The sequence below is a fragment of the Notolepis coatsorum genome (assembly GCF_963971535.1).
Source record: "Notolepis coatsorum genome assembly, chromosome: 2".
NCBI lineage: Eukaryota > Metazoa > Chordata > Actinopteri > Aulopiformes > Paralepididae > Notolepis > Notolepis coatsorum.
This window is the reverse complement of record NC_140166.1, coordinates 5,909,741-6,053,919: the sequence shown is the minus strand read 5'-3', so window position 1 is coordinate 6,053,919 and position 144,179 is coordinate 5,909,741. Positions and strand designations below refer to the sequence as shown.

At 45.3% G+C, this 144,179-nt stretch overlaps 2 protein-coding genes across 2 annotated transcripts in view; both read left to right on the top strand.

Annotated features, from left to right (window-relative positions):
* The window catches only part of LOC311248907 (beta-1,3-galactosyl-O-glycosyl-glycoprotein beta-1,6-N-acetylglucosaminyltransferase-like), a gene marked incomplete at both ends in the record, with an annotated part of 47,059 nt that extends 12,049 nt beyond the window's left edge, over positions 1-35,010 (top strand). Inside the window, 2 exons of the mRNA XM_084338136.1 lie at positions 23,466-23,870; positions 34,498-35,010. Of these exons, the coding sequence (XP_084194262.1) occupies positions 23,466-23,870; positions 34,498-35,010 (918 nt within the window). The remainder of the gene's footprint in view (positions 1-23,465; positions 23,871-34,497) is intronic.
* A 43,379-nt stretch (positions 35,011-78,389) lies between these two features.
* fbp2 (fructose-1,6-bisphosphatase 2) lies at positions 78,390-134,477 on the top strand. The gene is made up of 7 exons (XM_084338170.1): positions 78,390-78,590; positions 83,820-83,982; positions 95,744-95,836; positions 105,322-105,462; positions 117,282-117,419; positions 132,407-132,526; positions 134,232-134,477. The coding sequence occupies exons 1-7, from the start codon at positions 78,418-78,420 to the stop codon at positions 134,415-134,417; spliced, it is 1,014 nt and encodes a 337-aa protein (XP_084194296.1). The 5' UTR covers positions 78,390-78,417; the 3' UTR covers positions 134,418-134,477.
* The last annotated feature ends 9,702 nt before the right edge of the window (positions 134,478-144,179 follow it).

Sequence of the window (144,179 nt, the reverse complement as noted above, 5' to 3'; positions counted from 1 at the left end):
GCGCTTGGGATTATCATCACATATGGCTACAGCAGTGCCATATGTCGAGGTGGATGGAGAGAACGCTGAGGCGGGGACTTGTGTTTGCACAACCCCACCTGTTTTCAGGTTTGGTACAGACCCTATTGTCAGGGTCAACAGCAGTGACAGCTCTGGTCGACAAGATCCAATCTCTGTGGGCGAAGCAAGCCATCGTCGTGGTCCCAAAGGAGGATGCGATGCGTGGCGTTTCCTCCCGGTATTCTCTGGTGCCTGAGAAATCGGGGGGGGGGGGGGTGTCAGACCCATACTGGGCCTGTCCCATGGAAGGTTCAGAATGTTGACCGTCTCCCACCTGTTAGACGCTGTCAGGTGGGGGCCTGGTTCACCTCCATAGACCTGTAGGATGCGTATTCGCATCCCAATCTTCCATCCTAGGGCTTACCTACGCTTCCTTTGCAGGGCTTAGCGTACGGGTACCAGAGGCTGCCGTTAGGCTACTCTCTGGCTCCCCGCATCTTCACCAAGTGCGTGAAGACCGCGCTGGGGCCTCTGCGTCGTCGCCGGGGGTTACGAATTCTGCCCTGGACGACGTTCTGGTCCTTGGCCGGTCAGGGTAGATCGCCAGGTCTCATACCAGGCAGGTGGTGTCTCACCAGCCTGGGTTTTGCTGTAGACTGGAAGTAGAGTTCTCCTCTTCCCAGTCAACGGGTGGAGTACTAAGCTCAAGGTCTATATGGGCATCCCTCTCGGAGCGGCGGCGAGTGATTGGGTTCTCGGCGCGCTCGGGAGGTTCCGTCCTAGGACGGTTACAGCGCTGTCCGTGATGCGCCTGCTGCTAGGGTCCCTCTTGGCCTCCTCTTCATGAGGAGGATGCAGAGGTGGTTTTTTCCAGTATGAAAATGGAATGAGACATATGTCAGTACTGGGGGATCTCGTCTTCTGGCGAGGGTCTGGTGCCCTCACCTGCAGGGTCCCCTTGGGCAGCAGGCTGTCACACGTCACGGTCTTCACCGACGCCTCCCTCATGGGATGGGGGGGGACGTGTCGGACCAACGCAGTAGGGGGCAGCTGCCATGCTGCCCGGTCTGCGCTACATTCAATGTGTTGGGATTGAAGGCAGTCCTTCTGGTCCTCAAACGGCTCGACCACCCTGTGGTGGGCAAGCGTGTTTTGGTCAGTACGGACAACACGACGTCAGCGTCGTATATTGTCAGACAGGGAGGAGTGCGCTCCCCCCATCTGCACCGGGCGGCGGTCAGGCTCTGGCTATGGGCGTTCTCCATCTGCTCTGCCTGAGGGCTCTCCACATCCCCGGCAGGGTGAATGTGGGTGCAGGTGTGATGTCGCAGGGCGGTCCACCCTGACGAGTGGGGACTACGTCCAGACATAGTTGGGCAGGTCTGGGACCGATTCCGTGGCCGTCTGGGATTCTGTACGCTTTCCCCCCCTTACACCTGATAGCTCAGCTGTTGGGGCGGGTACGTCGGGAGCGCGGGACTTGGTCCTGGTCGCGCCGGGCCGGGGCTCAGCTGTGTGGTCCCCGGCCCTGATTCAGCTCTTGGTGGCCCCGCCGTGGCCTGTTCCGTGGTCACCGCGGGTCCTCTCTCAGGCACGCGGAACTCTGTTCTGCCTTCCTGTTCTGGGGCTGCCTCTAGGCTTGGCTGCTGAAAGTGTGAATCTGGTGGGGATGCGTCTTGACTCTTCTGTGGTTAACGCTATCCGGTATGCGCACGCTCCGTCCTCTACCGCGGCTTACGCTGGGGAGTGCCGTATGGTCGAGTGTGGGGGTGGAACGTTGTTCAGCCACCCTCTCGTGGGACGTTCCTGCTTGGCGCTCTGCGTCTCAAGCCTGTGGAACGTTCTCTCTCCGAGTGGGACCTCCAACTGGTCCTGGGCCGGTTGTCGGAGGCCCCGTTTGAGCCTCTTGAGCAGGCGCCATTGGATCTGCCGTCTTGAAGACCGCGTTCTTTTTGGCCATCACCTCCGCTAAACGCGTGGGTGAGCTGTGTGCTCTCTCTGTGCGGCCTGAGTGCCTGTCTATTCGGCCGATAGCGGTGCGACTCTGAGGCCTAATCCAGTCTTCGTGCCAAAGAATATCCGGAGCTCTTTCGCTCCAGGGATATTGTGGTTCAGGCGTTCGTCCGCCTCCTCACGCTAGTGAGTTGGAGGCGGGCTTTCACCTGTCGTGTCCTGTCCGTGCACTGGGGGTTTACCTCAGGACTCGGGCTCTCAGGGCTTCCGTTCAACTGTTTGTTTGTTACGGTGGCCCTTGCGCGGGTGAGGCGCTGTCCAAGCAGCACCTGTCACATTGGTTGTGCCGGGGCATTGCCTTTTGCTGCACGTTGGCTGGACAGGTCCCCCCTCGGGCTGCTGCCCTGTTAGGGGGGGCCTCGGTGGAGGACATCTGTGCTGCGGCCTCCTGGTCCTCCCCGGGTCCCTTCGTTAAGTTTTCCCTTGTGGACATGACTGGGGGTTCTGTCTCCCAGGCGGTTCTGAGGTCTGGGACCTCTCCTGCGTCCCGCCTTTGGTGGGCTAGCAGGGGTGTGTAGGTGTGTGCCACGGGGTGATGTGTCACATGTGGTCTCGCCTGTGCTGTGCGTTTTTCAGGGGTCTCTGGTTCCCCCTTTTTCGCACTTTGGTGGAGTTGACTGCCTCCCCCTCTTCGTTAGGACGGGCGGGTAGAGGTCCCTTGGTTGGGTTTTCAATGTTGGAAACTTTTTTTCCGAGGAAGGTAGAGTGTGACCATGTCACCGGCGTCTTATAGCAGGACGCGGGGGCGTGGCCTGGTCATGTGCATGGGTGCAAATTGTTTGTTCATGAGCACAGTAGGTGCTAGGAGATAAGAGTTATCTCATAATGGCAAAGAGCGAGACGCTCTGCCAGTATTCATATAACTAGGTTATAGGATAACCTTTCGTTCTGAATCTATGATAACCCAGAGACTTGTGACCTTATTAACGTTTCTTTTTTTGTTTTGGGATAATTAGAATTTCAGTTTTGTTCTCGTTTAGTTTCAGGAAGTTCTTACTCATCCATTTATTTATTGCCAATAAGCAGTCTGTGATGGAGTTAATAGCTGTATCATTTGGTTCAGCAGATATGTACAGTTGTGTATCATCCACATAGCTTTGGAAACCTACATTATGTTCTCTGATGATATCACCCAGCGGTAACATGTAAAGGGAGAAGAGTAAAGGACCTAAGCAACTCCCTTGTGCAACTCCATAGTTGTTGTATATCAGACATGTGGCCTCCTAGTTTAACATAGAATTTCCTCCCTCTGATGTATGTTTTAAACCAGCTTAGCACATAGTCTGAGAAACCGACAAGGTTTTCAAGACGATTGATTAGAATATCGTGATCGATTGTATCGAATGCTGCACTGAGATCTAGCAGGATAAGGATGGAGACCTTATTCTCATCAGAGTTTAGTCTTAGGTCACTGATTATTTTGGTGAGGGCAGTTTCAGTGCTATGATATTTTCTGAATCCCGATTGAAATTCTTCATCTTTTCAACTGAACGTTATTGGCATATATTGGAGTGCAGTTATTGTGTCTACCTTCTGTGAACGTTTAGCAACAATCCGAGTTGAAAAACCGATCCAAAATGGTGGAGCAATGTCCATAATTAACTATTATTTACAGATTTCATTCACGGTTCTTGTGATACTAAATCCAGATTGAACTCTACCATGGGAAAGAGTAGATTTTGCCCGATTTTTCATGTCTGGTCATTTTTAGCATGGTGTTATTGTGAAAAATCTAGTGCTGTCAATCGATTAAAATATTTAACTCGATTCGTGATTAATCGTAAATTAATCGCATTTTATTATTATAATTTTTTTTACTACCTTAAAAGTTTTTTTTTTAAGTTCCAAGTTTTAATACTCTTATCAACATGCGAGTCAACAAATGCTTGCTTTATGCAGCCATTTAACACAAAAGGATGACCCTCATGCATTGCAATTTTGCATCAAATTCAAAACAGAGTGATGCACAAAATAACTTAAAAGAAAATAATAATTTAAAACAATGAATAAAGTGTGCATGAAATAATAGGGGAAAGAAAACGTTAGGAACTTGTTACATTCACCCACACAAGGGCTGAGTAATCACACACCCCCCCTCTCTCTCTCTCACACTCACACTCTCCCGGCTCTCTTTCTCTCTTGCCCCTTCCTCATCTCTCTCACCCCCCTCTCTCTCTCTATATCTCACAGAAACAAACATAGTATCAATGAGAGCATCAATAATACACCTGAGTGAAGTCTAGCAAAGAAAAAAATATATATATATCGTGTTAATCGTGAGTTAAAAAAAATAGTGGCGATAACGCGTTAATACCGCATTAACTTTGACAGCATTAGAAAAATCATAATTTATATTATCCTTCGTTTCATTTCAACATAACATTTATTTAAACATATGTGTGACTGTGTATATATATATATATTATTTGTTCTAAATAAATAATAATAACTTTATTTGTATAGCACCTTTCATACAGGGGATTGCAGTTCAAAGTGCTTTACATCAGTAAGATGTAAATAATAATAAAGTAATAAAATAATACATTATTTATTTATTAAATATTAAAATTGGAATTTTACAACTGAGGTAGGTAGATTACATTTTTAGAGACTAAAGTACAGAAAAGGGTACCGTTGGGTACCGGTATCGAATCAAATATGAAAGGTACCCGTAACCCATCTCTACTAGACACCAGTTAATTGCCATGCGGCATGGCAGGTGTGTAGGCTTGATTGCCACCTGCTTGGTGTCAGGTGTGCAATACCTTTAGGTATAGGCTTGGTTTCCTGTGTTCAGAAGAATGGAGAACCCAGAATGTGCGGTTCATCCGGTTGAGCAGTTTCGCCGTATCTGATCGCTAAACTGACATAACCATTGTGTCTGCTGCCAAAAGATACTTAAAACCATTAATTTCTTCTTGATTCAAAGCAGTATAAATAGTTGCGATCACCTTTGGAAAAAAGTTACACTTATCTTATCTTCATTGGGGAAAGTCTGGGGGTGTTGCAAAATTGTGGATTTTATGTTGGTCTTTTGTGAATGCTATTGTGAATGCTACTTGTTGATCTGTGAAGCCCAGTGAGGCAATTCGTTGTGATTTCAGGCTATACACATACATTTGATTTGATTTGACACGTGATTCAGTGTAGTTCCTCAAAGGCAAACCGAAACCAAAGTCCCTCACATCCTCTCCTCCCTTCTACCCCTCTGTTTCGGGTCAGCATCAGAAAACACTCAGTTTGGAGGGCCAGCTGGAAGGCTAGATGATCACTTCCCCTGGGCCAGTGGTTCCCAAACAAAAGCTTGGCAAATTAACATGTAGGCATAAGTAGGCCTTTAAAAAAAAGTTAGTTTAGACTTCTGAATGTGCGCTGTATAAAGAATAACACGTGGACGTTAGCGTTTATCAGTTTTGGTAGGCTAAATTAATATATATATATTTTTTTCATGCCCTATATGCAGTACCTCCGCACCCCACACTTTGGGAACCACTGCCTTAGACCCACAAAATAATCAGGACATGTGCAAAATGGAGGGGTAGGGCCAAGTGGGGGTATTGTGATCGGCCCTAAAGGATTCACTTACAGCTACAGTAGACAAAAGGAATGGCAGGAGTGCGCTCCAGGGCCCTCATTTATCAATGGTGCGTACGCAAAGATATGTGCGTAAACCGTGCGTACGATAATTTCTAAGCAAAGTGTGGGACTTATCAATTTGAACATGTGCTTGAGATTGTGCAGCTCAGACCGTGCGTACATGGCGCCCAGCGGTAGAATAATAAGACTGCACCATGAGACGGACTTTCATGCATTAGTTTCAACACTGACGTGTTCTTTTTTACTCCCGTAATTCATTATAGTTAATTGTAAAATAGCGACATTAGTGTAATTATTGTCAAACCCTATAAATAGCATTTGGAATAGGTATTTCCATATGAATTCAGCCTGGTTCATAGCGTTATTATAGGAATACTTCTTGCGGTGTGCGCTCAAATGTTTACAGAGATATAGTGCAGTCTATTTGCCGAGAGAGAACATACCGCTACCGAGACACATTCTCCTTGATTTGTACCGCAATTTGGGACCCAAATTGGAGCGTGGAACGAAACACAGTGTTGGATGTCGTAATTTCCCCAACCCCCAACTACATACAATATCCATATAACAATAATAACAGCAGGCCAAGGCCAAGAGAGGATTTTACGCCAGGTTATAGGGGTGGGAATCTCCAGAGATCTCGCGATACGATACTATCACTCGATATATCGCGAATATTGCGATATTTTTTATTTATCAATTTTTTTTTCTTTTTTTTACTGCAAAGTAAAACTGTCAACATGTTTTATCTAATAAAAATAAAGTTCAGTCTGTTCATCTCACTTCAATCATTTTTATTGCAGAACATGGTATTTTCTCAAGCAGACAGATGTCAACACTGTAATCTGTGTTGCATGTACCTGACAAACTGAACTGTTTGTATTACAGTCATATTCCAACTTAACTGAATGCACATGTGTGTGTGTGGACTACTGTACTATTACAGGTATTGAAATGAACAATGCAACTTCCTTATACAAAAAAAAAAAGAAAGGCGAGACAGCAACATCCTGGTGGGGGGTCTCACTGCAAAGTCTTATCAGCAGCTCTCTGGTTCGTCCTTGGTGAGTCGTCCGGAATTTGTTTTGACTGGCTGGCAACATTCCTTACAGCCAGGGGTGCAGTCGTAATATGGGCGGAGGCCAAACGGTATCCTATTATTATGCAAAGTCTAGGCACTTATCACCTAGACTTTGCATAATAATAGGATGCGCGCACTTCGAAGCCCAAACGCCATTTGACCGCGGTTGCCCAGCACTGCACCACTGCTTACAGCCACGTCGATTTAAATTTGATTTTGAGTAGAATTATAACTCTATTGATTTGAGTGGAGTGAGTTTTAACAACTCCGTCCAAATAAATCAAATAAATAGCCTTGCAACTACTAAACATTAGCATTCATTATTTGTTTCAAGCGAGAACAAAGTGCAATAAACAAAAAAATATACATTCACAGTGTATTCTGCCTCATTTATTGATGAAACAAAACCGACAGCAACACAATTGACCACCAAGAACAAAGAGTTTAGTCTCACAAAAAGATTGCTAATTTTGTTAGCTTATGTGACTAGGATTTCCCATTATAACCGTTAGCATTGTGGCTAGCGTACATTAGCTAATAAGGCACTGGTTTCATAGCTAGCTTCGATATGTGTGTGTGTGCGTGTGTGTCGCATTGAAGACGACGGCATGGCGCCCCCTCGCTATGACGACCAGCAATACTACCTGCAGTGGAAAACAAATGAAGTGCTAGGTACCAATAGCGAGTAGAGTCGAGTCAAGTAGGTACTGTACCATGCAGTGGAAAAGCGGCATAAGAAGAGCAGAGAACGCAGATACTCTGTGAGCTCTTACACAGACTAGTGGAGTCTGACCGGTAGGGCTGCAACTAATCATTATTTTGTCATAGATGAATCTGTCGATTATTTTATCGATTAGTTGATCACTCTAGTTCAAGTTCAAGTTTCAAGTTTCTTTATTATTTGTCATACAGAAATACAGAATACTTTGCATGAAATGTTTCTTTCTGTTTCGCTCCTGAGAGTGTGCTAGATAATAATAAGATAGTATAAATAAGTATAATAAGTAAAAAATAGAAAGTCAAGAAGTCAAGTAAACACAAGTGTAAACAACAATTGTTCAGTATACCTCTATATACAGTATGTACATCTGGTACAAAAATTGTGAGGTATAGCTTAGCTTGTGGTGCCACCGTTGTGGTGGTGAGGTGCAATAAGGAATAAGGAATGAGAGATGTGCAGTTCCCTTACCAATAATATAAATATAAAGTGTAAAGTGTGATAAAGTGGGTGCTACAGTGTGTTGTTTATTTAAAGTGAGTGTGTGTGTGCTGTGGGTGTGTTGCTGGTCTGTTATTGTTCATTGTTCAATCATTGTTCATTGAGCAATCATTGTTCATTGAGCTTCCTGATGGCCTGGGGATAGAAGCTCCTTCTGAGTCTCTCTGTGCTTGCCATGTGACTCCGGTATCGCTTGCCTGACCGCAGCAGTTCAAAGAGGCAGTTGTTTGGGTGGCTGGACGGAGTCTTTGATTATTCTCTTAGCCTTGCCCATGCACCGCTTGTTGTAAATGCCTTGGAGAGTGGGAAGCCCCCCTCCAAATGTGCGTTCGGCTGAACGGGCCACTCTCTGTAGTCTGCTACGGTCTTGTGCAGTGCTATTCCCAAACCAGGAGGTGATATTGCCAGTCAGGATGCTCTCTATTGTGCATGAGTAGAAGTTCTTGAGGATCTTCTGACTCACGTTGAACTTCCTTAAGCGCCTAAGGAAGTATAGGCGTTGTCGTGCCTTCTTGATAACACTGTCAAACTGTCTAAACAATTAATTTACCAGAAGAAACAATGAGAATTGATAACATTTGCAATTGAACATTTAAAAATGTATTGACATGTTTTTCGAGTGCAGTACTACTCTCCGTTGGTCACATGGGTAGTTGCCTCTCTGACACCACCTACTGAATTCCCAGAGTAGACCATCTTTTAATAAGGAGCTCAAAAGCAGACTGATATAACATATAATATTATTTACTCTTTATTTTTTCGCAGATAATCAGCATCCTGCAGAACCATTACTGTGAATTAAACTGAAGAAACATTCACATTTGATGTGAAATAAGTTGAATACTAAATATAAAAATAAATTCCTCTGACTGGAGGCCAATTAAGTGGGAATGTCCCTGAGAAACAAGAGGCTGACAAGCCTAACAAAAGACGTACAACCTGTTTAGCCAGCTCCTGTTAGAACTGAATCCACTTTACTGGAACGGAATGAATCAGTCAAACTGCATAACTGCCAATATTGCAGCCTCTCAAACCTGATGGGATATACAGTATGTATATTATATACATATAATAAATATAATAAAAATTCTAAATAAAATAAGTCCATTCCAAGTTTTTATTTTAGATCTTTTAACATGTTCTTCTTTCCATCATATCAAATAAATCCACAGTCTCAACTTTTTAACTCTTTTACTTTTAAATGTAAAATTCAATGTAACATAATGTATCCATTCTACATTAATTGCACACAGCTTCAACATCCACATGCACACAGTCCTTTTAAACATTAGACCGTATTTTATCTATTCATTCTTACACATTTGCACTACCACTTCTACCTAATTTTTGCATTTCTGTACATTTTCGTTTTGAATATTGTATATATTTTAGTGTTTGGTCTTTTACTTCTTACTGCTTCTCAAATCTCTTCTTCTAGGAGGGAGCACCCAACCTCCAAAACTAAAGAGCTCTACGGGTGCCGTGCGCTAGATGGGGTTGGAATATTGTACTTCATGAGAATGTTTTTCAAGATTCAAGATTGTTTAATGTCATGTGCACAGTTAAACAGACAGTTTGCCATACAATGAAAATATTATTTTGCTAGTCCGCCCTTCACACAAAATCACATACATAAAAATATTTTTTTACTATTTGAATACAAGCGAGTGCTAAAAAATAAGGTAAAAATAGATAAATATAATATATACAAGGCACAGTGTGTAACATTGCACGTTCCGATTCAATATAAATGGAGGTGACAGTGGGTCACAGCAGCAGTTAAAAAGTGTCTTTAATGATTCATAGTTCGGTCTTCATGATCTCAAGTTTAAATAGTCCATTACTTCTTTTTCTGCCGAGTATTTCTGCTCCGCTGCCAAAATAAAAAAAAAGTCCTACCCTAGCCCGACAAGTTAAGCAATTACTCGGCCCTCGCCCGACTTAAGCCTGAGGCCAATATTACAATGTGAAGACACATGTCTCACAAACACACACTCTCTCTCTCTCTCTCTCTCTCTCTCTCTCTCTCTCTCTCTCTCTCTCTCTCTCTCTCTCTCTCTCTCTCTCTCTCTCTCTCTCTCTCTCTCTCTCTCTCTCTCGCTCGCTCGCACACACACACACACACACACAGGGGTGTAGCTCCAGATTCTGGGCCCCATGAAAGAATGTATTTGTAGGCCCCCAGTGAATGCGAGCGCGCTTAAGCGCGCAAGCGGATTTTTTTTTATTGATAAGCGCATAATATGGTTTTTACCTATACATTCGGATCAGCAGTTCAGCACCTGCACTGTTGGTGGGTGAGCCTAGTAAAGGATGTTGCATTGCGTTCATCTTCAATGAATGGACCAATGCAATAGTCTACCAAAGCCCCCCCTCTCTCTCTATATATCTCACACACACACACACACACACACACACACACACACACACACACACACACACACACACACACACACACACACACACACACACACACACACACACACACACACACACACACACACACACAGAAACAAACATAGTATCAATGAGAGCATCAATAATACACCTGAGTGATGTCTAGTAAAAAAAAAAAAAAAAAACATTTTTGGGGGCCCCCCCCAGTGCTGGGCCCTTGGAATCATCCCAAGCTACCCCCCCCCCAGCTACGCCCCTGCACACACACACACACACACACACACACACACACACGCACGCTACCTACGTTACACACAAATGCTACATTACGACTCAAAATGCACAATGCAATAACGACATAACAATATCTCCACAGGTAACAACAGCAACAATTACATGCCCACAGACTAAAACAATAATGTCACGACACTAAAGCATCCCGAAAACACTCATAAACCAGCAGCCAATTAATTTGAGTAAATCAGGATGGACTCACCACTTCGCTGTTAGATGAATGTCAGCAACAAAAACTTCTTGCGTTGAATAACGTTAACACTTTCTCACAAATCTTCGCCAACTGGTTAAATCCAAGAACAATCATACAAAACCTTTTACAGTTTATTCCACTCCGCTGTTCATTTGCGAGTGCTGTGAAGGAAAATAATGGCATCCACCGTTGATGGCTTCTAATCTCTCCATGGTGTCGGGCTTTGTTGGGCCCCGTCAGGCTTGCAGACTTCTATTCTGCAGGAGTAAATCTGTGACACTCCTTGCTCTCTCCTACCCTCATCTCTCTGCTGTCAGAAGCTCTCTCTCACTTGCTCTCTCCTACCCTCATCTCTGTGCTGTCAGAAGCTCTCTCTCACTTGCTCTCTCCTACCATCATCTCTCTGCTGTCAGAAGCTTTCTCTCACTTGCTCTCTCCTACCCTCATCTCTCTGCTGTCAGAAGCTCTCTCTCACTTGCTCTCTCCTACCCTCATCTCTGTGCTGTCAGAAGCTGGGTCAAGGGCAGCTGCAATGACACTAGTGTTTGCAGAATAATCTGTGAAGAACATCTCCAGCTCTTATCTTGTTGTTATTTCCTCTGTTGCAGCGACCTGGAAAGTCTGCACCGGGGTGCTCTCAAAGACTCGATTTTGTGTAGAGCTCAGAAGCCCTTTGATGAGTGGAGGTAGAGCAGACACTGTGACATACTGTATGTCTCCCCACTGATGAAGGTGGCACACATAAATGGCCTTAGCGCTCGTTCTAGTTCCTCTAGCACTGCTTGCTTCTCAGGTCCAGGTATCAAGTTGCCATCACAGGCCACCGCCTGTGTAGTAAGTACTATTCCAACGTGTACTTACGTCTTGTATCAGTTTATGATCAGGGGTTCCCACTTGCTTCTGCTTGGTCTTCAGCTTGTTACAAGCCAGCTCTCTTGTTCTTAAAATGCTCAACCAAGCATCTTGCAGCACCTACTGCTTTGGTAATCTGAGTATTCTTAACACTATCAGTGCCACTGGTTAACATGGTAAAACATGGTTGAATGCCAGCACCCACTTCAATGATAGCGTTGTGAACGCATAATCTAACGTCACGTGACCAAATGCGTCGACATTTTTATAGGATTCTATCACATTTTCACAACAATTTGATTTGATTTGATTTGATTTGATTAGGGATCCCCATTAGCTGGTGCGATAGCAACCAGCTAGTCTTCCTGGGGTCCACACACAAAAAAAACATACAAAAACAATCACTATTGCAAAAACAAAATTATTAAAAGTCAGTACACACAATGCATAATGAACCTACTGTAACAATTAAGATAGCTAAAATTACATTAGTGTAAAACAAAAACAAAAAATTACTTTACAGTGTTAAAAACTATTTAAAAACAATTTAAGATTATTTTTAAAAGTGAATCTACTGTAAATGCAGCAGAGGTTCGGAGGCAGGCCATTCCAAAGAGTTAATGCTCTAAAAATAAAAGATCTCCCGAAAGCGCTGGTTCTAGGACCTGGCAATTCAAGCTGCCCACTACTGGAACCTCTAGTGTAATGCTCGTGCACAGTATTACTAAAAACAATCTGATTATGTATATATAATATATATTACAATAGCGAATATAACTTAGCCTGCGCCGTTTTCATTGAGGTTTCTTACAAATTAACAATGTTTTATTTGACCTTTATACGCGGATTATCATTAAAATCTTAAATTGTACCATATGTCCCCCTTTAGACAACATATGTAAGGCTACCAGCGCACTTTTGTTATGCTAATTTGCTAGCCATTCTCGGCCACAGTGTATTTAGGTCGCCTAACGCTGCTGTGTTCAGATCACATTCCCTCACCTTTAATCCGGTGCTGACCTGCGAACTAGGTGGCAAAGGGTCTTGGGATTTGTAGGCTTGAGTTTTGACAGATCATTTTCACCTTTTAAACCAATGCTGCCATCTACTGACAACAGAAAGGTAGTTGTCCAAACGTCCATTTTCAGAAAACATCGTCGCCCAGAACAGATTCTAACAATTCCAACTTCTTACTGGTACATACGTTCATATCTAATTGTCTTTAGATGACTAAATATAGATGAATACTCATGAAATTTGATATATATACTCTAAAATAAGTATGATTTCACATCATCTACCTTCCAATGGCGAACTCCGGCTGAGCTGTGAGTAATTACCCAGAATGTCACGCAAAAAGGGGTGTGGCCTAATATGGGTAGGTTGATTCGGAGTGGACGATAATGGTTTACGTTCTGTTATGTCTTAAATTATGGCTATGTGTCTAATCTGCCCGTCGTTTATCAATGACTTGTTTGCAGTCAACATTGTCGAAACGGATTGTTTTTTAATCGGTTCATTTCCGTTTTATAACATTTTGAAAAGCCCTTGTTTTCTTGAAAGTTTCAGGAAAATAAAACGTTTCCGTGATAAACGGCATTTACTGGAATATTCTGGAATACACAAAAAACGTTGTCTTTTTCGGCCTATTTATGAATAGTTTTCAAATAAACGCTTGATTATCGATAGTATATGTGTACTTTATGCATGCTAGAGAAGCGGGCTGAAAAATCTATTCTCTCATTTCCTGATCAGCGCGCACACACACACACACACACACACATGGGGCAAACGCTGATATCTTTGTGAAAACAGATCTGATTACCCCAAGACTGGTAAAATAGATTCCTTACCTCAGATCAGATGTTCTCCAAAAAGATTATTTCAATTCCTGATCGCCATTCCAAATATCGATTGCGTTTATTGATTCAGCGCTGGGTACTGTAAATATGTATTCCACGCGTTTTCCGGCTCGGCAATCACTTCGGACTCTTCAGATGGCTTGCCGGAAAAGTAAAATGAGGAAACTGGACCCCCCCCCACCAGTCTAATCCAATGGGGTGCAGTTACACAGGGAGAGACGATAGGGGGCGGTATTTTCCCAATGGAGCTCAGAGAGAGTTTGGAGCACTAGTGTGAGGCTCGATTGATGAAATATGAATTAAAATCGCTAATAATAAAAAAAAACGACAAACAAACGCTATATAGCGTTGCTGGCATTCAACGGGCGGCATGAACTAACGACATAAAGTGTCCGTGGCACTCAATGTGTTAAAGGCATGAGTTAGTTGTGAACCATGCCTTTAACACTTTGAGTGCCACTCAAAGTGTTCTAGCAGCTTCAGAGCTGCCACTACATCAGCAGCATAGTTAACAACTAACTCATGCCTCTGTTCTAGCAACTTCAGAGCTGCCACTACATCAGCAGCATAGTTAACAACTAACTTGTGCCTCTGTTCTACATCAGCAGCATAGTTAACAACTAACTTGTGCCTCTGTTCTAGCAGCTTCAGAGCCAGATGATTTACAAAAAAAAATTAAATATATATATATATATTTTTTTTATGCAGTCAGGTCACTGAATTTAGAAGCAGGCCAGGCCAGTGTTTCTAGTTGCAGCAGCGCAATAGTTAGATAACCTAGGTGGGGAATGTCATGTATTCCTAATGAATATCTACGGTTAATTACAGCATAATGAGGTTGCTATCTGGAAGGAGGGAAAGATCACAGAGTGATAGAATGGTCTCCTCACCTGACTTAGTCAGATGAGAAATAAGCTTGTACAGCCAGACAACCAGGAGCTATGGTCCAAACTCATTTATTTGCAGAGCGGCCAAGAGTTAATGCATTGGTTACATACAGGAATATATTCAGCATAACACATGATTTGTACAAAAGGGTTGATGAGGTTTACATAATCTTCTTCACATCAAGACAGTTTTGCACATTAATAGTATTCATGTTATGTCAATGAAATAGACCAATAGTACTTTGTTGCCGCCACATGGTAAACCTGGTCTAAATAGACATCTTCCTCTAAGTTATCACCAACAGTGATTATATATCCAGTTTACTTACATAGCGGCAACGTAGAAACCATGGTCGGTGGGTGATGGAGGCGCAGACTCAGACCCCCTGGTGAACGGTCGTGGTGGGTCATGAGCTGGCCTCCCTCTCCTCACCAAAACCCACTGTTTTATACCCTAACTCCCCCCATAGTCTCCTTGCCTCCACACATGGCGCCCCTCCCCAGATGACCCTCCGGGGGAGGCCGGTCAGCCCCCCCTGACTTCCTTGGTGGTGTCTTCTTCCAGTTTCAACATCGAGGTGGTCTGATGACTACAGACCTTTTAACATTCCCTTCTGGGGCTTATCTGTCCCAACATGTCCTTCCTCGTGGGTTGTGGCCCCCTCCTTTTTGGGCTGTTTGCTTCCCATGTTGGACAGAGGGGGTTTTGCCTGAAGGCTCCTCAGGAATGTCACACAATACTGACGCTGCATCTTTCTTGCTCTCTCACTCTGAGAGTCCATGTAATGCATGAATTAACTATTACCACAGATATTTTCAGTTTTCAGGGTTGATCTAACATTTTGATTATGAAATCTCAGTCAAGGGTACCACAGGAACAACCAGGAGATCACGGCAACTCACACAAGTTGGAGAACTATCGCTCTCTCTCTCTCTCTCTTGCTCTCACACACACACACAAAGGGAGCTGCATGTGATTGGTGGAGGCGGGACCCTTACAAAAAACTGTTGCTAATCATTTGGAAATTACTCAATAACCAACTAGGCTGCAGTAAAAAACTTAAAACCAGATTCTCAAACATAAACATAAAGACGGACAACACGCTCATCACAGACAAGCTGGATGTAGCCAATTACTTAAACAGTTTCTTCACAAACATAGCCACAACACTGGTAAACAAACTACCCTCCCACTCAGGGCAGTATGGGGTAGAACACATAGTAGCATACTACAAGAACCTAGGGGTCCACAAAGACGACTTCAAACTGGAAATGGTAACAACAGATGAGGTACTCAAAAAACTGAGCGCCCTCCAACCTAATGACACCAATCCATGACAACATCCCCTCCAAATTCCTCAGAGACTCAGCAGCCACCATCACACACATAATAAACCTCTCCATAAAACAGGGACACATCTCCAAGGACTTCAAAATTGCGAGAGTAACACCCCTGCACAAAAAAAGGCAGTAAATTAGACCCTGGCAACTACCGCCCTGTTTCTATCCTTACCTAGGATAGAACCTAAAAAAAAACCTAAAATATTCTCACAAGGAAAGAAGCTATTACCTACCTGGGTTCCATCTTAGAGGCAAATCTTTCCTGTGACAAAATGGCATCCAATGTAATAAAAAAAGTCAACCAACAAACTCGATTCTTGTACCGGATCTCCTCACTGGTAAACAAGAATACCCTGAAGACTCTGGCAGGAGCACTCATTCAAGGGTACTACGACTATGCTTGCACCTCATGGTACCAAAGCACCTCAAAGGCACTAAAAACAAAATTACAAACATCTCAAAACAAACTGGTCAGACTACTGCTTGACCTTACTCCTAGAACCCACCTCACCCCTGCCCACTTTGACAACCTAGGATGGCTTAGAGTAGACGACAGAGTACAGCAACTTGCAATGGGCCTGGTCTACAAGATACACTACACGACCAAGGTACCCATGTACATGTCAAAATACTTCCCAAAGGTCAGTGAATACCACGATCACAACACCAGAGGGAGCTCCACAAATCATGTTAAACCCAGATTCGGCTCAAACAAGGGACTAAACACGTTTAGCAATTATGCCACATCAATGTGGAACGCCCTACCCAAAGCTGTAAAGGAATGTGAATCACTACCCACTTTCAAAAACACTCGAAATTCGAAACTGACCCCTGTAAATGTCCTAACACAACCCCCTCCAATGTACAGTAAATTACCAAGTATGGTCTTGTCAATATTCCAATATACAATTTTGCTTGTACAGTTGTACAGTGTCCCCCACCCACGCCTCCTACCCAACCGCCCCCCCACCCAACCACCTCCAATGTACAGTCCCCCCCACCTACCCAACCTCCTCCAATGTACAGTTTCTACGTCAAATGTATATACTCTCTTTTCTGGACTCTTTTCGTATCACAAACAGTACTGTATTTGCAAATCTGGTATGTCATAAATGTATAGATGTAGCAGTACTGTCTATCTGTATGTCATGTATGTCATATATGTTATGATGAATTGAAAATGGGGGAACCTGATGTAAACAAGACGAAAGTCTTTCTCTGGTCTGCATCCCCTTAACAATTGTATGTATTGAGCTGTACTGTACTGTACCCATTCTGCAATCTGTTAATAAAGTTTTCAATCAATCAATCAAATTGACACATGCTAGCCTGTAATAATCCCCCCCAGAAAAATATACTTTGCATTTGATATATTGCAAATATATGCCATCACACACACTGGCATTTAAAGGGTTAGAATTATAAAATGAAGTTGAATACAAAAAAATTCAATCTGAGATTACAAAAAAAACAGAAAATCCATCAAAATCAGTGTTGTTGCTAATCATACATATGCTAGCCTGTTTTTTAACAATAATTTGTGATGCCATCACAAACACTGGCATTTAAAGGGTACAAATAAAAAAATTCCTGCACCAGAATGCAGGAAATGAAGTCTTTGTAACAAATAATTTCCTGGTGGGCGACCCCCAGACCCCCTGCTTAAAAAGTGGCCTGACTGGGGCTATATTTTGCACTATATTTCCTGGCCTGAATGATTACCCCAGTCCGGCCCTGGTTAAAAGCCTCCAATGCTTATTAGTGTGTGTGCGTTTGAACGTTTGCATGTTTCAACCATACATTTACATTTATAAAAAAAAAAATAATAATAAAAAAAAAAATTCCTCCTATAATAGTGTGGGTCGCGGCTCTCTGACAGCGTTATTTGGGGGTCGCGGCCTGAAAAGTTTGGGAACCCCTGGTGTAGTGTATCTTGTAGACCAGGCCCATTGCAAGTTGCTGTACTCTGTCGTCTACTCTAAGCCATCCTAGGTAGTCAAAGTGGGCAGGGGTGAGGTGGGTTCTAGGAGTAAGGTCAAGTAGTAGTAATTTCATCTTTCCTTGTGACAATATTGTCACCCACTGTAACTGAGAAGCCGTCGGTCTTGTCAAATCCATTTCTGCTCCCCCTTCAGCCATTGTGCATTAAAACAAATAACAGAACAAAATACAAATCTGAATACAAATTTGGAATCTGCAATTTTACGGACTTTACGTTACTGTTTTGCTTCAGTAGCTAGCCCTCTGATAGCGAGTCCAATTTCGTGCCACTCAAGAAAGATGCTGCTGACGTAGCAGGCTAGGGCAGCTAGAAGGCTCTAGCATGCCAACGAATACGCCCAACATGTCAAATTTGAAATCTGATTGGTTAAAGTATGTGACAATTACAGTAACATCTCATCAGATTTTGTTTCAAGGGGATTCACAAAAAATCCTGAAGGCCTCAGGGTAGATTTTCTTTACCCGGAGACAGCACTGGTGGAAAATCGGATTGGATAAAAGCTCAAATGTATATGAGCTGCACTGGAGGCAGCAGAACTGAAGGAGAGGGCAATGAAATTATGTTAAAGGCCAACTTGCAGGAAACCCTACTCTTCAATTATGGGTAGTTTACATCATTGGTATCTAATTTCATTATTTATATTTTTCCATTTGACGCCGGAAATGCCACTCAGAAAGGGTTAAAAAGGTCCACGCACGAATAACAACTTATGCCTTATGCCCGTCCGGGTCATAGTACCAAGCTGGCTATATGGCTCTGGCTAACGTTACCCCGCTAACGTTAGCATGTCTACTGTCGTGAACCATTTTAAATCGGGGCATGTAAGGGGAAAAGTTCTGGGCCGGACGGCATTCCCCCAGAGGTCTATAAGAACTGTGACCTTGACAACATCATCCTGGAGTTCTGCAACCATGCCCTGATGAAAAACAACCAGCCTGATATGTGGTCTCTCTCTAACATCATCCCAGTGCCTAAGTCCGGAGATCTCTCGAAGCCAGACAACTACCGTGCCATAAGTCTGACATGTGTCATTGCAAAGATGTACAATCGCATGATACTAAACCGGATAAGGAATGCCATCGACCCCCACCTCAGGGAGAACCAAAATGGTTTCCGAGAGAAGAGGACCACTGTGGCCCAGATCTTGGCCTTGAGAAGAATCATTGAGGAGGTGAAGAAGAACAACCTGACAGCGGTACTGTGCTTTATCGACTTCAAAAAGGCTTTTGACTCGATACACAGAGCCGTGATGATGAGGATACTCAAGGCCTACGGAGTCCCTCCCAATCTACTCCGGGCCATAGGGACCATGCACACGGGTACAAGGGCCAAGGTGGTAACCCCAGACGGCAACAGTGAAGAATTTGACATCCTGGCTGGAGTGATGCAAGGGGACACCCTTGCCCCCTTCCTTTTCGTCATAGTCCTCGACTATGCGCTCAGGAAGGCCATCAATGGACGGGAGCAGGAACTTGGTCTCACAATAACCCCAAGGAGATCGAGACGACACCCCGCCATAGTCCTAACAGACCTTGACTACGCGGACGACATCAGCCTGCTCTCTGACCAGGTGGAGCAGGCACAGGAACTCCTGTGCAGAGTGGAGACGGAGTGCGCCAAGGTTGGCCTTAGGCTAAATGCCAAGAAAACCGAGGTCATAATGTATAACATCCTCCCGGATCATCCACCTCTAAGGACAACAGGAGGCTCTGCTCTAAAGGAAGTCAGTGATTTCAAATACCTGGGCTCGTGGGTCAACTCGTCCGAGCAAGACCTTAAAGTGAGGAAGGCACTTGCGTGGAGGGCTCTGAACGGCATGACCAGTGTGTGGAAATCCAACCTCCCCCGTCAAATCAAGCTCAACTTCTTTCATGCAACACTTGAGTCTGTCCTTTTGTATGGCAGTGAATGCTGGACCTTGAAGCCCACCCTGCAGAAGTCCTTGGATGGGTGCTACACCAGAATGATGCGTGTGGTGCTCAACATCAACAGGGATGAGCATGTCACTAATGCAAACTTGTATGGGGGGGGGGGGGGGGGGGGGGGGGGTGCTAAAGGTGAGCGAGAAAGTGGCAGTCAGGAGAATGAGGCTGGCAGGTCACTGCCAGAGACACCATGAGATGCCAACCAGCAAACTTGTGCTGTGGGAACCAACACACGGGCATCGATCACGAGGACGTCCCACGTTAACCTACGTGGACGTACTCAGGAGAGATGCGGGAACAGAAAGCACCGGCGAGCTAGCCAGATGCATGGAGGATCGGGATGACTGGAAGCACCGATGGAGGGCCCGTCCGAGGACGACCTAGATAGATGTAAAAGAGTTTTGGGAACGAGTAAAATGTGCAGGTCCTCTTCTCAGACCTGTGGGGCAAAGCACTGCACACGCATCATGCCGGCTAGCAAGCTACACGTCACGGCATGTTGATATGATAGTAGCCCCTTAGTAGCCCCACTCGGTGCATCACAGTCACGAAACGAGCTACCACGATAGCTATTAGCTAACTAACGTTAACGTTACAAGCTCAAACACCTTATTACTTATTACTATTGTCGCAGAATACTTGTGAGGACAAAGGTATACAAAGAGGAGAGAACCATTTTAAATCGAGGCATGTTAGGAGTTTCGAGAATGCTGGCTACCAAGCTAGCTAACTTAGCTACTAACGTTATATACACAATATGTACAACGACACAATAATTTACATTATTACAAATATGGTAACGTGGTTGTGGCGTTTACCAATAGTGGTTAGCTTTAGACAGGCCCGGACTGGCCATCGGGAGCACCGGGAGTTTTCCCGGTGGCCTGGCCTGCACAGATACAAAAAATATATATATATAAAAGAAAAATATTATATATTTTTTTTATTATATTTATTTTTTTTTTTTTTTTTGCCAGGCCATTGTTTCTAGTTGTGGCGGCGGCGCGGCGCAATAGTTTTTAGATAACCAGGTGGGTGGGGAACAACCAGGATTTCACTGTCTGCGACAGAGTAGGAGAACTATCTGACTCTCTCTCCCTCACTCGGACACACACACACACAATGGAGCCGTGCTGCCGCTTGTGATTGGTGGAGGCGGGACCAGGCGATACAACTGATTGACAGCGGAGGCGGCGGATGGAATGGCAGATGGCACACTCCCAAAAGGAGTTGTTAAATCTGACATTACAAAAAACAATATGTGGTGGTTATGATTGGGGCTGAAGTTGAATAAACAATTTATGAAAGAGAGTCAAAATAATTCCAAGATAATTCAAAGATTACACACCTTTGCCACATTGGCTACAAATATAATCACTGCAAAGTTATCAAAAAAATAAGAATCTGATCAGACACAAGGGTTAAGTTGTTGTTCCCTTTCTAATTTCCTCCAAAACATCTAGTCTAGTTAATGTGATCAATATTATTTGACAATTGATGCTTTTTGTTGGAAATTTCAGTCAGTGAGCTCATACTTTGAGCTCATTTTATAGTTAAAATGATTGAGACAACGCAATCTTCTGTCTTCGTTGTGCATGCATGCGTATGCTCACCACACGTGATACATGTGTCACTATTCTGGCAGTGGTTACTGTTATTATAGTTAGTATAGTATGTTTGTGTAAAGGGCTATTTTAACTGTTGATGGGTAGTGCATCAGTAAAGTGAATAGGGTATTGTGCTCTTGCCTTGTTTGAATAGGTGGAGAGAGTGGTTAACTGTATTATAATAGTAAATAAAAATATATGTTGTGCTCTTGCTTTTTTATTTTTGAAGGTGGAGAGAGTACCATTGCTAGGGCCACAACAGTTGTATTTGAGGTTCATAACAGTACATTGTACTAAGCAATTGTTGGCTCATTAGTTTGTGATTCACATGCACTAAAATTCACCAGAATGCAGGAAATTAAGTCTTTGTAACAAAAAAATTCCGGGTGGGGGACCCCCAGACCCCCCCCCGCTTAAAAAGTGGCCTGATTGGGGCTATATTTCGCGCTATATCTCCCGGTATGAATTATTTCCCCAGTCCGGCCCTGGCTTTAGAGATGAATGGCTATGATCACGGAGCAATAGTGTTAGTAACTTAGGTGAAACAGATACATTTTCATTCATTCACTCCTCGGCTAGTAGTAGCAAGGCTCTCTGCTGCTTCCTGCCACTACCTGCCTGTGACTCTGAGCCCCTGCTGCCCTGCACCTGATGTGACGTCATCATTAAGATGACACATGCACGTTATGAACCATGGATTAAAATATGCATGTGCGTGGTGGTTGTGGTTTGGTCGACAAAATGTTTGATAAAAACGCTAAAACTGGGTCAATTTCGATACAAAAATGTTCCCTCTTCATGAAAGTCACCGTTGGCCTAGTCACATTGTTTATTGAACAAAAATACAACCTGCAAGTTGGCCTTTAACAGATTGATGTGAACAAACTTTGTAAAATACATGAATGAAAATATAGGCTATATAAAAATATTCTGATTCTGACCCTGACGGCCCACCTCTGCCTCACACAGTCAATGGGACATGTGTACTTACCGTATGTATTGTATATGTAAAAATATACAGAATGTGTTTACAGGCGAAGGGCTGATCGATGTTGTTTCTGTTGTCTTTTAAAGCTTGTTTTAGTTTGTGCTTTAGCAATCTGGGAGTGAGTTCCGTGCAACCATGGCTCTATACAGCACTGAGTGTTGCATTGATTGTGTTCTAGCTTTGGGAATTGTGTAGAGACCTCTGGTGGCATGTCTCGTGTGGTATGTATGTATGTTAGAACTGAGTGTTAGATACTGTATATATAAACAATTAGGATTGAATAGCTCAGAAAGGGTGGTCTGAGACAGCCAGATATGTCGATGGGTCAGGGTGAAAAAATACATCACCCTACTGGCAGTGACAGTCAGAGCCTGTATGAGGTGGAGAATTGGGGTCTGACTGACAGGTGGGTGACCGGCAGAGGAAGGGCTGGCAGGCTCCAGTGAAGGCTGGAAGCCTTCCTCTTCATCAAAGTCGGAGGGAGTCTAGGTGGAGCACAGAGCCGCTAGCCATGAGGGGCTCCTCACCCAAGATGGAGGCGATGGAGAGCTCCTCCTGTTTACCTCAGAGGTCCTGGACCCCATTATTTTTCATTGTTAAATTTAGACCTATAGGAAGAGGTCTTGCTTTTGTTGACAGTACAGATTCATTGCAACAGGCAGCTAATTACATTCTAAGAACATATTGTGAATACATATTGTGCTCATAAGGGCACGCTTTAGTTGACAGTACAGATTCTTTATAATAGGAATATATATATATATATATTATATAATAGCTAATAAAGATCAATCAGTAATTTGGGATTAATAGTGAAGGGTTAATAATATTAATATATATATATATATATATATATATATATATATATATATATATATATCTATATATATATATATATAATATAACAATAATAAACACATTTCTGTGTTTCTAATTGGTGTCCAATTCGGTAATAATTAAATATTGTTATTATTTAGTGTATGATTGGGAAATACATTGTTTCAAGTGTATAAAAGGGAATCTAATGTCCATTTAGGGTAATTTTTTTTTTAATTTATTTAGGCTCTAATTTGTGTCTAACCTGGTTGTAATTATTGTAAAATGTGCTACTAATTACTGTGTAATTTTTGTATCATTTCAGGACGGTAATATTAAGTGCTACCATAAAGGTTTACCAAAACATTTTCTTTCTTTTAATTTCGTATAGGTGCAGAATTTTGAGCGTCTACTGCGGGCGATCTATGCCCCACAGAATACTTACTGTGTCCATGTGGACATAAAGGCAGAGGACTCTGTGCATGCCGCTGTCGAGGGCATCATTTCCTGTTTCCCCAACGTCTTTATGGTCAGCCAGCCAGTGTCTGTGGTCTACGCCACCTGGTCACGTGTCCAGGCTGACCTTAACTGTATGGCCGACCTTTACAACATCAGTTCCACCTGGAAGTACTTTATCAACCTGTGTGGGCAGGACTTCCCTCTGAAGACCAACCTGGAGATGGTTAGAAGTCTGCGGATGCTGAGAGGAAGGAACAGCATAGAGTCAGACAGGATGCCTGACCATAAGAAGTGGAGAGTGGAGAGGGTTCACCAGATAGTGGACGGAGTCATCAAGGTTGGTTGGCCTATGGTTTTGTTTTTAGATGTTGTTTTTAGTGAAGTGCATTATATGTCACTAACTCACTCTTTCTTCTTTATATTTTGTGTCAAACAATGTACTGTTTGAATTAGGGAGAAACTTCAGAGATTTTGTCCAAAGTAGAACACTGGAGCGCACAGATTTAAAGGAAAGCTCCAACATTTTGGGAAATTAGCTTATTTAACATCTTCCCTGGAGTTAGACAAGAAGATACATACCTTTTTTGTCTCTGTGCGTGCATTAGGCTTAGGGAACAGCCGCTCCGTTAGCGTAGATTAGCTTCATCACTGGAAGTGGGTCAGACTTGTACCCTGACTGTAACTGAGGGGTACAATTCCCTGACTGTATTAATCAAGTATGGTATCATTAAACCACTACCGTCTTATGTACATTATACTGGCCATACCGTACACGAGTATATGATGAGAACACTTCCCCACAATGAATCGGTTCTACACAAAGTTGTCTTTAAGTATTTATTAGCAGCAAGAATACATAATATACTTTACTTGAATGCGCTTATAAGGCAAAGGAATGTGCGTAGGCAAATCAATAATGAATGTCCATTCTCTGGTTACGCATGAGATAATAATACAACTTGAATATTAGGAATTATATCTAGGGGATACTGGTAGGGGGGTTCCTACCGGTTGTAAGCCAGCAGGGGGAGGCAATGCTCTAATGCAAAGTCTGGTGCCAGCGGGGACTCAATATAGGCTCCTGCTATGGGAGGCGGTATATTACTCCCTGCTCGGCAGACGAAAGGCAGCTGTAATCCCAGTGTGCGCGCAGCACAGGTGGAAGCCGGTCAGCCTCTCCAATAGAGACAGGCTCGAATGATGGTCCTCACGGTAGATCCCACAGCAGTGGGTGTAGACGATTCTTATCCTCTCCACCAGCCTGGTACAAAGCAATAATAATAATACTCCAGCCGGAAAGGGGCTCCGCATTCACCGGTGCAGATCCTCTGGTGCGCGGTACTCCACACCAACCAAGTTGAACTTGACGTTACTCAACCAAGCTCTGATACTCCACTATCCTATTCGCACGCGGCTATAAGTGCTCTATTTAGACACACAATTGCTCACTTCACTTGGTCTTTGACTCGTGATGAAGGCTTTTACTAGTAAGGAGCGAACGATACGTTGAACAAACGTATTAGGATAAACAAGACTCTATCTTGGGGCAATACGGGCCCTACTTCACCGCACGTTGCATAGTGGGTGAGGCTTCACTTGTTACTAAGACTGAACTGAACGGACTGCGGACTGAACTACTTCTGTATTCACTCGCCATATTTATATGTTGGGCGAACAAACTAGTACCAGCCCCACCTCTGTCTCGTAGTCCTGGGCAGAACCGGGCATGTACAGACATGTCCTGACGGTAGCTTTGAACTCGACTCTGGGGGTAAGACACTGGCGCTGGTGGAACGCTATCCAATAAGAGAACGAAATATTATGGTCTGTAGGCTACTAGGTTAAAGGGATATTCCGTGTATATGTACAAAGAATACACAAGGGATATCAAACGATATACAAATATTATGCAATATATATCAATCAATAAATACATATATTCGGTTTAATCTGACCCTTTGTAACAGCCGCCTCCTAATTAGTCCCACCTAATTAGCTAAGCAGAGACAGATTAACCGCACTGTCCACTACTCAATGTCCGTTGTGAGGGTAGGCAGTTCACAAAGTCAGGGGTCATGGTCGTCATTAAGCGAGTCGGGGAGCCTTGGCGACTCTATCAGCCTCGCCACGGGTCGGTTGTATGTCCGCCCTTGGACGAGCACTTCTGCCACTCTGACCTTTCCGTCGGCACCAGTGGTCACTTTGCTTACGCGGCCAGCCGGCCACGCAGCTCGGGGTAGTGACTGGTCTATGGTCATGACGACTGGACGGGATGAAGGGGGGCTTAGGAGGAAGCGGGCCTGAGACTGCTTTGATCTGTGCTTGGCTGTGCCTCCTCCTCCTCCGTCTGTTTCTCTTGTTTGCTCTGTACCCCGTCTGAGGAGGGGCCGGTCCCGGCCGCCCCGTCAAGGAGTCGCTTGGGGTGCTGGGTTCGAGGTCAGCTACGTCTGAAGCGCAGCTGAGGGGGATGGAGTTCCGAACTCCCTCTGGTGCCCACGGTTCTCTCACGGGCCTCTCGCTTAATGTCAATAGCCTCTGCTGTACGAGGGAGTGGCCGGTGTCGCTCGCCTTTGTGTGTAGGCAGCGTGTAGACGTGGGTTGACTGTCAAGTCCGTAGAGGGGGCCCTGGAGCGTCCATCCCAGTCGGGTCTGAACCGCGACTGGGCATCCTTTGGGTCCGATGTGGGCCGCCTCAATTGGGAGAATGAGGTCCGCGTGGTCGGAGCCGATGAGCAGGGTCGGTGTGGCGCCGTCGATAAGCGGTATAGGTAGTTGACGTAGGTGCACATATTTGGCCATCAGCTGTGGGATGGGGTAGGTGTACTGAGACAGGCCTATGTCGTGGCTGGTGAAGACGTTGGTTATACTATACTGTTTCTCGGGCTGGTCCACCGCTGCTATCTTGAAGGAGACCCTTTCACCTTTTATGGTCTTCTGGTCCCTTCTGATGGTGCGTATGGTCATGGTATCTTTGACACCCCGCAGGCCCAACTGGGCTGCTGCGGAAGCGAGGAGGAGAGTCTTTTCAGACCCATCGTCCAGGACGGCGTAAGTGTCCAGGACCTTGTCCTCGTAGCTCAGGAGCACTCTGACCACTTTGAGGAGCACTCGGGGGGTCCCGCTCTGCTTGGGGTCTATGTGGAGCACTCCTGTCTCGGGGGGGTTGTCACCTGTCTGTGGTGACACAGAATCTATATGGTGCGAGTCGCACCGTGACTCCCAGTGTCTGCTGTAGCAGTCGGGACACCAGGGAGTGGTCTGGTGGAACTTTGGTGCTGGTGCCACCGCCTCGGCATGGTACATTACCGCGACGGGCCCACTCTGTTGTCCTGGCTGACGCCTGTTGATGTCATGCAGGACCTCCAAGTGGGTGCCACCGCACCTGCTGCACTTCTTCTTCAAGCGGCACTCAGCTGCTAGGTGGCTGCGCGCGCAGCGGAAGCAGCGGCGGTGGTCCTTGATCCACTGACTCACTTCGTCCGTGGTCAGCTTCCCGAAAGTGTCGCATTGGTACAGCCGATGTTCTCCCTCACAGTACTGGCACTCAATCTTCCACTGGTCCTCTTTCGTCGAGGGGGTGTGGTGGTTCTTGTGCTGCGGTACTGATTCGGCTTGGTGCATAACGGTCACCAACCGGCGGTTATCCGTTGATCCCCGAGGTCCGAGTCTTGGGCTTGGTCCACTCCATACGAACGTGTCGAGTCGTAGGCTACTGACCTCCCTGGCGAGGAACTCAGATAGGTCTAGGAGGGATGCCTCTGGACCGTTGGGGTCGCGGTAGTCTCTATGCCGCCGAAAACGCTCTTGTCGGGCGGGAGGGAGCTTCTCTAGTATCCTCTCTACATTAGAGTTAGCGTACAGTTCATAGATCCCTTTTTCCTTTTGGGACCCCAGCATCCCTACCAGGGACTGTACCTTGATAGCGAGGTCATCTAATGCTCTGTTGTCTCTGGCTGGGGGGAGACGGTCAATGTCTCTTATCTCCTGTATCACGTAGTCCCATATGCGTCCATAACGTTGGTCGAGGGCTACTAGAGCCGCGGTGTATGGGGTAGTAGAGCTGGAATATGCCAGCGCTATATTGTGCGCTCTGGGCACCTTCAGGTGCTTGAGTAGGATAGCATACTTGTACGGTTCATCTGGTACGTCGGACAGCATAGTCTCTAGGCACATTCGTAGCTCTGTGTACTGTGCTCTGTTCTCGTGTGTGAAGTCCGGGAACGTCGGTGTGCCAAGGTACGATGCCATGGATGACTGGCACATCGGTGAGCGTTGGGGGAGAGGCCTCCTAGGCGAGTCTCCTCTTACGTGTTGTCTTGGGCTGATACTTGGTGGGTACCAAGGGCCGGGTACCCAGGTGCTGTTCCTCGGGGCTGGCGGTGCGTCAAACTCACCCGTGAGTTGAGTCGGGGGTTTGTAGCGCAGGGCCTCGGGGCTGACTTCTGGGCTGTACTGGGCCTTCTGGTCCAGAGTACGTTGCTGCTGGTCGGGGCTGTACTGGGCCTCCTGGTCCAGCGTACGTTGCTGCTGGTCGGCTTGACATTCCTCCTCTTCCTCCTCCTCTCCCTCTGCTAGGACCTGGAGTCTTCTGTTCAGTTTCTCGGCGTGGTCCGGTTCTTCCCGGTTGCTGGGTCTCGTATGGACCGGCCGGGGAGGGGGTTCGGAGACGTGGACAGGATCCTCCTGTTGGCGGGGTCCCGGGTCGCTTGGTCGGGTAGGGGAATGTGTCCTAGACCCTTGTCGTGAGGATCTCCGGGAGCTCCGTGCGGAGTGAGGGGGTGTCGCCATGGTAATCAATTTGTCCATCAGCTGCGCCTGCAGCCGGTCGCGCTCTGTCTCGCGCTGGGCATGGGCGGCGTCGCGCGCTGCTTCGCGCTGGGCATTGGCGGCGGCGCGCTGCGCATTGGCTGCGGCGTGCTGCGCATCGGCGCGGCTTCTCTCAATGTTCTCTTCTGTCTGGAGACGTCTGGTCTCCAGTCTTATGCGGTCGTCTTCACTCCTTTGTTGTGCCTGGAAGCGCTCTCGCTCGGCTGCAAAATGTTCGCGCTCGCGCGTCTGTTGCGCTTGAAGTCGATCGCGTTCGGTGGAGGCTGCCAGGGTGGCGATGAGTGCCTGCGCCAGCATCTTGTCCGCCTCGCTGGGGGAAGACGCCGGTCGAGGCGATCGGCTCCCGGCAGTACTCGTTGGAGATCTGTTCTCCGGGCGCGCCCCGAGGTCCGTCTCCTGGGCGCGCTTCTCTTCTGGTAGTGGGTCGGGTTCCGTCCCTGGAGCGCTTTCTTTATCCTGGAGCTCTCCGGGGACTGTCCCGTTGGCGTTGTCTGGGGGTAAAGTCATGTCATGTCCCTCCTGGTCCCCCCCGTGAGCTTGGTCAATTACGTTAGAACCCACTAGGGTCTCTACTGGCGGGGTAGCCTGGTCGGTAGGGTTGGACATAATTTTACTATCCGCTTTAGTTACTTTATCCGTATTTAACTTCCCTTTAAAGCTAGGTATTGGACTGACAGTGTATGCCTCTAGATAGGGAGGTGGCTGCCGTCTGCGCTGCGGGCGATCTAGCTTAGGAGAACCGTTTGTGGAGTGTTCATCATCGGCCATGTTAATATTAATATTATATTAATATTACGCTAATTCTTATCCGGTTCGAAGGACCAATTGGAGCTGAGGGGTACAATTCCCTGACTGTATTAATCAAGTATGGTATCATTAAACCACTACCGTCTTATGTACATTATACTGGCCATACCGTACACGAGTATATGATGAGAACACTTCCCCACAATGAATCGGTTCTACACAAAGTTGTCTTTAAGTATTTATTAGCAGCAAGAATACATAATATACTTTACTTGAATGCGCTTATAAGGCAAAGGAATGTGCGTAGGCAAATCAATAATGAATGTCCATTCTCTGGTTACGCATGAGATAATAATACAACTTGAATATTAGGAATTATATCTAGGGGATACTGGTAGGGGGGTTCCTACCGGTTGTAAGCCAGCAGGGGGAGGCAATGCTCTAATGCAAAGTCTGGTGCCAGCGGGGACTCAATATAGGCTCCTGCTATGGGAGGCGGTATATTACTCCCTGCTCGGCAGACGAAAGGCAGCTGTAATCCCAGTGTGCGCGCAGCACAGGTGGAAGCCGGTCAGCCTCTCCAATAGAGACGGGCTCGAATGATGGTCCTCACGGTAGATCCCACAGCAGTGGGTGTAGACGATTCTTATCCTCTCCACCAGCCTGGTACAAAGCAATAATAATAATACTCCAGCCGGAAAGGGGCTCCGCATTCACCGGTGCAGATCCTCCGGTGCGCGGTACTCCACACCAACCAAGTTGAACTTGACGTTACTCAACCAAGCTCTGATACTCCACTATCCTATTCGCACGCGGCTATAAGTGCTCTATTTAGACACACAATTGCTCACTTCACTTGGTCTTTGACTCGTGATGAAGGCTTTTACTAGTAAGGAGCGAACGATACGTTGAACAAACGTATTAGGATAAACAAGACTCTATCTTGGGGCAATACGAGCCCTACTTCACCGCACGTTGCATAGTGGGTGAGGCTTCACTTGTTACTAAGACTGAACTGAACGGACTGCGGACTGAACTACTTCTGTATTCACCTGCGCCATATTTATATGTTGGGCGAACAAACTAGTACCAGCCCCACCTCTGTCTCGTAGTCCTGGGCAGAACCGGGCATGTACAGACATGTCCTGACGGTAGCTTTGAACTTGACTCTGGGGGTAAGACACTGGCGCTGGTGGAACGCTATCCAATAAGAGAACGAAATATTATGGTCTGTAGGCTACTAGGTTAAAGGGATATTCCGTGTATATGTACAAAGAATACACAAGGGATATCAAACGATATACAAATATTATGCAATATATATCAATCAATAAATACATATATTCGGTTTAATCTGACCCTTTGTAACACTGACGTTGCCTACAGTGCCCTACAGTCACGAAATACACTCCAAAACGTTCCTGTAAACATGTTGTGACCTGTGTATTTACCACGTGGAGAAATAAAAAATTATTGAATTCGACAATTACGTTTTCTAAGCAAATATACTCTGAACTATTTTTTGCTGAACTACTCCTCTCCGGGCGCAGTCAGTGATTTCAACGTGACGCCGTGTTTGTTTACATTCTCATTCATTCAAAGGATCCAAACCGATTGAAGTTTATGGATACCATGACTTAAAATCCTCTTACCTTGATGATTAAAAGCCTCCCCAATTTAGAAAACAGTATTCCCATGGCTGGTCTTGATATACTGCTAGCTAACGGAGCTAACCAACAAACACAGAACCGGGCGGATACTAAAGCAGATAACTAGGCTAACTTCCGGTCGGGGGGTTCCAAAATAAAAGAGCGACGTCTATAGCAGCGGAAATACGTTTATTTTGTACATTATCTAACGTTAACACGAACCTAAACTAACGTTACAACTAACCTAAATTTAGTTTAGGTTCGTGTTAACGTTAGATAATGTACAAAATAAACGTATTTCTGCTGCTATAGACGTCGCTCTTTTATTTTGGAACCCCCCGACCGGAAGTTAGCCTAGTTATCTGCTTTAGTGTCCGCCCGGTTCTGTGTTTGTTGGTTAGCTCCGTTAGCTAGCAGTATATCAAGACCAGCCATGGGAATACTGTTTTCTAAATTGGGGAGGCTTTTAATCGTCAAGGTAAGAGGATTTTAAGTCATCGTATCCATAAACTTCAATCGGTTCAGATCCTTTGAATGAATGAGAATGTAAACAAACACTGCGTCACGTTGAAATCACTGACTGCGCCCGGAGAGGAGTAGTTTGGCAAAAAATTGTTCCGAGTATATTTGCTTAGAAAACGTAATTGTCGAATTCAATAATTTTTTATTTCTCCACGTGGTAAATACACAGGTCACAACATGTTTACAGGAACGTTTTGGAGTTGTATTTGGAGTGTATTTCGTGACTGTAGGGAACATCAGGGTACAAGTCTGACCCACTTCCAGTGATGAAGCTAAGCTACGCTAAAGGAGCGGCTGTTCCCTAAGCCTAATGCATGCACAGAGACAAAAAAGGTATGTATCTTCTTGTCTAACTCCAGGGAAGATGTTAAATAAGCTAATTTCCCAAAATGTTGGAGTTTTCCTTTAACACATTCCCTGCCACGCAATTTGAGCATCTTATACCACTCTCTGCCAGCACTGTAAGCCTATGGAGATGTTCACCTTTTTTGCAGGGCTATAACTTTTTAAATTGTATTGCTAAATTGACATTACTATGGCCCATTCAACATCGATTATCTATCGTTCAGGATGTAGGAACATTTTACTTTTTCATTCATAGATTCATACGAAAATACCGTCTAGAATATAAATATGTTTTTATCGTTTTCTGCAGTAATTCCTAGAACGTGAGATATAGGCATAAACGCATAATAGATGATCAAATGGCGTTGGTTGGCGATACACGCTATATTAAAAATGTCAACTGTACATAATCCTAAACGTTATGACTGATCATGCGCGGATGAACGGGGGGGGGGGTCGTTTATAATTCCGTGATCGTCAGTAAATGCTTTATGTAGTATGGGTGATATATTGATCAGAGCAGTTTGCATGGATAATAATAAACAAAGGAAAAAGATCCCACTTATTTGACGGCGATCTCCTAAATCCATTTCCGGTTTGTATAATCATAATAAACGGCCAAATCGTATCGATTATTGCGTTATGGCAGCGATCGCTACACACGGACGTGTGTATACAGTCCCGCAACAATATGCGAGTGCCGGACGCATTTCCCAGACGCACCGAGATCGACTCGTCCAGTTCCGGTATGGCAACTCGCCGATCATCCACCAGGCGGCAGTATTGAAGCGTTGCAGAGTTGTGCATGCTCCCACTGCATCAGACCAGGCTCCGTGAGGGAATTATGAATAACATGGCGAAAAAATGAAATATGATCTCAATAACGTCGTACGCCGTGGATTGGCAGAATTCGCATGAACTTGAAACACGTCGTAAGCCGTTTCCGGCGTGGGATGTGTTAAGGCAATAATCCTCTTATTTCAGACTAACGTTTTGACGCAGGGAGAGAGAGCAGTTGTATATGGTAGGGTAGCGAAAATAAAGCAGCGAAAACACATTCTGTGGTGGAAAATCCCTAAACAGTATAACTGGGTTAAAATAGTTTTTTTGAAACATCACCAAATCCTGATACATTTGTTTTGTTTATGTTGCACTCAATTATAATAATTATACATTCCGCATGCAGTCAAAGCTCTGCTTGGTGACTCATATCAAACAATGGGAGTACATGATACTGCTGCTACAGCCACAGAGGTGCCTTACACCCTACGGACCAACGTGGATGCCGTGCAAGCAGACACATGGGATGGGAAATACTGTACACTTTGAAAGTAAATTATGCTACCTGACACATACACACTTACCTATATTAAAAACACAACAAACTGGGAAACGGGGCAGGGAAGATGTGGACATGGGAAGACAGCTAATGACCGGGTAAAGGGAGTTCAAATAATTGCGGCTGCCCTGGGGGCGAAATGGCTCAGTCAACACGGCACAGCTAGCCAGCTAACTCGCACAGGGCAGAACACCAAAACAACACTGATTGCTTAGGTAAGGAAAACACTACTACTGTTTACCACAGTTCAACCTAAATATGGCATGAATAAATAACTTTAGTGCTTTGTTACAGTAGCCATAACATTACACTAAGCAAACAGCAGTAGCTTATAATGTCCAAAGATCAAAGGAGAGGACGACAAAATTGGACAGAGGAAGAAGAAGCTTCTTCTACTTGAAACAACAAATGTGGCTAGAGATAACACATAAACTAAACACAGTGAAAGGAACTAATTATGAAATATAAAACAAATATATATATATATGACAACATGACATCAGCATGAAAATAAACCAGTCCTACATTTCTTCTATGTTTTGTTGCTAAAGGTGATTGTGCAACACTTAACTGTTTTTAATGAGTTACTAGTTAGGATACAAAAAATAAGACCAAAGGAAGAAAACTTAAGTACCTTAAGGAAAGGACTTCATGTGAATTTGTTCAACTTGTTTTATTTTAATGAAATTAAGATTCTTAAGTGAATCTTTGAGGAAAAACTTAAATTAAGATGCTTCATGCAACTGGTGCTGCAGGTAACCTATTACCTTTGACCAAGCAGGTGGTTTAGAGGAATTTAACTGGATCAAGGATGTACTGGATCAGGTTTATTTAACTCAAACAGAGTATCGGAATACAAGAGTTATGGCGGATGACTCCACAAAGATACTGGCCCAGTAATCTCGACAGAGCTCTGGAATCATGTTAAACGTAGACCTTTATACTAGGGTGTGGCCAGGTGAGAGATAGGAAAGTGATAGGAGGATTTGGGGTGAAAGGGGGAGGAATTGGAGGAGGGTGAAGGAGGGAGGCGGGGTGACAGGAGCTACTGTAGGAAGGGGAGAAGGGGGTAGACAAGGGGGGTGGTGGTGAAGGGGGGAGGAGGTGAGAGACGAAGGGTGGTGACTGATTGATCAGGGAAGACAATGGGATTGTCTGGAAGACAGCACATTTGGGTATTGGGACAAGGGAATCTGGGATGGTAGTATGTTTGGGGGGGGGGCGGGGCGTCTATAATTCCACAGTGGACATATGGGATGTTGTGGTGTTGGTCTTGTTTTTACATGTGGTGTATGTCGCAATGTTATGCTGCTGGTGGTAGTGGCAGGCTATCAACAGATGTGCCACAATGCTGCTATAACCTGGAGTAGTTCAATAATTCATGTTTTCATTGGTGTCAGACTACCAACAGGACCGCCTCCCTTCAACCTGCCCATCCTGACTCTGGCATTGAAACATGGTTGCGAAAGATAATGCAGGCTATGCTTAAAAAAAATATACACACAAATATGAATTAATATTTTCATTGGTTTCAGACTACAAACAGGACTAAGGCGCCGCCCCCCTTCAACCTGCCCATCCTGTCGGGGAACGCCTATATGGTGGCCAGCCGAGGCTACGTGCGCAGCGTGTTCCAGGACTGGCGGGTCCAGACGCTGATCCAGTGGGCCAACGACACCTACAGTCCTGACGAGTTCCTCTGGGCCACCATCCAGCGCATGCCCAGCGTCCCCGGCTCCACGCGGCCGAACGCCAAGTACGACATGACGGACATCAACGCTATCGTTCGGCTGGTGAAGTGGGAGTTGCACGAATGGGGGGAGGACCCGGTGTATCCGGTGTGTCACGGGAGTCACGTCAGGTCCATCTGTGTGTACGGCGCCGGGGACCTGCAGTGGCTGATGGAGCAGCACCACCTCTTCGCCAATAAGTTTGACTCCGACATGGATCCCATCGCCGTCCGCTGCCTGGAGACGCACCTCAGACACAAGGCTCTGCTTGGTAGGGATGGGTACCTTTCACATTTGAACCGATACCGGTACCTGTGAATCGATACCGGTACCCAACGGTACCTTTTTTCGGTACTTTAGTCTCAAGAAATGTAATTTACCTACCTCAGTCGTGAAAAAAAAATCCAAACTTCAAATAACTACAATTTCGACAGTTTTCGGCTTGCCATTGCTCCGACTGCTTTGTTGTTGAATCAAGTCAAATCCTAGGTAAGCATATATTGTGCGTGTGAACGTTGACATGAACAAATACAAATTAAAAAAAAAATTAACAAAGTTAAAAAAAATAAAAATTAATTTTTTTTTTCTGTATCTCACTTGATTCGATACTCTGTAGTACCGACGTGTTTCGGTTCGGTACCTCAAAAGTACCGAATTCGGTACCCATCCCTACTGCTTGGTGACTGATATCAAGGGGAGTACAAGGCTCTGCTTGGTGACTGATATCAAGGGGAGTACAAGGCTCTGCCTGGTGACTGATATCAAGGGGAGTACAAGGCTCTGCCTGGTGACTGATATCAAGGGGAGTACAAGGCTCTGCTTGGTGACTGATATCAAGGGGAGTACAAGGCTCTGCTTGGTGACTGATATCAAGGGGAGTACAAGGCTCTGCTTGGTGACTGATATCAAGGGGAGTACAAGGCTCTGCTTGGTGACTGATATCAAGGGGAGTACAAGGCTCTGCCTGGTGACTGATATTTACATTTTACATTTACATTTAGTCATTTAGCTGACGCTTTTATCCAAAGCGACTTACACATCAGCTGAGTAACAATGTTCATCAAAGTGTTGAGTGATACAGTGTAGGTTAGTATATTAGGACAAGTGCATGACAGTAAGGTTAGTTAGGGTTATATTTATTTTTTAATATATTTGTATTTATTTATTTGATATCAAGGGGAGTACAAGGCTCTGCTCGGTGACAGCTGAGTATGATGGCTGTGCCACTGTTTTCGGCTGCCTGCCGCTGCGTCCTACTATCACTGTTTGTCCTCATTTTGTTTGTGTCTCGTATTCACCCGACAAAAATGATCTACGACCGACAACTACTTTTGGATATCCGTGTAGTTGTACTACTTTATGGACCTCAGTGGTGGGGATTTCATGGAGAGAACACTACCGGGAGAAAGGATTCTTCCCCATCCCTGGCTGGCCAAACTCCCAGCCGAGCTAATACGTCCGTGCCTCGGTGTCCCCCATCGCAAAAGACGATCTAGGAAGCGGAGAAAACGAGGAGGCACGGCGGCCTGTGGAGTTCCAGAGAACCCCGCCCCCGTCGCTCGTCCAACCCGGTGTGTGGAATTATTCCCTGCCGGCTTTCATACACCAGCCCAGCCCAGAGTCTGTCTCTCCCTGTGTTTCATCGCCCATGGATGTCGTGGCGCAAACCCCTATAGCCTCCGCTCCCTGCTACAGGTGCAGCCTCCCGGGAGCTCCCCTCCCGCCCCCCCCCCCCCCCCCCCCCCCCCGCGGCTGGCCCTATTCAACGCTCGCTCGCTGTCAAACAAGGCCTTCAACTTGAACGCTCTCTTCACGGACCGCAAACTGGATTTTCTCCTGGTGGTTGAAACGTGGATACAGACTGGTGAGCAGCCTACTCCTCTCATTCAACTTTGTCCCCCGGACTGCAACTTTATTAACACCCCTCGTCTCACAGGAGGCGGCGGAGGCGGCATAGCAGCTGTTTTTTTTTAAACATTTTAATTCTCTCGCTCTAAATTCGGATCCTGTCAAGAGTTTTGAAGTGCAGCTAATTAAAGTCGGACTCCTGCAAAACTTGCGAGTGCTTAAAATATATCTTATTATAGCTATGGGTCTAATAACACCGTTGATTGTCAGTGAGTTGCTTCTGGTCAACATGCAAAAAAGATTGTTTTTTCATCCGTACATTTCCGTTTTATACCGTTTTGAAATTTGAATATGAGTATAGTTTTGGCGATTCTTAGTAATCCCAGGAAAATCCGCGATAATAGTGTTTTAGTGGAATCCACTTATCACTTCGTAATTTTTCGCCTGATTATCGAATCTTCCTGAAATCAACGCTAGATTATCATTATTATGCTTCCTCATGCACCCATGAAATGGGGCTTGTAGCGGGGCGCTCGCCGCCCCCCCCCACCGCAACCAATGGTAAAAAGCACAACACAGTCCACACACACAGCTTCGATCGCGGGAGAAAGAAATATCAGATCAACGCAAGATTTGATATAATAGTGTTCTTACCTTGTCTCTGATGTAATGCAAAAAAAATAATCCAATTATCTGATCGCCATTCCAAATACTGCTCGCGGAGGTCCGTCCCACGTTGTCCGGCATTGCATATGAAGGGGGGGGGGGGGCTGCCTCGCAGATGTATCGTTGTAAACGCTCGTCCTGCCGGAGTATTTAAACCCCGCCCGCACGGCTAAGATCTGGCCAGAAAAGAAACTACATTGTTTCTAATGGAGTGCAATACCGGCTGGAAGGCGTAGGCGGCGGTATTTGCCCTTTTGCGAGCTCAGACCCATTCCCAATGATAACATCAGGCTGGATGGATGAAAAATGAATGGATATAGCTAATAAAAGAAATAACGATTAAAACCCGACTTTTCTCGTGATTGGCGCAGAATGAGTTAAACAGGGTGAGGCTCCGTCACTGACTCCGAGCAGCGCGCGCGCATTGCACGCACGCACGCGCACACACACACACCAAACATTCATCATTGGTCTGAGATCAGATTGGAGACTGGATCAGATTGGACTGAGAACTGCAACCCCGCCCATCATTAATTTCATATTATCATACCTTCAGACATATCATACATACATACATTCATCTTATCATACATACATACATTCACTCTGTAAGAGCCATATGAGTGTTTTTTGTTATGGATTATTATAATTATTATAATTATTATAATAATAATAATAATAATAATTATTATTATTATTATTATTATTATTATTATTATTATTATTATTATTATTATTATTATTATTATTATTATTATTATTATTATTATTATTATTATTATTATTATTATTATTATTATATCAAATAGAAGGATATGTGAATGTTATGATTGATCTGTGTAGCCAAAAAGGGAATGCTTGCCCAGTGTTTGTCTATTCTGGGGAAATTGTATTGGCCTCAGTTAATAGCGGCACGGTGGTGTAGTGGTTAACACTGTCGCCTCACAGCAAGAAGGTCCAGGGTTCGATTACCGCTTGGGGACCAGGTTTCCATGATGCCAGTTACCCAGGTGGGGTATCTCCCGGGCCTTTCTGTGTGGAGTTTGCATGTTCTCCCCGTGCTCGCAAGGGTTTCCCCCCCGATAAGATAAACCCAATGGAAAAACATGCACAACAACAGATCGCTAACGCTGTGGCGTCCTTGACGAAGACGGACAGGAGCACTTGGATTGGTCCCCTGGCGCGGCTCACGTTGACGCCTGTCTGCTCCCGGCTGCCCTTGGGGGGGAAGGACGATGGGATGGGTTAATCGCAGATACGAATTGCATGCATGCATCGCATGTGTGCCGATTGATGACCTCTGAGCAGGTCCTAAATTATATTATTATATGTATTGTGGGCTGTGGTTCACCTGACTTGCCTGAAAGGCACTGTCTACGGTCCCATCTTCAATGTAAATAGCTTTTCTAAATAAATCGGATATCCCTTGATATCTGACAACGGAACTGAAAGTGTACGGAATACCCTCCCGACTGCCACCAGAAGCGGACCCAGGCAGAGGCTGCTTCACACTCATTATCATATATTATACATTCATATGCATAATCAAACATGCATACATATTCATCTTATCATACATGCATTCATAGTTACATATTACCATACATTCATATATACATTCATACATTTATTTATTGGGTTATGTTTATATATTTATTTATTGGGTTGTTGTGGGGGTATTGGTGTTGCGGGTTGTTTGGTATAATGTGTGTAGGAAACGGAAAATGTATTGATGTGTAGCACCTGTTTAGTCTTGTTAATTAATTATGTGTGGCACCTGTGGAGGGGGGGAGTCCAGGTGTTATGAGGGCTGCGTGCCCAAGGAAGTTTGTTCTTGCCCTGCATCAGTTACGATGAAGTTGACTGAGGGAAGCGCCGTGATTGTTTGTTAGTCTGTTTGTCTCTGTGTCGGGGCTTCACCAGATAAAGGTTGCTAAAATGAGTAACTAGGGAAATGCCGCGCAGTAAGTGTCAGGGCTGCGTCTATTCGAATACCAACCGGTTTGTGCGTTTTGCAAATCTGATTGGCCACTGACGTTTCTGGTCATGTGACATGTGCGCCCAATCGCGTGACGCGCCCATTTCCGCCCCGACCAGCAGCAAACTACCAAACGCCTAGTTTATCACTGGTTAAGCTTAGGCGACTCCTGGTTAAGGTTAGAGTTTGGAATCAGGGCTGGCGTTCTATCGCCATGCTCTAAGACAAACTCTAACCTTAACCAACTTCGAAAGAGTGCCTAAGCTTAACCGGCGAAAGAACTTGCCGTCACACGATTGGTGCACATGTCACATGACCAGAAACGTCAGTGGCCAATCAGATTCGCAAAACGCACAAACCGGTTGGTATTCGAATAGACGCGTCAGGGCTTGGCATTAACTTTTTGACATTAACTTCCTTCGGACAAGTGGCTCAGATATTTTACTTGTCCGAAAGCTAAACTTACTTGTCCGAAATGTACTTGTGTGAAAATAAAGGCCTATTAAAAAATAAATAAAACGACAAGAGATTTGGACAATTATTAGGATTTAATAACTTAAACACAGTGTGTGTGCATTTTGTGTGTGTGGGGTATAATATATACTTTATGATCAGTCCTCCAGCTCATCTTCACTCCCCATCAGCACCAGCTCATCTTCCTCATCTCCCCTCTCTCTTGACGACCAGGGGTTAAACCCTGGTCTACGCCTATAGTTGTATAGTTGTTATTACGGTATATATATATATATATATATATATATATATTATATATACTTGTCCCGGACAATAGGACAAGCCTTAATGTCAAGCCCTGAGTGTCATCTATCAATACGATGTTATTGTGGAGCGCATCTGATAGACCAGGTAGTATTTTGTTATTTTGTTAGTTTGCTTATGTCACTTGTTTTGAAATGTCACCTCTGCACCCTGGAGGCTGGGCAATAAAAGCAACATCAACACCTTTTATTCCGACTACGCCATCATTTGTGGGAGTTTGGAGGGGAGAGAAAAACCATTCTATATAGTCAGGCCTTTAATTGAACATGTATGCGGTGTAACATTTGTGTATGTGGTTGTGTTATTTTAACCTCTTATTAAAGGAACACGCCAACTTTTGGCGAAATGAGCTTATTTGCCATCTACCCTGGAGATAAACAAGCAGATATATACCCTTTTCTTCTCTGTGCATGCATTAGGCTTAGGGAACAGCCGCTCTGTTAGCCTAGCTTAAGTGTCATTCACAGTGTTGGGACTAACGCGTTACAAAGTAACGCGTTACAGTAACGCCGTTATTTTTGGCGGTAACTAGTACTCTAACGCATTACTTTTGAAATTCAGTAACATGGTTCGTTACTGCGTTACTGCGTTATTTGTATGAAGATTGTTAGCGAGTGGTAGTGATCCAGACCCAGTGCAGTCCTCCTCTCATGTCTGTGTCACTCACCTGCGGCTGCGGGACACGCTGTGTGGGGCGCGTGTAGCTTAATCCCAGCGGAAGAGTGCAAGAGCGCTTCCGCATTCTTCGCCATACGCCAGTACGGTAATGCGCATTTCCTTTTCCTTCGCCCAGGTGCTCGCGCGTGCGCATGCGCATGAGATCCCCGCTTGGTTCGACGCTTTGGTTCATATTAATCACATATTAACACGCTTTGGTTCATATTAATCACATATTAACGCTAACGCGCCATATTAGCACACATATATACACGCGATGGACGCAGCAGGGCGATCATATTAATCACATATTAACACGCTTTGGTTCATATTAATCACATATTAACGCTAACGCGCCATATTAGCACACATATATACACGCGATGGACGCAGCAGGCGATCACTGCTACTGTTATTCAGCCGCGCCGAGGTACATGATTGATTGAGTAGTTCATACAAGACTAATAAACTAACCTACACTGTAGCACTCAACACTTTGATGAACATTGTTACTCAGCTGATAGAGTTGTGCCCTTCCTGATGGCTTGTCGTACAGAACTTGTAAGTCGCTTTGGATAAAAGCGTCAGCTAAATGACTAAATGTAAATGTAAATGTAAACATTATCCTCTAAGCCAAGCTGCACTTTAACATAGGCCTGGGTTGTTTTTATTTCTGTTAGCGCTGCCACTCTGCAGTAAACAGACTTGATTGATTGATTGATTGAAAACTTTATTAACAGATTGCAGAATGGGTACAATACAGTACAGCTCAATACACACAATTGTTAAGGGGATGCAGACCAGAGAAAGACTTTCGTCTTGTTTACATCAGGGTCCCCCATTTTCAATTCATCAGGACATATATGACATACATGACATACAGATAGTCAGTACTCCTACATCTATACATTTATGACATACCAGATTTGCAAATACAGTACTGTTTATGAGTACAAAAATAGTCTAAAAAGAGAGTATATACATTTGAGGGGGAAGAAACTGTACATTGGAGGGGGTTGGGTTTGGACATTTACAGGGGCCAGTTTCGAATTGCGGTCTCCCGTAGGTGCTCTTTGAGTGGTTTTGAAGGTGGGTAGTGATTCACATTCCTTTACAGCTGTGGGTAGGGCGTTCCACATTGATGTGGCATAATTGTGAAACGTCACGTGTTTAGTCCCTTGTTTGAGCCGAATCTGGGTTTAACATGATTTGTGGAGCTCCCTCTGGTGTTGTGGTTTCACTGACCTTTGGGAAGTATTTTAACATGTACATGGGTACCTTAGGGGTGTAGTGTATCTTGTAGACCAGGCCCATTGCAAGTAGCTGTACTCTGTCGTCTACTCTAAGCCATCCTAGGTTGTCAAAGGGCAGGGGTGAGGTGGGTTCTAGGAGTAAGGTCTAGGGCTGACCTTCGAATTTTTGTTTGGCAATCGAAGCTTCGGAGCCGAGCTTCGATTTTAATTCGAAGCTTCGAATAAAAAAAAATTTATAATTTTTTTTTTAATATAATTTTTTTTTTTTTTTTTATCTTATGTTGTGGGACTTGTACAGCACTTTGGTAAACTTTGTTGTTTTTATATGGGCTCTATAAATAAAGTGGATTGGATTAATGAATTAAGTAGCCCCTTTCGTGACTGTGACGCAGCCAACACGGCTGTGTGATTTAATTCAAGGTGGATCGCTGTTGTCGTTTGAACAACTTCAGATTTCATGGGAACTACCAATCCCCTAAATCAAGAATGTTTAAGATGAATGAAGTAAGATTTTGATTATTTGAAATATGGCCTGTGTAGACTAAACTATGCACAGAATTATGTCAGTCTACAAGGTCCAGCAATGTAGACCTTGTAGACTCCACTACAGACCAATTATCAGTGAATGTTCATGCATTTTTAAGAAGGGCTACTTCCACAAAAAAACAAAGAACTCACCAAAACATCTCAGTAGCACCTTATCTAAATGTTCTATTTCATATATGGAGATTCATATTTATTTATGTATTGCATGCATTTCTAAATTTTATTTCCTATTTTGTTTATTCATCCCAGTATCTTTCTTTCTTATGTGTGGAATTCTACAAGGCATTTACATTCACATTTACATTTAGTCATTTAGCTGACGCTTTTATCCAAAGCGACTTACAAGTTCTGTACGACAGGTCATCAGGAAGGATACAACTCTATCAGCTGAGTAACAATATTCATCAAAGTGTTGCGTGTTACAGTGTAGGTTAGTTTATTAGGACAAGTGCATGAGAGTAAGGTTAGTTAGGGTTAGATTTATTTTATTTTATTTCAGATAATGGTTGAAGAAGTGCGTCTTTAGTCGACGGCGAAAGATTGGACGGGATTCGGCTGTCCTAACTGGGGTGGGTAGTTCATTCCACCATTGTGGGGCAAGGACTGAGAATAGGCGTGTAGGTGGTGTATATGTGTTTGAGGATGATATCCTTCAAACAGGCAATAGTGATGATATAATTTGGGCTGAGTTGGGTTACTTTCCTCCAGTGTATTTGTCCCCCGGCCCCACCCAATGGCCCCATGCACACACACACACACACACACACACACACACACACACACACACACACACACACACACACACACACACACACACACACACACACACACACACACACACACACACACACACACACACACACACACACACACACACACACACACACACACACACACAAGCGTTTCCGTTAGCCGGTAATTACCGGTATTTGACCGGCAAAATATGTTGAAGTCCGAATATTTAAATCTCTCCGGTCATAATGTCCGGTGAAAATAATTTCTCTAAGCACAATTTTATTATTTGAATTGTATTAAAATAGGCTAAAATTAAATAGCCTATGCGATGAACGAAACAATCATTACATGTTGCTTCACGCTGATAAAGCGCGGATGGCGCCGCTCGGATGTGAATCTTTTTTTCTTTCTTTTTTTGAGCCTGTCTGGCCAGTGGCCACCATAACGACAAACAGGTATACGAGCGAGAGAGAGAGATGGCCAAACAAGCTAAGCTTAACAAATATTTCATGAAACCAAGCACAAGCAGGTCTAATAATAATGACAACGAAGATGAGTCTTCTGAACTTGAAGTCACAGAGACCGCTGATGCCGTGGTGAAAGAAAACAGAAACAGAAATGTCGAGCGTTCAGGCCCGAGTGGAAAGTTTAATTCTCCTGGCTGAGGTGCGACATTATATCCACATTTTCCAGTTCACTGATCCAGCCGGGGTTACCACAGTTCATTCTGGAACCTCAGATCCCCGCTGATCATGGAGTTCTACAGTATCGCGTTGGATCCATACACGTATCGATTTTTTCGAATGGTGATCAGGAATTGGAATATACCAGTTGGATACCATCTGATGTCAGGTAAGGACTCTATGTTATCAGTGTTAGGATAATCAGAGTAAGTTTGATGAAGTTATAAGCTGTTTTGTGAAATGTCTTCTTTCGGTTTCACTGTAAAAGTCCGTGAGGAAATCAACGGAGCGATTATCCGTGCGCGGCCCGAATGTGCTTGCGTGCACGTATAATATTCATCATCTAGCGTTTATTTGAAAACGATTCATAAAAAGGCAGACGAATATCAACGTTGTGGAATATTCCACTAAAAGACGATTTTCATAGAATGCTCCAGAATGAGCTGTTTTTTATCTGAAAACGGGGGCTTTTCTAAATGCTCTGAAACAGACACATAGCCATAATTTAAAACATAGATTAGGCGATATTAACGTTAACATTGGCGCCGATGGTGGCATTCAGCCGGTAAAAAGGAAAACCAGGCTGACCGGAATTTCTCGAATATGTCCGGGGATAGAAATCTTGCAGGACACCCAGACCGGCACGAATATGTTCTAACGGAAACGCTGAGTCACACACACACACACACACACACACACACACACACACACACACACACACACACACACCGAAGTAAAACATTTTTTTTTTTATTTTTTTATTTTTTTTTAAACTTCGATTTTTTTTTTTATGTTCGAAGCTTGTGCCATCGAACGAAGCTTCGAAGCTTCGAAGTATTTAAGACAGCCCTAGTAAGGTCAAGCAGTAGTCTGACCAGTTTGTTTTGTTTTTAGCGCCTTTGAGGTGCTTTGGTACCATGAGGTGCAAGCATAGTCATAGTACCCTTGAATGAGTGCTCCTGCCAGGGTATTCTTGTTTACCAGAGAGGAGATCCGGTACAAGAATCTAGTTCGTTGGTTGACTTTTTTGATTACATTGGATGCCATTTTGTTACAGGAAAGGTTTGCCTCTAGGATGGAACCCAGGTATGTAATTTCATCTTTCCTTGTGACAATATTGTCACCCACTGTAACTGAGAAGCCGTCGGTCTTGCTGAGTTTGAGTCGTCCGCGAACAGGATCAAGTTGCAGTCATTTGCATAAATTAGGAACAGTAACGGTCCTAGTATGCTTATTTGTGGAACACCACAGCTCACTGGGAGGGGGGAATAGAGTACCGTTTACCTCCACCATCTGTTCTCTTCCCTCCAGGTAGGATTGCATCCAGCTCACTGATAGACTATCAAAACCAATTGCTTTTAGCTTGTCAATCAGAATGGAGTGATTGACAGTGTGGAAGGCCTTTTGTAGGTCCAGCATGACCATGCCGCAGTATTTGCCTGCGTCCACCTCTTGTTTGATGTGGTCGTTCAAATAGAGAAGGCATGTGTCAGTGGAGTGGGATGTTCTGAAGCCAGATTGGATGATCCAGAAATGCAGTCCATTCTGCAGAGAGTGGTTCATGAGTTTCCAGAGACTTGTTGTTATAGAGGAGTCTCTAGAGCTTCCAGCATGGAAGCACTCTGGTAAGGTATCCAGGCATCTTGTCGTCTCTTTGGCACCTTGACTATAGCGTAGCATTGCCACCATCAGAAAGTCAGTATATTCATTACAACAGCTAAATATTGTACACACTCCCGATCTCACAAGCTAGCTACATTGGGCTGGCAGCTAACAATCTTCAAGCTAACTAGCTAATGTTATCACTCTAGAAGTAGTTGCTAATAATTATAATTACTTAATAATTACAATTTCATAATTTTTCTCCCACTTCTACTCTCACTAGCTAGTCTGCCGCTCCTGCTATCATTAGCTAGCTACATTGGGCTGGCTATATTAGGTAACAATCTACAAGCTGACATTAATGGTATCACTCTAGAAGTAGAGTTGCCCCCTTTCATGTAGAAAAATATTGGACACCAATCTCTTAATATACTCAATCTATTCCCACAGCCAGAAAAATAGATCAACTTACCCAAAATTCTTTGCTGAATAACTTCAGGTGGGATCATGTGACATGAAACAGGGTTAGGGTTTTGGTTGGTTGGTGTGTGTAACCCGGTCAGCACTGCTTTATGTCAGGGCCGCCTGGGAGAAATGCGAGGCCCTGTGCGAGATTTTTTTTCTTTTCATACAGTCAACATATTCTTAAATAATAGCGCTGCCCGAGGCTGGGCATGATACAGTCAACATATAGCAAGAGAGAGAGCGAGAGAGAGCTCCTGTTCTACAGTCAATATACAGTGTTATCGCTGCACAGACCCGGCAATGCCCCTGACCCTCCACCAGAGCAAGGCCAGAGAGAGAGAGATAGAGAGAGAGCATGTCTGTTTGTGTGTGTGTGTTAGAGAGAGAGCATGTATATGTGTGTTAGAAAGAGAGAGAAATATATAGAGAGAGAGCATGTCATTTTGTGTGTTAGAGAGAGATATAGAGCATGTCTGTGTGTTAGAAAGAGAGAGAGAGAGAGAGCATGTGTGTTTGTGTGTTAGAGAGAGAGAGCATGTCTGTGTGTGTGTTAGAGAGAGAGCATGTATGAGAGAGATAAGCAAAGATGAGCCCCTAAAGGATATTCAACTTTTAATGGAAGAACAAAACAGAAGGAAAAGATAACTTCACAAAGGCAACATGAATATACATAGATCCAAAAGGACAAAGATCAACACTTAAATCCAAAGAGAAGAGGGTATATACCAGAGAAAACAAAGTAGCAAGGAGCCAATGGCCGACATCAGCTAAATAGCTAACTGCAAATAGAGTAGCCAGTTACTGACACCAGGCCACACACAGCTTTGGCCAACGCTACCCAAGCTACACAAACGACCAAGACAATTCACACACAGCACATGTCGTATCTCCAAATGTTGTGAAGTAACATATGTTTTGCCTGGAAAAAAACATCGTTATTAACAAAACATTCGGGAGGGGAAGGAAGGAAGAGTGGGGTCATGTCCAATGGTGGACATCTTACCTGCACCAAGGAACGCAGGGCGAAAGGCCGCAACACAGGTCTCCACGTTGACGAAAGGCCTCTTGCTGGCGGGACAAAAAGAAGCTATGGCCGGAGCCTTGTCATGGTGCAGGCCCGACTACATCTTCTGTCAAAGATGATGTCGTAGTCAGAGTGCCAGGGCCTGCTATTCTCACGGCTAATGTCAATGGTCGTAGCACAAGCTAACAGCTAACTCTAGGCTAACTGATAGCATCAAGCTAACGTTCCCAGCCGAGCGAAAACGAGCAGCTAACGTCGTAGCTAAACAGCTAACTGGCTAACAGTTAGCTCAACCCGGCTATCGCTAACCACTAGCTAACGCAGAAGCAAGCTATGCGGCTACCACTGAAAAACTGTACAACGTGAGAAAAGCAATACAGGCCAACACTTCAGACAGCCGCTGTGTTTTCCTCTTCTCATCCGAAGAGGGAAGGGAAAAAGAAGGCAATACACGTCCCACTACAGAGTGGTGTTTACCATAGCGGTGCCGGCAACAAGTCCCTCGCGGACTATAGCCGACTTGAGCATGGAGATATTCTCATAATGAAACACCAAGCTCACCTCCCTCGCACCAGGTGCTGACACCAGGCCACACACCGTTAGCTACTACAACAGCTAGCCGGCCCGTTTGGCTCCCGAGAGAGAGAGAGATATATATCCACGGCGGGAATAGAATAGAGTGCATTAAAAACTCACCAAACGTCCAAGAGGATGGAGACAACCGCGTGGAGTTGACGAAGTTCATCTGCCGACTGACCGTCCTCTTCATCTTGGCATAACAATGCTGCACGCGCTCTCTCTAGGTTAGCTAACGCTAGTTAGCCTTTAGCTAAGCTAGCTACTAGCCGACATCATCATGGCTATCCCGACTGAACCACACGTTGGCACTCAATATTATAACGTAGCTAAAGCTAACTAGCTGTCCCTGCCTTAGCCGGGATGGCTAGCCTGACTGAACTGTCTAACATGCAACAACTTTCATCTTCAGTCCATCTGCCGAATGACCGTCCTCTTCGTTTTGGCTGGCATAACTAAGCATAACCTCCAAAGCTGCACGAGCGAAATAGTCAAACGCAGCTGACGCACGCCGGCATACACATGATGTAACCCCTCCCTTCTTGAAACCAATCTGCAGAGCCCCAGAGCTCCAATAGAGAATAGTGCAGAGCCAGGAACATTCTACAAACGTGTCTAATGTGAAATATATAAGCATATAAGCAAAACTAGATGTTAGGTCCGTGATGAAAACGGGCCTTGCGGGAAGGGGGGCCTTGCAAAAAAAAAAGAAAAAAAAAAGAATAAAGAAAAATAATAAATAAAAAATATTTTTTGTTTTTTTTTGTTTTTGTGCAAGGCCCCCCTTCCCGCGAGGCCCTGTGCGACCGCACTGCTCGCACACCCCCTGAGGCGGCCCTGCTTTATGTTGCACTGTGATACCCCGTTCCACCAGGGGGCGTAACATTGTTAACTTTTCATGTAATTATCATAATTATCATTATCATGTAACAATCGCATTGGTGACCCTAAAAACAATGCATGTGTGTGTGTGTGTTCCTGTGTGTGTGTGCAGCCCATCGCAAGTGTGTCGTTGCATGCCGAATAAAGACTTCTAAAAAGTCCTGCATTATTATTATTATTATTATTATTATTATTATTATTATTATTATTATTATTATTATTATTATTATTATTATTATTATTATTATTATTATTATTATTATTATTATTATTATTATTAACTTCAGATAGTATAGCATTACATTACTCAAGTCTCAACTCTTGTTTAATATATTTTTTTGATGGAAGAAATAAGGGTAATGCTTGAATGTTCTATTTTCTCGATTTAAGGTACAGTGGAGAACTTTGGTCATGGCAGGTGTAATCATTTAGATAGAAAGGTCATCTTGGACTTAAATTGAAGCGGATAAATGTGGGATGTTTTTCATATCCATGTGAGGCAGTGACATGTTTAATAAAATACTTGAAAATGATCACTTTTGATGCCAATTTGTGAGGCGGACAGAATTTTTTTTGTCTTTTGAGGTATGCTGAGAGTGATATTTGACAATAGAAAGGCAGAATGCCCCAGATTATTATTCTGATACTTTCCCCTATGTGTCAGGATACTTCATGCAAAGTTTCAGACTTATCTGACGATTTATGCAGTTGCAGTACCCTAATATTTGCAATTACATAATTTCGCCAGAAGTTTTTCCCAAAAAGAGGGTTTTTTGGCCCCTGAGGCCAAACGGGCATGAGTTGGGGGTGGTCATTATCAACTGGTTATGGCCCAAGATATGGGATAACAGGAAATAATAGTGAAAAAACATCCTGAGGGGTGGACCTGGCTCCCGGCCTAGTATACTTCATGACTTGATAATTATGATAAAGCTACCACTCCGGAAAGGGCTATCATACCAAAATATCATCTACAGACATAGATATTTGAAAAAATTATATGTACGTTTCGTCACCTTGAGTGGTACCGATATCTGGTCTGGCCCATGGACTATAGTAGCTAGCTGTATCTATTGTTTACACTTGAAATGTGTATTTTTATTTAGTGTGCATTTTTATTTTGTCACAATATTATTTGGCTTAAATATAAAAAAACGTATAAAAATGATTATTTATTACTGCATTTTTTAATAAAAAAAATGTATAAAAAAATATTGGCATCCTCTGTTATTTTACCCACGCGACACCACTGCTCCGGTCGGATTTTTATTGGTTGGGCAAGTGGGGCGGTTATAACGGTCGGATTGAGAAGCATGAGTTGCTCCCGGTGCATGATGTGTGGCGGATTATGTTGGCGACACGATCGACACCAATACTGGGACTCGCGATCAGATAATTGGAATATTCTTTTTGGGGTACATCCTAGTGAAGGTAAGGCCTATATGGTATCAATCCTGCTGTGATCCAACCATGATTTCACTTCTATCACAATATATGATCACAATAATTAACGTTACTCCACAACGTGTGCCGTTGGTGACGATCAAAGCATCAAAAAACGACCTGATGAAACATAATACCGATAATATAGATGTGATTGGACTTCCGGTTTGAGATGTTCGGGTAAGCGACCATAGAAAAGAGCTCCCGGTCAAAGAATATCGAAAAAAGGAAGTACAACTATCTAAAACAAAATAAAAAGTGACAATTCAAGGATATAAGAGAAAAGGAAGGATGAACACGAGAAAAAGCGAGAGAAAAGGGACCCCAGAAGAAGTACAAACACCGGAGGAAAGTTATCGACACAAGGAGGTGGCGCAGGAGGTAATTCAAGCTAGCATGACGCAGGGCGACAGACCAGAGATGCCCACCTGGGTAGCGGAGCTACAAGCTAGCATACAAGCTAGCGCAATAGCTAACCAAGCTAACACGCAGAGCATTCGGAGCGACATCGACAGACTCAGGGAAGAATTAAAGAAGGGTCAGGACGAGCTCAGAGAAGAAATAAATAAGAGACTCGAGACAATTGATGGAAAACTACAGGAACAAGAGAAAGATATAAGGATGCTAGAAAAAAGGACAGCTGAAACGGAGGAATGGAATACAGAAATACAAGAAATTCTAAAAGCGACGCTCGAACAAAATATGTTGAGAGAAAAGCTAACGGACTTGGAGGGGAGGTCGAGGAGAAATAATATACGAATATGGGGACTGAGAGAAGGGATAGAAGGAGACTCGATGACCAAATATGTAGACAATCTAATTCGAGGAAAATTGGAAGTGTCAGACCTCGCCAAAGGGCACACAGGACCCTAGCGCCAAAGCCACAGATAAACAGACCACCGAGAGCAGTTATAGTTAATTTCTTGAAATTCGAAGTCAAAGAAAACATTCTCAGAGCAGCCTGGCAGACGAAGATGGAGGGGCAGAGAATAACCTTCAACCATTGGAAAGAAGGCATAAAGGTGTACAACGACGTGAGGGAAGCGACAAGGGACATGGACCGGAGAGGATGGAAGGTGCCGGGAGGAGAAGAGGAGAGACAGAACCTTAAAAGAGGAGTAGCTATACTAATTAAGAACACAGTGAAGTTTGAAATGATCAGGGAAATAAGGGATAAAGAGGGGAGGTATGTAATGGTCAAGGGGAAAATGGAAGGTCAAATGAGTGAGAAATATTTATTTGAAACAATCTTTGATATCATAGCGATGGAAGGGGAAGGGGTCCTAATCTGTACAGGTGATTTTAATGTAGTACTGAACTATGACATAGCCACGACAAGCACAAAGAAATGGAGGACAAACATTAGCAAATATATGAATTAGGAATCATGGATATATGGAGAGAAATGCACACACTAAATAGAGAATACACACATTATTCGCATCCACACACAACATATTCAACGATAGACTATTTTCTCATGACAACAGGGGACAGATACAGGGTAGAAGACTGCAGGATAGGGGTGACGGACATATCAGATCAGTATCGGCGCCTATACAGTCTGAAAATACAAATTATTATTACCCTTGTGTGTCGTGTCATCATCACATACCGCAATATACTGAGCACACATTAGGAACAAATGTAACGTTAGCGCCCACCACATCAAGTACGTCTACACAACATATAAGAGTTGTTTGTAGGTCGGAAATGGTGGAATAGATTTACCAACAAAAAAGATGTTTAAACTGCTCATACACGGATAACTTGGTTCTGCATGTATCATGCTTCCATTCAAACAGACGGCAACACACGTGAAGTCAAGTCTCACTCTCGTGAGACTTCCTCTCTAGATACTCTACCTGGCCAGGGTACTCCTGGGTCCTAGTGCCCTCCCATGTTACACTATATGTCATGCACATGTATTTTATATGTTAATACAATTGCATTTATCTTTAGTCCTAATTCTGTCACTGTTTGATGTCACAAAGAAGGGTGTATCCGAAAGCTGTCTACAACATTTGTAACGTGATGAAAAAGTAAACAAATAATGAACTGTATTAGACATTTGTTAATGATGAATAGGCTTCACTTGAGATTGGCCCCCACAATAGCATCTGCAAATGATTTATAGATGTTTTATGAATGTCTTAACAAATCATTTGTTGAACATGAAAAATAAATGGAGATACAGTATAGTCGTTTTTTTCATATCCATTTTTCAAAGCATCTACAAATGTGTTACTACACATTAAACAACATTATTTAATGATGAACAAATCAAGTACAAACAATGTTGATAATGAGTTATAAATAATGTAGAACTAATCTGTAAATGTTATACAAATATAGTTATAAATGATTTAATAATCATTTATGAATGTATATAAATTAGGGATGCCCCGATCGATCGGCCAGCGATCGGTATCGGCCGATATTCAGTATAAATATGAGATCGGTGATCGGTGGAACGAAGAGGATGGAAAACAAGAGAAGAGACAAGTGGCCGACATTCAATGGAAAAGCAGAGAACTAAGAGCTCTGGGAAAAGCGCATGCTGTGCTGCATGCACAGGGCGGGGCTGAAGGAGAGGATCCTGGGGGCCCCCACCGGAGAACTGACAGCGGAAGAGCAAGCCCTGGACGACCAGCGGAATGCTAGCGCGTACTGTGAGTTAGCACCGATGCTTGACGACACCAGCCTGGGGCTGATATTCCGCGACACTAAAGACAGAGGCCGAGAAAGCCTGGCGGTACTGAGAGAGCATTTCATCGGGCGAGGAAGACCCAGAGTCGTGGCCCTCTACACAGCACTAATGGGCCTGAGGAAGGGGACCACCGAAACTGTGACCGAATAAGTCAACAGAGCGGAGCAAATCACGACGCCATTGAGGAGTGCCGGAGAAGCACCGAGCGATGGGCTAATGATGGCAATGATAATGAGAGGACTACTGGAGCTGTACAAACCGTTCACACTCCTGATAACACACGGTTCAACGGACATTACGTTGGGCCAATTCAAGGCTAAATTAAGGAACTTCGAGGCCTCAGAAGACACCCACCCAGCCGCCGCGGAGGAAGAGGAGAGGGTGCTAAAGGCTCGAGTGACGCCAAGAGGGAGAACCAGGACCACGACGGACCTGGCGTGTTGGCGATGCGGAGATAAAGGCCATCGGAGAAGCGAATGCACAAAGACTGTCTGGTGTAGCTTCTGCAAATCCACGGGGCACACAGACAGAGTGTGCATGAAGAAACACAACCAGAGCGAGCGATACGCGCATGGCCAAGATGGAGGCTACGGACGAGACGACGGCCATGAACGAGACAGAGGCCACGGACAAAATGGCGACTACAGGCGAAACAAAAGCCACAGACAAAATGGCGACTACAGGCGAGACGAAAGCCACGGACAAAATGGCGACTACAGACAAGATAACGGCTGTGGACAGGATGACGACGGCTGCGACTATCGACGTGAGATGAATCGAGATGACGCCCGGAGAATCGATGGAGGCGACTATCGACGGGAGATGAGTCGAGACGGCGCCCGGAGGATAACGGGACAAGAAGACTGCGCTTTTGTAGTGTGGACGGCGGGCATCGCCGGACTGGCCCAGATGCAGCGGGCCCAGAGAAGGGGACTGATCGTGGACACGGGCGAGTCGTCCCATGTCATCAATGACAGGAGTCGGTTCAAGAACTTTGACGACATTTTCCACTCGGAGAGGCACTGCATGGAGCTGGCGGACGGTAGACGCCTCTACGGATTGGCACAAGAGAGGGGAGACGCACAGGTATGCCTAACGGACAGCAGGGGGCGCCGGCGTATGGTGACGCTAAAGAACGCTCTATATGTACCATCGCTCCCACAAGGACTATTCTCTGTAATAGCCGCTACTGCAAGAGGCGCCAAGGTATTCTTCGATAAAGGTAAACATTTTCTTGTAGAACCTGACGGTACCCGGTTTGACATAAAGATGTACCAGAGAATATATTATCTGCAAACGATAACGATAATGATGATGTGTGTAGCGGGACGGCCAGTCACGATATTCAGACATGGCATGAGATTATGGGTCATTGTAATTACGAGGATTTACTAAAACTGCAAGTAGTGTCAGAGGGCATGCACATTGAGGGGGAGAAGCGTAGACCTGACAAAAAATTTGCAATGTGCAAAACGGGCAAGTTTACCCAACCGAGATACAGAAATCCCACAGACAGAGTAAGGGTACCACTTGCACTAGTTGACATGGACCTAGCAGGCCCAGTAAGCAACGAGTCCATAGGAGGTTTTAGATATGTACAGTATTTTACAGACGTGTGTACAGGGGCAGTGTTTGTTTACTTTATCAAAGAAAAGAGTGACACACTCCAGGCCACAGAAAAATTCCTGGCAGACGTAGCCCCTTATGGTACAGTAAGATGTTTGAGGTCAGACCACGAAACCGAGTTCACAAACAGAGAGTTCCAATCACTGTTGGGAAGGTATAAGATAAGACACGAGACGTCACGTCCATGCCCCACGCACCAGAGCAGGGTGGCAGAGAGGGAATGGCACACCCTTTTCGAAATGGCTAGGTGTAAGCTAGCAGATAGTAACTTACCAAAGAGCCTGTGGCATTATGCGGTGCAAGAAGCCGCTTACACCAGAAACGGGTGCTTTAATAAGCACTCGGGCACCACTCCGTATACAGCGCTGACAGGAAAGAAGTGTAATCTAGCCAGAATGCACCGATTTGGATCAGTGTGTTATGTGTACCTGCAGGACAGGGGAAAACCCAAGTCCAAGGATGTAAAAGAATTTTTCGTAGGACACGACAGGGGAAGTCCTGCTCTCCTAGTTTATCATCCCGGTAAAGGGATAGTGCAGAAACACATGCTAGTCAAGTTTGTCACGAAGGCAACCTGTGAGAGCGAGACACAGACAGAGGAGCCAGAGCTGGACTCCAGAACAAGGTGTGTAGAAATAGAAACACATCACCCCAGTGTACTTAGTACAGTTGTGCAGACAGACAGTCAGCAACCCCCAGAGGGCGATGACGAGAAGCACCTGAGGGTGACGTCGAGTGCCTCAAGCAGTGGGAGGTATCCCCCAAGGGAACACAAACCCCCAGAATATCTGCCAGACTATGCCAGGAAAGGGAGTGACGAGGAGGACAGTACACCTACCCAAGTTCAAGTTCAAGTTCTTTAATAGTTGTCATACAGAAGTACAGAATACTTTCATACAAAATGCTTCTTACTGTTACGCTCCAGAGACTGTGCTAGACAAGATAGTATCAAATGACATAATAAACATGTAATTTAGAAGAAGAAAAATGAGGTCACAGTGTTCGGTATAGACATATGTACAATGTTCTGAGTTACCATATAATATACAATACTATGCAGTGTACTAATGTACAGTACTATCTAGTGCAAAGCAGAAATGGGATGAGGTACAATTTTAGGTACAATTTACAGTAAGGTGTACGAGTTGTAGTGCAATCCTTCATCAATAAATATAAAGTGTGGGGAGTGGGTGCTACAGTGTGTTTGTTTAAAGTGGGTGTGTGCTATAAAGTGTGTGGAGTGGGTGCTACAGTGTGTTTGTTTAAAGTGAGTGTGTGCGTGTGGATGTGTGTGCTATGTGCGTTTGGTGGTTGTTGTTGTGTAGTGTTCATTCATTGTTCGTTTAGCAGCCTGATGGCCTGGGGATAGAAGCTTCTTCTGAGTCTTTCTGTGCTCGCCTTGAGACTCCGGTATCGCTTGCCTGACCGCAGCAGTTCAAAGAGGCAGTTGTTCGGGTGACTGGAGTCTTTAATGATTCTCTTAGCCTTGCCCGTGCAACGCTTGTTGTAAATGTTCTGGAGGGTGGGGAGCCCCCCTCCAATTGTGCGTTCGGCTGAACGTGTCACTCTTTGTAGTCTGCTTCGGTCTTGTGCAGTGCTATTCCCAAACCAGGAGGTGATGTTGCCGGTCAAGATGCTCTCTATTGTACATGAGTAGAAGTTCTTAAGGATCTTCTGACTGACTTGGAACTTGCTTAGGCGCCTGAGGAAGTAGAGGCGTTGTCGTGCCTTCTTCACAACACTGTCAATGTGTGTGGTCCATGTCAAGTCCTCGGATATGTAGGCTCCGAGGTACTTAAAGCTGTTGACTCTCTCGACCGGTGCCCCGTCGATGCTGAGGGGGCTGTAGTCCTTGACCCCCGACCTCCTGAAGTCCACAATCATCTCCTTTGTTTTGCTGACGTTCAGGGAGAGGCTGTTTTCCTGGCACCATCCCGCCAGGACCTTGACCTCTTCCAGGTAGGCCCTCTCGTCGTTGGCAGAGATCAGGCCCACCACCACTGTGTCGTCAGCAAATTTGATGATTGTATTGCTACTCCGCTGAGCCACACAGTCGTGTGTGTACAGGGAGTAGAGGAGGGGACTCAGAACACAGCCCTGGGGGGCCCCTATGTTGAGGGTGATGGATGAGGAGGTGCAGTTGCCTGCTCTCACCACCTGGGGTCTGCCAGTCAGGAAGTCCAAGACCCACTGGCAGAGGTCATAGCCCAAGCCCAGGTCCCTGAGCTTGGCTATGAGTATGGAGGGGACTATGGTATTGAATGCCGAGCTGTAGTCGATGAATAGCATTCTCACATAGTTCCCCTGCCTCTTGTCCAGGTGTGATGCTGCTGTGTGCAGCACATGGGCTATGGCGTCCTCCGTGGACCTGTTGGGGCGGTATGCAAATTGCAGGGGGTCCATGTTGATGGGGAGGGAGGAGCAGATGTAGCCCTTTACTAGCTTCTCAAAGCACTTCATGGCTATGGAGGTGAGAGCTACAGGGCGGTAGTCGTTGAGGCAAGCAGGCTTGGATTTTTTGGGTACAGGGATAATAGTGGACTTCTTCAGGCAGGTGGGGATGACAGCCTGTTCTAAGGACAGGTTAAATATGTCAGTGAATACTGGGGCCAGTTGGTCGGCACAGACTTTTAGGACGTGGCCGGGGATGCCGTCCGGACCTGCTGCCTTCCTGATATTCACTTTTTTAAAGGTCCGCCTCACCTCATGCTCTGTTACCCTGAACACTGCGCCTCCATCAGCAGCCGACCCCCCCCCCCCCCCATTGCCGTGGCTTGTGAGCTGGTGTTGTTATTACCAGCATCAAACCTCGCATAGAAGGTATTGAGGTCATTTGCTAAGGAGATGTCACTGTTCAGTTTGAGGGAGGCGCCTTTGTAGTCTGTCATCGTTTTGAGCCCCTGCCACATAGCTCTAGAGTCAGCTTGTTCAAACTGGAGTTCAATTTTATCCCTGTAGCGCCGTTTGGCCTCTGACACTGTCCTCCTTACGTTGTATCGCGCCACCTTGTGGTCATTCATGTTGCCTGCCACTAGGCCGTCGTTGTATGCTTTGGTGCGCTCTCTCAGAGCTTCACGGACGGATTTGTCTACCCAGGGTTTTTGATTTGGGTAAACTCTCATTGTGGTAGTGGGGATTGTTTCTTTCACCCTAGTACAAACATAGTCCAGCACTGTCTCCGTGTAGACATTAATGTTATCTGTGTCGCGGAACACATTCCAGTCTGTGCCGTGAAACACAGACCGGAGCGTCTCCTCTGACGTCAAATCCCATTTCTGCACCTCTCGCGAGACTACAGGAGTACTTTTAATTCTCTGTTTGTACTTTGGTGAAAGAAAGATTGACGCGTGATCTGATTTACCAAAGCCACTATCAGAATGAGCCTTGTAGCCACCTTTAAATTGCGTGTAACAGTGATCTAGGATGTTACCGCCTCTGGTGTTGCAAGTCACATGCTGATAGAAGTCAGGTAATACCTTTCTCAGATTGGCGCTATTGAAATCACCCAGCACTAAAATGGCGGCGTTAACGTTCGCCACTTGTATTCTATTTACCTCGTCGTGTAGTCTGGAGAGCGCAACCTTGTTGCTGGCTTGCGGTGGAATATACACTCCGATCAGGACGATCGCCGTTAACTCCCTCGGGGCCGTTAACTACTACTACAGGGTAGCCAGTGGGATAAACCCGACCTTTAAGGAGGCCACATTGTCCCCCAAAGAGGGCAGACAGACAGTGGGAGGGAAATGGTTGCATTCGATCCAGGAGGGTATTGAAGACCACGGTAAATACAAAGTATGGTTCATAGAAAATTGATTGAATGCTGAAGAATTGAGCCATATGTTTGGTCCCATGTTTAAGTATAGAGGTGGATGAGTTACCAGGTTTAAAATACTGAAATGGATCTTATGTTTAATCCCATGTTTAAGTACAAAGGTGGGTGGTTTACAATGTTAAATTACAGAGGTGATTCAATGTTTAAAAATACAGAAGTGGAGGATTTGATCATCGTTCCAGGCCACAAAAGAAAGACCTAGGCAGGTTAAACCATTTTATAGGTATGGTGTAACTGAGGGGTTACAAAACCCTGACTGTATTAAAGATTGTGATAGATTAAACCACTGCTAGTTATGTACTTTAATTACTGGCCAGACAGTACATCAAATATAGATGGTGAACACCCACAAGAACACGGCATTGACACAGAAATACTATTGGAGGGTAATTTATTATTATTAGGCAACGTTAGGTTACAGAATGAGAATTAGGGTCGCGCTTGTATGGCGAAGAATATACGTAAAGTCAGTCAAGAGCATAAGTCACTAAGAATAGCAGGAATCCTACGATGGGTCTAAGCTGACGCCACCTGTTGTATAGTAGCAATTATATAGGGCAACACTGGTACCAACTGGAGACAATGGGTTCCCTCCGGGGTGTAAGGCCTGGAGGGTAGAGGAATGTTCGGGTACTCCGTCTGATTCAATGGGGAATAAAGAGACTCCAGGTACAGGAGTCGGTGCTTGTAAACTCCCTTGATCAGCAGCAAAAGCAATAGTTGTAATCCAAAATGCTCGACAGCATTGATGACAGCTAGCCAGCCCCGTCCACGAGGCAGGCCCGAGTTGTAATCCTCACGAGGTTGAATCCCAAACGATAGTGGAAATCAACGATGCTCTTCTCCGGTAGTCACGTCCCAAAGCAATATAATCCAACCAGGAATGGTTCTGCAATCGCCGGCGCCGATTCTCCTGTGTACATGTCCAACGGTTCTCCGCCTAGGACTCCTCGGGTGTGGGCGACGTATTTAGGCCACACAGCCTGGTTAAGTGCACTAGCTAAAGACACGACGAACCGATGGGTAATGCTACACACGGAAGAACTGTGGCCGCACGATATACAATAAATGATCGACTATTTATTTCACATTAGATTAAGTCGAACTCAACGTTACTTCATTAAACTCTGACACTTTAACATTCTATTCGCACGCGGTTCTCAATGCTCTATTTAGACGCAAGGTTGCTCACTTCACTGCACGTTGTGAAGGTGGGTAAGGTACTGAACGTTCTCACTGAATTGAACTAAGCACGGTGTGCGCACCTTGCGCTGTATTTATACTTAAGTGAATATCTAGTCCCAACCTCAGTCCTTGTCTCGTATTACTACGCTGACTCTGGGCATGTTCTGACATGCCTGCAGTTGTCTTTGAACTTGCCGTTGGGGGCTTGCGCGCTGGCGCCTGGGGGCGCTGTCCAATAGGAGAGCGAATATTACTCTGGTCTGAACGCAGGTAAAGGGATATTCCGTGTATATATATAAATAATATACAAAGTATATCAAACGATACATATATATATTCAGTTTAATCTGGCCCTTCACAACATATGGACTTCGAACAGTCTGCCAACTGTGTAAAAATATCCCAGAAGAGATATGTGGGGAAAGGTCCTGAGATGTTTTTGACTAAAGTAAGAAATGTATAGATAAACTGTGGGTAGCTTCATTCTGTTGGACAACCTGTACTTGCCCTGACCTATGTTCTGTAGTGAGTAAGAGTGTCGGAGTATGTTTGTTGACCCCACAGAGAATAATTAAAGAATAATGTTTTTCGTTATCCCAGAGGTGCTGCAGACGGACAGCGGTGTTTCAGAAAGTACAAACAACAAAGGTTTAAGGGCTTAGGGCCTACAGGGATACTATCAGCCAGTGAAGCTGAGTGTATGTTTCTAGCTATGACAATGCAAAAATGTGTTTATCTAGAGCAGGGGTCTCAAACTCAATTTACCTGGGGACCGCTGGAGGTAGAGTCTGGGTGAGGCTGGGCTGCATCAAATATTCCACAAAAAAAGGGTTTCAAGTATTCAAAAAAAAAGTACAACTGATCCAATCTTCTCAATCTTTAGCAATAACATTTCAGAACATGAACAGTTCTTCAGAACATGAACTGTTCTTCAGAACATAGGCTTCTCAGTGGTGTCAGTGGACTCATCCACAGCTATGGAAATGCACTGTGCATTTTTTTAAATCACAAAGCTGTTTAATCAAATCACCAGCCAGTATTTTTGTTATTCTGGTTGCTGTGCGATCTGAGGGGGATTGGACGCGTTGATTAGAGACTTTCATCCCTCCTCACCCCCGCCGGGTGGGGGAGGGGAAATATGCCACATCATCACATCATGCATGGCTACGACGAGAGAGAGAACCATTGGATTAAAGAGAATTAAGACTGTTCAAGGACAATACAGAATGGGTTACATCGGGTACAGAGGCTATGTTTATGAAAATAAACATGAGGATCTAAGGAAAGAGATCACGTTGCAGTGTAGTTTCTTATGACTAAGGGATGTACTAACAGGGGTTGATACAAACACAACGCAGAACAGGGAGAGTCACGAAGGAGATGACGAGATGAGATTGGGTGATTACAGAAACATCTAACACCATGTACTAGTGTTGTCACGATACTGGAATTTCGACTTCGATACGATACCTTGAAAAGTATCGATACTTCGATATATATATATATTTTTTTTTAAACAAATTTAGCTTTTGTTGCTGGTTGATTCTCCTCAGCTTCTCTCTGGTACTATAAGAGAAGATAAATATAACACTTTTAAAACCCTTTGTTTATCTTTAGATCACACATTTAAAAATAACTGTTCATCTCACTTCAATAATTTTTATTGCAAATGCAGAACATGGTATTTTCTCAAGCAGACAGATGTAAACACTGTAATCTGTGTTGCATGTACCTGACAAACTGAACTGTTTGTATTACAGTTAGTAACAGTTTCGATTTTTATTTAAAGATAACGAGAGCGAGAGAGAGAGAGAGAGAGAGAGAGAGAGAGGGGGAGGCTATGCTCGGAGCATTTTAGTAACGTTACATTTTCAACAAGATTGCTGCTATTTAAACACTTGATGGAAACGGGGTAACGTTAACCTTATGTCGACTGTAGTATTGTATGACCTCGACATAACGTTTAAACGTTAACGTTACTCCGTTTCCATGCAGTAATTATAACGGTGGCCAGCTAAGCTAACGGAGCTAACTGCTAGCAGTAGCTAACGTTAGCTGGTAGCTGTAACGTTACAATGAATCAGCTGTTGATATTATGCGCCATCAGTAGACAACGTATCATGTATTAAACTAGAGTTAATGGTTTAATGCTTCAGTCACAGTGACGTTGAAAGAGCAGCTGTCACGAACCTCTTTCATTTCTTTATGGAGATCCGCGCTGGCACTGCTAAAATGTTTATTTACAAACTGAAGACGGCTCTGTGACTCTGTGAGGGGAGGGCTGGTCGCTGGAGCAGGCGGAGGGGCAAGCGCGCTCTGAACAGCGTGTCAACAACTTGCTGTAGAACACTCGCCAGCTGGTACCGACTGCAGAAAGTATCGGTATTTCGGGAAATGAGTATCGAAGCCGTTTTAAATATTCAGTATCGATATGTATCGATACTTCGATATTTTTGACAACACTACCATGTACATGTCAAAATACTTCCCAAAGTTCAGTGAATACCATGACCACAACACCAGAGGGAGCTCCACAAATCATGTTCAACCCAGATTCGGCTCAAACAAGGGACTAAACACGTTTCGCAATTATGCCACATCCATGTGGAACGCCCTACCCACAGCTGTAAAGGAATGTGAATCACCCACTTTCAAAACCACTCGCAAAGAGCACCTATGAGAGACTGCAATTCGAAACTGGCCCCTGTAAATGTCCTAACGCAACCCCCTCCAATGTACAATAAATGTCCTATTAAACACAATAATACACGAGACACTCTTCTTGGGACCAAGTAAGGTTTCGTCGATAATCCAATGTACAGTACTTTTTTAGACTCTTTTTGTATCACAAACAGTACTGTATTTGTAAATCTGGTACGTCATAAATGTATAGATGTAGCAGTACTGTCTATCTGTATACATGTCATGTATGTCATATATATGTTATGATGAATTGAAAATGGGGGACCCTGATGTAAACAAGACGAAAGTCTTTCTCTCGTCTGCATCCCCTTAACAATTGTGTGTATTGAGCTGTACTGTATTGTACCCATTCTGCAATCTGTTAATAAAATGTTCAATCAATTCAATCAATCAATCAATTATTATTTGTATGTCAGCTCTTTGACTGCCAGAGTGGAGTGGACTCAACCTTGATGACTTGGGACTCTGACTTGGACTAGGGTAATGGGGACTCGACTCGGACACAACTCGGGCTCTCCTTTGGTGACTCTGACTTGGACTCGGACTCAAACACTAGGGACTTGAGACTCGACTACACTGGGTTAGAGACTTGTAGAGAGGCTCCACCTGAGAGGAACAATCGTCCTGGCTAGAATGAATAACACCTGGAACATCTCCAATAGCAGGATTTTTCAAGTCTGACTTGGCCTAAAAATATGGCTGATGGGTAAATAATTTAAGTGAAACTTTTAACATATAATATATATATATATTGTGCTGTCCTCCCAATGATGTTTTAATCAAAGGTAGACGGCCAGCCAAACTCTTCAATAAGCAACACAAGAGTCAAACGTAGCTTCCTTGTTTAATGTAGTTCTTGTTGACATGTTGCTAGGATAGGAGTAAAACTGAAACAGAATGAAGTGCATAGTGTTACTACTAGTGCATGTAAAAAGTATAGATATACAGTAAGTGTACTAAATGATTATATGTAGACATGTTGTACTAAACATTCCAAGTATTATGAACATCTACTATATCTGCCATTAGCATGTATCATAGGTAATAGAATACGAACATAACAGCGACCCATCTACGACAATATACTTCAAAACTGAAAGATAACCTTGCAAACAATAAAGGATTACTTACAGACAATGCTTACGATGGGGCAAATCAAAGGATTACTATAGATACGAACAGCATGTTGTTCATAATGAAAACTCTCTTCCTGGTGAAGCTGCAGGTCCCACTTCCTGTTTATCTGTGAGCTACCACTTCCTGTTTGGCCATGAGGTCCCATTTCCTGTATATACCACGTTCGACCAACAGGTGGTGCCAAAGCAAATCAAAACTATATACACTGCCTGGGAGGCAGAACACTCCCCACATTAAGTGTGTACGCTATAGTACACGTTAACTTAACTTCTGTCCTCTTTAGGCAAAAGAAGAACGATTTCTGAAACGGGTCTACTTCCTTGAGCTGTGGTCTTTACTTCGACCTTACGCACCTTTCCGTCCTGGCTTGGGAAGGTGGAAGTGGAAGGTGGAAATTACCAGTGCCACAGGCCACTCGTTTCTTGCAGCTTGGCTGTCTTTCTCACGGCACAACGTCGCCTTCCTGTAAGTTGCGGTGATCTTCGACCCACTTGCGACGACTCTGCAGTGTCGGGAGGTACTCATGTCTCCAGCGGGTCCAGAATGTGCTGGCAAGGGCTTGCACCTGTCTCCATTGGCTTCGGTGGAGGTCCTTGTCTGAGAAATCTCCAGGTTTCCTGTCGAAGGTTCGACACAGTGAAGTAGGGCGATTGAGTGCCTGCTTGCGGTTGTTTGGGAGTCGTCTTCGTGGCATCTTGAAAGGTAGTGGGGGAACCCAGCTGTTCCTCTCATCCCTGTACGTCTCTCTAATAATAACCATAATATTTAAAATGACGGTATCTTCTATGGATAAGGCAAGCCTGTTGTCGTTAGACACACTGCGACCCAGGTTGTCCTCTGTAACTCTCTCACTGATCAGGCCGTTCTGTTGCTCCCCGCCGTGCTGTTCTCTCTCTTTCAGGTCTGTGAAGTTGGAAGGGTGTCCTGAAGCAGGGGAGGGGGCGTGTCCTGAGACAGCAGGGGAGTGTCCTGAGACAGCAGGGGCGTGTCCGGAGGAGGCAGGGGAGTGTCCTGAGACAGCAGGGGAGTGTCCTGAGACAGCAGGGGCGTGTCCGGAGGAGGCAGGGGAGTGTCCGGAGACAGCAGGGGAGTGTCCGGATACAGCAGGGGAGTGTCCGGAGACGGCAGGGGAGTGTCCTGAGACAGCAGGGGAGTGTCCGGAGACAGCAGGGGAGTGTCCTGAGACAGCAGGGGAGTGTCCGGAGACGGCAGGGGAGTGTCCGGAGACGACAGGGGAGTGTCCGGAGACAGCAGGGGAGTGTCCTGAGACAGCAGGGGAGTATCCTGAGACAGCAGGGGCGTGTCCGGAGACAGCAGGGGAGTGTCCGGAGACAGCAGGGGCATGTCCGGAGACAGCAGGGGAGTGTCCGGAGACAGCAGGGGAGTGTCCGGAGATGGCAGGGGCGTGTCCGGAGACAGCAGGGGAGTGTCCTGAGACAGCAGGGGAGTGTCCTGAGACAGCAGGGGAGTGTCCTGAGACAGCAGGGGAGTGTCCGGAGACAGCAGGGGAGTGTCCTGAGACAGCAGGGGAGTGTCCGGAGACAGCAGGGGAGTGTCCTGAGACAGCAGGGGAGTGTCCGGAGACAGCGGGGGCGTGTCCGGAGACAGCAGGGGCGTGTCCGGAGACAGCAGGGGAGTGTCCGGGGACAGCGGGGGCGTGTCCGGAGACAGCAGGGGCGTGTCCTGAGACGGCAGGGGCGTGTCCGGAGACAGCGGGGGAGTGTCCGGGGACAGCGGGGGCGTGTCCTGAGATAGCGGGAGAGTGTCCGGAGACAGCAGGGGAGTGTCCGGAAACCGCAGGGGCGTGTCCTGAGATAGCGGGGGCGTGTCCTGAGACAGCGGGGGGTGTCCTGAGACAGCAGGGGAGTATCCTGAGACAGCAGGGGCGTGTCCTGAGACAGCAGGGGCGTGTCCGGAGACAGCAGGGGAGTGTCCTGAGACAGCAGGGGAGTGTCCGGAGACAGCAGGGGCGTGTCCGGAGACAGCAGGGGAGTGTCCTGAGACAGCAGGGGCGTGTCCTGAGACGGCAGGGGAGTGTCCGGAGACAGCAGGGGCGTGTCCTGAGATAGCGGGGGCGTGTCCTGAGACAGCAGGGGCGTGTCCGGAGACAGCAGGGGAGTGTCCTGAGACAGCAGGGGAGTGTCCGGAGACAGCAGGGGCGTGTCCGGAGACAGCAGGGGAGTGTCCGGAGACAGCAGGGGCGTGTCCTGAGACGGCAGGGGCGTGTCCTGAGATAGCGGGGGCGTGTCCTGAGACAGCGGGAGAGTGTCCGGAGACAGCAGGGGCGTGTCCGGAAACCGCAGGGGCGTGTCCTGAGATAGCGGGGGCGTGTCCTGAGACAGCGGGGGGTGTCCTGAGACAGCAGGGGCGTGTCCTGAGACGGCGGGGACATGTCCTGAGACAGCGGGGGGTGTCCTGAGACAGCAGGGGCGTGTCCTGAGACAGCGGGGGGTGTCCTGAGACGGAAGGGACGTGTCCTGAGACGGCGGGGACGTGTCCTGAGACGGAAGGGGCGTGTCCTGAGACGGTGGGGGCGTGTCCTGAGACAGCGGGGGCGTGTCCTGAGACGGAAGGGGCGTGTCCTGAAACAGCAGGGGCGTGTCCTGAGACAGCAGGGGTGTGTCCTGAGACGGCAGGGAGGTGTCCTGAGACGGCGGGGGCGTGTCCTGAGACGGCAGGGAGGTGTCCTGAGACGGCGGGGACGTGTCCTGAGACGGTGGGGGCGTGTCCTGAGACGGCAGGGGCGGAGGTGTCCTGAGACGGCGGGGGCGTGTCCTGAGACGGCAGGGGCGTGTCCTGAGACAGCAGGGAGGTGTCCTGATACGGCGGGGGCGTGTCCTGAGACGGTGGGGGCGTGTCCTGAGACGGCAGGGGCGTGTCCTGAGACGGCAGGGGCGTGTCCTGAGACGTGGGGGTGTGTCCTGAGACGGCAGGGGCGTGTCCTGAGACGTGGGGGTGTGTCCTGAGACGGCGGGGGCGTGTCCTGAGGCGGCGGGGGCGTGTCCTGAGACGGCGGGGACGTGTCCTGAGACGGCGGGGGCGTGTCCTGAGACGGTGGGGGCGTGTCCTGAGATAGCGGGGGCGTGTCCTGAGATAGCGGGGGCGTGTCCTGAGACAGCAGGGGTGTGTCCTGAGACGGCAGGGGCGTGTCCTGAGACAGCAGGGGCGTGTCCTGAGACGGCGGGGGCGTGTCCTGAGACAGCAGGGAGGTGTCCTGAGACGGCGGGGACGTGTCCTGAGACGGCGGGGGCGTGTCCTGAGACGGTGGGGGCGTGTCCTGAGTTGGTGGGGGCGTGTCCTGAGACGGTGGGGGCGTGTCCTGAGGCGGCGGGGGCGTGTCCTGAGACGGCGGGGACGTGTCCTGAGACGGCGGGGGCGTGTCCTGAGACGGTGGGGGCGTGTCCTGAGTTGGTGGGGGCATGTCCTGAGACGATGGGGGCGTGTCCTGAGACGGCGAGGATTACTTACAGACAATGCTTACGATGGGGCAAATCAAAGGATTACTATAGATAAGAACAGCATGTTGTTCATAATGAGAACTCTCTTCCTGGTGAAGCTGCAGGTCCCACTTCCTGTTTATCTGTGAGCTACCACTTCCTGTTTGGCCATGAGGTCCCACTTCCTGTATATACCACATTCGACCAACAGGTGGTGCCAAAGCAAATCAAAACTATATACACTGCCTGGGAGGCAGAACATATATACATATATACTAACCTTCTTACTGTCCTCTACAGTCATGCACTCTTCCTAATATACTAACATACACTTTACACTGCAGCACTCAAGTTTGAACATTTTGATGAACATTGTTACTCAGCTGATAGAGTTGTGCCCTTCCTGCTGACTTGTCCTACAAGACTTGTAAGTCGCTTTGGATAAAAGTGTCAGCTAAATGACTAAATGTAAATGGGTTATATTTTGAATTACGCCCCACCCTGATCAGAGCACATAGTGTACATACATAGTAAATTCTAGAGATATTCTATCCACGACCACTGACCTTTCCCTAAAGGTCAAGGGAAGCACATGAAGCCCTCATGACCTTTGAGTCAAGTCTGAGTTACTGTTCCTCTAGCGTATGTAGCAACAGATTCACCCCTCTCCCTCTCTCTCTGATCCCCTACTTCTTTTTCAGGCCTGTCCTCCCACCAAACAAATACATTTAATAAAATAATTGAATAGACAAATCTGTAAAATCGTGTTTCCCACATGTGATCACTGCAGTGTATCTATAGTGCTTTACCAGAGAGGTGCTTATAATTTTTCGGGGAAATGATTATGACCGACTAAGACCAAACCGACGATTAAGAGGGAACACCCTTAGTTATTATTTTTATTCATGAATTTAGAAAAACAATCATAACATAATTATTTAATATTTGTATTAAATAGTCATTTGTATTGACCTACCCAATCAAACTCTTCATGTAACTCATTTGGATATACTAGTGTCTGATGGAGGCTTCAAGGAGACAGATATTAGTTGTGTACTTCTTGTTAATATACACATCCATCTGATGTATTAGTGCCTGATGGTGGCTTCAAGGAGACAGATATTAGTTGTCTACTTCTTGTTAATATACACATCCATCTGAAGGTTTGTCTCGGTATCAGAATATGACAATGAGGGCTAACATACAAGTTGGTGAGTGAGAAGAGAAGGTAGGTAAGTATAGGGCAAATCTCAGGGCGCCCAAGTGGAGAATCATGTAACGCGCTGCGTCGCGAAGCGGCCGACCCGGGTTCAATTCCTCCTTTGCCGAATGTCTCCCCCCCGCTCTGTCTCCCGTTCTTCCTCTCTCTCTCTCTCTACCGGACTGCCCGGTAGTAAAAACAATACAAATCTAAAAAAACATAATTAAAAAAATAAAATAAAAGTATAGGGGAAATCTGGCTTGTTTGTATTTCTTTAAACCAATCACGATCATCCTGGGCAGCGCTAAGCCCAAGATGCAGCAATGATGCCCTTAGGAAGGGGAGGAGAATTCTGACTGAAATAGTCAGCCAATGGTATGCTTATACCCATTACCCACAGTCTATATCCTGTGATTCAGAATAAGATAAGATAAGATATTACTTTATTGATCCCCTTGGGGAAATCAGGCATCATAGCGGCATGGGGGAGTGGGGGAGGGGAGGTACAGGTATGGGCATGGTAATAGTAGCAGATTCAATCCTAGAGGCAAATCTTTCCTGTGACAAAATGGCATCCAATGTAATAAAAAAAAGTCAACCAACGAACTCGATTCTTCTACCGGATCTCCTCTCTGGTAAACAAGAATACCCTGAAGACTCTGGCAGGAGCACTCATTCAAGGGTACTACAACTATGCTTGCACCTCATGGTACCAAAGCACCTCAAAGGCGCTAAAAACAAAATTACAAACATCTCAAAACAAACTGGTCAGACTACTGCTTGACCTTACTCCTAGAACCCACCTCACCCCTGCCCACTTTGACAACCTAGGATGGCTTAGAGTAGATGACAGAGTACAGCAACTTGCAATGGGCCTGGTCTACAAGATACACTACACGACCAAGGTACCCATGTACATGTCAAAATACTTCCCAAAGGTCAGTGAATACCACGATCACAACACCAGAGGTAGCTCCACAAATCATGTTAAACCCAGATTCGGCTCAAACAAGGGACTAAACACGTTTTGCAATTATGCCACATCAATGTGGAACGCACTACCCGAAGCTGTAAAGGAATGTGAATCACTACCCACTTTCAAAAACACTCTCGAAAAACACCTACGGGAGACTGCAATTCGAAACTGGCCCCTGTAAATGTCCTAGCACAACCCCCTCCAATGTACAGTAAAAATGACCAAGTATGGTCTTGTCAATATTCCAATGTACAGTGTTGCTTGTACAGTTGTACAGTGTCCCCCACCCACCCCTCCTACCCAACCTCCTCCAATGTACAGTACCCCCCCCACCTACCCAACCTCCTCCAATGTACAGTTTCTACGTCAAATGTATATACTTCTTTTCTTGACTCTTTTCGTATCACAAACAGTACTGTATTTGCAAATCTGGTATGTCATAAATGTATAGATGTAGCAGTACTGTCTATCTGTATGTCATGTATGTTACGATTAATTGAAAATGGGGGACCCTGATGTAAACAAGACGAAAGTCTTTCTCTGGTCTGCATCCCCTTAACAATTGTATGTATTGAGCCGTACTGTACTGTACCCATTCTGCAATCTGTTAATAAAGTTTTCAATCAATCAATCAAACATAAATACAGGCAATAAAATTATAGTACAGTAGAAAAGTAAAAATAGGCAGTGTAAACAATATAATTAACTCTGAATATAAGGGTCTGTATGTATCAGATATTATACATTACAATACATTTGGTTACAATAAACACTAGAATCTAAATATATACTATGAGTAAGTAAAGTATACAGTATACACAGAACACAGGTGCAGTACACACAAGGTACCCTAACCGGCGTGATATACGTCATACGTTGTAGTCCGTGCCGTTTAGGTGGGAGTCGGACACACTCAGTGATCAGACGTTCCTAGTAGTTCTCGAGTTCTGCTGCTGTTAGTTCTCCGGCTGCTGTTAGCGGTCCCTGCCCACTGTTGTGTTTTCCTACTAGATAAAAACTACTTGGAGAGGTGTGGACATGACTGTTTGCACAGTAAGTGTTACTGTTATGAATGCTTCCTGATCTCCCTTTATTTATCTGTCATTCAGTTTGTTTCTTTGCCCTTGGCATTTTCACTTATTGTAACCCTAGCCTAGCTCTACCCATCCCCTGTATCTGTCCTGCAGTAACTATAGTCCTACCATCACCTGTCTCTGTCCTGCAGTAACTATAGTCCTACCATCACCTGTATCTGTCCTGCAGTAACTATAGTCCTACCATCACCTGTCTCTGTCCTGCAGTAACTATAGTCCTACCATCACCTGTCTCTGTCCTGCAGTAACTATAGTCCTACCATCACCTGTCTCTGTCCTGCAGTAACTATAGTCCTACCATCACCTGTCTCTGTCCTGCAGTAACTATAGTCCTACCATCACCTGTCTCTCCTGCAGTAACTATAGTCCTACCATCACCTGTCTCTGTCCTGCAGTAACTATAGTCCTACCATCACCTGACTCTGTCCTGCAGTAACTATAGTCCTACCATCACCTGTCTCTCCTGCAGTAACTATAGTCCTACCATCACCTGTCTCTCCTGCAGTAACTATAGTCCTACCATCACCTGTCTCTGTCCTGCAGTAACTATAGTCCTACCATCACCTGTATCTGTCCTGCAGTAACTATAGTCCTACCATCACCTGACTCTGTCCTGCAGTAACTATAGTCCTACCATCACCTGTCTCTGTCCTGCAGTAACTATAGTCCTACCATCACCTGTCTCTCTCCTGCAGTAACTATAGTCTTACCATCACCTGTCTGTCCTGCAGTAACTATAGTCCTACCATCACCTGTCTCTGTCCTGCAGTAACTATAGGTCTACCATCACCTGTCTCTCCTGCAGTAACTATAGTCCTACCATCACCTGTCTCTGTCCTGCAGTAACTATAGGTCTACCATCACCTGTCTCTCCTGCAGTAACTATAGTCCTACCATCACCTGTCTCTGTCCTGCAGTAACTATAGTCTTACCATCACCTGTCTCTGTCCTGCAGTAACTATAGTCCTACCATCACCTGTCTCTGTCCTGCAGTAACTATAGTCCTACCATCACCTGTCTCTCCTGCAGTAACTATAGTCCTACCATCACCTGTCTCTGTCCTGCAGTAACTATAGTCCTACCATCACCTGTCTCTGTCCTGCAGTAACTATAGTCCTACCATCACCTGTCTCTGTCCTGCAGTAACTATAGTCCTACCATCACCTGTCTCTGTCCTGCAGTAACTATAGTCCTACCATCACCTGTCTCTCCTGCAGTAACTATAGTCCTACCATCACCTGTCTCTCCTGCAGTAACTATAGTCCTACCATCACCTGTCTCTGTCCTGCAGTAACTATAGTCCTACCATCACCTGTATCTGTCCTGCAGTAACTATAGTCCTACTGTGGTAAATTCCCACAGACTTTCTACAATAATGTGAGGTTATTGTAGTACAACACAATGAGATTGATTATCTGGAAGGAGGAGGAAAGATTCATACTTGATAGAATTGTTGGTCTCCTCATCTGACTTAGCAGATGAGGAATAAAACGTGTACGCCAGACAAACCAGAACTATAGTTCAACTCAACTGATTTATTTGATCAGAGCCAGGAGTCCAAGGTGAATAGAACAAAGGATTTATCAGAAAACATTAACATGGCTGCTGTGTACAGGAATCAACAATCAGGTTTGCATCTCAAACCTAAATACTGCACATCAAACAGTCACTTGGTTAACATAATTTGAACATACATTGAAAATACTGTAAGCCCTTTTTTGCATATAAGTAAGCCTGGTTTCTAAGCTAAGTTACATTCTAGTCTAACCAAACAATACGGGTTCCATCCGGCTTACTTACATCAAAAAGCAGTAGTTTCTCTGGTCGGGAGGAGTCGGTGGAGCCCCCAGATCTGGGTGGGATCTGGGCTCCAGAATTACACTTTGTGGGCCCTTATATCCTATCATTTCTAGCCAATAATAGCTTTACATAATACAGTTGGTCCGTGGGCGTCTTCGGTGAGCGGTTTCCTGTGGGCGCTGGCAGCCCCTCCCTCTGGGTTTCTCTGTGTGTCTTCTCACGGGGGGGGTTGGGTCTTGTCCCACGGGTGGGGGCTGGTGTGATGTCATCTTCCCTCAGTGATAAGAAGGGGGGTCTTTCTGGCCCCCCCTTCCTTGATGTGGCCACTTGAGTACAGAGGCCTGTTTCAATAAACCTTTTACCAACTATATCTCCTGTGTATATGAATTTACACATTTCTAATATTATGGTTTACTCTTTTGATACTAAACAGTTGATTAATAGATTACTTTGTTTGTGAGTTAGTGTCCATGCTTCAACAAGTCTAAACTGGTCTGCCCTGTGTTCAACCCAGCTGTCTCTACTTCTACATTTACATACTGTCAATTCAAGAAGGTGTTGTTTGTTCTCTAAATTAGTCATTGCTTGAGTGGGGGTTGAAATAACTGTTGCTGCTGTTATCGGATGTAACTGTCTCAAGTATGGTTCCTTATTTAGCCACTGAGTCCACTCTGCTATTGAAAGGTAGCTGTGATGATCTCTGATTATTCACACATATTATTTATGAAATAACACGTCAATATTTACCACACTATCATCACCTGTCTCTGTCCTGCAGTAACTATAGTCCTACCATCACCTGTCTCTCCTGCAGTAACCCTAGCCTTACTCATCACCTGCACATCTGTTCCACACCCCCTACATTTAAACTAGCCTATAACCATTGCCATTTGTAAAATGGTCAGTTTTTGCAGCACACTAGCTTTTCTGTCTGTATCTAATTATTTAATTTTTTTACTTAATCCCTGGACTCTGCCTGGTCCCTATTGGTTTTGTTTGTCTCACTGACTGATCTCCTGGTGGTTTGACCCTTGCTTGCTTGTATTAAACCTCTGACCTTTGAAATTGCACTAGACTGTTTCTCTGTTCTGTATCGTTAGTGGCTTAGCTTGGCATCGCCTTCTGCACTATCTTGCGTACGTGCACGCGTACTGAATAAACCACAAATGTACCTCTAATACCAGTATTAGTCTGACCACACCCCTCATCAGCTTACCTTCATAAGCAGGTGTGTGGTCACCTGCTCTCCTCCTTCTCGCTTTCACCACAAGGAAGAGGTGCCTCGGTAGATCCCCACACTTGACACCATGATGGAAGAAATTGGATTAGGAACAGCTTGGGAAACAAGGATACGTTGACATCATATCTTTATTTTCTCTCTCACTATTTTCGAGAAAATACGGCGATATTGTCTTCGTACTGGAGTGTCTAGAAGATGATGATCATTCTACAAACCCTCCACCGGTTTTCGTATTGGGAGCACGCCGCTGCATGCTTCTCAACTGCAGTTCCTTGCTGTGTTTGTTGGGGTGAAACCTGTCAGGCCACAGCTGAACTGTCGGACATGCCGCTGTTGTGAGGAGCGGTGCGTTCCAGGTTGGGTGAGTAGTGTTTGCTGGCGGGCTCCACTTGTCTGTTAGTGCTATGGGGGCTACTTGACAAAGTTTATGGAAACCGGCCCCAGGCTAGGGTCCTTTGTTTAGCCGTCTAGGCGACAGAAGGCCTTGGTCTGGCGACCATTATAGTTTTAACTAGTGGGCCGCGACCATTGACACTGGTGATCCCTGTGTGTTCTGGACGAGTGGATTCTCTCTGTCACCGTGTTAAGACCCCATCTTTCATATCCAAATGAGAGTATTCCTTCACGAGGGGATATGTGCATGTAATGTGCGATAGCGGCAGATTCATGTTCAAAGTCAGCTATACAGGCCAGTTGGTACTGTGCTGATTCCGCCGGACGTGTTAATGTCACCGTTGTGAAGCGGTGTTGACGTCTTGTTTTCTCTTTTCTCTTAAAAAGTGAGGAGGGTTCAGAACGGCGGCCTGTCTGGGTGAGTGTTATGTCATTGTTTACATGTTCATAGCTTACGGTTAGCCGGTCGGTGGCCTGGCGCGGGGTAGCTTGGCTTCTCGCGCGCCGCCGGGAGCTCGCTCCTGATCGCGTGCGTCGTAGATCGGCGTCTCGCGAGCGGAAGCAATAGCACCCGAACGGTTGGAGCAGCCGTTAGCTTGATGCTTTTCTGTTGAACGTGCTTTGATTTTAACATGTTTTACACTCTTGACCACGACGTCATCCTTGACAGGGGATGTTCGTCGACCCTGCCTGAGCCTAGACGGGGATTGCGTCAACAAAGAGGACTGTAGCGACTGGTGGAGCGGCGACGCTGCCCGGATCGAACAACACGGGACGGCTGTGTTCTACGGTGGCTTGTGACTGCACTTCGCTGATCTGCGTTCCGGGCAGGTACGGGGTTGGCCAGACCTCATAAACACGTCTTCTGGTTTTACCTTGCTAAATGTATTGTGAATAACGGTGTTTTTTCCCAAAACGTGTGTTGTTGCAATGCATTTGAGATACGTTGCGGGTTGTGTGTGAGCTGTTTTTGTCACTGGCAGTTAGCTTCTTCGTGCAGATCGTGATGTATTGATCTGGTTGTTGTGTGAGAAACATCATGGTGTTTATGTGTACCGTGTACTCACTACTAAGGCAACTAACCTATGAAGCTATGCTTGGTGACGAGTGAGTAAAAGAATGTTCTTTCTCAGACTGTAATGACAATGAACAGTGAGTTCACACATTAACAGGTTTTCCTGTTTTAACTGGCCGTATTGAGGGTAAAATAGGAGGATTGTGTTTCCCCCCCCGGTTCCCTGGGGACTTTATCACCTCCTATCAGACATGTTGTGCATTAATTGTGTCTTTTGTGTGGTAGGGATACGATGTAACTCTCAGCTTGATTGCTGAGGTTGTGCTAAATCTGCTGGAGAAACTTATTTCCTAAAGGGAAATTGGTTTGGTTGCTGTCATGTGTGCTTAGCAAGGCCTGTGGTCGATACTAATCAAGAATGATGTATTCTCTCATTGTGAAAAAAACGGCGTTCCTCTGTTGAGTGTTTTTGCCATTTTTTGTAGGTGATGATGGGTTGTGTGTGTCATGTGACCTACAACTGGGTTGTACTGGCCACAGAAGCACATGTGTATGTTGGACCGGGGTTCTTAGAGCCCTCTCTATTCTGTGTTTTTCCTTAGTAAAAATCAGATAGCAGGTTAGCTCGTGCGCTGTGTGGAGCTGTGAAACGCTTCATAGAGCTGACTATGACTGTGTCATATTCTCTTTTTGTCGTTACGTCGTATCATGGGTGTGGGGTCGTAAAGGGGTGAACTGGTAACCTTTCCTCTCCCCATTGTTCTGTCGGTCAGGGGTACACCCCCTGTCCTTCAAGGTTCCCGTCACGTGGCGGTTCGGCACGTTACGGGGGGGGGGGGGGGGGGGGGGGAGGGAGTTCCTGGTCCCACGGCCTGGTATATTGGGCGTGTGCACCGCAGGAATTCCCCCGCCATAGAGTACGTCACCGTGCGCGTCTCTGTTGGTAGGACTTCCGTGTGCTGTTCAGGTCCATGTGATGGATCTGTTTTCAGGGGGGGTGGTCAGGGCTCCTCCTCACCAAGCGCCTACTCAGGCCTTCTGTGAGTTCGGACTCCTTCTTCCATGTGAGGAAGCCTCCATCAGAGTACAGAGCCTTCCTCCTCAGATTGTCAAAGTGAGTGGACCCTCTAGAAGGGTCCTTTTCTATTGTATGTATATTCGATTCAATTCGTTTATTGAGTGTGTATGGGTTCGGTGCCTCTTCCCCGGAGGCCCTAAAACCAGTTTTTTACATGGCTCAAGGTGCAATATATTCTTTTCAATCTGTACAGCTCGCGTGGGAAGTCTCTCTGGGGATCCCCGTCTCTTTCCTATGGGAGGGTGGTGGGATGTAAAAATGTGAACATTTTTTACCCCGGCTGTGTAGACTGGGATACATACTGTTGATGCTTCCTTCTTTCTATTCCAGAAGTGTTGGAGTTAGGGAGTGTCACACCCCTCTTGTCGTTCCCCTGGGCGCCTTGGGGATTCAATGACAGGTCTAAATAGCCTGTTCATTGATGGGGGTGTGTCCCGACGCACGTATAGTGCTAGCTCGCTGTAAACAGGCGATTGACTGGCACGCCTTAGTTGCTTGTGGTTGAAACAGCGTTTTTATAAAGCAACTGAGATGGGGGTTTTTCCTCTTCCGGCGACCACATCCCATGACCTGGGTGGGTTGTCGACGGATTCTCGTTCATGTCTGGGGGATGATGACGGGATGGATCTGAACATATGTAGTGGGGTCTCACGCCCTTGGGGTGGGCCACCAGGCGCGGTTCGTCCCGACGTCTGGGTGGCGCCTTCTTTTCATGTTAAGATCAACACGCATATCTGCCCTTCTCCTGGAGTAGGCATGTCGGCGTGGTTAGGGCACGGGACTGGTTCTGGTCACGCTGGTCCAGATCAGTTGAACCCGTTGTCCGCCGGGGATGCAGATCTGCTGTTCTGGTACCCTGAGGGACTTGGGCTTTTTTCAGGGGGAAAAATGCCAGGTCGGTCTGGGTGTCACAGGGTTAAGCGCTATGGAGACCCTGGTTGGGTATGTTTTTACTCAGCACTGTCGTCATGGCTTACAGCCATGCCATTCTGTACGCGCTCGATCTCGTCGGATCTCGGCCGCTACACAGGTTGGTCCTGGTTAGTACTTGGTTGGGAGACCGCCGGGGAATACCAGGTACGGTGTGCTTAGGGGCTGGTTCTCCATTATTTTTCGCTCCTCTCTCACGCATGGCGAAGAGGGGCCTGTGGGGGTGGTTTTTTGACCTCCTCTGGTGACCCTGTGCTTCCCGTACCGCCAGGCCCGGTCCGAAGTGATGTTTGCGACCCGTAGGCCTGGGTTAACCCTTTTTGGAAACTGAAACACTTGTACTGCGGTATAGCCGGTGTATACCCGCAGGTGTGTTTTGGAGTTTTTTCTTGAGGGGTTATAGGAACAACCACCGCATTGGGTAACACCGAGGTGGTTGATTCCCTGGTGTGTTGGAGCAGTGTCAACTCCCGGGTTCACCGGTTGAGGGTGCCCCTGCACGTTCATGACGTCTGCCGATCGTGTCAGCCTTCTCTGCCTCGACCCCTCTGGGTGGGGGTTGTTAAATGGAGGCTTGGTCATGCAACACCGCCAGCTTACGCTCCTTCCGCCGGGGCGGCTGTGTTCAGCTGTCCCCTCTGGCGCCTGTCTCGTCCGCAGTCTCCAGGCTAGGGTTAACAGCCTGTTGCCTGGTTTTTCCCCGGTGCGCTGCCTGCTTCCGTTGGTTAACCTTTTTTGTGTGCTTACGGCCATGCTGACTGCCTATTCTGCAGGGTCAGTGTGCCAGGCGGTGTACTATTGGGGGGACGGGGCCCGCTCGGCTTACGGCCATACCGACCTGAACACGCCCGGTCTCGTCCGATCTCGGAAGCTGGGCAGGTTCTGGCCTGGTTGGTTCCGCCTGGGGTACCAGGTGCAGTAACTGAGGGGCCTTTGTCCGAATACGCTGGCGATGTGGGGGGCGGGGCACTACGTGCCCACCTGGTGGGGTCTTGATGCTGGCATCATGGACTTCTCCGGGCCCCCATTCCAGGGAGTCCAGTCCTTTTGGTGGGTCTGGGTCTTCCTTCGTGCTCCGCTGCTACGGCCTTGCCACGGGGTTGGGTTTGCCCTTGACCCCGTGATTCTGGGGGCAGTAACGAGGTTGTTCCTCCGTTCGTTCCCGGGTGGCATGCGGGTTGTGCGTGTGTGTAGTCGTGGGGTCAAGCCACGGTCTGCTCACCCTGTGCGTTGAGTTGCTTGAGTGCCTCTTCGCACGGTCGGGTCCGTCGCCCTCCCGTGACGTCCCTAATAGGGGGGCTACCCTCCATTAGGGGGGGTCGGGGGGGCTCGGCCCTCCCTGTTCTGATGGTTTTGGGGGGCTGTCAGCGGGGTGTATTTGTCAGCCAAGTGGCTCCGCTTGGCCTCCCTTGTGCAGAAGGCGATGCCAAGCTAAGCCACTAACGATACAGAACGATAGGTTATGACTATAACCAAGTTCTGTTAGTTAGGGGCGATGCTTGGCATCGGACGCCGCTGCAGCCCTTGTCCTCACCTTGTGGTGAAAGCTTGGGAAGGAGGAGAGCAGGTGACCACACACCTGCTTATGAAGGTAAGCTGATGAGGGGTGTGGTCAGACTAATACTGGTATTAGAGGTACATTTGTGGTTTATTCAGTACGCGTGCACGTACGCGAGATAGTGCAGAAGGCGATGCCAAGCATCGCCCCTAACTAACAGAACTTGGTTATAGTCATAACCTAACGTTGTGCTTATGGGTTATTTCCTGTTCTGAATCAGTAACGTTACCGTCGATACAGTCTGAGGACAGAGGTATTTCCAGATGATATGAATTCACAGTTCAAGTTGACCTTAACCCACATGTTGAAAGAGGCCTTGTTGCTTTGCCTTGTTGCTCTTTCTCTCTCTCTACAGCTGTCACCTGATACCTCTACCCCAAACACACGCGCACGCACGCACGCACACACAACACACACACACACACACACACACACACACACACACACACACACACACACACACACACACACACACACACACACACACACACACACATACATGTTCCACCCGAGTGAGCTCCAAAATAGAAGCCTTGGCTTGATTTCACAGCCCCAAAGGGGGCGGGGGGCGAAAAGAACTTTGCTAGTAATGAGTTGGTGCTCACACTGGCTGTCCACTGCCCCACAGGCACACACACACACACACACTCTCCCGCTGAAGAATAAGGACCCAAAATGTCGGACCAGTCTGCGTTTGACACGGACGTATGGACCCTGACCCGCTTCGTCATGGAAGCGGGTCGTCAGGTCAAGGGGTCGACGGGTGAGCTGACCCAACTCATCAACTCCATCCAGACAGCCATCAAAGCCATCTCCTCGGCCGTACGCAAGGCAGGCCTGAACCACATGTAAGTACCGACCCACTCGCTGCATTCAAAACTGGTCTTACTTGACTAAGTGTGTTTATGTGATGCACTGATACTGGTATCAGATATCTGGTCAATACCAGGCTAATACAAGGTATCTGGTCAATACCAGGCTAATACAAGGTATCTGGTCAATACCAGGCTAATACAAGGTATCTGGTCAATACCAGGCTAATACAAGGTATCTGGTCAATACCAGGCTAATACAAGGTATCTGGTCAATACCAGGCTAATACAAGGTATCTGGTCAATACCAGGCTAATATACAAGGTATATATTGAGTCAATATCATGCTAATACAAGGTATCTGGTATTCTGGTCAATACCAGGCTAATACAATGTATATTGAGTCAATACCAGGTTAATACAAGGTATCTGGTCAATACCAGGCTAATACAAGGTATCTGGTCAATACCAGGCTAATACAAGGTATCTGGTCAATACCAGGCTAATACAAGGTATCTGGTCAATACCAGGCTAATACAAGGTATCTGGTCAATACCAGGCTAATACAAGGTATCTGGTCAATACCAGGCTAATACAAGGTAGGTATTTCCCCAGCATGCAAGGAAACCATAGTCCATAGTCTCACCATGTTTCACCATAGTCTCACCATAGTCTACCATGTCTCACCATGTCTCACTATGTCTCACTATGTCACACTATGTCTCACCATAGTCTACCATGTCTCACCATGTCTCACCATGTCTCACTATGTCTCACTATGTCACACTATGTCACACTATGTCTCACCATAGTCTACCATGTCTCACCATGTCTCACTATGTCTCACTATGTCTCACCATAGTCTCACCATGTCTCACCATGTCTCACTATGTCTCACTATGTCTCACCATAGTCTCACCATGTCTCACTATGTCTCACTATGTCTCACCATAGTCTACCATGTCTCACCATAGTCTCACCATGTCTCACTATGTCTCACCATAGTCTACCATGTCTCACCATGTCTCACTATGTCTCACCATAGTCTCACCATGTCTCACTATGTCTCACCATAGTCTACCATGTCTCACTATGTCTCACTATGTCTCACCATGTCTCACCATAGTCTCACTATGTCTCACCAGGTCTCACTATGTCTCACCATAGTCTACCATGTCTCATCATGCCTCACCTTGTCTCACCATGTCTCACCATGTCTCATCATGTCTCGCCAGGTCTCACCATGTTTTACCAGGCCATAAGCCTGTACGGTTCAGTGGGATCAGTGCGCGGTGCATCCAACAATACTAAGGAACACGCCAACACTATATGAAATGTGCTCACGTCTTCTCCAGAGTCAGACAAGAAGATAGATACTCATTTCCTCTCTGTGTGTTCAGTAGAGAGCTATCTGTCTGCAAGCTAGCCTAGCTTAGCACAAATTCATGGAAACAGATACAGACCACTAGCATAAAATTGGCTTAAACTCTATCATTCTGCCCTCAGATTTATTACTGGTGGTGACAGATATGATACCCACCACTGTGTCCTTTATGAAAAGGTTGGATGGCCTTCTCTGGCCTAAAGCCCTTATTGGTAAGCTTACCCCTTACATCACAACACTGTTGGAATGGAATATTGGAACCTATTCCACACGTTCAATGACTGATTGGTTTTTAGGGCTCCTTGAGTTTGCTCTGAACTAGGAAAAATGCCTTTTTTTCCTTTTGATGCTTTGATGATTACAAAAGATTTTATATTTTTTTTGTATTTATCAATAAAAAAGTCAGAGTCCTCGTCTGCACCTTCCGAGTCCAAATGCAGCCAATGGTTGAGTCCAAGTCCGAGTCATCAGTGCTCAAGGTCAAATCGAGTCCTGAAAATCAGTCCAGACTCTAGTACTGGCCTGACAACTGCCCTGACTCTGGAGAAGATAGGAAGACTCTAGTACTGGCCTGACAACTGCCCTGACTCTGGAGAAGATAGGAAGCGCATGTCCCATAATGTTGGCGCGTTCCTTTAACTATAGTTAAGATGGAGCAGGAACCTTTGGCTTGGGAGTCGTACATGTCTCCTGCAAGCGATGTCTTAAGAGTGGGACCTTGTATTACTTTCAAGCAGATAACAGTATATCACATCACATCACGACATTCAGATTCAACTTAACATTTCAGAGGTTCCCACAATAATAATTCCTCCTGTTTTCAGAATGTATTTATATTTAGTGTAGAGGAACTCAGTTATGCGCCATCCATGATGGACACACAGACCCATGTGAGGAATGTGTCTCGTATAATATTAGGACAGCAGCTCAACAGTCAGAGAGAGAGAGAGAGAGAGAGAGAGAGAGAGAGAGAGAGAGAGAGAGAGAGAGAGAGAGAGAGAGAGAGAGAGAGAGAGAGAGAGAGAGAGAGAGAGAGAGAGAGAGAGAGAGAGAGAGAGAGAGAGAGAGAGACACTAACAAAGGGACATGCTAGGTTCCTCAGCTGTCCATGCTAGTGGCCTTGTGTACAGAGCAACATGAGAAGGGTTGTGACAGCTACATAAAAATGGAATCGTATTTTATAACTGTATGGTATTACTCAACACGACAGATACACATGGTACAATGTCAACATGGCCTGACCCCACAACACAAACAACACAAATAGATAGTAGACTATACAGTACGTATCACTCTCCATACATTTAGTACTATGTACATCAAACAATAGACAGTAGACTATACGTATCACTCTCCATACATTTTGTACTATGTACATCAAACAATAGACAGTAGACTATACGTATCACTCTCCATACATTTTGTACTATGTACATCAAACAATAGACAGTAGACTATACGTATCACTATTAATACATTTAGTACTATAGACTCTGTATGGACTATTGCACATTGTACAGAGTAGAGTTAGGTTAGTCATATATATTTGTACATGAGGTTGACTTAGGATAAAATCTATGATACCAGGGGAGGCTGTACAAAGAGGCTGTGTTATTACTATTGATAGAGTAACATGTCTCATCTGTCATTGTGTTATCATTATTATTATTATTGTTCTTATTGATAGAGTAACATATGTCTCACCTGTCATTGTGTTATTATTATTATTATTATTATTATTATTATTATTATTATTATTATTATTATTATTATTATTATTATTATTATTATTATTATTATTTATTATTTATTATTATTATTATTATTATTATTATTATTATTATTATTATTATTATTATTATTATTATTATTATTATTATTATTATTATTATTATTATTATTATTATTATTATTATTATTATTATTATTATTATTATTATTATTATTATTATTATTATTATTATTATTATTGATATTGTTATTATTATTATTATTATTATTATTATTATTATTATTATTATTATTATTATTATTATTATTATTATTATTATTATTATTATTATTATTATTATTATTATTATTATTATTATTATTATTATTATTATTATTTATTATTATTATTATTATTATTATTATTATTATTATTATTATTATTATTATTATTATTATTATTATTATTATTATTATTATTATTATTATTATTATTATTATTATTATTATTATTATTATTATTATTATTATTATTATTATTTATTATTTATTATTATTATTATTATTATTATTATTGATAGAGTAACATACAGTATGTCTCACCTGTCATTGTGTTGTTATTATTATCAATAGAGTAACATATGTGATATGTCTCACCTGTCATTGTGTTAGTATTATCAATAGAGTAACTTATGTTTCACCTGTCGTTATTATTATCAATAGAGTAACATATGTCTCACCTGTCATTGTGTTATTATTATAAATAGAGTAACATCTGTTTCACGTGTCATTGTGTGATCATTTTTAAATAATATGTATATCTTTGTATGTTTTGATTTGACAAAACAGGGGAAGTTCTCAATAAGCCTCTAGGCTTCTAACTTCTCCTTCACAATGGTTATTATGTATTTTCTTTGACTTTTGTTTAACTCTATGTTAATAAATAAATACAAATACAAAAAATACAAATTATCAATAGAGTAACATATGTCTCACCTGTCATTGTGTTATTATTATCAATAGAGTAACATATGTCTCACATGGCATTGTGTTATTATTATCAATAGAGTAACATATGTCTCACCTGTCATTGTGTTATTATTATCAATAGAGTAACACATGTCTCACATGGCATTGTGTTATTATTATCAATAGAGTAACATTGTGTCTCACCTGTCATTGTGTTATTATTATCAATAGAGTAACATATGTCTCATCTGTCATTGTGTTATTATGATTGATAGAGTAACATTGTGTCTCACCTGTCATTGTGTTATTATAATTGATAGAGTAACATTGTGTCTCACCTGTTATTGTGTTATTATTATCAATAGAGTAACATATGTCTCACCTGGCTGTCATTGTGTTATTATTATCAATAGAGTAACATGTGTCTCACCTCCTATCATTGTTATTATTATCAATAGAGTAACATGTGTCTCACCTCCTATCATTGTTATTATTATCAATAGAGTAGCATTAGTCTGTGGGCATCAACAGCTGTGGGAGAGTAAAGTTCATGATCTAGCAGCAAAGTGAGATTGGGGTGTTCGGTCCTGAGAGGTCCTGGGGTGGGGGGTGGGATTGGGGGAAGAAATGTCTTTTAGCAATATCATTTTATTATTATAATTTTATTTTCTATATTCTCCCTGTCTTGTGATCCCAATGTCATTGTTTTTAATGTAATTTATTATAATTTATTTGATTTAATTTAATTCGTTATGTCTTATTTTATTTGTTATCATTATCATTATTGTTATTGTATTGTGTTGTGTCTGTTACATGTAAAAAAAAATTAAAAAAATAAAACTTGCTTTTTACGGATTTACAAATGGTTTGGTTTATTACAAACGTTATTAACGTGGCTATGATAGCCTAGCTTAGCACAATGAATGGAAGCGGACAGTGCCGGTTAGCCTTCGGGAGAGGTGTTAGTTGGACAATGCCTAGGCTAACCGGCACTGTCCGCTTCCATTCATTGTGCTAAGCTAGGCTAACGTGCAGCCAGATAGCTTTCTACTGAACGCACAGTGAGGAAACTGGTATCTATCTTCTTGTCTCTCTCTGGAGAAGACGGTAAGCTAATTTCCCAAAATGTTGGCCTGTTCCTTTAACATTGAGCAGAAAGGCATGCCTTTAGCTGATGGCTTCTGATTGGCTCCCTCTCGCAGGCAAGGAATGGCGGGCTCGGTGAACGTGACAGGGGATGACCAGAAGAAGCTGGACGTCCTGTCCAACGACATGTGCATCAACATGATGAGGGCCTCCTATGGCACCTGCTGCATGGTGTCTGAGGAGAACGAAGACCTCATTGTGACCCCCATGGAGAAGAGGGTAACCTTAGACCATAGAGACACACTAACTCTAACCCCATAGAGAAGAGGGTAACCTTAGAGACCATAGAGACAACACTAACTCTAACCCCTTAGAGAAGAGGGTAGCCTTAGAGACCATAGAGACACACTAACTCTAACCCCATAGAGAAGAGGGTAACCTTAGAGACCATAGAGACACACTAACTCTAACCCCTTAGAGAAGAGGGTAGCCTTAGAGACCATAGAGACACACTAACTCTAACCCCATAGAGAAGAGGGTAACCTTAGAGACCATAGAGACACACTAACTCTAACCCCATAGAGAAGAGGGTAACCTTAGAGACCATAGAGACACACTAACTCTAACTCCTTAGAGAGGAGGGTAACCTAGAGAGACCCACTAACTCTAACCCCATAGAGAAGAGGGTAACCTTAGAGACCATAGAGACACACTAACTCTAACTCCTTAGAGAGGAGGGTAACCTAGAGAGACCCACTAACTCTAACCCCATAGAGAAGAGGGTAACCTTAGAGACCATAGAGACACACTAACTCTAACTCCTTAGAGAGGAGGGTAACCTAGAGACCATAGAGACACACTAACTCTAACCCCATAGAGAGGAGGGTAACCTAGAGACCATAGAGACACACTAACTCTAACTCCTTAGAGAGGAGGGTAACCTTAGACCATAGAGACACACTAACCCTAACAACATAGAGAAGAGGGTAACCTAGAGACCATAGAGACACACTAACCCTAACAACATAGAGAAGAGGGTAACCTTAGAGACCATAGAGACATTAACCCCATGGAGAAGAGTGTAACCTTAGAGACCATAGACACACACGAACAGTAACCCCATAGAGAAGAGGGTAGCCTTAGAGACCATAGAGACATTAACCCCATGGAGAAGAGTGTAACCTTAGAGACCATAGACACACACTAACAGTAACCCCATAGAGAAGAGGGTAGCCTTAGAGACCATAGAGACATTAACCCCATGGAGAAGAGTGTAACCTTAGAGACCATAGACACACACTAACAGTAACCCCATAGAGAAGAGGGTAGCCTTAGAGACCATAGAGACATTAACCCCATGGAGAAGAGTGTAACCTTAGAGACCATAGACACACACTAACAGTAACCCCATAGAGAAGAGGGTAGCCTTAGAGACCATAGAGACATTAACCCCATGGAGAAGAGTGTAACCTTAGAGACCATAGACACACACTAACAGTAACCCCATAGAGAAGAGGGTAGCCTTAGAGACCATAGAGACATTAACCCCATGGAGAAGAGTGTAACCTTAGAGACCATAGACACACACTAACAGTAACCCCATAGAGAAGAGGGTAGCCTTAGAGACCATAGAGACACACTAACCCCATGGAGAAGAGTGTAACCTTAGAGACCATAGACACACACTAACAGTAACCCCATAGAGAAGAGGGTAGCCTTAGAGACCATAGAGACATTAACCCCATGGAGAAGAGTGTAACCTTAGAGACCATAGACACACACTAACAGTAACCCCATAGAGAAGAGGGTAGCCTTAGAGACCATAGAGACACACTAACCCCATGGAGAAGAGGGTAACCTTAGATACCATAGATACACACTAACCCCATGGAGAAGAGGGTAACCTTAGACCAGGGGTCGGAAACTTGCTCTGCGGCTCTGGAGCCGCAAGAAGCTCTTCCGCCACTCTGCAGTGGCTCCCTCTAAGTTTGAAAAATAATAATAAATACAAATAATATGGAAATAAATAACGACAATTTGAATTTATTTGTATTTTTTTTATTTTGGAGATCGAGGTGATACTGTGAACTGAAATAAAAAAGTGTTTCATATTTCATCAACTAAAATATACGTCACACCCCGCGCAGTTTCTGACCCCCCAATAAACTAACCATGGATAAATCCCCAAAAAGAAAAATAGAGGATTTAATTCAGTGTGGACAGATTAATTTGCTTTCACTACTAACAATGCGGGCTTACCTGTACCTGCTTGATATTTATATTTACATTTACATTTTGTCATTTAGCTGACATTTTTATCCAAAGCGACTTACAAGTTTTGTATGACAAGTCAGCAGGAAGGGTACAACTCTATCAGCTGAGTAACAATTTTCATCAAAGTGTTGAGTGCTACTATGTAGGTTAGTATATGACAGTAAGGTTCATTAGAAAGAAGTGTGTCTTCAGTCGACGACGAAAGATTGATCGGGTTTCGGCTGTCCTAACTGTGGTGGGAAGTTTGTTCCACCATTGAGGGGCAAGGACCGAGAATAGGCGGCTTCTCTTTGATGACCCTCCCGGAGCTCGAATAGGGGTGGGTCTGAGGCGGCCAGAAGATGCAGAGCGTAGAGGTCTTGAGGGTGTGTAGTTAGTTAGAGACCATTGACCGGAGGTAGGCAGGAGCCGTTCCCTTTGCCGCACGATATGCCAGGTCGAGGGCCTTGAAGTGGATTTGTGCGGCAATGGGGAGCCAGTGCAGGTCCCTAAGAAGTGGGGTGACATGGGCTGACTTCGGTAGGTTTGAGATCAGGCAGGCGGCTGCATTCTGAATGAGTTGAAGAAGCTTGGTGGCAGTGGTCGGAAGGCCAGCAAGCAGTGCATTGCAGTAGTCGAGGCGGGAGATGACTGTTGATTGGACGAGGAGTTAGGTGGCTTCTTTTGTCAAGAAGGGGCGGATCCTTCTGACGTTGTTCAGGAGGAATCTGCAGGTTCTGGTTGTCAAGGACAACGCCAAGGTCCTTGGTGGTCGGGGATGCGGCCACAGCTACATTCTCCACTTTGATGGAAAGGTCGGTCAGGGGGGAGGGTGCAGGTGAAGCAATTCTGTTTTTGGTTCAGTTTAAGGTGGTTGGACGTCATGAATGAATTAATGAAAACTTTATTTAACAGATTGCAGAATGGGTACAATACAGTACGGCTCAATACACACAATTGTTAAGGGGATGCAGACCTGAGAAAGACGTTTGTTTTGTTTCCATCAGGGTCCCCCATTTTCAATTCATATAGACATTTATGACATACACAACATACATGACATTTATGGCATAGGGACATATAGGTATTTAGTACTGATACATTTGTGACATAAACGGTATTCAAATATACAGTACTGTTACCCCTAGATCCTGACAGAGTATATACATATGATGGGGAGGGGACTGTATATTAGGAGGGGGTGGGTGGGTGGGAGAGAAATATACATACAGCGGGGAGGGAATATATACATGCGGTGGGGAGGAGACTGTCTATTAGGAGGTGGTGGGGGTTTTGGGCATTTACGGTGGCCAGTTTCGAATTGCAGCCTCCCGTAGGTGCTCTTTAAGAGCGGTTTTGAATGTGGGTAGGGATTCACATTCCTTTACAGCTTTGGGTAGGGTGTTCCACATTGATGTGGCATAATTGCGAAACGTGTTTAGTCCCTTGTTTGAGCCGAATCTGGGTTTAACATGATTTGTTGAGCTTCCTCTGGTGTTGTGGTCGTGGTATTCACTGACCTTTGGGAAGTATTTTGACATGTACATGGGTACCTTAGTCGTATAGTGTATCTTGTAGACCAGGCCCATTGCAAGTTGCTGTACTCTGTCGTCTACTCTAAGCCATCCTAGGTTGTCAAAGTGGGCAGGGGTGAGGCGGAGATGTCGGACAGACAGGCCGAGATCCGCTCAGAGACGTGGATATCCGAGGGAGGAAAGGAGAGGAAGAGTTGAGTATCATCGGCATAGCAATGATACAAGAACACATGAGATGTGATAATGTTACCCAGAGATTTGGTGTAGAGGGAGAAGAGGAGGGGTCTAAGAACGGAGCCCTGAGGGACACCTGTCTGCAGGGGGCCGACAGGGACCCTCTCCATGACACTTGGTAGGAGCGGTCGCTGAGGTATGATGTCAGCCATGTCAGTGCAGAGCCAGCCACTCCCATTCCTGCGAGGGACGCAAGGAGGATCTGATGGTTGACTGTGTCGAAGGCTGCAGACAGGTCTAGGAGAATCAGGACAGAGGAGAGGCCTTTCGCTTTTGCTAAGTGAAGAGCCTTTGTGACCGCTATGAGGGCCGTCTCTGTGGAGTGACCAGTCCTGAAGCCTGACTGATTAGGATCTAGGAGGTCATTCTGTAAGAGATAATCAGTAAGTTGGTTGGATACAGCATGTTCAAGTGATTTAGAGAGGAAGGAGAGAAGAGAGACAGGTAGTTGTCTATGACCGTGGGGAGAAATGAGCAGGGGGAAAAAATAAACGTCACCACTCAAAGAAATAAAAAGCATGTATTTAACAAACTCAAACATTTTCTAAACACGGTTTTATATTAACTTAATAAATAAACAAAAACGAAAAATCGACTTATGTCAACGAAAATGCCCAACTAAATAACTAAATAATAGATATGCACATAAAACGTTGAAAACAACAAGAGCAACAAGAGTACAGTATTTTCAATGAGGCTATTATTATTATTATTATTATTATTATTATTATTATTATTATTATTATTATTATTATTATTATTATTATTATTATTATTATTATTATTATTATTATTATTATTATTATTATTATTATTATTATTATTATTATTATTATAATTTTGGAACAAGATAGCCTACATAGAACATAAATGGCCTGTCTCAGCTGACTCACATGGTCCCGGGGTGTCAGACGGGAGCGCATGCAGCCTGGTCACAATCAGTCCAAAAACACTCTTGAATGGTAACAATGTTGCAGACTTTGCCAGCTCTGCCATACTGGGGAACCCCCCCGCAAGTGACCGTAACATAGCTTTCGGTCATCAAGGCAGTCCAGCTGTCTGTCGTCAGGGCAACCTTGCGACCTAGCGCTCTCCACAAGCGGTCCTCTCTCCGTTACGCACGCCAGCCAAATCTGTCTGACAGCGCACTGGAGTATACGAAACTATATTAAATATAGAAATAGATGCATTCATTAGAGAAAACTAATTTCAATAATATATGCACTGCCTTTATGCGATGGTGAGATCAATGGACCAATTTGAAATACCAGTTTCTGACCGAAGAATAATTGCCAACTTATACTGGAGGCAGAAGGCTACTGTCAGAATTGGAAATGAGAAAATCAAGAGACTTCCCATGGAGAAGTGTTACGAATGGCAGGTAAGTGGGAGTTCCAGTTGTCGAGGAAGAAGACGGAGAATTGTTTACTCTTCAAAACAGGTTAACTCTTTATTTAAGAGAACAAGAGTAATTAACATAGACAGAGAGAGTTGGGTCAGCACTTGTCCAAGCGGTCCTGCTCGTAGTATCAAGTGAAGCTCTAGCAAAGAACAAGAGACAGAGCAGACATTATAAGGGCACATACCAAACATTCCAACGTGTCAATTAGTGACAGCCAGAATGACAGCCAGAGACAGCACCCAGATGTGACAGACAATTAGTGCGAGACAGCAAATCAGCAGTGACATACAAAGTGTAACCCAAACAACAGGAAGTAAACCAGACAGACAGTAGGGTACTATCCTAAGGAGGATAGGACCCAGAACGTTACAGTATCTCCCCCCGATGAACGGCACCTGACGTTCACCTAGGGGCCTCGGGATGCAGCCGCCGGAAATCATCGATCAGGCTGGGATCTAAAATATCCCGTTGAGGCACCCAAGAACGCTCTTCTACCCCGTACCCCTCCCAATCCACCAAGAACTGAAACCCCCTACCCCTCCGCCTACAACTCAGGATCCTCCGCACCATATAGACAGGCTGACCATCAATAATGCGGGGCGGAGGAACCGCCGGAAGTGGCGGGGACAAGGGCGATGAGAGGAATGGCTTCAACAGGGACACATGAAACGTCGGATGGACCCTCATAGAGGCCGGAAGGCGTAGCCTGTAAGCCATAGGATTCACCAGACGCACCACTTTAAAGGGGCCTATGAAGCGAGGAGCCAGCTTCCTGGACTCCACCCGGAGAGGGAGATCACGGGTGGAAAGCCAAACCCGCTGTCCAGGATGGAAAACCGGAGCCGGACGATGCTTGCGGTTAGCCTGCCGCTGAGCCTTAACCGAGGCCTTCTGCAGCGCCGTCCGCACCCTGTTCCATGTCCTGCGACAACGAGCCACATGTGCCTGGGCCGACGGCACCTCAGCCTCCTGCTCCTGTTCGGGGAACAGAGGAGGTTGAAAACCATATTGACACTGAAGGGGAGACATACCAGTAGAGGATGAGAGGAGGGTATTATGCGCATACTCAGCCCAGGCCAACCTCCTACTCCACGTCGCCGGACACCCAGCAACGTAGCACCTCAGAACGCCCTCCAGATCCTGGTTGACGCGCTCAGTCTGCCCGTTCGTCTGTGGATGGAACCCAGACGACAGGCTGACGGAGGCGCAGAGGCCGGCGGCAAGCGCCTTCCAGAACCTGGAGGCGAACTGAGGACCCCGGTCAGACACAATATCCACTGGAAGCCCATGGACCCGAAAGACGTGCTGCACCACCAGGTCAGCCGTCTCCCGAGCCGAGGGGAGCTTAGGAAGGGGAATGCAGTGGGCCACCTTGGAGAACCGGTCCACCACCACCAGGATGGCAGTGAACCCATCCGATAGGGGAAGGCCGGAAATAAAATCCAGGGATATGTGCGACCAGGGACGCTTGGGATAGGAAGCGGTCGGAGGAGACCCGCCGGTGCACGGCGAGAGGTCTTACTGCGCGCGCACACCGGACAGGCCGCCACAAAGGAGCGTGTATCCCCCCCTCTGTCGGCCACCAAAACCTCCTACGGATAAACTCCAGGGTTCTGGTGGCCCCAGGGTGGCCGGTGAGAGAGGATGTATGTGCCCACTGCAGCAGGCGCGAGTGTGCCGCCTTGGGTACATACATCCGGCCCCGAGGACCCCCACCGGGATCAGGCTCCCGTGCCTGAGCCGATCTTACCACACTATCTATGCCCCATGACACGGGTGCCAAAATCAAGGCCTGTGGAACAATAGGGTGGGGCTTCTCCTCTCGACCCGGAAGATCAAACTGATGTGACAGGGCGTCAGGTTTGACGTTCTTGGAACCGGGTCGATAGGAGATGGAAAATCGAAATCGAGTGAAGAATAACGCCCACCTGGCCTGGCGAGCGTTAAGGCGTTTAGCCCCTTGGATGTAAGCCAAGTTCTTATGATCAGTCCAAACAATGAAAGGATGTGCCGCGCCCTCTAACCAATGTCTCCATTCCTCCAGTGCCAATTTGATTGCCAACAACTCCCGATTACCCATGTCGTAGTTACGCTCGGCCGGAGACAGCCGGCGTGAAAAGAAGGCGCAAGGATGCACCTTACCGTCCTTTAAACACCTCTGAGAGATCACCCCTCCCACCGCTGTGCCAATTTGATTGCCAACAACTCCCGATTACCCACGTCGTAGTTACGCTCGGCCCGAGACAGCCGGCGTGAAAAGAAGGCGCAAGGATGCACCTTACCATCCTTTAAACACCTCTGAGAGATCACCCCTCCCACCGCGGTGTCAGAGGCATCCACCTCCAAAATGAACGGAGCCTCTGCATTGTGACGGATTAGTACAGGGGCGGAGGTAAATCGACGTTTGAGGTCGCAGAAGGCCGACTCTGCCCTAGGCGACCATTCAAAGCCAGGGAGAGAGGACTTAGTGAGAACTGTTAAGGGATTGACTAAGGCGCAAAAATTGCGAATAAAACGCCTGTAAAAACTTGCAAAGCCCAAAAAACGTGGCCAATCCAAGACTGCACTCACCTTGGCTGGATCCATGCAAAGATCACCCTTCGTCAACACAAAGCCCAGGAAGGACACGGTGTCAGTGTGAAACACACACTTCTCTGCCTTAACAAATAGTTGATGCTTAAGGAGACGTTGAAGCACCTCACGAACGTGCAGTTGGTGTTGCACCATATCGTGAGAAAAAATTAGGATGTCATCTAAGTACACAAATACTGACACCCCAATTAAATCCTGCAGCACGTCGTTGACCAGGGCTTGGAAAACTGCCGGAGCATTAGCTAAACCAAAAGGCATGACCAAATACTCATAATGCCCATTAGGAGTATTAAATGCAGTCTTCCACTCGTCTCCTTCTCTAATCCTGACCAAGTTGTATGCATTACGTAAGTCAAGTTTAGAAAAGACCTGTGCCCCCTGTAAGCACTCAAAGGCGGTATCCATGAGGGGCAAAGGGTAACGATTCTTGATGGAAACGTCATTCAACCCCCTATAATCAATGCACAGCCGCTGACGCCCATCCTTTTTTGCCACGAAAAAGAAGCCAGCGCCTGCAGGGGATGTGGACGGTCGGATATGCCCCGCGGACAGTGCCTCTTGCATGTAAGTGTTCATGGACAGTGTCTCAGGGCGAGAGAGAGAGAACATCCGCCCACGGGGTGGAGAAGCACCAGGTAGAAGATCAATGGGGCAGTCGTAAGGTCTATGAGGCGGTAGTGCGTTAGCACGCGTCTTACTAAAAACGTCCGCCAGGTCAAAATAGACCACAGGCACACCTGCTAAATCAGGGTTGGGAGATAATACAGAATCTGCAACGTTCACCATCATCCTGGAGAGAGACAAAAGAGGGGGGGGGAGAGGGGCAGATGAACTCTCGCCAGCGTCAGCCCTGACGCCGCTTCCCATGGAGAGTTCACCCGTAGCCCAATTAATATGAGGGTTATGCATAACAAGCCAAGGGTGACCTAAAACAATGTCAGAGTGAGGAGACATGACAACAAAAAATTGCAAATACTCCCAATTGTTACCCGCCACCTGAACCCACAGCTGCCCGGTGCGCTGAGTAATAACTCCACTGCCAAGTGGTTGACCGTCTAATGATCGGACTGGAATGGGTACTTCTAGAGTCTCTAAAGGAACCCCCCACTCTAGAGCCACCCCCACATGAATTAAGTTGCCCGCAGCCCCTGAATCCACCAAAGCCCTGGTCGTTTTAAAAGAATCCCCCCACCCAACAGTGACATAAAAAAATGTGCGTGTGTCATCCATGACCGGAGAGAAGTGCCCACCTGCTAATACCTTCCCCAGGTCTAGCGGGCCCCTCCGTTTCCCGAGAAGCCCCGACAGGTAGCGAAACGATGCCCTGTGCGGTCGCAGCGAAAGCAGCGCTTCTCGTTGACCCGCCTCTGTCTCTCCGCGTCAGAGAGGCTCAGAGCTCCCAGCTGCATCGGCTCATCGTCTTACACCCTCATCGATAGGGTGTAAGACAAGGATGCATCTTGTCCCCTGTACTCTTTAATATGTACAGTGAATCACTGATGAAAAAAGGTCTGAGAGGGGCGGCTAAGTGGCGCAGTGGGCAAGGCGCTCGCCACTAACGCAGGAGATGCTGATATCGAGCCCAGCTCTCTGCGTTGCTACCGGCTTGGCTGGTCGTTCATACTAATACAATTGGCAGTATTAGAGGGTGGGAAAGCCGGTGGGTGGGGATTGGACGTTGTGGACAGCGACTCCTACAGGTCGGTTGGTGCGCCTATACAGTAGAATCAGGAAGTATCGGGGGCAGCATGAGCCTCCCACGCGCTACTCCTCGCCACTGAGAGATCGCGCTGTTCAGGTGAAAAGATGCGACAGCTGCCTCCTCGTGTACCGGAGGGGACACGTGATGCAAGGCTTGGGCCTCACTGCAGCCGACCAGTGGGAGGCATAGTCTAGCAACGTTTGAGACAGGGGAGGGGAGAATTGAAGGGAGAATTGGCGAAGCGAAATTGGGATGAGAGAAAAATAGAAAATAAGGAGAAAAAGTGGATACAAAATTTTTTTTAAAGGTCTGAGAGGAGGGAAAGGAGTAAAATATGGCGAAGAGAACATCACCAACATAAGATATGCTGATGACGCTATAGTCTGTAACTATCAAGAAGATCTACAGGACATGATGAATAAGCTGAATGCCGAATGTAAAAACTATGGAATGTCGCTAAACACAAAGAAAACAAAAGTAATGATCATTGAAAAAACACCAGGAACTATTTGTAAAAATACAGGTGGATGGAGAAAAACTTGAACAAGTGAAAGAGTACATGTACCTTGGAAGCTGGATCAGTGAAGGTGGAAGAGCTAACATGGACATTAAGAGAAGAACCGGAATTGCAAAGAGCGCGTTCTGGAATCATAAAGAATTGAGACGAAACGAAGAGATTTTGGAAACGTACGTTATGTCAGTCTTTTCATACGGAGCAGAGGCATGGATGCTGAATGAAGAGGCAAAGGGGATCATAGACTCTTTTGAAATGTGGACACTGAGGAAGATGCTGAAGATAACATGGAAGATCAAGAATGAAGAGGTACTGAGAAGAGCGGGTATGCAAGGAGGACAGCTGCTGGAGAGGTTGAAAAAGAGAAAGATGGAGTTTTGCCGGCATGTGCTGAGAGGATCCAGCGGGGAGATGTTCAAGAAGGTTGTGATGGGGAAGGTAGATGGAAAGAGAGGAAGTGGAAGACCAAGAAGAGGCTGGGTAGACGACGTCTGTGATTGGAGCGGAGTGAGAGGATGAGTCACGGAGTTGGAGAGAAGAAGTGGGGACAGAATGGGTTGGAGAGTAATAGGCAACCTTCGGAACGAAGAAGCCACCTGATGATGATGAGATACACTTTCAATATTTGACAGAGAAGATAATCTCCCGATTCAGATATAATTTAATACAAACGGTTCCAAAGATATTTAATGTTTGTAGGCATATTTTCACACCACCAACAAAGTGCAGGGTCCGTTGTCTCTTATTTGGAATGGATTTGGTGCCAGTGGTAATCTCTGCCCGTCTCTTCTTGACACCGTACGGAAAATATTATATAATACTATACATACACTATAGAAATACTATATTATAGCTTTTGAATAAATTCCAATCCCTCTCTATATATAGTATAAGTATATATAAAACGTTATACACTGTGTTATCTTCATTTTAAGGGTAAATAGGTTTTGCAGATTTTATTTCATGCAGGAGGGGGCAAAATGGCTCTTTTGATAGTAAAGGTTGCAGACCCCTGCCTTAGACCATAGAGACACTAACCCTATACCCATGGAAAGTAAACTATCATCGTTGGCTCTACTTAGCCTACTTAACCATTATTCAATTATTCAATGGTTAAGTAGGCTAAGTAGAGCCAACGATGATAGTTCACTTTTAGAAGTAGAGGTAAGCAGGAAGAATTGATGTGTGCATTTGAATGTTATAGAGTAATACAGTAATGTTAGCAAAGATAAAAGGCACATACACAACTTTTAAACACCTTTCAAGTCTCATGGAGTATGTTTCCACCTCTGTTCAACAGCAATGGCATTTCTCTAGGTGAGAGGTCAAGAGACCCCTTTGAGAAATGTTCCCTGTCTAAGATTGGAGCATTATTTAGCCTCCCTTCCCAACAAGTACCGGCACCTACGGATTCCTCTCATTATATAGTTTTATATGACACCACTAGTTTTGTGTTATAACTTAAAAAGAGAGAGTGAATGTCGGCAAGTGCTTATTTGGTCCGGAGGGGCACGTCAGCCAGAGAGTCAGCTGTACACCCCCACCCCCCCTTCTACAGGGCTTTGTAATCCACACCCGCTGATTTGTAAACTGTGCCTTCAGATTTGTAAACCATTCCTTCAATGCAATAGGCTTCTGTGGTTGTTAGTCCTCCATACCCTCAATGCAATAGGCTTCTGTGGTTGTTAGTCCTCCATACCCTCAATGCAATAGGCTTCTGTGGTTGTCATTTGTCAATCAAAGTTGTCCAAAGAGTTTCCATTTGTATCATTGCCTTACATGTCTGTCTTGTCTCATTTCCTCTCCAGGGCAAGTACGTGGTGTGTTTTGATCCTCTGGACGGCTCCAGTAACATCGACTGCTTGGCCTCCATCGGCACAATTTTTGCCATCTATAAAAGAGTGAGTCTATGGGACTGCGTCCTGCTTCTGACACTGCAACACGCTTTTCATCGCTGCTCCTGCTATTTCTTTTACATAAATGCTACACAAATGCTGCTCAACAGCTGCTTTAATGTCCGTTAACGTTTAAGACCTGCTATGCTAGTCTATAGTTCCTTTGGCACCTCCTTGGAACTTTTAACTCTATTTAAAAAAAATTCATTCATTAGTCGGAGCGTCACCCATCATTAGCCTAGTTTAGGGCGACAGTGGCTCGGGAGGTAGAGCAGTCGTCTGGTAATCCGGAGGTTCCCGGTTCCATTCCCGCTCCTCCCGGGCAGCGTGTCGAAGTGTCCTTGAGCAAGACACTTAACCCCTAACTGCTCCCGATGAGCAGATTGGCACCTTGCATGGTTGCCTCTGCCATCGGTGTCTGAATGTGTGAGTGAATGGGTAAAATGTAAAGCGCTTTGGATCACCATTTAGTTTAGCTATCACTAGTTTAGCCGCCTAGCCCCGTATGTAACCTGGGATTAAAACATGGATATTCCCTCACCACGGATATGTCCCCCTGCAAAGACTGCTGTGGACATCTACAGACAAGCCGTACTTGAGATGACGATTTTTGAATGAAACTGACCCAAGATGGCGACGTGTGCACGATGCAAGGCTCCGCGTGGCTCCAGTTCTTACAAATTAGTGGTGCTATACCTACTCGTTTTAAATCTGCTCAACCAGAACAGTATTGCTTTAATTTCGTACACCTGACAATATCTTTTGGACGTTGGATTATGACAATCTGACAACGTTATCTGAGATCTTCAGATCCCCAACAAGATTGACTGGACACTGGGGAATATAAACAGTGAGATGAACGTGAGCCTGCGCCTCCATGGGAGGACCCGGCGCGCAGATCAGCCTTGTGCTGCTCAAATGGAACGACGTGATGAGGTGCGCAGCGAGACAATAATCAACAGCTGACCACTGAGCCAATAACACTCATTGTTGGTGATTCTACTATAACAAATATCAACATTGATGGTAAGATAAATAGAAAAATATACTGCTTCCATGATGAAATGATGTGTGACATAAGAAAATGTATCCGTCTTCCCACAAAACCGGCGATTCATGCTGGAGGAAAGGATATCTCCAAGGAACAGACAGAAACACTAAAAAGGGACTTCACTGAACGGCGAAAATGACTAGGCTCCAAAGATCTTGAAAAAATAGCCCCATCCCTTCAACTAGGCCAGGAATGAAGCGTCTCAGTAGAGTGATGGCTCTAAACAGATGGCTTCTAATCGCCTGTCCCCCACTCAAAATGTACTTTATTGACAACTGCAATCTGTTCTGGGACCACAGAAGCCTCTTCAGAAAGAATGGATTTACCCTAAACACATCTGGGGAAAAACCACCTCCAACATGGATTCTGCCACGCAACCATGGACAACCGTCACACCATCCCCCACAACGCCAGACCATAATGACTTTGCCACAGCATGCCCTGCACTCCAACTCCAACAAGTCCAGCAAACCAGAATAGCCTTCAGAAAACTCCAGTATCAGAACTGCTACGATGGACTACAACAACATTGCAATGGATCTGCACTAGTCCACAAACCCAAAGCATGAGGAAGAGCCATCCTGCTCTTCCTGCTCCCTTCCCTTTAATGACAGGATGAACGAAATAGTGAAGTTTGGTCTCAAGCTTACGCCACACTCCATCATAACTAAATAAACTGCTTTCTTACAGAAAACAGTATCATGGAGGAATTTCAATCAGGCTTCAGAACATACCACTGTTCTTACTAGAATAATTAGCAACCTCAGAATCAGATAGCAGTATACATTTTCGTCTGCATATTAAAATAATATATATATATATATATTTTTTTAAGACCCCTTTCGGCCCTATCTGTGCACGCCCCTGTGTGTGTGTGTGTGTGTGTGTGTGTGTGTGTGTGTGTGTGTGTGTGTGTGTGTGTGTGTGTGTGTGTGTGTGTGTGTGTGTGTGTGTGTGTGTGTGTGTGTGTGTGTGTGTGTGTGTGTGTGTGTGTGTGTGTGTGTGTGTGTGTGTGTGTGTGTGCGCGTGTGTGTCTCTGGCAGCTGTTTAACACATGTATCTTTGTCTTCCCTGCAGCTTGACGAGGTAGCAGCCCAGCAGAGCGGCTAAGCTATGTAGATGTACTCTCACTCACTCACTCACTCACTCACTCACTCACTCACTCACTCACTCACTCACTCACTCACTCACTCACTCACTCACTCACTCACTCAGCAACTTCACTGCTGAAATGGCCTATCAGGAGAACTATAGGGCTCAGTTCCTGGACATGGGATAAAAAAAAAAAAATTAAAAAATATATATATACAATATACAAACTAAGGTACAACCTAAGTACAATGAAGTAAAAATGCAGGTAATGAGGTAAAAAATGCAGACAATGAGCTACAAAAATGCAAACTTTTTACTTAAGTACAACTTAAGTTTGGTAAACACCTTTTTTTAAAGGGGAACTATCTTATAAATGGCCTTTTTGAGTGTTTAGCATTGTTTCCTAGCTATGTGAACTTATATTAATATGATCTATGTCTCAAAATTCTCATATTGGCGCATTCTTCCAATTCTCCTCTCACAATATTCACCCTCACTGAACTGAGTCGTTTGAAAATGTGCCTATATGTGATGTCATATAGTCACCGCTGCATGTTAATGTTCAGGCGGGGCCGGCCCGGCGCAGTGGTTTAGGAGCCCAGGCTGCATGTTAATGTTCAGGCGGGGCCGGCCCGGCGCAGTGGTTTAGGAGCCCAGGCTCAAAACAGCTCGAGATCTTGAGGTAGAAAAATGCTGTTTTTGAGGACTTGATTAGAAATACAAAACAATGAATAAAAAAAAATATATATATTACAGAGGTGTTCCATAGACTCACAGGAATTGTGTAAAAGTGCCCAAATAGTGAAAGAAATAGTAAAATAGTTCCCCTTTAATGTACTTAGATTTCACTTACAGCATATTAATGACTAGCATACTGAGTTAGTACACGAAAGCACATTTAAGTCCCAAAACTACAGTATATTGCAAGTATACTCTAAGTCCCCTTTCTGAGTTGGTCCCTGGGCGCTGGGACATGGTTGGTCCCTGGGCGCTGGGACATGGTTGGTCCCTGGGCGCTGGGACATGGTTGGTCCCTGGGCACTGGGACATGGTTGAGTTGGTCCCTGGGCACTGGGACATGGTTGGTCCCTGGGCACTGGGACATGGTTGGTCCCTGGGCACTGGGACACGGTTGGTCCCTGGGCACTGGGACATGGTTGGTCCCTGGGCGCTGGGACATGGTTGGTCCCTGGGCACTGGGACATGGTTGGTCCCTGGGCACTGGGACATGGTTGGTCCCTGGGCACTGGGACATGGTTGGTCCCTGGGCACTGGGACATGGTTGGTCCCTGGGCACTGGGACATGGTTGGTCCCTGGGCACTGGGACATGGTTGAGTTGGTCCCTGGGCACTGGGACATGGTTGGTCCCTGGGCACTGGGACATGGTTGGTCCCTGGGCACTGGGACATGGTTGGTCCCTGGGCACTGGGACATGGTTGGTCCCTGGGCACTGGGACATGGTTGAGTTGGTCCCTGGGCACTGGGACATGGTTGGTCCCTGGGCACTGGGACATGGTTGAGTTGGTCCCTGGGCACTGGGACATGGTTGGTCCCTGGGCACTGGGACATGGTTGAGTTGGTCCCTGGGCACTGGGACATGGTTGGTCCCTGGGCACTGGGACATGGTTGGTCCCTGGGCACTGGGACATGGTTGGTCCCTGGGCACTGGGACACGGTTGGTCCCTGGGCACTGGGACACGGTTGGTCCCTGGGCACTGGGACACGGTTGGTCCCTGGGCACTGGGACACGGTTGGTCCCTGGGCACTGGGACACGGTTGGTCCCTGGGCACTGGGACAGGGACATGGACACTGATCCTAACTAGTGGGGATGGTTAAATGCACAGGACGAACTTCAGGTATATGTAAAAATGTGCTTGATAAATAAAGATATTCTATTCTTCTATTTCTTCATATGGGTACAAATATACTTTTAACACACATAAAAATACAAAAAGAAAAAAGTAAAAAAAAAAATATATATATATATATATATTCTTACAAAATATATAAAGGTCATAATACAAATTGTATGCAGATTCAATGTGTACATTTTCATTCAGATAGGATGAAAGTAATTTATTTTCCATTAAAAGGTTGTACCTCTTCTCCCCTACCACACTTTCACAACTTGGCCCTGTGGGGTAAGATAAGATAAGATAAGATAAGACAAGATAAGATAATATAAGATAAGATAAGATAAGATAGATAAGATAAGATAAGCTAAGATAAGCAGCATGGGGGAAGGGGGGGGGGGGGGTGGGTACAGGTATGGGCAGGGTAATAGTAAAAAGACATAAATATATCAGTTATATAATTTTTACAATAAATATAGGCAATAGAGAATTTTTAATTTAATTTAAATTTAAATGTATGTTTACACCGTTTATTTTTCTCATATTTTTATATTCAGATTGAATTGTATTGCCTATATTTATGTCTTTCTTCTATGACCCTACCATACACATACAATAAAGATCAATAAAGGACATCTTATCTTATCAAACCCCTGACTGAAACCAAAATTAGAGACATTAATGAACTCTAATGAACTTAATGAACACCTCTGAATTCAAAATGGTTTTTTCTTGGTCCATGTCCTGTAACTAAGCCTTCTTTAAGTAACACATGGAAATCCAAACTAGAAGCTAAGGCTACATAACAACACAGGTCTACAGTATCACTGAACCCATGCTGCAAATCAAATCAACGTTACAAATCACTGCATGGTGTGACCGGCCTGGGGACAGTAACACTGGATAGACACCAGAGGGCGCTACAACCCTGCTAATTCATGTGTCTGGTCAGTTTGCGTGTAGTCTTTTACCAACGCAGTTGCAGTTCTGCGTTCGGGTTCCGCGATCTGATTGGCCACTTTAATAACCCTGTGTGAATGAATGAATGAATGAAAACTTTATTTAACAGATTGCAGAATGGGTACAATACAGTACGGCTCAATACATACAATTGTTAAGGGGATGCAGACCTGAGAAAGACGTTTGTCTTGTTCCATCAGGGTCCCCCATTTTCAATTCATATAGACATATATGACATACATGACATACAGATAGTCAGTACTGCTACATCTATACATTTATGACATACCAGATTTGCAAATACAGTACTGTTTGTGATACAGAAGGAGTCAAGAAAAGGGAGTATATACATTTGACGTAGAAACTGTACATTGGAGGAGGTTGGGTGGGGGGGGTTGGGTACATTGGGATATTGACAACCATACTGGGTAATTTACATTGGAGGTGGTTGGGGGGGGGGGGGGGGGGGGGGGGCCGGGGGGCACACTGTATAAACAAGTAACACTGTACATTGAGGGGGGGGGGGGAGGAGACACTGTACAAACAAACACAATTGTACATTGAACTATTGACAAAACCATACTAGGTAAATGACTGTGGTCAGAGTTTGTCTGGAGGAGCGCCGTTTCATCCACCTGTGTCCTTCCAAGATAGTCATACAAGTGTAGCGCAAACATTCAAACATCCACCGTACTTTCCTGTTGTGATGCCTGTGCAGAAGCGTGCCCCTTTGAACCAGAGTTAAAAGATGCATTTTGATCTAATCCATATAACTCAACTCAGACACTCTTGGCTATATTTTCCTCCTCCTGCATCTCCAGCGGATGTGTTGGCAGAGCGCCATTCCCACGCTGGAGGATTTGATCCACTCGAGAGGGATTTAAGCTCGGTCTATTGGTATTAAATATAAATCTCTCCTCGTGTCGCTTACGTTTTGCCTGGGAGGCTCCCCGGCGGCGTCAACACTTCAGGCAACCAACTTGCGTTCAGCGTTTCTCTGATTGGCCACAACGCCCATGTGACCGCGGCAGAGCGAGAGAGCGGCACTGCGGAAATAGGCTGCATTCTATTGCCATGCTCTGCGACAAACTCTAACCTTAACCAACTCCGAAAGAATGCCTAAACTTAACCCTAACCTTAACCAACTCCGAAAGAATGCCTAAACTTAACCCTAACCTTAACCAACTCCGAAAGAATGCCTAAACTTAACCGGCGAAAGAAAGACGTTTATATAGAGAGGCGATAAATTAATTAAACGAAAAAAAAAAAAAAAAAATTGAAGTGATTCGAACTTGTCACCAACTAGACCAGGGGTTCCCAAACTTTTCAGGCCGGGGCCCAGAAAATAAGGCGTCAGAGAGCCGCGGCCCAATGCACATCGTCAGGCTTTTTTTTTTTTTTTTTTTGTCAGGTGACCGATTTTTTAAGCCAAATATCACTTCAATCCTATTAAGTTAGTTCAAGTTAGTTATTCATTTATATGTGCTATTTATGAGAGGGCTAACTTGTTGCAAAATAATAATGATAATAATAATAGCCTCATTAAAATACTATTGTTGCTTCGGTTGTTTTCAGCGTTTTATGTGCATAATCTGTTATTTAGTTTGAAATGTTCGTTGAAATAAGTAGATTTTTCGTTTTTGTTTATTTATTAAGTTAATATAAAACCATAATAGTCACATTTTAGAATACAATAGAATAGAATTTTAGAATACAACTAGAAACACTGTCCTGGCCTGCTTCTAAGTTCAGTGGCCTGACAAAAAAAAATTAAATACAAAAAATAAAAAAATAATTTTTTTTTGTTTTTTTTTGTTTGTTTTTTTAAATCATCTCGCAGCCCATCCGTGGCTGCTCGCGGCCCACCTTTGGGTCGCGACCCCGACTTTGGGAACCACTGAACTAGACCATAGGCTCCACAGCAAGGCAGCGAACGAGTTGAGCTAACCGTCAATGTTAAAACAGGGGGGATTGCGTGCGGCAACCTGCGCGCCTCTGCCGCTGCCGCCTGCCGCTGCGCTCTGCCGCTGCCGCATCGCCGCCGGGGCGTGCTAGGCGCAAGTTGGTTGCCTGAAGTAATGAAGCTCCCCAGCGGCGTGTAGTCTTCAGAAATAGGCGTAACGCGATTGGCGCAGAGAGAAACGTCAGTGGCCAATCAGATCGCGGAACTGCAACTGCGTTGGTAAGACTACACGCGGTCAGTTTAGTGGTTCTCAACGTGGGGTCCGGGGTCCCCCAGGGAAATAGGGTCCAGGCAGGGGCGGACCTAGCACATTTGGCGCCCTAGGCGAGATTCACCACTGCGCCCCCCCCCCCCCCCCCCCCCCAAAATCAAAACAACGCCGCGCTACCAACCGGTTAACCTTTTTCACTGCGACAATACACAGAAAGGGTTAACAGTTATACAGTAAAGTACTGCACCTTTATTTTTTACAAGCAAGAACAAGAGCTAAGAATAAATGTAAAGTGCACACTAAAGAATTCAAACAAATAAACAACTTAGCTAACACACAATAATAATAATAACAATAACAAACAATAAAATAATGTGCAAATTTGCTTTCAAAGAAAATTAATAAGAAATGTAAAGTGCACACTAAAGAATTAAAACAAACAACTTAGCTAACAAGCAATAATAATAACAATAACAAACAATAAAATAACGTGCAAATTTGCTTTAAAAGAAAATTATGTATTGTAAAATATGTTACACATATATAATCAAAATATAATATGCTAAATAAACAAACAAATAAATAAAAATTACAAATTCACTTTGTCTAAAGAACTATTTACATTCCACTCCCTATCATCACACTTCAAGGTTAGCCTGTAGCTCCTACTGGTTTCCATTTACAGTGCAATCCTTCTGGCCTTCCTCGCTGCAAAGTCATCAATCACATCAAATTGTCCAACTCCTGAGCCAGCTCCGTCCCATCCAATTCAGATTGCCCTCCATGGTTTAAGGTGTGTACAAGTGCCTCTGCTTGCTTCATCAGCTCTTGGTGTGGCAGGTCTTGGAAGTTGTACAAAATTGCATACCTTTCACCTTGGCACGTTTCTCGTCTTCTTCTTTTCTTCTCTTTTTATACTGGATGGCCGGATGGCTTTTGCCTCTTCATAGTTCTCTAACACTTGACCGATACCCATCAATGCACAGCGCTCTAGCATGCTCTGACTGTGAACACCTTGGCTCATTTTCCCTTATGTTCGAATTTTTTTCATGTAAAAATAATGGTTGCAGATATAGAGGAGGGCGCCAAATCTGCGCAGAGAGAGACATTTTTATTTTTTATTATTTTATTTTTTTATTTTAATTTAAATTTTGGCGCCCCCAGGCAACCGCCTATATCGCCTGTAGGAAGCTCCGCCCCTGGGTCCAGGGGGTCCCAAACAAAATGAGTAATAGTTTAATTTCACTAATATATAATAATATTTTATTCACTAGAAGTTAAGCCTAATGGGAGAATATTTAAGAATGACTATTCTGAATCTGATCATAGTTTTCACATGGCAGATTACTTCCCCTCCTACAGTATATACACAGTTATGGAATTCTGGTCTAAATCACACCTAACAAACGTATTTTCAGGATGGGTGTCCCCGAGACTAGATCTGGCCGAATAGGGATCCCTGACCTGTCACCTGTTAGTCTGAGGGTTCTCCTAACCTGAGTCTGAGAACCAATGCTGTAAAGTTGTAAACAGTGGTCATTTCATGGGGTCCATATCCCTATATGCTAAAACAGCATTATAATACCAATTCGTAATGGTAATTAGGTAATACCATTATGAATCAGTCCAGTTTGAATAATATCATTAATATCAATAATATAATTTATATTTACATACCATTAGTTATTTCCACAATTTCAAGTTGTAGAGAATGATATTTTGCAAGTTCACTTTCAACATGCCTATTTCTTGTATTTATATAGTGTTAATATTGACATTATATATTTATATATAATATAATAATATAATATTGATTTTATATAGTGTGATTTATCCAAGTATAATCGACTAATGTTGCAATTTGATTACTGTCCCCATGTATTTTAGATGAGCTGTTCGCTGTACACGTCAGACTCGGTGTGCATCAAGGGGGCAAAAGGAGCGTAATCCTGGTCAGAACAACGGAGCAGACTACAATATATTTGCATTCATTAGCCATGCTAGCGATCTAAACAATCAATCCATGCCAAAGCTAGATATGTAAAAGGTGAAAGACTCACACTCACAGCCATGCTGATTTGGCCAAATGACATCCAGACGCTTTCGTTTGAAACTATACTTTTAGTCAGGGGAGTGTCATGGTTTCTCCATAGAGCCCTGTCGTCGTACTGTTTTAGCGCAGCAGCTTGCGCAGGTAGTGGGCAACTTAATCACGTGACTCAGTTGGTATTGTTGATTGGCTCGAACACGGATATTTGTATACAAGCGAGCAGGTAGGGTCATGTCTTCCATCACTGTCAGTCCTCCTAGCTCTCAGCTGTGTGTGTGTGTGTGTGTGTGTCATGCTCTGCTCTTCCAGAATTCGACAGGCGAGCCCACAGTCCAAGATGCTCTGCAGCCAGGCAACCAGATTGTGTGTGCGGGATACGCTCTTTACGGCAGCGCCACCCTGGTCGCCCTGAGCACGGGTGCCGGCCTCAACTTCTTCATGTTGGACCCGGTGAGTGTGTTTTGTCATCTGTGTTTTTGTGAGTTTTTGAGTTTTTGTTGTATGAATTTCAAGAAATCCAAGACCCAAGCAAGACCAAGACAATCAATAATGACGAGCAGGACGAGACCGAGATCATGAGTTTTTAGTATTTTTGGTCGTTGCAACAGTGACTCCTGCTGTTCAGCAGTGAGGGGATCTGGGGGTGATATTGTGAACCTTGCGCGCGTTACTCCTAGCTGATGTATCGGAAGAAGAGGAAGGTGGTAGTCTCCACTCTCCCCAGACAGATGCGCAAGAACCAGGAGGTTGGCATGAAGACTAAATTGGGGGGTGGGAGAAAAAGAAGAAAACAATTGATGCTTTGAAATATGTGGAATAAAATGGACGTGTTAGGGCCTGAGGGTAAAGTAGAATAATGTCTGTTAGTTGTTGTACAGGTCGCTACAACGGTTGCCACTCCTATCAAACACACAAAGTGTAATGTTGTTTTGCGGTGGAATGTCCCTTTAATCCTAGATATAGACTAATGCATATTTTATATCTATGGTTGCACCTTTGTTTACCCATCTATGACAAGTTCAAAATGGCTGCCATGAAAAGGGCCTATCGTTAAAAGTCCTCTTTGATGCTATGAGTTGGTGATATAATGCATGTTGCGTTACTCCACGCCCGAGCCTTCAAACAGCCTTGCTATGTGCTCCGTCATTCTTGTAAAAAGGATAGGGATGTGCCAAAATAAACTTGATAATAGTATGATTTGTCCTGGCCACAGTATCTGCTTTGTTACATTTTATTATTGTATGGTTTTACTGCCCTGTATGCTATTTTCTTTGAGTAGACGTGTATAGTGTTGCCTCATATAAACTGCAGATTGTTCCTTTATGCTGCACACTGTCTGTTGTGATGATGTCATCCTTTTCTCCCAGCTGGACTTGATTTGATTTGATTTGATTTGAAGTCTTTATTTCGAACATGCAATGAATACAACAAACAATAACAAAAAAGAAAAACAACTCAATCTGCATGTTCGAAAAGGAGTAGGAAGAAGTATACACTTATTTAATCCTACCCCTTTTCCACTACTCAAATTAGTGTACTATTTTAAACATAAAAAAGAAAAGAAAAGAAAAGAAAAAAAAATATATATATATATATATGCAAAACAAAAAAACAAAAACTATATATGTATAAAATAAAATAAAATAGAAAACAAAATAAAAATGTAAACACCCTTCTTCATCCCTGTACCTTGTGAACATAATTTCCTTATACATCAGTTTGAATTGTCTCATGTTTGGACATTGCTTTAGCACCACATTTAGACTGTTCCACAGTTTCACTCCACATATTGAGATGCAGTGTTTTCTCATGGTAGTGCGTAGGGGTGGGACAATACATCGATCCAGATCGATATATCGATCTATTATCAATAATCAAATAGGATCGACGCAACGTAAAAAGATCGATTCATATTGCGATACTCTTATTTTGAAAATCCCCGCGAGTCATATCCGCCGGCGCCCAGTATTGTGAAACTCCGTGTAGAAATTACAGCAGTGTTTGCGTCTGCTGTAAAGCACTACAGAGCGTCTATTTTGCGAGCCGATATAAGTCTGTGCAGTTTTTTCCCCGCAACGGGTCAAATGCATATAACAGGCGTTGCATCGTCGCCATTCCTTTATGCCAACGTCGCGTTAAATATCTAAATGAACGTCGCGTTGGCTGCTAAAAGCTAAGCAGCTAACCGTGAGAGAGAACAGGAGAGGAGAGAGGGGACTTGGAAGGAGGAGGGGTGGGGGCTGTGGGGGACTGTGTGTGTGTGTGTGTGTGTGTGTGTGTGTGTGTGTGTGTGTGTGTGTGTGTCTGTGTGTGTCTGTGTGTGTGTTAAAGCTCAATATATAAAAACAAAAGTGAACAGGAGGTCTATTTGTATTAAAAACAATAGATTGTTTTTCATTTAAATGTCTGGAAGAGCTCAAAAATAAATACATCAATTGATATTTCCGTAGCCTTTTTTTAGTTGATCTAAATGTGACTGATTGTCTTAAATGGGCACATAATATCGCCTCATATCGATCGCAGACACCTGAATTGAATCGTATCGTATCGTATCGTGGCAGACTTTGTGATATCGGCAAATATCGTATCGTTGTCCAAAGAATCGATATCGTATCGTATCGTGATGAAACTGATGATTCCCACCCCTAGTAGTGCGTACGTTTAGCACCTTTAAATTGTGTTCTCCCCTCAGATTATAACCCCCCTCCCTATCAAAGAACAATTCTTGAATGTATGTTCTTGACTTTGATTTTAACAGCATAACATAACATTATATCATGTCATTTAGTATCCAACGCACCTCAGGCCTAACAAAAATAATGGTTGGTTTCAGGTTGCCGACCGACCCTGCCGATTTAGGTGCGACCCAATATATTTTATGAGTTTAAAAAAAAAAATTATATATTAAAAAAAAAAAAATTTTTTTTTTTTTTTTTTTTTTTTTTTTTTTTTAGAATAAAGTTTCATAGAAATCTTAGTCAAACATTTAGTATTATGGATATTAAACATGCTGGCAGAGTACATGCATCCGTGTTGTTGTGAACATTTTAACCCTTTCACTGCCACACGACAGCCGGTTAACCCTTTCACTGTGACAATACAGAAGGTTAGCCCTTTACTATCACACAACCGACGGCGATGCTCCATCATTAGCATCATTAGCTCCGCATCCGCGGAGCTAATGATGCTAATGATGGAGCATCGCCGTCGGTTGTGTGATAGTAAAGGGCTAACCTTCTGTCGTGTGGCAGTGAAAGGGTTAATTAAATAAAGAAATTCCCTATCCATAGTCGCCGTGGGAAAGAATAAAAAAAAAAAAAAAAAAAAAAATTCCCTACCTACCTGTCTTGCTCTCTACACAGCAGGGTCCTGTTAGTGTTAGTGTCTTGCTCTCTACACAGCAGGGTCCTGTTAGTGTTAGTGTCTTGCTCTCTACACAGCAGGGTCCTGTTAGTGTTAGTGTCTTGCTCTCTACAGCAGGGTCCTGTTAGTGTTAGTGTCTTGCTCTCTACAGCAGGGTCCTGTTAGTGTTAGTGTCTTGCTCTCCACAGCAGGGTCCTGTTAGTGTTAGTGTCTTGCTCTCCACAGCAGGGTCCTGTTAGTGTTAGTGTCTTGCTCTCCACAGCAGGGTCCTGTTAGTGTTGGTGTCTTGCTCTCTACAGCAGGGTCCTGTTAGTGTTAGTGTCTTGCTCTCTACAGCAGGGTCCTGTTAGTGTTAGTGTCTTGCTCTCCACAGCAGGGTCCTGTTAGTGTTAGTGTCTTGCTCTCCACAGCAGGGTCCTGTTAGTGTTAGTGTCTTGCTCTCTACAGCAGGGTCCTGTTAGTGTCTTGCTCTCCACAGCAGGGTCCTGTTAGTGTTGGTGTCTTGCTCTCTACACAGCAGGGTCCTGTTAGTGTTAGTGTCTTGCTCTCTACAGCAGGGTCCTGTTAGTGTTAGTGTCTTGCTCTCCACAGCAGGGTCCTGTTAGTGTTAGTGTCTTGCTCTCTACAGCAGGGTCCTGTTAGTGTTAGTGTCTTGCTCTCTACAGCAGGGTCCTGTTAGTGTTAGTGTCTTGCTCTCTACAGCAGGGTCCTGTTAGTGTCTTGCTCTCTGCAGCAGGGTCCTGTTAGTGTCTTGCTCTCTACAGCAGGGTCCTGTTAGTGTTAGTGTCTTGCTCTCTACAGCAGGGTCCTGTTAGTGTTAGTGTCTTGCTCTCTACAGCAGGGTCCTGTTAGTGTTAGTGTCTTGCTCTCTACAGCAGGGTCCTGTTAGTGTTAGTGTCTTGCTCTCTACAGCAGCAGGGTCCTGTTAGTGTTAGTGTCTTGCTCTCTACAGCAGCAGGGTCCTGTTAGTGTTAGTGTCTTGCTCTCCACAGCAGGGTCCTGTTAGTGTTGGTGTCTTGCTCTCTACAGCAGCAGGGTCCTGTTAGTGTTAGTGTCTTGCTCTCTACAGCAGGGTCCTGTTAGTGTTAGTGTCTTGCTCTCTACAGCAGCAGGGTCCTGTTAGTGTTAGTGTCTTGCTCTCTACAGCAGGGTCCTGTTAGTGTTAGTGTCTTGCTCTCTACAGCAGGGTCCTGTTAGTGTTAGTGTCTTGCTCTCTACAGCAGGGTCCTGTTAGTGTTAGTGTCTTGCTCTCTACAGCAGGGTCCTGTTAGTGTTAGTGTCTTGCTCTCCACAGCAGGGTCCTGTTAGTGTTAGTGTCTTGCTCTCCACAGCAGGGTCCTGTTAGTGTTAGTGTCTTGCTCTCTACAGCAGGGTCCTGTTAGTGTTAGTGTCTTGCTCTCCACAGCAGGGTCCTGTTAGTGTTAGTGTCTTGCTCTCCACAGCAGGGTCCTGTTAGTGTTAGTGTCTTGCTCTCTACAGCAGGGTCCTGTTAGTGTCAGTGTCTTGCTCTCTACAGCAGGGTCCTGTTAGTGTTAGTGTCTTGCTCTCTACAGCAGGGTCCTGTTAGTGTTAGTGTCTTGCTCTCCACAGCAGGGTCCTGTTAGTGTTAGTGTCTTGCTCTCCACAGCAGGGTCCTGTTAGTGTTAGTGTCTTGCTCTCTACAGCAGGGGCCTGTTAGTGTTAGTGTCTTGCTCTCTCCACAGCAGGGTCCTGTTAGTGTTAGTGTCTTGCTCTCTACAGCAGGGTCCTGTTAGTGTCTTGCTCTCTACAGCAGGGTCCTGTTAGTGTCTTGCTCTCTACAGCAGGGTCCTGTTAGTGTCAGTGTCTTGCTCTCTACAGCAGGGTCCTGTTAGTGTCTTGCTCTCTACAGCAGGGTCCTGTTAGTGTTAGTGTCTTGCTCTCTACAGCAGGGTCCTGTTAGTGTTAGTGTCTTGCTCTCCACAGCAGGGTCCTGTTAGTGTTAGTGTCTTGCTCTCCACAGCAGGGTCCTGTTAGTGTTAGTGTCTTGCTCTCTACAGCAGGGTCCTGTTAGTGTTAGTGTCTTGCTCTCTACAGCAGGGTCCTGTTAGTGTCTTGCTCTCTACAGCAGGGTCCTGTTAGTGTTAGTGTCTTGCTCTCTACACAGCAGGGTCCTGTTAGTGTTAGTGTCTTGCTCTCCACAGCAGGGTCCTGTTAGTGTTAGTGTCTTGCTCTCTACAGCAGGGTCCTGTTAGTGTTAGTGTCTTGCTCTCTACAGCAGGGTCCTGTTAGTGTTAGTGTCTTGCTCTCTACAGCAGGGTCCTGTTAGTGTTAGTGTCTTGCTCTCTACAGCAGGGTCCTGTTAGTGTTAGTGTCTTGCTCTCTACAGCAGGGTCCTGTTAGTGTCTTGCTCTCTACAGCAGGGTCCTGTTAGTGTTAGTGTCTTGCTCTCTACACAGCAGGGTCCTGTTAGTGTTAGTGTCTTGCTCTCTACAGCAGGGTCCTGTTAGTGTTAGTGTCTTGCTCTCTACAGCAGGGTCCTGTTAGTGTCTTGCTCTCTACAGCAGGGTCCTGTTAGTGTTAGTGTCTTGCTCTCTACAGCAGGGTCCTGTTAGTGTTAGTGTCTTGCTCTCTACACAGCAGGGTCCTGTTAGTGTTAGTGTCTTGCTCTCTACAGCAGGGTCCTGTTAGTGTTAGTGTCTTGCTCTCTACAGCAGGGTCCTGTTAGTGTCTTGCTCTCTACAGCAGGGTCCTGTTAGTGTTAGTGTCTTGCTCTCTACAGCAGGGTCCTGTTAGTGTTAGTGTCTTGCTCTCTACAGCAGGGTCCTGTTAGTGTTAGTGTCTTGCTCTCTACAGCAGGGTCCTGTTAGTGTTGGTGTCTTGCTCTCTACAGCAGGGTCCTGTTAGTGTTAGTGTCTTGCTCTCTACAGCAGGGTCCTGTTAGTGTTAGTGTCTTGCTCTCTACAGCAGGGTCCTGTTAGTGTTAGTGTCTTGCTCTCTACAGCAGGGTCCTGTTAGTGTTAGTGTCTTGCTCTCTACAGCAGGGTCCTGTTAGTGTTAGTGTCTTGCTCTCTACACAGCAGGGTCCTGTTAGTGTTAGTGTCTTGCTCTCTACAGCAGGGTCCTGTTAGTGTTAGTGTCTTGCTCTCTGCAGCAGGGTCCTGTTAGTGTTAGTGTCTTGCTCTACACAGCAGGGTCCTGTTAGTGTTAGTGTCTTGCTCTCTACAGCAGGGTCCTGTTAGTGTTAGTGTCTTGCTCTCTACACAGCAGGGTCCTGTTAGTGTCTTGCTCTCTACAGCAGGGTCCTGTTAGTGTTAGTGTCTTGCTCTCTACAGCAGGGTCCTGTTAGTGTTAGTGTCTTGCTCTCTACAGCAGGGTCCTGTTAGTGTTAGTGTCTTGCTCTCTACAGCAGGGTCCTGTTAGTGTTAGTGTCTTGCTCTCCACAGCAGGGTCCTGTTAGTGTTAGTGTCTTGCTCTCTACAGCAGGGTCCTGTTAGTGTTAGTGTCTTGCTCTACACAGCAGGGTCCTGTTAGTGTTAGTGTCTTGCTCTCTACAGCAGGGTCCTGTTAGTGTTAGTGTCTTGCTCTCTGCAGCAGGGTCCTGTTAGTGTTAGTGTCTTGCTCTCTACACAGCAGGGTCCTGTTAGTGTTAGTGTCTTGCTCTCTACAGCAGGGTCCTGTTAGTGTTAGTGTCTTGCTCTCTACACAGCAGGGTCCTGTTAGTGTTAGTGTCTTGCTCTCTACAGCAGGGTCCTGTTAGTGTTAGTGTCTTGCTCTCTACACAGCAGGGTCCTGTTAGTGTTAGTGTCTTGCTCTCTACAGCAGGGTCCTGTTAGTGTTAGTGTCTTGCTCTCTACAGCAGGGTCCTGTTAGTGTTAGTGTCTTGCTCTCCACAGCAGGGTCCTGTTAGTGTTAGTGTCTTGCTCTCTGCAGCAGGGTCCTGTTAGTGTTAGTGTCTTGCTCTCTACAGCAGGGTCCTGTTAGTGTTAGTGTCTTGCTCTCCACAGCAGGGTCCTGTTAGTGTTAGTGTCTTGCTCTCTACAGCAGGGTCCTGTTAGTGTTAGTGTCTTGCTCTCTACAGCAGGGTCCTGTTAGTGTTAGTGTCTTGCTCTCTGCAGCAGGGTCCTGTTAGTGTTAGTGTCTTGCTCTCTACACAGCAGGGTCCTGTTAGTGTTAGTGTCTTGCTCTCTACAGCAGGGTCCTGTTAGTGTTAGTGTCTTGCTCTCTACAGCAGGGTCCTGTTAGTGTTAGTGTCTTGCTCTCTACAGCAGGGTCCTGTTAGTGTTAGTGTCTTGCTCTCTACACAGCAGGGTCCTGTTAGTGTTAGTGTCTTGCTCTCTACAGCAGGGTCCTGTTAGTGTTAGTGTCTTGCTCTCTACAGCAGGGTCCTGTTAGTGTTAGTGTCTTGCTCTCCACAGCAGGGTCCTGTTAGTGTTAGTGTCTTGCTCTCTACAGCAGGGTCCTGTTAGTGTCTTGCTCTCTACAGCAGGGTCCTGTTAGTGTTAGTGTCTTGCTCTCTACAGCAGGGTCCTGTTAGTGTTAGTGTCTTGCTCTCTACAGCAGGGTCCTGTTAGTGTTAGTGTCTTGCTCTCTACAGCAGGGTCCTGTTAGTGTTAGTGTCTTGCTCTCCACAGCAGGGTCCTGTTAGTGTTAGTGTCTTGCTCTCCACAGCAGGGTCCTGTTAGTGTCTTGCTCTCTACAGCAGGGTCCTGTTAGTGTTAGTGTCTTGCTCTCTACAGCAGGGTCCTGTTAGTGTCTTGCTCTCTGCAGCAGGGTCCTGTTAGTGTTAGTGTCTTGCTCTCTACAGCAGGGTCCTGTTAGTGTTAGTGTCTTGCTCTCTACAGCAGGGTCCTGTTAGTGTTAGTGTCTTGCTCTCTACAGCAGGGTCCTGTTAGTGTTAGTGTCTTGCTCTCTACAGCAGGGTCCTGTTAGTGTTAGTGTCTTGCTCTCCACAGCAGGGTCCTGTTAGTGTTAGTGTCTTGCTCTCTACACAGCAGGGTCCTGTTAGTGTTAGTGTCTTGCTCTCTACAGCAGGGTCCTGTTAGTGTTAGTGTCTTGCTCTCTACAGCAGGGTCCTGTTAGTGTTAGTGTCTTGCTCTCTACAGCAGGGTCCTGTTAGTGTTAGTGTCTTGCTCTCTACAGCAGGGTCCTGTTAGTGTCTTGCTCTCTACAGCAGGGTCCTGTTAGTGTTAGTGTCTTGCTCTCTACAGCAGGGTCCTGTTAGTGTTAGTGTCTTGCTCTCTACAGCAGGGTCCTGTTAGTGTTAGTGTCTTGCTCTCCACAGCAGGGTCCTGTTAGTGTCTTGCTCTCTACAGCAGGGTCCTGTTAGTGTTAGTGTCTTGCTCTCTACAGCAGGGTCCTGTTAGTGTTAGTGTCTTGCTCTCTACAGCAGGGTCCTGTTAGTGTTAGTGTCTTGCTCTCTACAGCAGGGTCCTGTTAGTGTTAGTGTCTTGCTCTCTACAGCAGGGTCCTGTTAGTGTCTTGCTCTCTACAGCAGGGTCCTGTTAGTGTTAGTGTCTTGCTCTCTACAGCAGGGTCCTGTTAGTGTTAGTGTCTTGCTCTCTACAGCAGGGTCCTGTTAGTGTTAGTGTCTTGCTCTCCACAGCAGGGTCCTGTTAGTGTTAGTGTCTTGCTCTCTACAGCAGGGTCCTGTTAGTGTTAGTGTCTTGCTCTCTCACAGCAGGGTCCTGTTAGTGTTAGTGTCTTGCTCTCTACAGCAGGGTCCTGTTAGTGTTAGTGTCTTGCTCTCTACAGCAGGGTCCTGTTAGTGTTAGTGTCTTGCTCTCCACAGCAGGGTCCTGTTAGTGTTAGTGTCTTGCTCTCTACAGCAGGGTCCTGTTAGTGTTAGTGTCTTGCTCTCCACAGCAGGGTCCTGTTAGTGTTAGTGTCTTGCTCTCTACAGCAGGGTCCTGTTAGTGTCTTGCTCTCTACAGCAGGGTCCTGTTAGTGTTAGTGTCTTGCTCTCTACAGCAGGGTCCTGTTAGTGTTAGTGTCTTGCTCTCTACAGCAGGGTCCTGTTAGTGTTAGTGTCTTGCTCTCTACAGCAGGGTCCTGTTAGTGTTAGTGTCTTGCTCTCTACAGCAGGGTCCTGTTAGTGTTAGTGTCTTGCTCTCCACAGCAGGGTCCTGTTAGTGTTAGTGTCTTGCTCTCTACAGCAGGGTCCTGTTAGTGTTAGTGTCTTGCTCTCCACAGCAGGGTCCTGTTAGTGTTAGTGTCTTGCTCTCTACAGCAGGGTCCTGTTAGTGTCAGTGTCTTGCTCTCTACAGCAGGGTCCTGTTAGTGTTAGTGTCTTGCTCTCTACAGCAGGGTCCTGTTAGTGTTAGTGTCTTGCTCTCTACAGCAGGGTCCTGTTAGTGTCTTGCTCTCTACAGCAGGGTCCTGTTAGTGTCAGTGTCTTGCTCTCTACAGCAGGGTCCTGTTAGTGTTAGTGTCTTGCTCTGTCTTGCTCTCTACAGCAGGGTCCTGTTAGTGTCTTGCTCTCTACAGCAGGGTCCTGTTAGTGTCTTGCTCTCTACAGCAGGGTCCTGTTAGTGTTAGTGTCTTGCTCTCCACAGCAGGGTCCTGTTAGTGTTGGTGTCTTGCTCTCTACAGCAGGGTCCTGTTAGTGTCTTGCTCTCTACAGCAGGGTCCTGTTAGTGTTAGTGTCTTGCTCTCTACAGCAGGGTCCTGTTAGTGTCTTGCTCTCTACAGCAGGGTCCTGTTAGTGTTAGTGTCTTGCTCTCTACAGCAGGGTCCTGTTAGTGTTAGTGTCTTGCTCTCCACAGCAGGGTCCTGTTAGTGTTAGTGTCTTGCTCTCTACAGCAGGGTCCTGTTAGTGTTAGTGTCTTGCTCTCTACAGCAGGGTCCTGTTAGTGTTAGTGTCTTGCTCTCTACAGCAGCAGGTCCTGTTAGTGTTAGTGTCTTGCTCTCTACAGCAGGGTCCTGTTAGTGTTAGTGTCTTGCTCTCTACAGCAGGGTCCTGTTAGTGTTAGTGTCTTGCTCTCTACAGCAGGGTCCTGTTAGTGTTAGTGTCTTGCTCTACACAGCAGGGTCCTGTTAGTGTTAGTGTCTTGCTCTCCACAGCAGGGTCCTGTTAGTGTTAGTGTCTTGCTCTCTGCAGCAGGGTCCTGTTAGTGTTAGTGTCTTGCTCTCTACAGCAGGGTCCTGTTAGTGTCTTGCTCTCTACAGCAGGGTCCTGTTAGTGTTAGTGTCTTGCTCTCTACAGCAGGGTCCTGTTAGTGTTAGTGTCTTGCTCTCTACAGCAGGGTCCTGTTAGTGTTAGTGTCTTGCTCTCTGCAGCAGGGTCCTGTTAGTGTTAGTGTCTTGCTCTCTACAGCAGGGTCCTGTTAGTGTCTTGCTCTCTACAGCAGGGTCCTGTTAGTGTTAGTGTCTTGCTCTCTACAGCAGGGTCCTGTTAGTGTTAGTGTCTTGCTCTCTACAGCAGGGTCCTGTTAGTGTTAGTGTCTTGCTCTCTACAGCAGGGTCCTGTTAGTGTTAGTGTCTTGCTCTCTGCAGCAGGGTCCTGTTAGTGTTAGTGTCTTGCTCTCTGCAGCAGGGTCCTGTTAGTGTTAGTGTCTTGCTCTCTACAGCAGGGTCCTGTTAGTGTTAGTGTCTTGCTCTCCACAGCAGGGTCCTGTTAGTGTCTTGCTCTCTACAGCAGGGTCCTGTTAGTGTTAGTGTCTTGCTCTCTACAGCAGGGTCCTGTTAGTGTTAGTGTCTTGCTCTCTACAGCAGGGTCCTGTTAGTGTTAGTGTCTTGCTCTCTACAGCAGGGTCCTGTTAGTGTTAGTGTCTTGCTCTCTACAGCAGGGTCCTGTTAGTGTTAGTGTCTTGCTCTCTACAGCAGGGTCCTGTTAGTGTTAGTGTCTTGCTCTCTACAGCAGGGTCCTGTTAGTGTTAGTGTCTTGCTCTCTACAGCAGGGTCCTGTTAGTGTTAGTGTCTTGCTCTCTACAGCAGGGTCCTGTTAGTGTTAGTGTCTTGCTCTCTACACAGCAGGGTCCTGTTAGTGTTAGTGTCTTGCTCTCTACAGCAGGGTCCTGTTAGTGTTAGTGTCTTGCTCTCTGCAGCAGGGTCCTGTTAGTGTTAGTGTCTTGCTCTCTGCAGCAGGGTCCTGTTAGTGTTAGTGTCTTGCTCTCCACAGCAGGGTCCTGTTAACCCCTGGTGCAGGTAGGGCCTAACAAAAATAATAGTTGGTTTCAGGTTGGTTGTCAGGTCACATGGGTAGGTAGGGAATTTTTTTTTTTTTTTTTTTTTTTTTTTTTTATTCTTTCCCACGGCGACTATGGATAGGGAATTTCTTTATTTAATTAACCCTTTCACTGCCACACGACAGAAGGTTAGCCCTTTACTATCACACAACCGACGGCGATGCTCCATCATTAGCATCATTAGCTCCGCGGATGCGGAGCTAATGATGCTAATGATGGAGCATCGCCGTCGGTTGTGTGATAGTAAAGGGCTAACCTTCTGTATTGTCACAGTGAAAGGGTTAACCGGCTGTCGTGTGGCAGTGAAAGGGTTAAAATGTTCACAACAACATGGATGCATGTACTCTGCCAGCATGTTTAATATCCATAATACTAAATGTTTGACTAAGATTTCTATGAAACTTTATTCTAAAAAAAAAAAAAAAAAAAAAAAAATGATTTTTTTTTTTTTAATATATAATTTTTTTTTAAAACTCATAAAATATATTGGGTCTCACCTAAATCGGCAGGGTCGGTCGGCAACCTGAAACCAACCATTATTTTTGTTAGGCCCAGGGTTTCAGTGCCTTGCTCCAGGACGCTTCCAACACAGATTGACTTGTTGCTGGAATCTTACCTGTAACTTCCGGTTGCAAGACGGTCTCTTTAACTAACCACCAGGACACCTAGCTACCCCTGACTGGGAGGGATATATATAGACAAACAAAATGTAATTGATTTGTTCTTATGAGTCTATACTATAAAGTTATCTTCATTGTTCAGGCCATCGGCGAGTTCATCCTGACAGAGAGGAATGTGAAGATCAAACCCAAGGGGAAGATCTACAGCCTCAACGAAGGCTACGCCAAGTACTTCCACCCGTCCATCAATGAGTACCTCGAACACAAGAAACACCCAGAGGTGAGAGCACTCTTTTTTTCTTTCTCTCTCCCTCTCTTTCTTCCCCCCCCCCCCCCCCTCTATCTGTTTCTCCCTCCTTCTCTCTCTCTCTCACACACACACAACTTAAAAATCGTCATAAATATATATTAAGTCCCAACATCATGTAAAGAGATGTTCACGGTAAATTCCGACTGTGACCATGAGAGGGCAGCATACTGTACCTGTCAACCACTAAGTGAAGAAAGTGCCTAGTGTATCATGTCTTTAACCAGACACATTTGTTTGTTTTTCTATATTGGGCAACATATACAATTGTATGTAGAACATACAACTATATAATTAATCACATACAATTTAATCAAACAAACAACTACTACTTCCTGAGCGAAGTTGCCCAACAAAGTTGCCCAACAATGTTGCCCTACAAAGTTGCCCCAAATGTTGCCACCAGCGCCACATGATGTGTGATGTTTGTACTGGGTGGTAATAACCGCTACAACACACTGTAGTAGACATGACCTTTGTCCTCTAATTAATACACCATCAGGTTCCTTTTTGCTGATCCAGAGTTGTATTCCATCATAAGCTTTAAAGGCCCAATCACACACACACACACACACACACACACGCACGCACGCACGCACGCACGCGCACACACACACACACACACAAATGTATGTGAAAATACCCCACCCAAGTAGAAAATATGTATATTTTCCATCCTGAAACTATATCGTCAGTATTATGTGTGAGATTAAGTTGTACTTTAGTAAACTTATTAAAAGTGTATGATTTTGGTAAGCAGAAGTATAATTTCAATATATTAAAAATGATTACTCTTAAAGGGGTCAAATACAAAATTTCCCCCTTAGGAAGAATCTTCGACTGAAGTACACCCCCATTCAGAGACATTGCTATTGAGTTTTTCAAATGTATCTTTTGGTGCTTTGAGCTCCACAAGCCAAGTGCCATTCAGGTCCATTGTATTGGAGTGACGACAGACGTCTCTATGGCAGACGTCTCTATGGCAGATATCTCCAAAACTAAGTGAATCATACCAAAACAATCTGAACGGATAGATAGCAATCCGGGTAAAATAAATATATAAATATATATATATATATATATATATTGAAAAAAACGTGGGTGAACTGCCCCTTTAACACACTAAGTACAACTTAAGTGGTTTCAATTTTACACAGAACTTTAGAAGTGGAACTTGAAACTGTCTCACAATAACAGGCCTCTCATGCTCACGTGAGTTATCATGGTGAGGTGAGTTTACAATAACAAGCACACAACGACATGACAGGCAGGACTGAGAGGAAACAGACAACAGATGAAATTATAAAACTGAAATTGTAATATCTTATGAATAAAGCATAGGAATCAGATAACATAATTTTTTATAAATGTCAAAATTACAATAATGCAATTGATGATTTCTTGTTTATTATTTATTATGCAATTAATGGTATTTATTATCAGCATTATGTTTATAACTTCATAAAATAAACACATTAATGTCGCTTATTTCCGATTGCTATCAATTATCAATTGTGCAGGTCAATGCAGTTGGATCACAATGTAGTGATTATTTTTCAATAATAATAATAATAATAATAATAATAATAATAATGATACTATTTATTTGTCAAGCACTTAAAACAAAGTTACAAAATGCCATAAAGGAATAGTTACAATATACAAGTATTTTTGCAGCAAACCGAAAAGTCTTCAGATGAACTTCCCTAAACATGATATATTTTATATTCATATTTTATACATTGATTACTCCTGCTGCAATCGCTGACACCTTTTAAACCTAGGCCTGAAACAATCCGCCTGGGTATATTTAGTTGTTATTGCTGTGTAATTGTCAGAGAATGGGCTGTAAGTGCTTTTCAACCTTTTTTCAGAACTACTTCAGCTTTCAATATCTGTTTTTGTTTTAACTTTATTGTATGTTTTGAGTGTGTATCAAACTGTTATTACACAAGAAAAACAAAAATCGGAATACATTTTTTTTACAGGTTTTTAGTGAAGTAGATACTGAAATTGAACACCAACTGTAATGCGCTGTATGTTGGCATTGACACGTCGCTGCTCCGTCACCTACAACTATTCCAAAATGCGGCTCCCCGTCTTCTCACTGGTACCAGAAAACGTGACCACATTACACCAGTCCTGGCTTCACTCCACTGGCTCCCTGTCCGTTTCCGTATCGATTTGAAATTATTGCTGATTTTAAAGCACTACACGGGCTGGCTCCACTGTATCTAGCTGAGCCCCTGCACCACCACACCCCATCCAGAGCCCTAAGGTCTGCTGACCAGCTGCTGCTGGAGGTGCCCAGGACCAGGCTCAAAACTAGGGGAGACAGAGCCTTCGCCGCTGCTGCCCCTCGGCTCTGGAACAGCCACCCTCACATAAGATCTGCCCAGAGCCTAGAGGCTTTTAAATCGCTGCTCAAATGCACCTCTTTTCCCCGCTGGCCTTTGACCAGAGTCAGCCTGCCACTTGCACACAACGTTCACTGTTACTCTGGACTTTTTATCTAATTTCTTGTCTCTTTTATATTGCACCTTGTTCTTGTTTTTCTTAATTGTACAATACCTTTTCTGTAATTTTAGTGTATTTTTACTTATTAGTGCAGTGTATGTGTTTTTATCATGTACCTGTGAAGCACTTTGGTTTGGCTTTAGTCATTTGTAAATGTGCTATAAAAATAAAGATGACTTGACTTGACTTGACTCACTTTTGTCCAGGCGGATTTTAGCCCTTGTGGTAGACCTCGAAGCAGGTCGAATTCTACCTGTGTTTACTTCCTCAATAACTCCCACAGCTTTTGAATTACCGTAATAATAATAATAAAATGTGAAGAAAGCTCAGCTCCTTGGCTTTCAGACGGTGCTGAGTTTTTATTTTTTTTATACTGAAAGACTTACGGTAAAGAGAAGCAGCAGGAGGGGCCGGTAGGCTTAAAAGAGTTAAAAGTAGAATCTGTAATGCAGTCAAACAGCAATCTCTAGGCAAAGGCCCTGCTTGAAATACTAAGCCCTGCTTGTTGTTGCACTTTGTTTACATCTTTTGTTTTGGTTTGATGTGTGGGTTGGAGTTGTGTGGGGATCGATGGACGGGTTGAATGAATGAATGAATGAATGAAAACTTTATTTAACAGATTGCAGAATGGGTACAATACAGTACGGCTCAATACACACAATTGTTAAGGGGATGCAGACCTGAGAAAGACGTTTGTCTTGTTTACATCAGGGTCCCCCATTTTCAATTCATATAGGTTGCTATGTCAGGCTCTGCCAAAAGAGGTCTGGAGTTATTCACACCCTAATAAGTTACACACACACATCAGACCAAAACAAAAAATGGAAACAAAGTGACCACCAAGTGGGATTGCTGTTTGACTGCATTATACAGATCCTACCTTCACGGAAGTGCAAACCAGTGCACATGACATCACATATACACTGGAATATTTAATATATATAATATCTATATGCCGTATTTCACCACACCGGTGTGTGTGATGAGGATGGCAGACGGCACTGAAACCAGCTGACCAGCAGGAAACCAGAGAGGGCCTCTTCCTGAGGAAGCGACTTCTCCTGACCTGCAGATTGTCCACTCAGCACTGCAAACTCACGTCAGGGTCATCCATGTCACACTTCACTTCCTGTACGATGAGGGTAGCATGTGACGGTGGTCATATGTTACTCATTGTTGTGTGTGTGTGTGCGCGAGTGCGTGCATGTCGATTTAGAAACACTGGTTTAGCATTACATTTAGTCATTTAGCTGACGCTTTCATCCAAAGCGACTTACAAGTTCTGTACGACAAGTCAGCAGGAAGGGTACAGTACAACTCTTTCAGCTGAGCAACAATGATCAAACAGTGCTGAAACTTGGGTGCATAGACATAAGATTAGCACACATTGCATGGATATGAATGCGGTAATCCAACCACTCAGCTCCTACGAACAAGTATCATGGTAGTATGATGGTCATTTAAGTTTTTTTATTTTTCACCCATCCCCAATTTAGTCGTTATGCCAATTCCCTTCCTGGTCGCGTCTATGCTTTTACCAAACGGTTCGTGTTTCCGCGTTCCCGTTTTGCGCTCTGATTGGCCACGCACGTTTCTGGTCATGTGACATGTGCGCCCAATCGCATGACGAACAGTGTCTTAGCCCATTTCCGCGTCGAACAGCCTGCAAACGACCTAACGCCTAGTTTATCACTGGTTAAGCTTATAGGCGACTCTTTTGCAGTTGGTTAAGGTTAGAGTTTGGAATCAGGGCTGGCGTTCTATCGCCCTGCTCTAAGACAAACTCTAACCTTAACCAACTTCGAAAGAGCGCCTAAGCTTAACCGTCCAAAGTACTTGCCGTCACACGATTGGGCGCACATGTCACATGACCAGAAACGTCAGTGGCCAATCAGAGCGCAAAACGGGAACGCGGAAAAACACGAACCGTTTGGTAAAAGCAATCAGGCTTCCTGCGTATTGCAGGCATTGCCCCACTGTCGGCCTGGGGAGGGTGTAGACTATCACACGCCTCCTCCGATGCACGTGGAGTCACCAGCTGCTTCTTTTCACCTGACAGCGAGGAGTTTCACCGGGGAACGTAACACATGGGAGGCTCACGCTATTTCCCCCAGATCCCCTCCCTGCTGAACAGGCGCCCCGACCGACCAGTAGGAGTCACAGTTTACAACGACCAGGACACACACACCCCACCGGCTTCCCACCCGCTAACACTGCCACTTGTGTTAGTAGGAACGACCGACCGAGCCGGAGGCACCGCTGACAGCTGGATTCGATCCCAGAGTCTCTGCGGTGGTAGGCGAGCGCTTACTCCACTGCGCTACCCAGCCGCACAGGTCATTTCAGTTTTACCATGGTACTGGTCATGGTACAATTATTATATAAATAATGTACCATGGTACTGGACCTGGTCATTGTATAAATAATTTACCATGGTACTGGCCTTGATCCAGTGTTGTAGTCGAGTCACTAAATCTCACCAAAGAAGAGCCCGAGTCCAGTCGAGTCCCCGTTACCCTCTAGTCCGAGTCCAAGTCATCAAGGTTGAGTCCCCATTACCCTAGTCCGAGTCCAAGTCATCAAGGTTGAGTCCCCATTACCCTAGTCCGAGTCCAAGTCATCAAGGTTGAGTCCACTCCACTCTGGCAGTCAGGGAGTTTATTTACTTTGTGACACAATAGCCAAACAAATGCACTAGCCATCAATATCTTACGCCAAATGATTGGGACCTATTACAAAGAAATTATAAATAAATAACTGTATTTATCAATTAACAAGTCCGAATCCTCTTCTGCACCTTCCGAGTCCGAATGCAGTCAATGCTCAAGTCCAAGTCCAAGTCATCAGTGCTCAAGTCCAAGTCGAGTTGCGAGTCCTGAAAATCAGTCCAGGAATGGGACTCGATTCCTTTTGGTTGTCAGTGACAATTCCCTCAGTAATTACATCACACAATGTAATTGCTTTCTTGGCTTATCCCTGTCAGAAACAAATACCACTGTCCTGTAGGCCTCAGAGGGGTCCGAGGGCAGGATCGGACATTTGCGCTGCACCTGGACCAAGTAGGGTGTTCAAGTGTCTTGCTCAAGGACACTTTGAGGAGGATGGAAGCATGGGCTTGTTGTAAGGATTTGAACTTGTGACATTCCTCTCTTACCACTTGCCAACCTACCCCTACTAGCCCAAATAATCTCCACATTCTTTAACTTTTTTCAGTAAATTCCAATTTTTATTCATTTATTTTCTTATTAATAATTTTATTTTCTTATTTACCTTTTTTTTGTTAGCAGCAGGACCGGACTAAACATAGAACTCTACAACTATTTGGTTGAAGTTTCCTTCTTTTTATTTATTTTTTTACTCAAGTGTCCTTTTTCTGTGAGCATATGCTGTGTCACTGAGAGAGTGGGAGGATCTGTTTGTGATTTCGGGAATGACTATGTACAGACAAGTCTGTTCACACCCCCCCTCTCCTTTACACACACACGCACACTCATACGCACACTCATTCTATGACTGGGATGTGAGTCAGCAGCACATGACTGCATCACATTGTATCAGCTGGGAAACACACTGTTCTATTATGTTCAGCTTAACTCTCTTTCATCTCCTCGTTATTAACCTGTCAAAGTCTCCATGTCTAAGTGCTTCTACCATCTTTAACTATTAAAGTACACAAGCTCTACCGTCTTTAACTTTGAAAGTACACAAGCTCTACTATCTTTAACTATGAATGTACACAACCGGTATTGTCAGCTATGAATGTGTACAACAATGATCCCACTTACCATCTTTAGATAATTTAGATTTAGAAAAATTGTTAATCTGAAAACATCTGATTATGGTTCTTCATCTCAAGGATTCAGTTACTGTGATACTGTACATGTTGCCACGACAACTATGATCACATTGATCTATGTTTTTGTGATAAATAACTTTTAAGAAGCGTCTGCTGTTTAATATGTTCTGGAAATTCATATTTCTCAAGCTTCTTTGTAATGATTTCTCCAGGCTTCAGTCAGAGGGACACAAATGTACCTTTTTAAAACGAACTATAACTATATTAACTATATATCATAAAAAGGTGTGCATTTTTTGGCCATATCATTCTAGCCTTATTTATGTCACTCTATAATGGAAGTAGCCGTGTTTTCCCACTTGTTGCTCCTCTCTGTTCCTTCAGTACTATTGAAGGAGGACATGAACCCAAGGAGAGAACTGTCCTCCATTTTAAATGTTGAATTTGAAATTTGCAGTCTTAAACAAATTAATTAAAATAGATACTGTCTATATAAAGCCACAGTTCAGACAGGCAGACAGACAGACAGCCAGACAGACAGACAGACAGACAGACAGACAGACAGACAGACAGACAGACAGACAGGTGAACGTGATGAAATGTAAGGTATTGTACATTAGTTACACTAACCCAATGAAAACAACGTCCATCAATCAAAACAAGTTAAAAACTGGACTTTGCTTCATCTTGACGGTCCAGACGGTTAACACAAACAGCTACGTCACATGTCCTGGCAGGCAGCCACCTACTGACTTACCTATAGTTGTTGTGAGTGTGGCTTATTCTCCAGCACAGTCTGCTAGCGTGAGGACTTTGATTCTATTGGTTTGTTGGTTTGTTTTTCCTCACCTCGGGAGCAGGTTGCTGGCAGGCGGGGAGGAGATTATTTCACAGATTACTTGCTTAGAGCGGATGTTTGTTTTGTTTGTTTGTTTGTTTTGGACACAATAGATCAACTTTGTAGATGGAAAATAATCTTTTTGAAATTGTCTTTACCTTGTAAATATAGGTACGTTTTACAGTGTTTAACAAATATTTAAACAAACCTTTTGCAGCCACTAAAATACAGCAAATACAGTTACAGTTTTTGTTTTACATTTTATTTTAGCCTTTAGGTCATATCGTTAATTAATAATTACACACAGACTCTGGGAGGACTGTGAAACAAGAACTCTGAAAAGATGACAGTAGAGAACATGTTCCTGTTTTCATTTTTCTTTTTTTTGTGGGGTGGGCCTACAACTTTGTTTCATTTTGGATTATGGATTAGGCATTTAAACAGAGATTGGGGATTTGATGAATGAGGTCATCCAACGATAACAAGTTACATATAGTGTCTCAGGGATTATTCTGTCTTTACTTACTTTCTTTCTTGTTTCTTGGTGAGAGGCCTACGCAACTACAAACACTAGCCTGATCGTACTGAGCCTTGTTTTACAAAATACCCAAGTAAAGATTGTGTACACTTTTCAATACTGAAAGTAAATTTCGTAGGGGGGGTTTGCCCAGGGCGTCATATAAGCTAGGAACACCACTGAACACAGTTGTCATAGTGTAGATCCAATTCTCATTCCACTTTGGCATTCCAGTCAAAACAGATTTTCTCAATTGGCTATGTCCATTTCCCATTCACATTGACACTGTTGTTCATTAGATCATCAGACAAAAGACAGGACAAGAGACGGGGAGAGAGACAGGAGAAGAGACAGGGGGAGAGACAGGAGAAGAGACAGGGGGAGAGACAGGGGGAGAGACAGGAGAAGAGACAGGGGGAGAGACAGGGGGAGAGACAGGAGAAGAGACAGGGGGAGAGACAGGAGAAGAGACAGGGAGAGAGACAGGGAGAGAGACAGGAGAAGAGACAGGAGAAGAGACAGGGGGAGAGACAGGAGAAGAGACAGGGGGAGAGACAGGAGAAGAGACAGGGGGAGACATGACAAGAGACAGGGGGAGAGACAGGGAGAGAGACAGGAGAAGAGACAGAGAGAGACATGACAAGAGACAGGGGGAGAGACAGGAGAAGAGACAGGGGGAGAGACAGGAGAAGAGACAGGGGGAGAGACATGACAAGAGACAGGGGGAGAGACAGGAGAAGAGACAGGGGGAGAGACAGGAGAAGAGACAGGGGGAGAGACAGGAGAAGAGACAGGGGGAGAGACAGGAGAAGAGACAGGGGGAGAGACAGGAGAAGAGACAGGGGGAGAGACAGGAGAAGAGACAGGGGGAGAGACAGGAGAAGAGACGGGGGGAGAGACAGGAGAAGAGACAGGGGGAGAGACATGACAAGAGACAGGGAGAGACAGGACAAGAGACAGGACAAGAGACAGGAGGAGAGACAGGAGAAGAGACAGGGGGAGAGACAGGAGGAGAGACAGGAGAAGAGACAGGGGGAGAGACAGGAGAAGAGACAGGAGAAGAGACAGGGGGAGAGACAGGGAGAGACAGGGGGAGAGACAGGGAGAGACAGGGGGAGAGACAGGAGAAGATACAGGAGAAGAGACAGGGGGAGAGACAGGACAAGAGACAGGAGAAGAGACAGGAGAAGAGACAGGGGGAGAGACAGGAGAAGAGACAGGGGGAGAGACAGGGGGAGAGACAGGGGGAGAGACAGGACAAGAGACAGGGGGAGAGACAGGAGAAGAGACAGGGGGAGAGACAGGAGAAGAGACAGGGGAAGAGACAGGGAGAGACAGGACAAGAGACAGGAGAAGAGACAGGAGAAGAGACAGGAGAAGAGACAGGGGGAGAGACAGGAGAAGAGACAGGGGGAGACATGACAAGAGACAGGGGGAGAGACAGGAGAAGAGACAGGACAAGAGACAGGGGGAGAGACAGGAGAAGAGACAGGAGAAGAGACAGGGGGAGAGACAGGAGAAGAGACAGGGGGAGACATGACAAGAGACAGGGGGAGAGACAGGACAAGAGACAGGGGGAGAGACAGGACAAGAGACAGGGGGAGAGACAGGACAAGAGACAGGGGGAGAGACAGGAGAAGAGACAGGAGAAGAGACAGGGTGAGACAGGACAAGAGACAGGAGAAGAGACAGGGGGAGAGACAGGAGGAGAGACAGGAGAAGAGACAGGGGGAGAGACAGGAGAAGAGACAGGAGAAGAGACAGGGGGAGAGACAGGGAGAGACAGGGGGAGAGACAGGGAGAGACAGGGGGAGAGACAGGAGAAGATACAGGAGAAGAGACAGGGGGAGAGACAGGACAAGAGACAGGAGAAGAGACAGGAGAAGAGACAGGGGGAGAGACAGGAGAAGAGACAGGGGGAGAGACAGGGGGAGAGACAGGACAAGAGACAGGGGGAGAGACAGGAGAAGAGACAGGGGGAGAGACAGGAGAAGAGACAGGGGAAGAGACAGGGAGAGACAGGACAAGAGACAGGAGAAGAGACAGGAGAAGAGACAGGAGAAGAGACAGGGGGAGAGACAGGAGAAGAGACAGGGGGAGACATGACAAGAGACAGGGGGAGAGACAGGAGAAGAGACAGGACAAGAGACAGGGGGAGAGACAGGAGAAGAGACAGGAGAAGAGACAGGGGGAGAGACAGGAGAAGAGACAGGGGGAGACATGACAAGAGACAGGGGGAGAGACAGGACAAGAGACAGGGGGAGAGACAGGACAAGAGACAGGGGGAGAGACAGGACAAGAGACAGGGGGAGAGACAGGAGAAGAGACAGGAGAAGAGACAGGGTGAGACAGGACAAGAGACAGGGGAAGAGACAGGGGAAGAGACAGGGAGAGACATGGGGAGAGACAGGACAAGAGACAGGGGGAGAGACAGGAGAAGATACAGGAGAAGAGACAGGGGGAGAGACAGGAGAAGAGACAGGGGGAGACATGACAAGAGACAGGGGGAGAGACAGGACAAGAGACAGGGGGAGAGACAGGACAAGAGACAGGGGGAGAGACAGGAGAAGATACAGGAGAAGAGACAGGGGGAGAGACAGGAGAAGAGACAGGGGGAGACATGACAAGAGACAGGGGGAGAGACAGGACAAGAGACAGGAGAAGAGACAGGGGGAGACATGACAAGAGACAGGGGGAGAGACAGGACAAGAGACAGGAGAAGAGACAGGGGGAGACATGACAAGAGACAGGGGGAGAGACAGGACAAGAGACAGGGGGAGAGACAGGAGAAGAGACAGGGAGAGACATGACAAGAGACAGGGGGAGAGACAGGAGAAGAGACAGGGGGAGAGACAGGGGGAGAGACAGGACGAGAGACAGGGGGAGAGACAGGGGGAGAGACAGGAGAAGAGACAGGGGGAGAGACAGGGAGAGACATGACAAGAGACAGGGGGAGAGACAGGGGGAGAGACAGGAGAAGAGACAGGAGAAGAGTTTTAGATTGTTATAGTTTATTTGGCATAGGTTTCATATCCTCATGTCAAGTGTCATTGGAAATCATGACTCATCTCCAGTCACTGTCACTGTCCACTGTTTGCTTTCATTCATCAGCAGTAGCCTCTGTGTCATATATCATGCTTTACCGTTAGTAAACCCAGATAAACACACTGTCAGCAGTCATTTGAGAGTCATTTAAGACTAGTATAGTCTACTACTAGTATAAAAATAAAACAGAAGCAGCTGGTACTGGCTGGGTTGTGTTGGGTCAGCTCTTACTGTAATAATAAATCAAATTTCTACAGCACCTTTCATGAAACCCAAGGTCGCTGTACTTAAAAAATATAGCATCCATGGTTACTAAAGGTATTCCACAGACCTTGTTGTGAACCGTTTGATTTAGGAACTATTCTCTACCAAAGTACACCTTCCATAGTAATATAGATATATACTGTAATATAAGATTCAGCAAATCACATCAAAACTATGTGGATGGATGGATAAATAGCACTGGGTAAATGTATATATTATATATATATACTGTATATATATATATATAATTTAATAATATGTCCTTTTCTAGACATGCATTTGCTGCCTTAGGCTAAATGCCAAGAAAACCAAGGTCATAATGTATAACATCCTCCCGGATCATCCACCTCTAACGACAACAGGAGGCACTGCTCTAAAGGAAGTCTGTGATTTCAAATACCTGGGCTCGTGGATCAACTTGTCCGAGCAAGACCTTAACACATTGGCGGCCACTGGGATGAGTCTAATATCACTAGAGACTACCAGCATATGTAAACAGACTTGGGGCTGTTTGTAGAGCTAAATCTATACTTTATAGTATTGCTATCTGTCCATTCTCATTGTCAATTGAGACCATAAACCGTCCCTTCAAAATGGCTTAAAGAAAAAGAAAATGTCATCAATACGTTCTCATTTTATAGCGCCGTGAATATAAGCGTTATACGGCATTTGGTCTAGTATATTTCCTGGAAGGCTAGATAAAGGGCCAATAGCTACTAACGTTATATCCAATGGCATTTCCGTTATACATAAGCTACAGTTAAAACTCAAACTGCATATGATCGGCACAATCCTCAAGCATGTATGCATGAAAGGGGGGGGGGGGGCGGGGGATGTCGTTTCTTATTATTGATTACCAATAACCGTGTTCGACTAAGTAGCCACATACGCTAATATAGTATCATAATAGTATCATAACAAGGCCCGATCAGCATGTAATTTACGTGAAAAAGATCTTACCATGAGCCGGTTGGATACCCCTGAGCATTTCCCCGTTATCGATCGTCATCTGGTAGATCGATATGTCCATTGGCTGATGATAAATCCCCTTATTGCATAGTGAAATCCGCGATCCAAAACGTATTCCGTGCAACAGACAATAGCTATCGCTTCAGGTGAGTAGAAAACTACATTAGAGATAAAAAAAAAAAAAAATAATTGGCCACAGGGAACACTGCATTATCGCGATAGCGCCCCTAAGAGGATCTGGCCGGTAATGCACTTTCTCGAATTCAAAGAGTAGGGTACATCTGCAGTGCAGCTCGGCGACCTTGAATAGATTATTAAAATGGAATAAAAGCCGGCGGTCAGGTGGCGTAACGGAGATTGCGTTCGTCACCAACCCCGGAGCGGCTGGATTCGCCTGTTCGAATCCAGCTCACAGCTCCGGGGTTGTCACCAGCTTGGCTGGCCGTTCACACTAATACAATTGGCTGTATTAGAGGGTGGGAGAAGCTGGAGGGTTGGGTCCGGGTCGTTGTAAACAGCGACTCCTACAGTTCGGTCGGGGCGCCTGCTAAGCGCGGATAGGATCTAAGTGGGATAGTGTGATCCTTCCACACGCTATGCCCTCTCAGTGAGAATCCGCGCTGCCAGGTGAAAAGAAGCGGTTGATTGGCTGGACGTGTGTCGGAGGAAGCAGGTGATAGCCTCCACTCTCCCAGACCGACTGTGGGGGGTAAGTGCGCAGCGACCAGGAAGGGGATTGGGAATTGGCATAACGACTAACATTGGGATGGGAGAAAATCGGAGGAAAAAGGAGGGGGAAAAAGATTAAAAAAAAATAAAAAATATGGAATAAAAGCCAAAACAACTTGCCCCGGATATATCCGTCCTTCGGTCCATTAAGCATGGATTTGAAACATGTATATATCCGTGGTCGGGCGCCATTGTGTTAAAGTGAGGAAGGCGCTTGCATGGAGGGCTCTGAACGGCATGACCAGTGTGTGGAAATCCAACCTCCCAGTCCCCCGTCAAATCAAGCTCAACTTATTTCATGCAACAGTTGAGTCTGTCCTTCTGTATGGCAGTGAATGCTGGACCTTGAAGCCCACCCTGCAGAAGTCCCTGGATGGGTGCTACACCAGAATGATGCGTGTGGTGCTCAACATAAACAGGGATGAGCATGTCACTAATGCAAACTTGTATGGGGGGGGTGGGGGGGGGGGGGGGGTGCTAAGGGTGAGCGAGAAAGTGGCAGTCAGGAGAATGAGGCTGGCAGGTCACTGCCAGAGACACCATGAGCTGCCAACCAGCAAACTTGTGCTGTGGGAACCAACACACGGGCATCGATCACGAGGAGGTGACCTACGTGGACGTACTCAGGAGAGATGTGGGAACAGAAAGCACCGGTGAGCTAGTCAGATGCATGGAGGATCGGGATGACTGGAAGCACCGATGGAGGGCCCGTCCGAGGACGACCTAGAGAGATAGATTTGCTGCCACTGATGTGATTTCTTTTTTATTTGGATTGTTATCATTATTAGGAGTACAATAATAATAATAATAATAATAATAATAATAATAATAATAATAATAATAATAATAATAATAATAATAATAATAATAATAATAATAATAATATTAACTTTATTTATATAGCACCTTTCATACATGTATTGCAGCTCAAAGTGCTTCACAGCAAATAGCATAAAATGAACATAGGCATAACATTAGCATACAGTTGACAGAATAAAAGCAATGCATAACATGTACAAGTGCAAACATAAGAATAGGTATAAAAGACAATAAAAGTAGTGGAATGTAGAAAGTGCAGACATAAGTGCAGAAAGTGCCGCCCCTGTGCCTCAAATAGATTCACTATCAGCTCTATCTTTAATCTTTAAAAATGTTCAGTTGCTATCGCTATTAGCTCCATCTTTAATTTTTCAAAATGTTCAGTTGCTATTGCATGCACTCATCTGTGTTTCACTACACACTTGAGTGCATGCTTACCAGCTGTTAGTCTCCAACACTACTATCACCGACATCTAAGAAGGGAGATCCCCCCTTGAATGGCCCTTCTAAGGTTTCTCTCCTCCACATTGCCTGTGGTGCATTTTCCCCTCTTTGTTAGGTTTTAGTGAGTTTTTCCTTACCTTCGCGTGGGGTATGTCTGGGAGTGTTGCATTCATTCATTTATTTACATTTATTTAAAATTTGTTGGACCTTATGGTGTTCTTGTTTTGTTCTTGACTTATTGTTATGTTTCTTCTTGACTTGTTTAAAGAAGACGTGTCCGGCCCATGGGGACATTAACGTGTGTTGTTGGGCCTTACAAATAAATTTGATTTGATTTGATAAGAATAGGCATAAAATAAGTACAATAGTACAATGTTGCTCGAAAGCATGTGAACCCCCGGAAAGACACACCCCTTGATAAAGCATGTCATGACTCATGACCGAAAGAAAACACAAACAGCCCGAATATGGAATAGTATTGCCATAAGATCCTTTAAACGGGGGCTCCAGTAGCTCACCGCATATCTCGGCGCTATTTCAGCGTCGGGGAAAACCGTGCTGCGTCACGGATCTGGTGGACTCCGAGCTCGATTCCCGGACCCGCCGTCATTTATCAGAATATCTTCCCCTGATCTATATCCCGTTTCACCCTGTATCTGTCGGTCATGCTTGACCAGAAAAGCGATAAACGCTAAAAAATAAAGTTTTAAAAAGAAAAGATCCTTTAAACACTGCACATTGCCTTCAAACATTATTAATCCAAACTGGTGCACACACCACACACCTCTGCCAAGTTGCCCTTGAGCACGGCACTAAACCCCAAAACTGCTCCAGAGCGACTACACTACAGGCAACCATGCACTCTGCTCTCTCTAAAGAAATCCATGTATATGCTCTCTCTAAAGAAATCCATGTATAGGGAGACTATGTGTCCGTGTATCAATGAGTGATGTATACTGACGTCAACTGCCTTGTGTACTGTACATTGAGGATAAAGTAAACTTTATGTTGTTGGTGTGCAGGATGGCGGTACCCCCTACGGTGCTCGGTACGTGGGTTCCATGGTGTCAGACGTCCACCGCACCATCGCCTACGGAGGAATCTTCATGTACCCGGCCAATGAGAAGAGCCCCAAGGGAAAGGTATATATATACAGTAGCCTCCTGCAAATAATTATAATAATGATGATAATAATAATATTAGTAATAATAATGGTATTATTATTATTATTATTATTATTATTATTATTATTATTATTATTATTATTATTATTATTATTATTATTATTATTATTATTATTATTATTATTATTATTATTATTAAATGAATGATAATACTACTATTACTAATAATAATACTACTAATAAAATAATGATAATACTACTACTACTAATAATAATAATAATAATAATAATAATAATAATAATAATAATAATAATAATAATAATAATAATAATAATAATAATAATAATAATAATAGTAATGATAAATTAACATTATTGTCATTAATATTATCATTGTTATTATTATTATTATTATTATTATTATTATTATTATTATTATTATTATTATTATTATTATTATTATTATTATTATTATTATTATTATTATTATTATTATTATTATTATTATTATAATGATAATGATAATACTAATAATGATAGGGTTGATAATAGGGTGTGCAAGAGCAAACAGAGTTTTGAGTCGTTTTTTTAAAGATGTTAGTGACTGCATGGCGGATGTGTGTAATAATAATAATAATAATAATAATAATAATAATAATAATAATAATAATAATAATAATAATAATAAGCTTTATTTGTATAGCACCTTTCATACAAGAATTGCAGCTCAAAGTGCTTCGCAGCTGAAAAAAGACAGGCACAAAATGAGCACAAAGTGCAGACATCCCAATAGGCCACCTTGTTTATGGTTTGATTCTATGGCAGTTTTAAAGACAAGTTTTTTAGACAATAATAAAAAGAGAAAAATAGAATAGACAGTAAAATAGTGCAATAGTGCAGTGCAATAAAATAGTAGAATATAATCAATAGTGCAGTGCAATAAGATAGTTCTGAATGACTGTTTAACAGTTTAAAACCGTCTTTACCTTCCCTGTTTGATATCCACAGTTCAAAACCTGACAATCTTCCTTCCTGTTTGATACGCACTTTGACCCTTCAAACCGCCCTCTCGGGGCGCAGTTCGCTCTCTCAGGGCGCAGTTCCCTCTCTCGGGCGCAGTTCTATAGGCCTGGGTCCCCCACACAGTTTTAAAACCTGAAAATCTTTCTGTAGGTAAAGAGTTCCAGACCCTGGGTGTGTCATGTCATATAGCTGAATGTCATTTGAGTGTATAACTCAAAATTCATAGAAATATCTGCTTTTTCAGAATTACACCCTGACATATTTTTTTTATGTATTCAGAAAGTTCTGTTCAATTTAACACACTTAAGTTGCAATTAAGATGTGCTTAAATATATTGTGAATGTATTTTTGGTTACTTTTGCTGTAGTGTTTTTATGTACAAAAGTACATCTTAAGTTAGTTAAACATCTAAATAATTTTTATTATTTAGATTACACTCACGAGTCACGACAAACATGTCATACTAAACATGTGATTTTAATTTGTACATGAAAGCTAAGAACATACATTGCATTGCATAATATACTTGTGTATACTTGCATAATACATTGCAAGTATACTCTTAGAAAAGTTAATATGGGTAGAAATATACTTTTAACACTCACTTCTTTAAATGCACTTTTAATACCAAATTATAAAGAAAAACATGGCACTCTTCATCTGTTTTCTAATTCAACTCTGAATTATCTCTCTCCCAAAGCTGAGACTGCTGTACGAATGCAATCCCATTGCCTTCCTCATAGAGCAGGCAGGAGGCTTGGCTACCACCGGTACCCAGAGGGTACTGGACGTCATACCCGAGGGTCTGCACCAACGGGTTCCCTTCGCGGTGGGTTCCACTGACGACGTCAACGAGTATCTGTCTTTCGTCAAGAAGTTCCCGTAGAAACACCTCACCATGCACTTCCTCGATCAAATAGAAATTAAATCGATGTCCTTTCACACATACCAGTTATTTAAGATCCATTTTCCAATAAACTGAAAGTAAAAGTTTACATATTTGTACTCTTTTGTCAGATGCAAGGTTTATTTTAAATGTGTAGTCAGGAATAGGAAGGGCTTGTTTCCCCAACACTGCTGCCTAATGTGTTGTGTGTTGGTGAGGCTGAGACATCAAAGTAGCAGTGGTGGAAGAAGTACACAGTTCCTTTACTTAAGTAAAAGTAGAAATACTCAGATGAATTAGTACTCTGGTAACAGTAAAAAAAAAACTCCATTAAAATTCTACTTAAGTAAAAGTAGAGAAGTATTTGCTATTGAATAATAATAATAATAATAATAATAATAATAATAATAATAATAATAATAATAATAATAATAATAATAATAATAATAATAATAATAATAATAATAATAATAGATCAAATTTATATAGCGCCTTTCATAGAACCCAAGGTCGCTTCACAATCAGGACAAAAAATAGGGCAAGGAAAAATAGGGGGGGGGGAAGAGGGGATGAGGGAAGGTAAGGGATAATGGACCTAATCTATAATCTAAACTAACTGATGGGGAAAAGCCTTGGTGAAGAGGTGTGTTTTTAGATCGGATTTGAAGGTGTCCAGGGTTGGGGCGTTGCGGACTTCGGGGGGGAGAGAGTTCCAGAGGGTAGGGGACGCCACGCTGAAGGCTCTGTCCCCAAAAGTCCGTAACCTGGTGCGAGGGATGGAGAGGAGACCTAGATCAGAGGATCGTAGGTTCCGGGATGGAGTGTACTGGTGGAGGAGATCAGACCGGTACCGGAATGTATTTACGTATCTAAAGTAAAAGTACACATTCTACATGACTTTTGTGTATCCATTGATCTCTATAGGTTGTGTTAAAGTGGTATGTGTTTTCTATGCAAATCCTTTTCTTCAAAGTAACTAGTAACTGATGGGTTCAGATAAATGTAGTGGAGTAAAAAGTACAATATTTCAGATTAAATGTAGTGTAGTAAAAGTATGAAGTTCCCTAAAATAAAAATACTTAGTTACTTTCCACCACTGCAAAGTAGCTATATTGTCTTTGGGTCTTTTAACTCAGAAGCAAATCACTTCACTTAAGAGCAACCATGCTGATCAAGGACAACTGAAGACATACAGTAGCAAGCAAAGGGGCTGTCACCTCAATTCCACGCAGGAAGACAAAACCCACCAACACTGTCTGTTTTGAATTTATACAACCTTTACTGTAGAAGGAATGTGCACATCAGCTGAAGATATACAACCTCTACTGTAGAAGGAATGTGCACATCAGCTGAAGATATACAACCTCTACTGTAGAAGGAATGTTCACATCAGCTGAAGATATACAACCTCTACTGTAGAAGGAATGTTCACATCAGTGATCCAAACGTAAACACATGGGTAGCCCTCCCACCACCAAAAATAATATAAATACAAATATATTTTGTGGCTGTATAAGGTTTGTTAATGTTGGTAATGGTTTTAAACACTAGATTAAAACAGGCCTACAGTATATGCTGCTTCATAATGAAAGTTCCAAAAAGTACATTTTGCATCTACAGAGGAAACTGTTCAATAATATATGTAAATATGTGAGTGAATGTGAGGCATAATTTGTAACACACTTTGGACAAAAGTGCTATATAAATGCAGTCCATTTACAATTATATAGTAAAAATTAAAAAATGGGTCAGGTGTTAGTTAAGCCCTATGGTGCAGGCAGCTTGGAGAGGGTCAGGTGTTAGTTAAGCCCTACGGTGCAGGCAGCTTGGATAGGGTCAGGTGTTAGTTAAGTCCTATGGTGCAGGCAGCTTGGAGAGGGTCAGGTGTTAGTTAAGCCCTACGGTGCAGGCAGCTTGGAGAGGGTCAGGTGTTAGTTAAGCCCTATGGTGCAGGCAGCTTGGAGAGGGTCAGGTGTTAGTTAAGTCCTATGGTGCAGACAGCTTGGAGAGGGTCAGGTGTTAGTTAAGTCCTATGGTGCAGACAGCTTGGAGAGGGTCAGGTGTTAGTTAAGCCCTACGGTGCAGGTAGCTTGGATAGGGTCAGGTGTTAGTTAAGTCCTATGGTGCAGGCAGCTTGGAGAGGGTCAGGTGTTAGTTAAGCCCTATGGTGCAGACAGCTTGGAGAGGGTCAGGTGTTAGTTAAGTCCTATGGTGCAGGCAGCTTGGAGAGGGTCAGGTGTTAGTTAAGCCCTATGGTGCAGACAGCTTGGAGAGGGGCAGGTGTTAGTTAAGTCCTATGGTGCAGGCAGCTTGGAGAGGGTCAGGTGTTAGTTAAGCCCTATGGTGCAGGCAGCTTGGAGAGGGTCAGGTGTTAGTTAAGTCCTATGGTGCAGACAGCTTGGAGAGGGGCAGGTGTTAGTTAAGTCCTATGGTGCAGGCAGCTTGGAGAGGGTCAGGTGTTAGTTAAGCCCTATGGTGCAGGCAGCTTGGAGAGGGTCAGGTGTTAGTTAAGCCCTATGGTGCAGGCAGCTTGGAGAGGGTCAGGTGTTAGTTAAGTCCTATGGTGCAGGCAGCTTGGAGAGGGTCAGGTGTTAGTTAAGTCCTATGGTGCAGGCAGCTTGGAGAGGGTCAGGTGTTAGTTAAGCCCTATGATGCAGGCAGCTTGGATAGGGTCAGGTGTTAGTTAAGCCCTATGGTGCAGGTAGCTTGGAGAGGGTCAGGTGTTAGTTAAGCCCTATGGTGCAGGCAGCTTGGAGAGGGTCAGGTGTTAGTTAAGTCCTATGGTGCAGACAGCTTGGAGAGGGTCAGGTGTTAGTTAAGTCCTATGGTGCAGACAGCTTGGAGAGGGTCAGGTGTTAGTTAAGCCCTACGGTGCAGGCAGCTTGGATAGGGTCAGGTGTTAGTTAAGTCCTATGGTGCAGGCAGCTTGGAGAGGGTCAGGTGTTAGTTAAGCCCTATGGTGCAGGCAGCTTGGAGAGGGTCGGTGTTAGTTAAGCCCTATGGTGCAGGCAGCTTGGAGAGGGTCAGGTGTTAGTTAAGTCCTATGGTGCAGGCAGCTTGGATAGGGTCAGGTGTTAGTTAAGCCCTACGGTGCAGGCAGCTTGGAGAGGGTCAGGTGTTAGTTAAGTCCTATGGTGCAGGCAGCTTGGAGAGGGTCAGGTGTTAGTTAAGCCCTATGGTGCAGACAGCTTGGAGAGGGTCGGTGTTAGTTAAGTCCTATGGTGCAGGTAGCTTGGAGAAAGTCAGGTGTTAGTTAAGCCCTATGGTGCAGGCAGTTTGGAGAGGGGCAGGTGTTCTGTTTCATTAGGGGATCCGCTTGGCATCACTCATGCACTCCCTCGCGTACGTGCACGCGCACTGAATAAATTCCACAAATGTACCTTTAATACCAGTATTAGTCTGACCACACCCCTCATCAGCTTACCTTCATAAGCAGGTGTGTGGTCACCTGCTCTCCTCCTTCTCACTTTCACCACAAGGAAGTGCCCGGTAGTACCCCACTTGACGTGTTGTTAGTTGAAAAGAGTTGTGACGAGTCTACATTGTGCTTCATTTTTTCTTCTCTCATATCTGTTGTAAAGAAAAAGTTTGGGTCATAATGTATTCTTCGGAGAGTAGACCCGCTAGACCTACTCTTCACCAGCGGTTCTCCATTCCCGCCTCCGTCGTGCGTTCTGGTGCTGGGCTGTTGCCACTTTCGTGGTTGCCGACCCAGCCCAGGAGACAGCCGATGGATAGTTTGCCTCTCCGAAGAGCCGAGGAGTCGGTGCCGTCGCTCCGGCGGTGGCCTGATCTCGACTCTGGTTCCTCTGGTTCCAGGGAATCGTCCGTTGGTGAACGGGGGGTTGTCTTGGAGCCGGAGGATTTGCGACGCAAACTTTTCGTGTCTGCCCGTTCACGTCGCAAGATGGTAGCATGCAGGCGCGAACGGCCTGGTTTTGGGGAACTGCTGGAGACCAGCGAGGATGCGTCCGGCTCTGGATTTCCGATGGAAACTGAGGACTTCATGGAGGAGGCGGACGGATTCTTGTATGATGGTCCCGTGGAGGAGAGTATCCCTCCTATCCAGGAAACACCGGAGGGGGGAGAAATGGCTCCATGGGACTCCTTGTTCGAAGATGTCGAGGAACCACCTTGGCCTCATCAGCAGGATGCCCTACTATCGGCCACATCAGACTGTGGCTCCTTGACCAGTTGCAGCCTGCTGCATGTGAGGGATGCGGGTTCGGTGGGGGAAGGTCCGCAGGGGGAACTGCAGGCTTTGTTTCCCGAGCTCATGGCGGTAGCCGCCGCCGCAAACGGCGTGCCGCTGCCGCTGCCATTGCCTGCTTCTGTCCCTGATGATCTCATAGGTCATCTCTGGCAGCGTCGCCCAGTGAGAGGGGTGGATGTTGTCTACCCATTTTTCCCCTCAATGGGGACCTATGTTCGTCAGGGTCAGGCGGTTTCCAACATCATGGGACTAACCCCCACCTACATACCAGTTACGCGGGTGTCGGGGTTAGTCAAAGGTATGAGGGAGGGCGTGCCTCGGCTTGATAGTCCGATGGCCGCTCTCCTCTGTCCGGATATGGTGTGGGAACCCTTATGCAAGCCGGTCCTCCAGGGTAGATCGGCTAGGCGATTGGCATATTGGGGTGACCAGTCATTCATCGCTGGTACACAATCGCTGGCTGCGGCGTCTAACATCGCCCACCTGGCTAGATTTGTATCGGGGATTATGATGGGCGGCACGGATCTGAACGAGGTAAAATGCGATCAGATCACCCAGGCGGCAGGAGCTGTCCTGCACCTTACCCAGGTGCTGGCCATAGCCATGGGGAAAGTGCGCGCCCTGGCCACCCTGGGCCAGCGTCATCTTTGGCTGGAGCAGGCCCGTGTGCCGGAACGGAAGAGAGCCCCTCTTCTGAAGGCCGCCCTCTCCGACGCTGGTCTGTTCGGGAAGGCCCTGCGGTTGATGACCTCTACATGCAGAGAGATGGCAGAGGAGAGATCCATCCTCCAACCCCATTTTCCGCCTCCCGTCCTTGCCGGTGGAGTCAGAAGGCTTCCACGACGTCGAGCTGTCTCCGTCGTCCCTACCACTGCCTCCGCCGCCGCTGCTGGCCCCTCCAAGAAGGCCAGGAGAAGAGACGGCGCTTCTGCTACCGCCGGCCCATCCACGACCGGAGGAGACGGTAGGGAACGTCGAGACCAGCAGACAGTAACCTACCGTCCCTCCGGGGCTCCTCGGGGTGGCAAGACTCGAGCGGCGCGAGGTGGCAGACGCCGCTGAGAGTGACTTTTCCCCTCTGTGTCCCCTCTCCTTTACACCCTCCCCGGCCCCTCTATGATTTTGTGCCTTAAAAAACTTGTGATAATAAAAAGTTCCCCGACATAAGGGGGACTATGTTTTTTGGCAAACAAACTGTGTGTTTCTTCAACAAATCATATGGTGGGGTTGTGTAAATATGAATCTGCACTTTTACGTTGTGAGATGAGTCGTGTTGTGTTACGAGATTAAGCAAGGTCTGCAACATACACTCAGTCATAGGGGGTTCTATTAGCCTGACGCTCCACATGCAGGTAGAAACTGGTGTTATTCCATTGCTTGAACTAAGTATATATGTCTCACAATGCTGTGTTGTTAGTTGCAGTAATACTCGTACACACACGTTCCACGGCCTAGCCGTCACTCTCGGTCAGCGTTTTTGCTATGTACGACATAGTCAACGGGTGTAGGATTCACACACATACGACTTGTTTTTTGTTGTAAATCCTGTTCACATTTTGTGGGTAGCGGGCATTGTATTAGCTTACGCTATACATTAGCATTCTACCGGAGGTTTTCAAAATGGCTACGGTTGTTTTCTGTGTGTAGGGAACGAAGGGTTTTTTGTGAGGGGGTGTCGAATAAACCCCTCCTTCCCACTTGATTGGTTTAGGAGATTTTTATCTCTTCTGCTGAGCCAGTCAGGGCCGAGCCGGTAGGACGTCTTGGCAGGGGGGGGGGTTATCCTGCCAACTCCTATTACAAACAGGAGCCGGCAGGGTTTCCCCCCGTCGTAGCGGTGTTGCTATGGCGACGCCTTCCATGAGTTACGGTGTCGAGTTAGAGCGTAGGGCTCACGGGTCTGCTGCGCTCGATTTATGTGTAACTTGAGTCAGTTGGTCACGTGACTCACAGTTGGCATGTCTTTCTCATGACTACAACTCGTGTGGGAAGGTTTCTGGGAGGGTCTAGTCTTTACTCTCTGATTAAAAAGAGTGACTGGATGTAAAATCATGTGAAAACGGGTTTTTTACTCCCAGCTGTGCAGTTGGGTTCATACGGGTGATGCTTCTTCTTTATTATAAAGAGTTGGATGTGTCTATATGACTTGGAAATGGGGGCCCCTGATGGAAACAAGACTAACGTCTTTCTCAGGTCTGCCTCCCCTTACCGATTGTGTGTATTGAGCCGTACTATGTTGTACCCTTTCTGCAATCTGTTGGTTAAAGTTTTCATTCATTCATTCATGGAGTTGGTTGCATCCCGCCCTCTTGTCGTTCCCCTGGGCGTCTTGGGGATTCAATAAGATGGTCTAAATAGCCTATTATTGATGTGGATATGCCCAACGCACACATAGTGCTAGCTCAGGATGTTCTGTTGGACATTAGGTAACTGACTGGCGCGCCTTGATTGCTTGGGGTTAAAACAGCGTTTTTATAGAGCAATTGGGATGGGGGTTTTTCCTCTTCCGACGCCCTGTGTGGTTGTCGACGGGTTCTTGTTCATATCAGGGGATGATAACGGAATGGATCTGAACATATGTGGAAGGGTCTCACGCCCTGGGGGTGGGCCGCCGGGCGCGGTTTGCACCGAAACGTTTGAGTGGCGCCTTCTTTTTATGTTTAAGATCAACACGCATATCTGCCCCTTCTCCTGGAGTTGGCATGTCGGCGTGGTTAGGGCACGGGACTGGTTCTGGTTGCGCTGGTCCAGATCAGTTAAACCCGTTGTCCGCCGGGGATGCAGATCTGCTGTTCTGGTACCCTGAGGGACTTGGGCTTTTTTCAGGGGGAAAAATGCTGGGTCGGTCCGGGTGTCACAGGGTTGAGTGCTATGGAACCCTTGTTGGGTACATTGTATTCTACACTGTCGTAATGGCTTACGGCCGTGCCAACCTGTACGCGCCCGATCTCGTCGGATCTCGGCCGCCACGCAGGTTGGTCTTGGTTAGTACTTGGTTGGGTGACCTCCTGGGAATACCAAGTACGGGGTGCTGGGGCTGGTTTTCCATTCTTACGCTCTTCTCTTACGCATGGCGAAGAGGGGCCTGTTGGGGTGGTCTTGACCTCCTCGGGGGACTCTGTGCTCCCCGTATCACCGGGCCCGGTCCGAAGTAATGTTTTCATTGACCCGTAGGCCCGGGATAACCCTGTTGGAAACTGAGACACGGGCTGCGGCAGTGCCGCAGGTGTGTTTTGGAGTTTTTTCCTGAGGGGTTATGGGACCAACCACCGCATAGGGAAACACCTGGGTGGTTGGTTCTCTGGTGTGTTGCTGCAGTGTCATCTCCCGATTTAACCGGTTTGAGGGTGCCCCTGCACGTTCATGACGTCTGCCAATCGTGTCAGCCTTCTCTGCCTCGACCCCTCTGGGTGGGTTTTTTTTAAATGGAGGCTTGGTCATGCAACAACGCCGGCATACGCCCCTTCCGCCGGGGCGGCTGTGTTCAGCTGTCCTTTCTGGCGCCTGTCTCGTCCGCAGTCTCCAGGCTAGGGTTAACAGCCTGTTGCCTGGTTTTCCCCGGTGCGCTGCCTGCTTCCGTTGGTTAACCTTTTTTGTGTGCTTACGGCCATGCTGACTGCCTGTTGCAGGGTCAGTGTGCCAGGCGGTGTACTGTTGGGGAGGACAGGGCCCGCTCGGCTGAGGGGCCTTTGTCCGAATACGCTGGCGATGTGGGGGGCGGGGTCACTAAGTGCCCACCTGGTGGGGTCTTGATGCTGGCATCATGGACTTCTCCGGGCCCCCGTTCCAGGGGGTCCAGTCCCTTTGGTGGGTCTGGGTCTTCCTTCGCGCTCCGCTGCTACGGCCTTGCAACAGGGTTGGGTTTGCCCTTGACCCCGTAATTCTGGGGGCAGTAACGAGGTTGTTCCCTCCGTTCGTTCCCGGGTGGCATGCGGGTTGTGCGTGTGTGTAGTCGTGGGGTCAAGCCACGGTCTGCTCACCCTGTGCGTTGAGTTGCTTGAGTGCCTCTTCGCACGGTCGGGTCCGTCGCCCTCCCGGGAAACCTCTAATAGGGGGGGTGCCCTCCATTAGGGGGGGTCGGGGGGGCTCGGCCCTCCCTGTTCTGTTGGTTGTGGGGGGCCTTCAGCGGGGTGTATTTGTCGGCCAGTGGCTCCGCTTGGCCTCCCTATGTGCATGAGTGATGCCAAGCGGATCCCCTAATGAAACAGAACGATAGGTTGACTATAACCAAGTTCTGTTAATTAGGGGTGACGCTTGGCATCCGACGCCGCTGCAGCCCTTGACCTCACCTTGTGTTGAAAGCTTGGGAAGGAGGAGAGCAGGTGACCACACACCTGCTTATGAAGGTAAGCTGATGAGGGGTGTGGTCAGACTAATACTGGTATTAAAGGTACATTTGTGGAATTTATTCAGTGCGCGTGCACGTACGCGAGGGAGTGCATGAGTGATGCCAAGCGTCACCCCTAATTAACAGAACTTGGTTATAGTCATAACCTATCGTTAGTTAAGTCCTATGGTGCAGGCAGCTTGGAGAGGGTCAGGTGTTAGTTAAGCCCTATGGTGCAGGCAGCTTGGAGAGGGTCAGGTGTTAGTTAAGTCCTATGGTGCAGGCAGCTTGGAGAGGGTCAGGTGTTAGTTAAGTCCTATGGTGCAGACAGCTTGGAGAGGGTCAGGTGTTAGTTAAGTCCTATGGTGCAGACAGCTTGGAGAGGGTCAGGTGTTAGTTAAGCCCTATGGTGCAGGCAGCTTGGATAGGGTCAGCGTTCGTTAAGCGCTACGGTGCAGGCAGCTTGGAGAGGGTCAGGTGTTAGTTAAGCCCTATGGTGCAGGCAGCTTGGAGAGGGTCAGGTGGCCCTATGGTGCAGGCAGTTTGGAGAGGGCATTGGGTAGAACTGAGCAATGTTTGTCTAGTAGTTAATCATTATAGACTGATAAGCTCAACCTCCAGCATATACAGAGGCTTTGTCAAGGACATTGGGTCTCATTCACTAACATTGCCAAAAGATTTCTCTTAACGAGTTTGTCTTAGGAACCGCCTAAGACAAACTCGCCAACAATTACACCCGGATTCACCAACTCGTGGAGAACCTGTCTTAAGTGGCCAACTCTATCCCAACTGGGATGCCCACAATGAGGAATGTCACTCATTGACAAACATGAACCACGCGCGTTCCCGTTTAGTTCATTTGCATACAGACATGCCTCCGGCAGCTCCTTATAAAACCAGCCAACAGAGCAGCGTGCAAATGAAATTGCAAAAAGTATGACATCAAGAGTTAGACACACATGCCCAGCTCATTATAATGCAACTAACTATATATGATGCAGCCTTGTGGAAATGGTGGCCGATATAGGTAGCGGAAGCGTTGTGACCGACCAAAATGAGATTAGATTAATGAATTGTCATCATACAGCTCGTGGCAACCTGCTGCAGTGCGCGTGCACACACACGGGTGCAGTACTGTATAGTCTACGTGCGTAATGAATGAACGCAGTATAGGCTTATATTATTCCAATGACTTGTTTTATTAGATCACAGATACTGCTCT

What these genes read in the sequence shown, in the direction of transcription:
- fbp2 (XM_084338170.1), top strand. Translation starts at nt 78,418, where the DNA reads ATGTCGGACCAGTCTGCGTTTGACACGGACGTATGGACCCTGACCCGC. An exon ending in TGACCCCCATGGAGAAGAGG is followed by an intron (nt 83,983 to 95,743) that starts GTAACCTTAGAC and finishes TTTCCTCTCCAG; the next exon opens with GGCAAGTACGTGGTGTGTTT. An exon ending in ACTTCTTCATGTTGGACCCG is followed by an intron (nt 105,463 to 117,281) that starts GTGAGTGTGTTT and finishes TTCATTGTTCAG; the next exon opens with GCCATCGGCGAGTTCATCCT.